The sequence below is a fragment of the Ascidiella aspersa genome, chromosome 2 (genome assembly GCF_963924565.1).
Source record: "Ascidiella aspersa chromosome 2, kaAscAspe10.2, whole genome shotgun sequence".
In the NCBI taxonomy this organism is placed as follows: Eukaryota; Metazoa; Chordata; class Ascidiacea; order Phlebobranchia; family Ascidiidae; genus Ascidiella; species Ascidiella aspersa.
This window is the reverse complement of record NC_139448.1, coordinates 22387029-22524220: the sequence shown is the minus strand read 5'-3', so window position 1 is coordinate 22524220 and position 137192 is coordinate 22387029. Positions and strand designations below refer to the sequence as shown.

General features: G+C 35.1%; 3 protein-coding genes and 1 pseudogene across 3 annotated transcripts; 1 reads left to right on the top strand and 3 right to left on the bottom strand.

Annotated features, from left to right (window-relative positions):
- Nucleotides 1–36624: 36624 nt before the first annotated feature.
- LOC146164337 (uncharacterized) lies at nucleotides 36625–37711 on the bottom strand (annotated as a pseudogene).
- Nucleotides 37712–42935: 5224 nt separating this feature from the next.
- LOC146164336 (phagosome assembly factor 1-like) lies at nucleotides 42936–62664 on the bottom strand. The gene is made up of 10 exons (XM_083381032.1): nucleotides 61142–62664; nucleotides 60454–60629; nucleotides 57158–57352; nucleotides 53851–53948; nucleotides 50093–50205; nucleotides 49957–50027; nucleotides 48582–48722; nucleotides 44538–44620; nucleotides 44115–44328; nucleotides 42936–43162 (listed from the first exon to the last, which is right to left on the bottom strand). The coding sequence occupies exons 1-10, from the start codon at nucleotides 61203–61205 to the stop codon at nucleotides 43109–43111; spliced, it is 1209 nt and encodes a 402-aa protein (XP_083237158.1). The 5' UTR covers nucleotides 61206–62664; the 3' UTR covers nucleotides 42936–43108.
- A 14392-nt stretch (nucleotides 62665–77056) lies between these two features.
- Nucleotides 77057–130915, top strand: LOC146164334 (very low-density lipoprotein receptor-like; the record flags this gene model as incomplete). Its single annotated transcript, XM_083380712.1, has 20 exons — nucleotides 77057–77072; nucleotides 82404–82532; nucleotides 84333–84458; nucleotides 85957–86072; nucleotides 86714–86846; nucleotides 90309–90426; nucleotides 93247–93356; nucleotides 95890–96015; nucleotides 99362–99496; nucleotides 100868–100993; nucleotides 106742–106943; nucleotides 107061–107174; nucleotides 112684–112902; nucleotides 115368–115489; nucleotides 115555–115701; nucleotides 121066–121200; nucleotides 121767–121898; nucleotides 128263–128340; nucleotides 128405–128649; nucleotides 129447–130915. Coding segments are annotated over 20 exons (2625 nt in total), but the record flags the coding sequence as incomplete, so codon positions are not given.
- Nucleotides 109706–111415, bottom strand: LOC146164335 (SCAN domain-containing protein 3-like). Its single transcript, XM_083382688.1, has 3 exons — nucleotides 111410–111415; nucleotides 110516–111147; nucleotides 109706–110408 (listed from the first exon to the last, which is right to left on the bottom strand). Exons 1-3 carry the CDS (start codon nucleotides 111413–111415, stop codon nucleotides 109706–109708), a joined length of 1341 nt encoding a protein of 446 aa, XP_083238814.1.
- Nucleotides 130916–137192: the final 6277 nt, after the last annotated feature.

Sequence of the window (137192 nt, the reverse complement as noted above, 5' to 3'; positions counted from 1 at the left end):
TGGTACATTAAAGAAAGATGCGATAAAGCGTTTGTTTAACGCCATCATTACAACGAAAGGTGTAACAAATATAGGGGAAGGCGGGGCAAAACGAACCCCTGGCTAACGAAAATGTTTATTTGCTAAACACTGACTATCATGGAAAAAATGATTGTGGCCCAAATTCTGGCAGAATTAATTTTGCACAAACTAGAGAGTAGTGTGTTTGGGTAATGTTGAAGGATCTTACAGTAAAATTATGTGTTGGCTACTAAAGTTCAAATAAAGGCGAAGTTTTTTTTTGCTAAACAATTTGTATATAAAGACCTATGCTTAATGATTGGAGGCAGTTGGACTATTTAAGTTTAAAGATTTTAGGAAAATTAGAGTTCAATGTGATGCAAAGAATTAGGGCAAAACGGACCCCTCACAAGGTTGTCCGTCATTATGAGTAACTTTTTACTGTTGTTATTTTTTATTGACCTTCAGTAAGGCATTTCCCCAGCTAACAATTTGACGTCGCAGCGACGTAGATTTTTTGTTTAAGTTTGGTCGATAAGACTTGCAACCTAACGTCATTTTCACGTAAAACCGTCGACACTTTACGACGTAGATGCGACGTTGTGCAACTACGTTATTTATACGTTTATCACGAACGTTATTTTTACGTAGAAGCGTCGACACCAAACGATGTAAATGCGACGTTGTGCAACTACGTTATTTATACGTTTATTATGAACGTTATTTTTACGTAGAAGTGTCTACTCCAGACGACGTAGATTAGACGTTGTAAATTACGATGTTCAGCGACGTTATTTATACGTTTCTTATGAACGTTATTTTTACGTAGAAGTGTCTACTCCAGACGACGTAGATTAGACGTTGTAAATAACGATGATCAGCGACGTTGTTTATACGTTTATCATGAACGTTATTTTAACGTAAAAATGTGTGATCCGGACAAAGGGTTCATGGAAACTACGTTGTATAACTAGGTTATTAAACGCGTTCACATTGTTATGTTTGCGTAATAGTTTGGACTCCATGTCCTACAAATTGCGTTTGCAATGACGTGACAAATTACGTTCGCAACTACGCTATTATGCGCAAAAAATAAACATAATAACGAACTTTTAAAAACACTTATACTTGTGACATATCTGACTGTAATTATTTACGCTTGCAAATTCTTACTAAATCTTCAAACAATTACCATCCAGGAAAATATAGAAATGATATAGTATTGAAGTAAAACAAACGCGGCAGTATAAAATAAAATGTTGACAGTAAAGAACTGTAAAAAAGAACGAGAAAACTGTGGACATGCAAAACAGAATGTTACTTAAATTGCTCCATTACACTAACACTGTCTAAAAGACAAAATGTAAAAAGTTTTGCGTTTCACAGACTATATGTAAAACAATGCACATTAAAACAGGAAAGTAACGGTAATACCAACAACGTATTGAAAAAATAAGAACAATACAAAACGAAAATCCAGCAGTTTCTAATTAGATTGCATTGTTGTTAGTTACAAACCAAAAAATAACGTTTCCTAAATTGGGTCCATTGTGGTTTTTCACGACGTTACGAAAAAACGTTAACAAATCGTATGAAATGACATTCGAAGTGGTCCAAATCAAGTTTACTTTTTACTTTGACGTAAGTAATTAACGTTGCATGTACGTCACCTATGACATTCTAAATTGGTTACATTAATAACCCGGGAGGTAGCAGAGATTTAAATAGCATGTCGAGTACAAAAGGTTTGACTGTTTGGAGCATTTAAGGGTCCCACATGGACCCCCACAAGGCCAGTCTTAAGTTATGAATTTGGTGCGTTTAGAATAGGGGGCTGTGGAAAAAAACTCAAAATTTCGGTTTAAATATCATGTCGAGTACATCGATCAAACCTATCTTAAATGTTGCGCCACATATCAGTGGTCAATAAATGGCCAGTCTTAAGTGCGGGAAATGGTGCAAAACCCATTTAAGACCACCCTTTATGGGGTCACCATGTCACGTTTAAATATCATTTCGAGTACATTAATGAAACTGGGTGAAAAGAAACTTTATATCCTTCTGTAAAAGGAATGGTAAGTCTTAAGTGGATGTTTTGGTGAAAAATACATTTAAGACCGGGTCAAATGTAGCACATGTACCTCATCATAAATGCCGATAGAGGGCGCATGTAGTAGAAATTTACCGTGAATTATTAGAGTAGATACTTCACTTGGGCGTTTGTCTCCTTTGTCTTTTTTTCCAATAAGTCTAGCAATACACTCTTATTTTTTTTTTGCAATAACTTCATCCGGGTAATAGCGGAACGGGAAGGATAGCGGAACGGGAGTCAGGGGAAACTTAAGTAGGCTATGTGTTGCATATCAAGCTTACGTTTTATTGCTATAACTACCAAACGCCCCATCAGATCCCTGGTGCCTTGAAGAGCAGCAATTCTTTTGTCTTTAGTTCTGTGATTTTTGGCACATCCATCAGCAAATGTTTTAAGCTTTTCCTTTGTTAGCATACTTTCAAATTCGTTTGGATCATCAGAACATGACTGGATGAACTCCTGATGTCTAGCCTTTCCTCTTTCAGGGACACTCAGGAGACTTTTGCATATTTCCTGACTTGCCCCCTTGCCAGTGTTTATGTTGTACAGAACGTCGGATATCAAGCTGTTATCAAAGGGGTTTGTGTCTTGAATTTGTTTCATGATTTTCTGGAGGTCTTCGTTGTCTCGTCTGTTCAGATGTGACATCTTCTTTGTTGATCAAACCTGACATTTCTTGGAGGAGACTTATAAATGATGCACGCGTTGACTTTGTTATCATCCATCTTAAACGGGCATGGTAGTCGTTCGTAAAAGCCGTGATACCAGTTAATCTAGATGCTGCATCAGCATTAATGGTTTGTTCAAGGGTTATTAGACTGCACATCTGCTAAAGTCATGATCCGTCTTTCTGATAGTAAATGCCCCTTTAGAAAGTAAATCTTTTAGCCCGGGGTGTGTGTCATCTATGTTTAGCAAATCTAACTGGTATTTCGTTTACCATCGTGAGTAATTTATATGAGCTGTTGCAAAGAACAAATCAATAACTGGTGTTAGCGTTGACAAAATAGTGCTATATCATTGGTGCGTATAGCTCTCTCAAGATGGTGGAAAACTCTGATATAATCTATATATACATCGTCCAGAATTGTGCAGTGGAACCGTGTCTTCCAGAAATTGTTGAAACTCTGTATGCATTATACTGGGCGATACAATGCTGAAAAAGTTCAGTTTCCATGCGGTCCGTGTGTTATCAGTAAGGTTAATTCTTCTTTGCGTTGATATGTCTCAAGAAACCCATTGAAATGTAGAATTTCAAATGCAAGCGCAAGTAGAGGATGGATTCTTTTGCATTTGTTAAAGTGTTTTCCAGAAAGAAATCCATTGAGGGAACCTGGGGCAAGAACTCCTGTTTCTGTTAAAATGTCTCCACCGCCTGATTCAGTAACCAGCTTCCCAAGTGCTTTGAAGAATGCCATTTCAACATGGAAGGCCCCAAGCATTACAAAAACATTGTCAAATCGTTGATTCTCTGAGGCCTGAATTTGCATAGCAGGTTTTGCAGCATTAAGGTCATATGATACGATGCCATACTTTGGATTACATTCTGCAGCACACTTTTGTGTTGTTATTAGGGTCTGTCGAATAACAGATAGGTTTGTGATTGGTTCCTTTAGGTTCGGCATATAGAGTACCTCCTGTTTTGGCAAACTGTCCGAATAATTCTTTGCATTGAAACCTACCCACATTGGAAAACATCTCCCTAGTGCATAGCTCATCATCCACATCAAATCGAGCTGCCTAGCATTTGATGCACAATCTGGAAGAGCAAACACATTTGTGCATTTGTAGTTGAATTTTCGTACTTTAGGAGCACCAATATATGGAACCAGCGGTATATCGAACATAGTTAGCGATCTCTTCTACTGGGTCCCCCTAGTTGACTTGTCAGATAGTCCCCGAGTCCTAGAAGATTGGATGGCGATCCTTTCGGATGTGGAGCTGGTATGTTCTGGTATAAAATTTCCATTGTATCATGCAAAGTTCCGTTACCAGACAATGTTTGTGTAAACTCATCAAAATTGTCAAACGCAAGTCCTATTGGGGATCCTTGAATTGTATCCTCGGGGCAGGCCTGTTTCCGCTGCAATGTTGCTTCAGCTGTTTATCTTCCCGGTGTACAGAACCCTGAAAAATGTCAAAACTTGATGAGGAATCTCTGTATCACCATATGCGCAAAAAAGAGTCCCCCTGTTGCTAGCCTGTTATCATATATAAAATATGGAACAAAAATAGTTCGAAAGGGAACTTTTATCATTTATAAAGAGAATTTATACTTACAAAGAAAAAAAGTAGATAATTGAAATTACGCGCGTAGCGCGACAATTTTGGTCAGTTTCAAAGGTAAAGTTGGGAAAAAAACAGAGTTTGTACATCTGTAGGAGTGGTGCCCAACCTAAACGATACCATTAAAATCACGGAAGAAAATTAAATAATCAAGTAAAGCTCGCGCCCCCTGAAGAATTGCTTGGCCAGGGGGGCGCGCCCCCCGGTTAAGAACCGCTGATTACCTAATTCGGCTATCAGCTTTTGATATCGCATAGCAAAGAGTAGAAGCGGGTCAAAAAAACTTTAAGACTGCCTAGTCCTCACCCGAATGCTTCGCGGGCCACACAAAATTCTTTTGCGGGCCACGTGTTCGTCACCCCTGGTCTAGAATCCTACCACAAGAAACATTATTTGGGTTAGGGTTAGCGTTGGGGTTAGGGTGGGTCAAGTATTATAATTAAATAAATAATATTTGACCCACCTACACCCAAACGCTAACTCACACCCTAACTCAAATTTTGTGCGTTAAATGCATAACTGTGCTAGGATATGTAGCCTACAGTTTTGGTTATTTATCCGGCTAAGAAATTACTTAATGAGTTAGAAAATTATTCATGAAAATAATGCAATTAACGAAAAATTAAAATGGCCAATTATTTTTGTAGTTTTCCTATGAATCGATATCAAAATATCTGAGTATGTTCAAAATAAAACCTAGTATATTGTCTTACAGCAGATGTACTCCCTGTTTCTATTACCCTATTATCAAGTTGTAAATCCATCGATTTTTTAATCCCGCTGTGAAAATATGAAAAATAAAAGTTTGCTTACAACACACACAACGCTCTTATCCATTAACAAACCAATAATTAAACTATCCCAATGGACAGCACTGCCTTTTAATGTATTAGGTCTCCTTAATGCAGGCTTTAAAAAGGAACAGTTACTTAAAAATTTAAATTCTTGTTCAACCAATAGCACCAATCAAATATTTTCTTTGTTTTCATTACACTTTATATTAGTTTCTTATATTTTTGTTTGCATTGTTAACTAAAGTATTGAGGACGACAAATCATGATCCTGACACGACACGCTAATATCGACTATATTTCGGTCATTTTTAGGCAAAATGCATTTATTTTGATCTAAGACAATAGTGCTGTAATATTTGAACTGACTTTCCGAGACAAGGAAATATTTTACTTATGTATGGTTTAAATTGCCCTTGTGTTGTGCATAGATCCCCCTGCTTATTTTATGTCACCACGAGCACGGCGCTGCAAAGCCAAGAGGGTCATATAACGAACTCACCGCTGACAGGATTGCTCTTTTAGGAATGCCTTCGGTTGCTTCACCTCGACATTGAAACCGAACTCGTCGGAGCTAACGGTCGACCGGACTCTGAGGACTCTTTCGCACAAAGAACCGCCCAGGTTTAGCTCCTTTGCGGATTTCGCTCGATCACTTTCATTAATAGACGTAAGGACTTTCCGGATGTTACTAAGTTACTAAGCCATTTCATCAGCCGAAAACCCTTTTTCTCTAGAATTGTACGAATGCTTTGGACCAGCATAATAGCCTCCGCTTCTATCGACACGGACTTGTTTAGAGTTTAGAAAGTCGTCGACATAGAAATTATTTTTTACTGTTTCGACAACTTCTTCCGGAAATTCATTTCACAGGTCCTCGGCGGCTTGCTTCAAGCAAAAGCTAGCGCGCGAGTGTGAGGAAGCAGCCCCGAACCAGTGTACCACCATCTTGTGAGCAGTAGGCTTCTTTGAAATGTCACCACCCAGCCACCATAAAAACCGAAGTGAGTCGCAATCTGTCGGTTTCACACGTATCTGACGGAACATGGCCTCAGCATCCGCCACGCGAGCGACCCGTTCCATACGAAATCTTGAAAGAATGTCGACTAACGAGTTATTTAGGTCAGGTCCTTGGAGTAGAGCTTCGTTTAGAGAATGTGCACGATACTTCCCATTGAACACAAAACGTTTTTAGGTTATCTTCAATTGTTTTAATCTCGCACTCGTCTTGGTCTTATTTAGGTCTTCAGAATGTCCAAAATCGTAACGGTAATAAACGTGCGCTAAAACACGACTAGTAGACGTATTGAAAAATCGCATTTAAATCGGTTACAAAAACGTCTTTATGGCACCTTTTAATCGTCTAAAATTCGTTTTCGTTTTGGTCTTGTTTACGTCTATGGGAAATCGTAACGGTGAAACACGATCATAAAAATCGTTTAAAAAACGATTTCAGATATGATCTCTTAATTTGTCCTAAACACATCCACTACTCGTCTAGGTCTTTTCGACCATAGACGTCTTTTTAAATTTAACTAACGTGTGACAATATCAGCGTATTCCTTGCTTTCACCGCAACATATTAAACTTGCAAACTACAAAACAAAATATGATAACATCAAGCTACAGTTTTATTTACATATCAATGTTCACAGTTGTAATATTAAGCATGTGCTCTTTATAAAGGGCAACACAATGCCGTGATCAATATTTCAGCATGCAGTTGACGAAGAGTTTGTAGAAACTGTAAAGATATAAAAAAAATAAACATCTTATAAAACCACATTCTTTTTATTAAACATAAAATAGGATACAAAAATTACTTAAGAAAATTTCACTAAACAAAAAATAGAGCCTACTTCTTTTAACTACATCAGGGAATAATGGTTGACATAAGCAGGTTATGTGGGACTTGAAATTTCTTAGTGTTCACCGAATCTTAAAAAACCTGTGTACAGCTCATAATATGAATATTTAAAAAAAAAATGAAGTTAGTCTACACAAAGATCATAAATGTAAAAAACGTTTTAAACTAAATTAATAACTCCTATCTATGACTTAACAAAACTAATTATTGCAACAAAATCATTGATCCACACTTTTTTTTAATTCAATATTCAAAAAGCACATGAGTTATTTCCGACTGCCCTGTATATATACAGCCATGAAAACATGATTATGTCAAGCAAAAATGTACAAAAAGTCCTTTAAAAGGAATCCGATGAATTTGGTTAGGTGTACCACCATTTGGTTAGGTGTACCACCAATGATTTTTTAATTGTTGGTGTGCTACAAAGGTGGAATATTAACACAAATTTTAAATCAAAATTTTGCTATTTTAAATAAGGCAAACTCAGGTATTTAGTTGCCAGGTTAATATATACTGAAAATAACAGAAAAAGAATGATTGTATGTCATATTTCATTCACATCCTGATTATAAACAACTTGTTTATTTATTTATTATTTAGTTTATTTATAAACACCACTGTTATTTTTACTGGGCTGCGCCGGTTCGCTTAGGCAAGGTGTATTTAAATTTGCTCACATTATGCCTTTATGGACTCAGATAAATCCCACATTCAATTAGCACCAGCTTTTACTTTGCATGATGCTTAACACTATAAACCAAATACTATGTTAATCAGTCAGCCAATTAAAATAAAAACGAATGACAAATTCTCTAGTTCAAAAAAAAAAAGGAAATTTGTGTGTTTTTGTGGAAACTCTATATAACATTTTAATGGTAAAATATCTCTGACTAGATCAATATTTCCATATGCAGCAAACCAGACTAAACTTTTAAACCAAAAAATCACCCGATTCGTCGGCAAGTTTGGCTTAGCCATGCCACAGCATACTGCATTTTTGCCGCAAAGATAAGCCAAAGGAATATGATTTCCTGATTCCAGGATCACGCCTGTTAGCATAGAAAGAGAAAGGCCTGATTCCCGTTGGATGGGGACTCCCCTTTACCTTTTTGCGACTGATACGCGGGAAAACGCGAATCTAGGCTAAAAGGCGCTTTTTTCAAGCAACATAGTTTTATAAATTTCATTGGCGCTGGTCTAGAATCCTACAACGATTTTGCAGCTTGAAATTGCGCGGCTGTAATTCCTGTAATAACGTTATTTGTAAAATTAGCGCGACTGATAATGGAGTACAAGACTGAAAACCGTTATCGCGACGAAAGCTTTGCGCGTTTGAGCGATTTTTAGTGGCTGGCCGCATTATACGTTGATTTTACATGGAATGCGCGGCTATGACCGCAGCTGAGCGGGCTTTGGGCGTGCGTGTGGGTGGGTTAAGTGTTGTTATATTCATTATTTAATTATTATACTTGACCCACCCTAACCCAAATAATGTGCGTTTTGGTAGGATTCTAGACCAGCCCAGTAACTTCTTGTACTTGTAGTGTAGGTTAGTTATAATGAAATGTAATAAATTGGCACAGAAGGGGCATATGCAGGGTTTCTGTAGTTTATGTAATTGGCTGCCCTCTCAACAAACAACAGGGAAGCTCTTTTAACACTGTAGCTTTATGTGTTTTCTCATGGAAAGGTGCCATTAAGCGTACAAAATGGTAGCTTGCTATACAAACTTAGCAACGTTTAGGGGAAGTAGCAAATGTCTCGTTTACCCATTGCAGTACATAAGCCACCATGCAGTACATAAGCACCAGTCTGCTGTTTGAATTTCAGTGCACTTTACGCCAAGATCTCTGGCATACAGAAACAACTTTCAAGGTGTGCAATTATGTTTTTACACACCTTGTGTTGGAAATCCTACCACAAAAGCTTTTTTCAATATTTAAGCGTACAGTATACCAATTTAGAAGTTGGAAACTCTGGTTGTTGCAGTGCTAAAATACAGCTACGTCTAAAATTTGTTGTCGTTTTATAACTGACATGCACAGGCTCAGTGGGCAAATTAACACAGATGCCTGCTGCAATTTGTTGTTACATACAACTTTATTTGAAGGGGATCAACAGCCCATATACAACAAATAAAACAATTTACAATTTGTGACCAAGCCCTTCTGGAGCTGTGCTGACTAGGGTTCCTCTTGTTCCCAGATCTTTTCACTCCTGGGAAACAGGATTGAAAAATGAAAATCCTGACGAAAATATTTGTGCCCAATTTCATCATTATGATGTTTAAAACTATTTTATTTTAGCTCCAAACATTTAATTAATTCTCCCTGGTGCTGACCAACAACCCTAGTGCTGACCACTGATATTTTCACACATTATATACCAGGGGTGGCCAACACGCGCGAGCCGCATGCGACTCTTCACGCAGTTATATGTGGCTCTTACGTTCCTGTTGCACTTTTTTTTAAATATTTTGATTTCGTTTGGTTAAGCCAGTGGTTCTCAAACTGGGGTCCACAAGATAATTTTCTGTGACCGCAAAGCACGTAACATTACATAACACGACGCTCCCGAAGAAGGAAATTTTTTGTGCAACTTACTTTTCCAAACCAAGCTGATTAGTTTAGGTTATTGCTCGCTTTAAGTTGAATTGTCCATTGTGACGTCATGGTGTTGCGTTGCCGTTATGCTTATAAGAATTACGTTTTTACACTTTGCAGCACTGACACTGTGGGCTATACGGTCACGGTTTTAAAACTGTCCGTGATTTCTTCACTCAAATAAAGTGATTCGTTAGAGGTTAACACAGCCGAGCTAATACCAAAGAAGCAAGTGCGCCGTCTCATTGATACCATTAAAAACAACGTATAATTTTGTGTTTATTTGTGTATATTTTTAAGGAACCGTGAGCGATTAAAAAAATTGCTGGGGGAACGTTGCGAAATTTCTGTAAAAAAATTTAACAACTACTGGGTTAAGTTATGGAATATTGCCGGTTCCGACTCCCGACTGTTTGCCTTAAGGCCATTGTATTTTTAGTAACACTTTTTAAAGAAGTTAAACGCAAATATATGCCCAAATAATATTGATAAATCACATTAGATCGAGAAATGTGTAATTTATCATGCAATGTGTCGCGTCTCCTTTTAAATTAATATTTTGTCTATTTAACAAAATAAAGGCATTTTTTGTGGGAGTGAATAAGAAATGGAGTGATACGCCTTTTTTTCGTTTCATGTGTGTTAAGTGTGGCTCTTTGAGGTTAACCAAGTAACAAATGCGGCTCTTGGTATGTGATTGGTTGGCCACCCCTGTTATATACCTTGCATCATGCCTTCGGAAGGCTTACTGAAATTAGTTGGATCAGGATTTTAGTGCAAGCAAAGAAAGGCCATTTTCTAGCCTTGTTTGCATGCAAATCCTGATTAAGCTAACTGATTTTGGGGCACCAATTTTTTTCAATTTGGTAAAGAGTAAACGCAAAGTAAAAAAGAGTAACGCAAAGAAATATGGTTTGCAAACACTGCAACGCACATTGTTTGGGTTACCCTGCAGGTTGGGGTTTCAAGAGTTCACACATTTTTTTATTTACTATTAATAATAATGATGTTTTTTTTACTATTAAAAATAATCACATTTTTTTTTATTTACTATATAAAATAATGATTTATGGAACTACTGAATGTATAGTACTTTTAGCCATATCCAAAGCACAGGTATTTCAATAACTTGCATTAATTATTTTCTCTAATTTGTCAAAGATCTTATCATTGGGTTAAAAATACCGTGAAACAAACACCACATACACTAATTTAATGGATTTCGACCAGCCTTTATCTATTTTAAAAATACCTCATAATTTTTGCATTTGATTGCAGTTTAGTCCGAGCCCATCCGCAGATGTTTCAGTTTGAATGTTGTCTGGTTAAATATTCCCTAATTTGATTTTTCATTATATTATATTCTAAGATTTAGTCTCACAGTTATTAATTTTTGTGATTACTTAGCCTTTCTTAATCCATAGAACAGTGAATCAACCAATACATCCACACAGGAGACCATTTTATATATTATGAGAGTTACCTATTAAAGTAATCTCTTAAAGTATTTTTCCATATTTCCTTCTTTAAAGGGTTATGTTGATCAGCATTGTGACATGGTAATCCCAAAGCATTTGTTTTTTGCCCCTTTACTATTTGTGCTATTGTTGTAGAACGACACACCTGTTCAATCACACTACTTACAAGACATGTTTGTGCTATGCTGTGAGCTATATTCACTAAAATCCTAGCAGGGCCATCTCTTTAGTTACCTAATGTGAACTTTCTTAAGGGAATCTGGCGCTAAATAAACCAATACAGTTTAGTCTTGAGAACGACCTCAGCTACACAGCCCCTAAACCTAGTGTGCTAAGTTATTTTAATGGTAAATAAATTCTGCAATATGTTAATGTGCACATAAAACTTTCAAGTTTAATCAGCTTCTAGGAATTTTGCATCATATTAAATTTCTAGTGAGTCTCAATAACTGCCTTCTTTTTGGATTTTTTTAGCTTTAAGTTTAGTATCGAAGCAAATTCCTAAACCCAGTTTAGATAGGGTATATATAATCGTTTTTTATCGCAATTTTTTTCAATTTGCTTTTCAGAATTTTAAAGCAATAGTATATCATAATATAGTGTGGTTTATGTAAAGTACTGACAGTCAATGATAAACATGGTTATGAAAAAAAAGATGAGATGGATTTGGAGGATAAATCTTTGAAAAAGCATTGATTAATACAACCAGGTATTTTAAAGTTAAAATGTCTTAACTTTTATTATTTATATATTTCACAATAAAATTTATAGTGCCTAAAATATAACAAATTGTATTTTTTAACTACATACTAAATTCATTTCTTTACCAAAACAGTTATCAATATCTTACAGTCCTCTAGCTGTTACTTAATGATAAACCAATTTTTTTTCTGTGTTTGAAAGCACAACTCTAAAAGTTAAAGTGTAACCCTCATGGATATTAATATGTTTGCATAACATAATACATTACTTTTCATTGTAGTATATTAACAACTTTTATATATAGAGAACAACTTTACGGATCCCAATGTCAACTTCACAAAGACAACTGCTTTTAAGTTTAGCACAAATCATGAGCTTACAGACTATGTTGAAAATGAAAAAAATGTAACAACAGTATCCAGCGATTATGCCTAAAGCTCTAGATAGATTAATATGCTGTGTGGATTGTTTTTAATCAAAAATACACCAAAAAATTTGGAACTTTAATCAATATCTAATAGTTTATTTTATAATAACTTTATTGAAGCTTTTGGACTCGGACAATTGTTGAATGCCCATATCCATAACATAACCTAAATCAGGGGTTCTTAACCTTTTTTATATGGTTTACCCTTTTAAACGAAAGTAGCAAACTATATCAGTTGTGACGTAACAATGAAGTAACTAAGAAATAAGGATGTTGCCAATTAACTAACATAGCTATCAATTCGGCTGACCTAAATCCATGTGTTTTAAATGTTCTGGCCCATAAACACTTTGGGGCAGTGGTTCTTAACCAGGGTTCAATCAAACACCTGGGGTTCGACGAGAACAGCCTCTGAAACATTACCACACTGTTTACTTAGCTCCACGGGACCTTCAAACCTACTTTCTCTCTTTGTATATTTTAAGGAATCTATTAATGCTAATGTCATGTTTCTCCGCATGACTCATAAAAAATGTTTTATAGGCAAACATATGTCGAGTGGAAATTGGGTTTAACAATGCTTGCAGAGTAACACAGGGGTCGACAGGGTATCAAAGGTTAAGAACCTCTGCTTTAGGGTTCAACAAATGTCCTTAAAATGGAATTGTGCACAGGGAAACTGTAAACCTGCGTATGTGTTGTAATGCTATACACACTTAAATTATATTATATCCAACCTAAAATGTCCTTTGTCACTCACATTTCAGGGCTAATTTTTATAAATCTGTTGTTTTCTGAATAGTACAATATGTTTCTTTATATGGGCTGTAGCATTTCTTAAACTTTTCCAATTCTGTTAACCCCTGTGTCAGAATTCTGCATTCCATTCACTCCTATTTAAAACATAATGCAAAGCCATATATTGTACTGAAGATTGTGAATAGGTCTGTGTTTAGTGTTCCTACATATAGACTATTTTTTGCATTTTATGTAAAAATATATGGTATATTTGAGGAAAGCCCTAAATATTTGCCGACTAGGGATGCTTTTTTGTTTTGCAGTGTAGTATTTGTTACAAATGTGTAGCCTGTTGTTCGTGTATATTGTATTTTTAGAATTTTGGCCGCCGTGACTTTACATTGGTTCACATTTTTTAAGAAATTCATCTTTTTCTTTTAAGAATTAAAACAAAACTATGCCCAGTGAAAATTATTTACTAATTTGAATATTGGGTTTAGTTTATATTGCTAAATATTTGTTATGTTTGTCTTGTTTTCAACCTCTTTTAGGCCTTTTAGATGGTTATCTATTTCTTGTGACCTTTTTCTTAAACCGTGTTTTGAATATGCTTATTTCCAAAAATAACGAAACAATACAACTGTATTTGCTAACTTAATCTATTTATACTGTCTTTACGAAACATTTTTTCTTGTTTAACTTGTGAATTTTCAAGTTTACAATTGATTAGTTTCTAATGAGTTTGTTTTTGCACTATAATATGTAATAAACAAAAAAAGATTTTATTGAAAGGTGGTGATAGTGTTTTTGCAATATTGTAAAAAGTTAACAAAATGCTTTACATTATAAAAATCATGTAAACAACGCAATGTTATCAATAAAAAAGTTGATAAAACACTAATGACTAAGCTAAGCCAAGTCATTTAAAGCAAAACGTTAATGCACCCATAAAGTCATTGAATTACGGTACTAAAGCACGGATGCGTTTTACGTATATTGTGTCAAATAAAGGGGGAGGGGCTGTTTAGGAAAGAAATTGTTATATGGAATGTTGCGTTCCAGTTGACTGGACGACGTTGAGTTGTTCTAGCCAAGTTAAAAAAAAAAAAATTTAAAATGGCTAAACGTATTTTGTTAAATAGAATCGGGTTTATTCGCCATCCTTCCAACACTATAGTGTTAAATACGAAACAAGTTGTTGGCTGCTTATCTATTTGCTTTCCTCTGAGCATCCTTAGCTCAACTTATAGAGCGAAGTTGTGGGGACGAGGTCAAAAGTTCGAAACTCGCCGCAGGCTACATTTTTCTAATCTTGCCTTGCCTGCATAATTAATAGACTGATTTGGTTAGTCACTTGAAGGTTCCTGGTTTGCTATTAGGTTATCTCTGATCAAAAGACGGCTTCAGAAGGGATCGCAGTGGTTGTAATGTACACGTATGTCGTATGTGTGTGTTTATTGAAAATATGAAAACATTTTGACCGATGAGTGTCTTCATCACTGGACATTCTGACTACTAATTGTATATCTGCTCCTGTATTTGCCTTTTGTTTTCGATTGATACTGTCCTCACCAAACTTTCTACTTTTTACCTTAATTCATCAGCTATTAGCTTCTTTAGGATCCACATGATCGCTTTGTCTTGCGTAATGTTAAAAGTTAAACAAAAAACAATTAATATTGGAAGACGGTGTTAGTTGTTGATACATATTTTGTATCAAACCACGGTTATGCCACGTTTAAAAATAATAACTAACCTTAGGTTTGGTAAAATGTGATGTGGTGGTCCAGTGACCAGAGTAAAGACATGTAACTTGCCCTAGAAATTTGTTAATAACGACTTTGCAATTTTGAAGAATACTAGCGCCACCTTACGGGTATGCTTCAATCACAATGTTAAGTCTAAGCATTATAACTAATAAACAGAAATAATCAGAAAGGTGGTACAACTAACAAGCTATTAAGTTAGCAGCCGAGATCCTTGCGAGACTAGAATTTTGAGGCCAAAATATACACTTTAGTCTTACCTCATTCACATTACATTCGACATGTTGATTTGTAATATCAATAATTACAATTTAAATCAAAATACAAATTTTTAGTTTAATTTTAATTTATTTCCCAACCGAAACGAAACATAGGATTACCTTGAGACACAGATTTCAGTTCGAACAGGGTGATCTAAAGTTGACAGCATCGCGGGCAACAATATTTCATGCATATTCATTGTGGACCACAAACATAAGGTCACAGGAGCGGATCAACGATTTTGTTTGATCGGGGCAAGAAATGTTAAAAAATGACGTCACAAAGCACCGTCAAAGACTTAAAAGTTCCAGAAGTATGCTGCATTAGTCCGACTTGTGCGCAAATGAAACGGAGTATTATTGATACTGGGAAAAATGGTGCGCGAAGCGCGAAAAATTTGCGTATTTGACAAAACTTTCAATTTAGAAGACTGCTTTTTATAAGCTTGGAATGTTCGCGGAAACCGTATGAATCTTAATAAAGTTTAAAGAGCGATGCTGCATAGGCTTCTAATCGCTAAATTACAAAGACGTTATCATTCCGCGAAAAAATGTATTAACCAGATAAATTTGGGTAAAATTGCATCTTAGAAAGGGACGCGTTAGCCTAAAGTCACATGAAAACCTTTAAAACAATGCTTTTCAGCAGCGTGATATATTTACGGTCTATTTTTTTCATTAATAATAATTTATATAGGGTCATACTTTTTATTTAATCTTCATATCAAAAAAACGACAAACAAAGCGCAAATATATCTTATAAGTTTGCAAAACATCCATTTTACAAAGTTACATATTATAGGACGCACTGCGGCTTTTCCTAAACCGGTCATACAAAATGTAAGCATTCTTGCCACCCCTTGGGTCTGAATTTTGTGAGCGATGAGAAACTGGTTTATTTAACGATATGACAGAAAAATGTAATCATACACAAACAATTGCAGTATGCTTACTGTTCGTTGCTCGACGCATAGTTTTCATGTTCGAAGTAAAGATTTCGAGATCGACTTATTACGTTCGCGATCGAGATATGAATTTCGAGTTCGAATTATTTACTTCATAAACTGTACGAACAATTTAGATTGACGCATAACTTTTATGTTCGAAGTAAACATTTGAGATCGACTTATTACATTCGCGATCGAGATATGAATTTCGAGTTCGAATTATTTACTTCATAAACTGTACGAACAATTTAGATCGACGCATAACTTTCATGTTCGAACTAAAGATTTCGAGTTGGACTTATTACGTTCGCGATTGAGATATGGATTTCGAGTTCGAATTATTTACTTCACAAACTGTACGAACAGTTTAGATCGACGCATAACTTTCATGTTCGAAGTAAAGATTTGAGATCGACTTATTACGTTTGCGATCGTGATATGGATTTCGAGTTCGAATTATTTACTTCACAAACTGTACGAACAGTTTAGATCGACGCATAACTTTCATGTTCGAAGTAAAGATTTCGAGATCGACTTATTACGTTCGCGATTGAGATATGGATTTCGAGTTCGAATTATTTACTTCATAAACTCTACGAACATTTTAGATTGACGCGCATAACTTTCATGTTCGAAGTAAAGATTTCGAGTTCGGCGTATTACGTTCGCGATCGAGATATGGATTTCGAGTTCGAATTATTTACTTCACAAACTGTACGAACATTTTAGATCGACGCATAGCTTTCATGCTCGAAGTAAAGATTTCGAGATCGACTGGTTACGTTCGCGATCGAGATATGGATTTCGAGTTCGAATTATTTACTTCACAAACTGTACGAACAGTTTAGATCGACGCATAACTTTTATTTTCGAAGTAAAGATTTGAGATCGACTTATTACGTTCGCGATCGAGATATGGATTTCGAGTTCGAATTATTTACTTCACAAACTGTACGAACATTTTAGGTCGACGCATAGCTTTCATGCTCGTAGTAAAGATTTCGAGATCGACTTATTACGTTCGCGATCGAGATATGGATTTCGAGTTCGAATTATTTACTTCACAAACTGTACGAACAGGTTAGGACGACGCATAACTTTCATGTTCGAAGTAAAGATTTCGAGATCGACTTATTACGTTCGCGATTGAGATATGGATTTCGAGTTCGAATTATTTACTTCACAAACTGTACGAACAGTTTAGATCGACGCATAACTTTTATGTTCGAAGTAAAGATTTGAGATCGACTTATTACGTTCGCGATCGAGATATGGATTTCGAGTTCGAATTATTTACTTCACAAACTGTACGAACATTTTAGGTCGACGCATAGCTTTCATGCTCGAAGTAAAGATTTCGAGATCGACTTATTACGTTCGCGATCGAACTATGGATTTCGAGTTCGAATTATGTACTTCACAAACTGTACGAACAGGTTAGATCGACGCATAACTTTCATGTTCGAAGTAAAGATTTCGAGATCGACTTATTACGTTGGCGATTGAGATATGGATTTTAAGTTCGAATTATTTACTTCACATACAGACGAACATTTTAGATTGATTTTTTAGATTGATGTGCGTAGGTCGCAGTAAATATTTAATGTCAAATTGTAAACTTTTTTCTGTTAAAACTGTTAAAAATGTAACAAAACACATCAAATATTACTTAAACACTTATTAACACATAACCTAGAGAAGAAGCTTTCGCTAAAACTTGCTTTTTAATATTTTCTTTTGTGTTAAAGGAAGTTTTTGGCATATTTAACACTAAACGTTATAACTCTTAGTTGAATACTAATCCTGGCATTAAGCGACAGTGGAGTGCGCTGTAAGCCTGTGCTGAATATATTTACGTGTTATAATCTTTAATCACAAAAATATGGCAAAAATATTTTAACTAAATTTAATTTACAGCAGAATTGTCATACCCGCTAGGTGGCGCTAGAACCTATTAATATAACAAAGTCGTTTTTAATAAATAAGAAAGGTAAATTAAACGTCTTCGCTCAGGTTATTGAACCACCATGGCAAATCAGCATGATTTGAAAACAAATATGTATTAATTACTAGTACCGTCTTCCATTATTAATTGTTGTTTCGCTTAACATTACGCAAGTTAGAAAGTCTTTCGCAACCTGATACCGATATAAAACAAATTTCACTAGAAAATACTTATTTTTCGTATTGGCAGTATCCATCGAAAACGTTTGCGTAAACACAGCAGAATGTTTTGGACGTGTCGTATTTGTTAAGTGATCAGTTGGAAATGACCTACCATCTACTATACGTTCAATAATATGTGAACAAATATGTGAATTGCTGCATTTAAAACAACGTTTTGTGAAAACGACCTGATTCATTAATAATTATTTACGATTTTTTTTTTAATTACGATGTTAGTCGAAGTTATGAAACACGTTTTAAACTTGGCTCGCACCACTCAAGTGTCGTCCATTGTACAACATACTCTTTACTATTTGTTAAACCTTAAAACTTTGGGTTGCCTCAAAATTGCACTTAAACTTTTGCCTAAAATGATTTCACATTAAGTATTTTGAAAAAATGATTTGTCTTAAACTTAATGTTTTAGTTGAATACATTTTTAGCAAAGGAGCATTATTCTCTTGTTTAAAGCAGTTTTCTTAACTTAAATTGGACTTGGGAGACTTTCTAAATGACTTGCTTGCCTTGACAACACTGTAAACACAACATCACCGCCTTTTAATAATAACTGATTTGTTTATTATCACTATGTCGCAAAAAATAACTCTTTTGAAACTCTTAATGTTATAAATAAAAAATACCAATCTTACAATTGATAAAGTTACCAAATATGGTTGTATTGTTTTGTTTTTTAGAGAGGAACATACTTAAATCATTGTTAACACTGATTACGTTTGTGGTACTATTCTAAATAGAACGACAGGAAAAAGACAAACGCGAGAAATTTTCACAAATAGACGAAAAGTATTTTCCAAAGCAACACAAAATAAATCCAATATTCAAATTTGCAAATAATAACTAGGCATAGTTTTATTTCTAATTGTAGATGCAAAATATGCACTTATTTTATAAGTGAGAAACAATTTAGTCAAAATAACAAACGTCCAAAATTCTGTTATACCAATGATAGATACCTGCTAATTTTATAACGTTATACATACAAAGTGGAAACAACGTCACCAGTGTGACAAAGCAGTAAAAATACGTTTTCATAAAAAACATATTCAATGACGGAGTAGGCCGTGACCAGCAGAAATACCCAAGCTCAAAATAAAAACAAAGAAGAATTATAAGAGCCACTGAATATGACAATTGCGCACGGAACTGTTTGTCATTTAGAACAGATCCAATGTTTTAAAAAAAACATGGGTTATGTCACTGGTTTTGAACCTTTTATGAGCTGTGGTTTCCTTCCATAAAATCACAACAACTTGTGACCTTTACGCTTACATTTCAGTGTTTCGGAAACAAATATTTTAAATATAAAATGACCGACACTTCCCAAAGACTGTTCTTACAGCCACTCTACACAACAAATAAGTCAATGCGTTTGGGCAGAAAAACGATGGAGGTTGTAGTTAGATTTATACAGAAGTAGGTAGGAAATGATGAATCTTTAAAATAATCTTTACTAATTTTTAAACATTGAAAGGAGTTGTCTTCGTGGCGTTGACAATGGAATCTGTAAAGTTGTTCAGTATATATAAAAGTTGTTAATATGTATGAAGTGGCAAACATGCCAATATTCATAGATTAACACTGAAATAGAAACAAATGTGCTATCACATTGTGAAAAAATCGATTATGTCTCTATTAGGGTTAAAGCTTAAGATAATGCAGTTCGAAAATACAATTAGTTATTTTTAGACACTCTAATTTTTATCCTAAAACTATGTTTTAAGGAAATAATAAAATTTAGACCATTGTTATTTCATAATACCTGTTTTTACTGATCAATCTTTTTTAAACGATTTATCCTCCATAGTCATCGACTCATCTCATTTGGTTTTTAAATTATCATGTTTATTTTTGACTTTCAGTATTTCATATAAACATTATAATATACTATTGCTATTTCTGAAAAACAAATTAGAGAAATAATCATGTGTAATTAAAAAACATTGCTAAACCTTCTTAAACTGGGGTTTTAGAGGTGATTTGCAGGATTTGTTATGTAAACAATTTTGAAAAATTATATGTTTTTAGAGAGAAGGTGGTATTTACGTAACATTTAGAAATTTGGTACACTAGAGACTAGACCGGTACACCAAAATATGCATGGGGTGCACCAGTACGAAAAGGTATACACTGGTGCATCACAAAATTTTAATGAACCATTAATACCACAATTTTTTTGATAAAACAGTCATTAAATAGCTTCTTTGCTATTTTTTCAAGTTTGTTGGAATGCTGTTTTATGACATTCAATAGGACTCGCAAGCAGCCTACAGGCAAGCTCTCACCAAGAGTGTATAGAACTTCGGCAGATTTGCTCAGTTTAATTGACATCAACTTTAGGGGTCACCAAATCAAAAAAGGTTGAAGAGCACTGCACTAGACCACAAAGAAGGAAAACTGGGAAAATAATTTAAATGAGATAACTTTAGGTAACTATCCTAATACATAAAATGGTCTCTGTTCGCATGTATTGGTTGATTCACACTTTTATGTGTTAATATTTACAAAAATGAAAAACTGGAATACCATATCTTACTATATTTTTTAACCTATCTTATCTTTAATTTTTTTAACCTCCCATAATATTTAACCTACCTGAACCCAACCAGAATATTGTGCATTGTTATAATAAACTATTTAAACCAGGGCTGCGAAGTCGGTCAAAAATACCCCAAATCCAACCTGGTCAATTGTGCGATTTCGTTGAGCCCCGAGTCCGGCCCTAACTCTACATGGTTGGAAAATATTCCACCTTTACAATTTCCAGTTAGGGCCATATCAGTTTCAATATTTGGTTCTGCGCATGCGCATGTCGGATTCGGGGCTCTGGTCGTTTTACGTGGTTTTACTCCTCTTGAGTCCGACTCCAGCAAAACAAACAGAGTCCTCAAATCCAGAGTCCTAGTCTGACTCTGATTTAAACACTGGAAAAATGCTCGAGTGGACATAATTGTATTCAGACATTGTTACTTAACACACCTGATATTTTAGGTACAGGGATATTAATAAAGAGAAAAATCAAATTAAGGAATATTTAGCCGGACAACATTCAAACTGAAACATCTGCAAATTAGCTCTGACTAAACTGCAATCAAAAGCAAATATTGTGAGGCATTATAAAAAACAATAAATGTTGGTTGAAGTCCATTTAATCAGTGGATGCGGTGTTTGTTTCACGGTATTTTTAATCCCATGATAAGATCTTGACAAATTATAGAAAAGAATGAATGCAAGTTGTTGAAATAGAAAAATACCTGTGCTTTAGATATGGCAAAAAGTACTATGCATTCAGTAGTTCCATAAACCAGGGGTCTACAAATAGTTAGATTGAAATTTAGGTCACAAGTAAGTTTGGGTTGCGCCAAAAAGTATTTGCGGACCCCTGGCGTAAACAATTGGGGTTGATTACATTGACAACATCTAAGTCACCGTTTCTCAACCGGTGCGCTGCGAGAAAATGGGGAAAAAATGTTACAAAAATTCTGTATTAGGCCTATTTGTAGAATTTGCGAATACTTTTAGAATAAAATCTAGTCACTATTTTCTGTGAATAAACACTGAGCAATATGACTGGATTCGTAGCCCTTATTGAAATCCCAATAGTTGATGTTGGCTCTTCGCTAACAAAGAAAGAGGAACTATTGCAATCTAGTGGGGCTTCCGCCTTAAGACCACAATTAAAACAACAGCAACTTCGGCATAAAAAACAGTTCGGAGTAAGACCGAAATAGGACTGATACCTAATACTCGTAATAGCGTTTAAATCAAAATAAGACCTAAATTCGTCCGAATAAGGCCTAAATGGCAAGAATAAGGCCTTTGCTACCTTTTACTTAACCCCAAACCCCACCCATAACTTCAACACAAACTCCCCTAATAATTTTTACCATAACCCAAATTCTAATTCTACCCATTACTCGCGCCTAACTCCAAACAGAGGTAAACAATCCTGTGCCAAAACACTATGGCACCCAACCGACGACACCAAAAGGCCGATGCCAAGAATATGTCCTTTAATTCTCTTTAGGCATGTCTTATTGAGCACATCCTATTTTATAGCAGGTCTGTGGAGTCGGGAGTCATATTTGAGACTCGGCGTACCATAATCGATTTATTTTGCTGAAATCGGACTGATGGAGTCCCGAGTCTGACGTGCGCAGTACCAATTTTAAAACTAATAATCCCGCCAAATGCAAATTAAAAAGGCGAAATAGCATATGGTGGATATTTTCCAGCAATGTATTGTGGTTGGATGAGATATATGACACCCCTATGAGGGGATTGTTGAAAATCCACCTTAATTTAGATACGTAAATGGGAAATTTAAATGCTGTAGGATTGCAGACGAGTCGGACTCGGGAGTTGGAGTCGGGTTATTTTTAACCGACTCCGCAAGCTGCTTAATAGATAATAGAATTGGGAGCCTGATGTAATAAAAATTGCCAGCAAAAAACAAAGTTAGCAGTCGACTCGCGCGTCAGGTGCGCCACCACGTTTTGAAAGGTTTACAAGTGCGCCCTGGGGTGAAAAAGGTCGAGAAACACTGATCTAAGTAAACTCTCCGAAATACAAGGCAGGTTAAATCATTGCTTAAACAATGGCATAGAATGTAAACTTGCAGATGACAGACTGATATTTTTGGCATGTGGCATTTTGTCCAGGTGAGTACTGATTTGTTTGCACTTACCAGACTGACAGGGCTGCGGAGTTGGTTAAAAACAACCTGAATCCGACTCCCGACTTAGACTCAGTCAAAAGAGCGATTTTGTTAAGTACCGAGCCTGGCCCGGACTATACAGCCTGTATTTCACCAAATTGCGTAACTCTTATAACGTGGATATTCAGCAATCCACCTATAGGGGTATCTAATAATTCATTCACTCACAATACATGGTTGGAAAATATTACACCATTACAATTTCCATTTGGCGGCCATATCAGTCTACTTGGGTAGATTTACAAGGTCTTACCCGAGTCCAGAGTCCGACTCCAACCAAAACAAATCGACTCCCCGAGTCCGACTTCGCAGCCCTGCTGGCGAGTGAAAATTTTACTTCAAAATCAACCCTGGATCACTTTGTAATTTTGCAGATCCGTGGACAGTATTGCAAATTTCAAAATTTGATGCCAAGAAAACACAACTTTCAATAGTATTAAGAGCACTTATTTGTTGTATGTTATGCAATAAATTTAGGAATTTGAAAAAATGAATCTAACAGACCAAGAGCCATAACAAAATGATTGATTCTACAAATGTACACATGCCTTTAGAAAGGCTTCTAAAAATTGGGGGCTCTTTTAATTTGGTACATCAAAAAAGGCAAAAAATTACAAAAAGGTACGGCCTACAAATACCACATACTGCAACGCACATTATTTGAGTTAGCGTTTGGGTTAGTGTTAGCCAAGCATTATTATTAATAGTAAATAAAAAAATGTGTGAACTCTTGAAACCCCAACCTGCAGGGTAACCCAAACAATGTGTATTGCAGTGTTTGCAGACCATTTTTCTTTGCGTTACTCTTTACTTACCAAATTGAAAAAAATTGGTGCCCCAAAATCAGTTAGCTTAATCAGGATTTGCATGCAAGCAAGGCTTGAAAATAGCCTTTGTTTGCTTGCACTAAAATCCTGATCCAACTAATTTCAGTAAGCCTTCCCGAAGGCATGATGCATGGTATATAATGTGTGGAAATATCATTGGTCAGCACTAGGGTTGTTGGTCAGCACTAGGAAGAATTAATTAAATGCTTGGAGCTAAAATAAAATAGTTTTAAACATCATAATGATGAAATTAGGCACAAATATATTCGTCAGGATTTTCATTTTTCAATCCTGTTTCTCAGGAGTGAAAAAATCTGGGAAAAAGAGGACTCTAGTCAGCACAGTTCCAGAAGGGCTTGTTCACAAATTGTTTTATTTGTTGTATATGGGCTGTTGATCCTCTTCAAATAAAGTTGTATTTACCAACAAAATGCAGCAGGCGTCTGTGTTAATTGTCATGTTTCAAACAGCTCCCACTGAGCCTGTGCAGGTCAGTTGTAAAACGACCACAAATTTTAGACGTAGCTTTATTTTAGCACTGCAATAACCAGAGTTTCCAACTTCTAAATTGGTATACTGTACACTTAAATATTGGTAGGATTTCCAACACAAGGTGTGTAAAAACATAATTGCACACCTTAAAAGTTGTTTCTGTATGCCAGAGATCTCGGCGTAAAGTGCAATGAAATTCAAACAGCAGACTGGTGCTTATGTACTGCATGGTAGCTAATGGGTAAACAAGACATTTGCTACTTCCCCTAAATGTTGCTAAGTTTGTATAGCAAGCTACCATTTTGTACGCTTAATGGCACCTTTCCATGAGAAAACATATAAAGCTACAATGTTAAAAGAGCTTCCCTGTTGTTTGTTGAGAGGGCAGCCAATTACATAAACTACAGAAACCCTGCATATGCCCTTTCTGTGCCAATTTATCACATTTCATTATAACTATAACCTACACTACAAGTACAAGAAGTTACTGGCGCTGGTCTAGAATCCTACCAAAACGCACATTATTTGGGTTAGGGTGGGTCACGTATAATAATTAAATAATGAAGATAACAACACAAAACTCACCCATACGCACGCCCAAACGCTAACACGCACGCTCAGGTTCGAAGTAAGGCCAGTTTCCCGCTCATAGCCGCGCATTCCATGTAAAATCAACGTATAATGCGGCCAGCCACTAAAAATCGCTGGCGCTGGTCTAGAATCCTACCACAACGAAACACCATTTGGGTTAGGGTGCGGGTTAGCGTTTGGGTTAAGGTGGGTCAAGTATTATTATTAAACAAAGAATATAATAATACTTGACCCACCCACACCCAAACGATAACCTGCACCCTAACTCAAATTTTGTGCGTTGATTTTAGAACTGTGGTAGGATTCTAGACCAGCACCAAATCGCTCAAACGCGCAAAACTTTTGTCGCGTTAACGGTTTTCAGTCTTGTACTCCATTATCAGTCGCGCTAAATTTACAAATAACGTTATTACAGGAATTAAAGCCGCGCAATTTCAAGCTGCAAAATCGTGGTAGGATTCTAGACCAGCGCCAATTTACTTTTCCAGGCTATTTTGCTTTTGTCTGTTTTATTAGTTTATAAAATTATGTTGCTTGAAAAAAGCGCCTTTTAGCCTAGATTCGCGTTTTCCCGCGTTTCAGTCGCAAAAAGGTAAAGGGAAGTCCCCATCCAACGGGAATCAGACATTTCTCTTTCTATGCTAACAGGCGTGATCCTGGAATCAGGAAATCATATTCCTTTGGCTTATCTTTGCGACAAAAATGCAGTATGCTGTGGCATGGCTAAGCCAAACTTGCCGACGAATCGGGTGAAAAAATATGTCTAAATTATCTGGGTGACAACTAAATGTGTAATACCATTGGGTAAAGGATTAAAAAATTCAGTTAACAATCGAACTCCCAAGAAACTAAAGGATTCTGTAATTAGCAGAATTCTATTTAAAATACCTCTGCAAACCGCCAAGCAATATTCAATTATGTGTGTGTATCTTTCATTTCGATTTGGCTTTAATTACTCCCCAAGCCCCAACCAAACTAAAACACAAAAATAACATACAGTTGGGTTGTGTTAATCTTATATACAGGCACTCCGAGGAAAAAAACTCGAAACGGCACTTTATGAACCGGTTTTGGGCCAATTTTTTCCGAACCGTAACAGAACCTGAGCCGTTTTTTGTAAGATTATAACGACACGTACCTGAACCTTAACTGTATCCGAACCTGGCAAAAAATCGGTTCACTCCAGCATGACGTCACAACGTGTATTTTACCGGGTAAAGTTATGCCATGTTCGTAATTGTATGGAAAAATTATAAATAATCAAATTGATTAAATAAAACAATGATTTTTTATTTTTTGGATATTTCAGTAATGAGATTTATTTTTTTAATACGTCATGTAATTTAATAAAAATAACTTGCAATTCAAAGATTTATTCTCTACAATACTAACCAACATTTTAAGATTTAACGGAACTTATCCGAACCGGAACTCGAAAAGTCAAACGGTTCGACTCCCTGCTCTATAATATTTATTTTCGGCGCTCTTTCACTATTGTACGTAAAAATTAATAAAATTTTTTTTTTCTTCAAATGCCGCTTACCACAACACATATTGTTTGGGTTAGGGTTTGGTTGAGGGTGGGTCAAGTTATTATTAATAATAAACATAATATTACTTGACTCACCCAAACGCTAACCCGCACCCTAACCCAAACAATATGCGTTGTGGTATGCGGTATTATTATTTTTTTTTTTTGCATAACTTTTCCCGTACAATAGTGAAAAAGCGCCTTATTTTCCCCTCAAAAAAATTCAAACCTTTCACTAGATAAGAGTTTGTTCAAAACTAACCTAACCCAGTACCGCCCAAATTCAAAGTGTGTGGTTAGGACTAAAATTAAAAACAAAAAATACAACGGCTAATGAAAGACTCTTGTAACTTACCAACAATTGTTTCTCAGGCAGCATCTATTTGATTGCTAAATCGAAGATGACATCAACAGCAGCAAAGCGTAATCCATCTAAGACGATATTAATGGACTTATACCTTAAATTTGTTGTCGTTAAAAGTACCATTGTCATTTCAGCGAAATAAATTTTTGGTATTTTTTTTAATTTTTCATCCGTTTACCACAAATCCTTTAAAAACGACGGCTTTCATTCAAAAGAGAGGTGTTTAGACTTGCATTTCTGTAATTTTCAGCTCATTCTACAATAAGGAAAAAATATTGTCCTTCGCTAAACTTGGTAAGCCGTCGCTAATTCGCGTATTTTGCCCTAATTGGTCTTCGAAAAAGCTTTTTCGTTGGAAAACGGTGAATGGGTACCCTTAGAGACCAATGTCATTCAAAAGAGAGGTGTTTAAACTTGCATTTCTGCAATTTTCAGCTCATTCTGCAATAAGGAAAAATATTTGTCGTTTGTTAAACTTGGTTTACCTCCTTTATTTTGCGTATTTTGCCCTAATTAGTCTTCGAAAAAGCTATTTCGTTGGAAAACGGTGAATGGGTACCCTTAGAGACCAATTTCATTCAAAAGAGAGGTGTTTAGAGTTGCATTTCTGCAATTCGCAGCTCATTCTGCAATGAGGAAAAAACATTGTTCTTCGCTAAACTTGGTAAGCCGTCGCTAATTTGCGTATTTTGCCCTAATTGGTCTTCGAAAAAGCTATTTCGTTGGAAAACGGTGAATGGGTACCCTTAGAGACCAATTTCATTCAAAAGAGAGGTGTTTATACTTGCATTTCTGCAATTTGCAGCTGATTCTGCAATAAGGAAAAAATATTGTTCTTCGCTAAACTTGGTAAGCCGTCGCTAATTCGCGTATTTTGCCCTAATTGGTCTTCGAAAAAGCTATTTCGTTGGAAAACGGTAAATGGGTACCCTTAGAGACCAATGTCATTCAAAAGAGAGGTGTTTAAACTTCCATTTCTGCAATTTTCAGCTCATTCTGCAATAAGGAAAAATATTTGTCGTTTGTTAAACTTGGTTTACTTTTATTTTGCGTATTTTGCCCTAATTAGTCTTCGAAAAAGCTATTTCGTTGGAAAACGGTGAGGGTACCCTTAGAGACCAATTTCATTCAAAAGAGAGGTGTTTAGACTTGCATTTCTGCAATTTTCAGCTCATTCTGCAATAAGGAAAAAATATTGTCCTTCGCTAAACTTAAGCCGTCGTTATTAAAGGATTTGTGGTAAACAGATGGAAAAAAATTAAAAAAAATACCAAAAATTTATTTCGCCGAAATGACAATGGTCTTTCCCGCCCCTCACTTTTTCAAAGTTCTAGAAATTCGAAATTACGTCATAGCAAATCACATGTTGCGTGACAAATCTTCATATTTTTAGGATCTTAAAGGAGCAACATTTGATAATTTTTTTATTTTTTTAGTCGGGTTGGTTACGAAATAAACTATTGTTAAGTATATTATTGCACTAATATTTCAGCACAAGAATTATTATTCTTTGATTAGCTATCCATTTTAAACATTTCTATTTAGGTTTATGAAAATCGCTTCAATGGTCGACGTAAAATGTTTACAGTGAAATCCTATTCATTTCCTGTCATCGAAATAGGTTTCAAAGTAATAAAATTGCATGGGCGCCCGCATAAAATTTTACGCTTTCGTTTGCCGAAAATGTCACGAGAAAAACAAACAAAGTTTTAACAGTAAGTTGTAGTACAGGACAATAGAGTTGAAAAAACACCACTGCGATTTTTGGTGTGTTGGTAATATTTCACGGGCTTGCCGCTGTCTCCTACAAACCTTGAACTGAAACGGTTTCATTTGCACAGAACGTGGAAGACAATATAATATCTTGCCGAAAATGTTAAAAAGGTATCACGGACCGCACAAAATGCTCTCTTTCTGTAATTTCTAAAATAACGTGTTGTTGTCGTTGTAGGTAAAGCGTTTTAAAATGTTTGTGTTCGGAAAGTTTAAACAACGCTTTTTCAACGCAAAGGTGAAAAGCTATTTATTATCGTTAAGAAAATATGTTTAATAAATGTTTTAATAAAAGCGTTTTATAGAGGTCGTTTTTCAGCAACTATTAAACCGTATTTAGTTCAATATGAAAACCTTTTTAACTGGATTGAAAATATACGCTTTTTATTAGTTTAAGAATAAACGTTTTAGGGAATTATGGCGTGGAACGATCAATAAACATTTTTTATTCAAAAATTAAAAACGTTTTTCTATAATTTCTATAGCAACGTTTTTGTTGTTGTTTTAAAGGTTTAATTAACGTCTTTCAAACAGTAAGTAAAAACCTTTTAATTTCCGCTATACGTTTTGGAATGGTATTTAACAAAATGTTTTAAAAAGGTCGTTTTTTAACGATTATTAAACCTTTTTTTGACGAATTATAAAAACATATTTATTTAGGTTGAGTATGTCCGTTTTTTAACGATTTAAAAAAAAACGTTTTTTACAAACCGATTATTATACAACTTGTAGAGGTCTTCTTAAGACCACACAATATTCATAATTTTCTTGTATTTCAAAAAACGTCTCAAGACGTTTGTAAGACGTCAAATTTAAGTCGAAGACGAGTTTTCCAGATGTACACCAAAATAAAACGTTTTCTAGCCAAGACGTGTTCAATGGGTTAGCGACACAAAAAACCACACGTACTTTGCCAGGCTTGTGTGGATTTGTAACAGGGTGATGCGGTAAGTACCACACCACGTATTCATTGTGTTCCCGCCTCGGCATAGCCTTTATCTCAAGGAATCGCCTCGGTATAGCCCAGAGACGTAGCGAGGGTATTTTGCGCCCGGGGGCAAACTATAAATTTGGCGCCCCCTCCTCCATGTTTAATCACATTTTTTATTGTATTAACATAATATACCGTACTTTATACGGAAAACAGTTGGAGGACGTTTTGGTTATACAAACTACACGCATGACTCACTTAGTCACTGCCAAACATGAATGATTAACAACTATAGATTATTTTTCTTGATTTCACTGTCGCAAACTGGTCAATCACGTCATCGAAATCTGTTGTTTCCAATGTTTCTCTTTCAACTCTAAGAATAGCAAAATCTTTAAGACGATCCTGTCCTATTGATGCACGGCGTTGCACGCAGACACGACAAAATAAGTTTCAATTTGCTGAACGACTGCTCACAACTTGCAATTGAAACTGCTATTGTTAACAGAATTTATAGTGAAGATCGCATATTTGGAAATACGTCATCATCATAAAACACAATAAAACCAACAAACTCTAAAGGAGTTTGTGGTAGAGCTTCAGTTCGGTTACTGAGCAGCATTCGGCAATAACCAATTTCAAAAAATAAATAAATAAATAAATAACCAATTTCAATGAAAGGATCGTTGCCATTGATGTTCGTGTCGTAGAAATTCGCAAAATCCGCACAATATCGACGCGTTGCATCCTCATCTGTGTCAGATAGAAGAGTATTTAACGTCCAGCAAATAACCAAATTTATTGTTCAGGTCGTTTAATCGTGAAAAAACGTGTTGACATCTCATATTGAAGCCGATCAAATACATTCTTCGAACGCGCACAATTTCTTCTTCTGATGAAAGTCCTGCATTTCTTGCCAGTTGTCCAGTCATTCTCTTACGTCAGCTAATTCTTTTGTCCAGCTAAATCCCCAGATTGAGTATTTGGTTTTGGCCTGTTTTACAGAAGCTTGGCTCAAACCATCACGAAACAAGTCTTGGCTTTAATAGTGATTTTAATGGTTTAGTTTGGTGTTCATTCTGTTTTTATGATTTCCTATATTTTACATTAAAATTACACGTGTAGGTGACTGAAGACATACGGTAGTTCATGGATTTTCGAGCTTCGCTACTGTAGCATCTTGCTCCATATGGTTGCCGAGTCGAAACCCGGCCATTCAGATGAAGCAGGCTGGCCGGTGTGACGTCAACCAACGCCTGCCTGGGCGTGTTATACAAACTGTCAGCAGATTGCTGGAAGCGTTTGGTCATTTGTCCAAAATTTCCTGTTTTTCATTATTCGTGTTGAAGCATGTTGTCACGATATTTAATTACCGCCAGCTAGAATGCTGTATATAAGGGATTTCATTTTATACCAAAAGCCAGCATTACTGTTCACTTCTGAAGTCCAGATCGCGTACGTTATACGCAGGTAATTATTGTACGTATATCATAAGTACCTGCTGTAAGTACTGTTTGACGTTCGTTTGTTTGTTTATTGGCAATAAACATTCTTTCATTGTGCTTAAAACCCACAAATTGGCGACCCCGACGTGATGTTGAACACGCATAATACCTTCTGACTATCTAAGATTCTAAAATAATTAATATTAACCTATTGTTTTGATTTAATCTATTTTTAACCTACGCTTCTGTACCTATTTTAGTCCTATTTTTCCGTGTGCTATTCTTTTTAAATCGTTATGTCGAAGAATAATTTTTCTGCATTCTTTTCAAAGGTTTCAAGCAAACTTAAAAGCTTGCAACGATAAAACTTCGACTCGTCTAGCTGCCCTGCTAGGTAATATTAAGAAAAGTAATAGTTTTCCGGGTAAAAAGGGTATTCATTCGAACTTTTCCTTTTCTAAGCTACGTCACAGGAAAAAGATGTTCCAATGCCATCGGTTCAAGTTGTTCCACCGATTGAACTGTCATTCTCGTCTACTGATTCAGTTTTGCAACCTGCAGCTGATTTTTCAGCTGAGCCGCAGATTGACAACGACCAACCGCCTATAACTTTCGAAGCCGCTCCATAGTCGTTTTGCAGCACAGCAAAACCTTATATTGTTCCGCTTAAATCTTTGCAGTCTGTTGTAGCAACGTCCAACAGCGAACTTTCAACTGTAGAAGCGACGCCTCGTCAACAAAGCGAGTTCATTCAATCTGCTACAAAAACTATTCAAACAGCTTTGACGTCATGCAACTCTACGTCAAACTCTATTCGAAAGGAACCTATCTTTTTCACCTTTCTCTTTACACAATCTTGTCAGACAGGAATTCTTATCAATCGATTGATGATTCTAAGTACCTCGATGACTGGTATCGTCCGCCGGACCTTACAGCTTGCAAGAAAAACTTTCGCATTCCTTGCGATGGAAGCAGCACCTTCTTACGATGTTTACACCTGATGATAACCTAGTAAGCTTTCATTACTTCACTTTACCTTATCTATCTACGGCCTCTCACTATACTAACCTCTGACCAGGGAGGCAGGTGAGGCGGGGCGTGCCTCTCTTCAGATCACAAAAGTTCTATGTACTGCATTATGCGTGCCTTTTTCTTTTGCGAATTCTCTCGGAAAACATGATGAACAATTTAGCTATGATTTGAGGCATATGCCTCAATTGTGACGTCCAAGCTATGAAACCTTTCTTTGTCCAGCTTGAATTTTTGAATTCCCACATAGTGCGTGTACATTAACTTCTTGGAGTGTAAAGCTCTAAAGTTGAAGTCATAAATAAAGGCAGGCCTGTTGCAAATTTATAAGTTTTGCATCAGACGACTGGACAAAAAAAACACGCAACTTTCAAAGAGATTGATAAAAAAATAGTGACTGTGTGGATGTCATGGGCGTAGCCAGGGGGCCATGACCTCCCCAATAATTTATAAATATTGTACTCTTAATAATAATTTGTTTTGTAGCATTTATGAGCAGTAGTCTACCCCAACAGTTGATCGCAGGAGTGTCACACCTTCAATTGTCATGCTCAGTTACGTCATAAACGATGTAGTCATTATTATGTCGGTTATATTAATGTAGTTTTACAGTTTTACTACATTTTAGTCATTTTCTTTTTGCTCTCTGAATGGAGTTTTGCGCTAAAACTCAGTCAGTTGCTTCGCGAAACGGTTTGCTAGCATATTTATTTGTGTTCGATACGCAGTTCATACAATGGCAAAAGCTAAACAAAAAAAGATCAAACTTTTTTTTTTATTAGTACTATACCGTGTTTGTGTTGTGGTTGTTAAAGAAAAACGTGACTCGAAAAAAATTGTGCCTCACCATCTAGGAACCTCACCGCACGTCACTGCCTCTGACTAACCTTCCTTTCCCCTTATTCTCAGCCTTTTGCTAGTTTCATGATAAACGTTTGGTTAACGTTTTTGCGTAATTTTTAGCGCTAATAACTTTGTTATCGTTAACACAGGGATGGGCCATGCATAACAAATTGAGTTATATTAATAGGTTCATTACGTAGGATGGCAGCTATAGTTTATTCGTAATTTTTGTGCACGCTATGCATTGCCAGATATCAGTGTTGTGAACAAGTCATTTTGAAACGACTTAAGTCCCAGTCAAGTCATTTGAAAATTAACTTAAATCCAAGTCAAGTCTTTTGCAAAAATAACAAGTCAAGTCCCAGCCCAAGTTATCGGTTGCCCAAGTCAAGTCCCAGTCAAGTCATTATGAAAGCAAGTCAATTTCAAGTCGTGTCATTGACATAAATGTAAACTGTCAAACTAATCAAATTGATTAACTGGTCCGATTATAAGCAACAATTTGACTAAAAAATAACACAAACGCAATATTCAGCAATAAAAGTGTTTAATGTGTAAAACTTGAGATAAATTCTAATAAAAAACACTTAATTAAATCCCAAGTTATTTGACAAAATGACTTGAGTCCAAGTCAAGTCAAGTCATTTTGGTCAAAGGACTTAAGTCAAGTCAAGTCATTTGAAAACAGTGACTTAAGCACACTTAAGTCAAGTCAATGACTTAAGTCATTACAACACTGCCAGATATTGATACATGCTTTGTTTATAATTTTACGCAGCACGCCTGTTTTTCTCTTAAAGCCGCCTCCATTGTAAGTGTGTTCACGCTGAATTATGCGCACGTTTTAATGTTATCGGTCGAACAATGCAGATTTAAAACCGTGTTTGAGATGCACTAAATTTACGGCATAGCTGTTCAGTCATTTTGCAAAATTACGTCTCTTTTTGTTAAGTTAAAGGTGAAACTTTATGTAGAGAATGTTCTTCTTTCGTAACTAATCTCTAAGCCTATAAACAGATATATTTATCTTTCACACTTACAGAAGTTGCTCCTTCTAAAGTACCATTTCCTTTAGCGGCTAACGTGCCGTCTGGTCCTATATGGTTTACGGTGTTTGATCAGAGATATCACACCTTGAATAACCTGACCGTTTTGTTTGTATTCCGGGCAAAAATCCAATGATTTCAAGGCAACGTGATGCATTTTTTACTGACGGCTGAGATACCCATCACATGTCCATTTGAGTTACAAGTTGCATAGTGTAACTTTTTAGTTTAACCTTTACGCCAAGGTTAAAATGTCTGTCATTTAGGGATTACTTCAAAAATGGACAAGGCGTTAAGTTTGTTTTCGAGATTCAGAGATTAGCACCTTTTACTTTCTTGATTTGGTATTCTAGAACGATAGATTCTAGGCATTAGACTAACGGTGTTGCCCTTGAACATTAAATTACGATTTTGACGGCTCTATTTCTGCGTTGTAGGCTACATTTTTGTGCATTCGCATGTTGCTAATCGCCGGTGTAAGTATTTTTACACAGATCGTTCAGCAACAAAGTACCAGCTCGATAACGGAGGAATACTCGAACACTATAAGGAGCAGTTCAGTTTCAGCTCTTTGACTACAAACGCGCTTTCAATGAAGTAAGCTTTTCATCGCCCGACAACTACAGTTTTCTTCGCCTTGGAGTTTGGTCATCGCTCCTGACTTATGCTACGAAGAGCCGATCGACAAGGAGGACATGTTTATCCAATGGACAATGCTTGACATCGACATCCTGGAGGAAGAAGACGAAGAATTTATCCAGACCTCTTTAAAGTCAGGGGGAGTTTATGTAGCATTTTGCTCCATATTGTTACCGAGTCGTGTTGCGTCTCACTCACGCTTTTAGGGATTCAAACGGATTTATTACGCTGCTATCAATTACGCAGCACAACTTCAGCACACGCTAGGTAGAATACTTATGTACACAACAGTTCATGTAACAGACGACACGAAATGGTAACCGGCACATTATAAAACACTACATCCCTCCCCTTTTACTTTAAACATCACGACAAAGAAATTAAACTCAAGTACATGACAATATTACACAAAATCACGAAACCGCACTGGCGTTACAATTTGTCGCCCAGAGCGACTTCGTGTTCCATCTGGCCTATCAGAATTCGGGGAAGAGCCTTCCACGTCGACCAATGGTGGTACATGGGGAACATCCTCTGATTCACTTTCGTCATTGACATACTTTCGCAGAAATGATGAATTTCTTTTCATTTCCACACCCTCCTCACTCTGAATTGTAACTTGGCCACTTTCTTCGCCGACAACTATTTTAGGTTCCGGATCAAAATTGGTAGAAAGCTTGTTGGTTTTGGGCTGCTTCACCAAAACTTGATCACCAACTTTTATTCCAGAGGAAATTGCTCTTCTTTTCTCGTCAGTGTATAGTTTTCCTTTTAGCTTGTTGCTCCAGTCCCTGTCATGAAACTCCTCTTCGGTCACCCTTGGTTCTTGACAAAGCTCCGGAAGCTTTGTTCGCATTTCACGACCAAACATTAAATAATATGGAGAAGCTCCAGTTGATGACTGTGGTGTTGATCTGTACGCCATTAAAAATTTGTCCATCTCAGCTTTCCAATCTTTGTGTTCCGAATGAGCCACACGGATTGCCTTCATTAAAGTTCTGTTTGGCTGTATCTTCTTTCCACATCAGTAAGACTCCTTGATGCATAAGATATAACCCTCCATTGACCACATTGCCACTGAGTCAAAACTGCACCCAATCCATATGGAGAAGCATCTGCAATTACTCTTGTTGTGCAGTCATTGCGAAAATAGGCAATGGTGTCTGCTTTGGCAATTAAATCCTTTAGTCTTACAAATGCAATGTCCTGGGCCTTGCCCCATGTAAACTTGACACTTTTCTTTGTTAAATCCAAAATGGGTCTTGCAATTGAAGACAAATTCGGGATAAATCGTGCAGAATATTGCACCAAACCCATAAATGATCTTGCTTCACTGGCAGTTTTGGGAGGTTCAGCATTCTTGATTGCTGCTATTTTCTCTTCACTTGGATTAATCCCTTGCTTGCTTAAATCATGGCCAAAAAAAGTAAGTTTAGCCATACGAAATTTGCACTTTTTAGCATTCAGTGTCAAACCACAACGAGACATTTTATCCAACACAGCATACAACCTCTGATCATGCTCTTTTCTTGTACGCCCATGTATAATAACATCATCTGCAATGTTTGCAGTTCCTTGACATCCCTTCAAGATATCCCATATAATCTTCTGATATTTCTCTGGGGCAGAGTTTAGACCAAACATTAGTCTAGTGTACCTGTACAATCCCTTGTGTGTGATAAATGTGGTGATATGCCTACTGTGTTCATCAAGTAAAATTTGATGAAATCCCCACTTCAAGTCCAATTTACTGAAAACAGTACTTCCATTAAGTTCATACAGCAACTCTTCCACTGTGGGTATTGGGTGTCTTTCCCTTACAATAGCTGTATTAGCCTGTCGCATATCCACACACACTCTAATGTCACCATCAGGTTTAGGAATTACCACCAATGGAGAAATCCAACCAGTAGGCCCTTCAGGTGCTTCCTCGATTATCCCCCCCTTTAACAGCTCTTCTAATTTTAATTCCACTTTTTCTCTCAGCTGAAATGGAATTCTTCTCACAGGCTGTGCCACAGGTTTAACTTTATCATTGATGTGCAACTTCAACTTGTATTCCTTCAACAAACCAATTCCAGAAAACAGTTTTGGAAATCTGGACAAAACATCATCATACACAGAGTTCACACAACCTGGCCCCAAGTGTAGTAATCCTAACACTTCTGCAGTATGCTTTCCAAGCAAGGTGTGACCCTTTTTTTCTGTGACAATAAAATCTGCCTTGCACTCTTGAAGACTGTCTTTAGATTTCACCTGGGCTGTAAAAGTTCCTAAGGTAGCAAGAGGCCCTTCACTGCCATATGCATACAACGTCTTGGCAGACTTTCTGGTTTCTGCTTTAATTTTCTGCTTCTTTAGCCATTCCCATGTATCCTTGTCAACAATATTTGCTGACGCCCCTGAATCAATCAAAATATTTGGCAAGGTAACACCACCAATTACCAGTGTCACTGTATAAAACTCTGTTAGAGGTTTTAGACCAAAAACAAATCCATCACCATCTTCTTTCTCTATTCCATTTTGTACAGTGTTATTATTGGAACGCCTTTCAAAAGGACGATGTCCCTCTTCACCGTTATATTTTGATGGCTGGAAACCATTGGACCAACACTTTGATTTAAAGTGTCCAACTCTACCACATTTAGCACAAGCTTTTTTTCTAGCTGGACATATCATATCTTTCTTAAAATGTCCCTTTTGACCACAAGCAAAACAGGTTTTTACTTCTTTTCTTGATGTTGAAGCAACCTTACGTTTTCCAGGCTTTTCAATGTAGTTGACTGTCTGGCTTCCCTCCATCACTTTTGCTTGAGAATTCACAGCTTCAAATGCTTTGGACATTGACAACACATCTTTAAGGGTAAGTGTATCTCTCTCCAGAAACTTTCTACGTAGTGCATTTGAGTGACATTTATCAATTACTTGATCACGAATTTGGTCATCTGTCTCATTTCCAAAATTACAAGTAGCTGCACTTTGCCTTAGTCGACATACAAACTGATCAACTGATTCGTCATTTGTTTGATGCAATTGACGAAACAAGTGTCTTTCAAAAGGTATGTTGCACTTTGGCATAAAATACTCATTTAAAACAGTTAAAGTTTCATCATAGGTCTTATTGTCATCTTCCTCGTTTACTAATGTATAGTAAATTTCCTGCACATTCATACCTGCAGTATGTAGCAACAGTGCCTTTTTCTGAGCGCTACTCGTGATTCCCTTTCCCACCAAGAATAGATTGAAAGCTCGTTTCCAACGCTTCCAGCGTTGAGACAAACCATGTGCATCGTCTTGAACATCGAACGGTTTCAGTGCACCAACATCACTGTTTGACATTCCCACGAGGGCAGGATTCCCTTCCATTACCTTCCGAAAGTTCCACAATCAACCCAAATGTTGATTAAATGAATGAAAAACAGATCCTCGTCGCCAAATGTAGCGTCTCACTCACGCTTTTAGGGATTCAAACGGATTTATTACGCTGCTGTCAATTACGCAGCACAACTTCAGCACACGCTAGGTAGAATACTTATGTACACAACAGTTCATGTAACAGACGACACGAAATGGTAACCGGCACATTATAAAACACTACAAGTCGAAACCCGGCCATTCAGATGAAGCAGGCTGGCCGGTGTGACGTCAACTAACGCCTGCCTGGGCGTGTTATACAAACTGTCAGCAGATTGCTGGAAGCGTTTGATCAATTGCCCAAAATTTCTTATTTTTCATTATTTGTGTTGAAGCATGTTGTCACGATATTTAATTACCGCCAGCTAGAATGCTGTATATAAGGGATTTCATTTTATACCAAAAGCCAGCAGTCTTACTGTTCACTTCTGGGGAGTCCAGATCGCGTACGTCATACGGAGGTAAGTACCTGCTGTAAGCAGGGCTGGGGAGCCGGAGCTGGAGCCAGGAGCCCGGAGCTAAGCATTTTCTCTGGAGCCAGAGCCGGAGCCGGAGCCATTGTTATTATTTTTGTGGAGCTGGAGCCGGAGCCGGAGCCATTTTTATTATTTTTGTGGAGCTGGAGCTGGAGCCGGAGCCCTTTTTATTATTTTTGTGGAGCCGGGGCCATTTTTCAGTTTGTGGTGCTAAAGCTAAGAAATTATATTTTGTTCCATCTCCAACGTTAGTTAGCCAAAAGCTTTTTTAAAAACTTTTTAAAACTTGCCATTGAATAAGTGACTGGTGGCACCGGAGCTGGAGCCGGAGTCATTGGGTGTGTGTTTGATGGCTCCGGAGCTGGAGCCGGAGCCAAAGGATTTCAGTTTTACTACTCCGGAGCTGGAGCCGGAGCCAAGGATTGAGTTTTACGACTCCGGAGCTGGAGCCGGAGCCATTTAATAATTGCCTGATTGGTCCGGAGCTGGAGCCGGAGCTAATGCTATTTTACGGCGGCTCCCCAGCCCTGGCTGTAAGTACTGTTTGGCGTTCGTTTGTTTGTTTATTGGCGATAAACATTCGGCTATGTTTAGTCGGACAATTATACGGTATAGTTGTGCAATTGGGTTGAGCACCACTATTACGCCTGTACAAATTCCGTTTTTTTGCTCAACTTATCGATTGAAACTTCTAAAAAGTTCTCGTTTTTCGAAGAAAAACGGTCCTCTGTAAATTTTAGTCTTAACCAAATAAACAGAACTTTTTCGCACTACTTGCGACTAACGATACACTTTACTCTTTGTTATGTTGTCTAACTCAGGGTTCGGCAACCCTTTTTACACTGCGGACCGGTTTATAACTGAAATTTTGTCGCGGACCGGCCTTAAAAACAACAAATGTTCAGTAAAGGAAATTTACAACAACTTTTTTCAATGTCCCTATTAAAATGCATGCGTTTTTTCGAAAATTTTCTGTCTAAACATCAACATTGTTTATAAACATTGTTTGCATGATTCAATTCTATTGCACTTTAGGGTGAGCACGCTTGAACATCAAAAAAACATTATATATGGACCGTTTTCAATATATTGTACGTACGAGGAGTTAGATGTTACAATAAAAAAAATCGGGTTTTGATCAAAATGTCATTTGGAAACCCTGCTATGGACCGGTAATGAACTCCTCGCGGACCGGCACCGGTCCGCGGACCGGCGATTGCCGACCACTGGTCTAACTAATATGTAATTCCAAAATACGGAAGTGCTTTTCGTAGGGGGGGCGAAGCGTAGGACAATTACCAAAGGGGGGGCGCGGTTTAATAAAGGTTAAGAACACTAAGCTAGACGAAACCAGCTGCACACAGAATCAGTATCTTGGCTGCTGTGATGGCTGGTAACAGCATCAGACTGGGTGTGGGTTGCGTATCAGATGACGTCTGCCACAGCCGCTGGTGCGATCTTGCATTTTTGTCCTTGTTGAGAAAAATTTGTGAGCCTCATTTTGGCGCCCGGGGACATATGTAATAAACGATACAAGCTAACAGTACTTCGTAGTCCGCTACCCAATTATGATATGCCATACAACCTTGCGTTAAGTGATTTTATTAGGATTATTAAGTCTTACTTAAATAAGTTGGCCTGGAAGCGGTGCAATCCGGTTGAATCTTACCACTGGACTCCCATTACTATAGTAATATGGATAAATCAACTAAATAAATCAAAAAATGATGTATGTGGATTACCCATAAATATAAGCTGGGCTACTTAAAGATAACCTATCTTTATAACACTATTCGATACGCACAGTTTAGATTTCGACATTTGGTGAATATCAAACACAGTAACTTAGCAAAAGTGATTGAATAGGGATTATTATGTCGCTGCGGAAGTTGGCCAGGAACCGATTCTGCGAACTTTTTATTTTATAACCCGGTTCGCGCGAACCAGTGAAAAAAGTTTAAATTGTCACACTTAGTCTGTCATTCTGAAAGGGACCAAGGTTGAAAAAACATAAAAAACGCTTAGACCCCAAGCTTGAGTATAGTTTTAAACCAGGGAGTCGAACCGGAACCGAACCGGAACTTTATGAACCGGTTTTGGGTAAATTTTTTCCGAACCGTAACCGAACCTGAACCGGTTTTTATAAGATTTTAAGGAGCCGAACCGGAACTGAACCGAATAATTTAAAGCAGTGCTTGTTAAACTTTTTTAGTTTCGTTCACCCCTAGCATCTATCTCCAGATTCCATTCACCCTTCTCTAATGATATGATAAAACTATCTCGTTTATATATATAACAGCACAAAATGACTTAGGTGGTTTCGATTTTTGTTAAGATCAACTCAAGCTAAGTTTTACCATTGCAAATCTACAATTTCTTGAGCCCAGAAATATAAAGGAACAAAAGCACCAAACGAAGTCACCAAATTGTTGTACTTATACTAGGCCTACCATATTTTTAGCACCCAAAAAGAGGACATTTTTTGCCTGCAAGTAAAACGATAGTATGAATTGTTACGTTTGAGAAATACGTGCCATATCCACACCTTTTTTCAGCAGCGGCGCACCCTTTGTAATTTTCCTATGACTTGCACCCCAACGAAAAGCAATTCGGAATTTTTAATTAAATATCACTAAGACAACATGAAAATTGTGAAGTTTGTTGTCGGTCGTAAGAAGCGCGAAAAAAATTGGATTTAATTGGTTCAATTGGCGCTAAACTGTAAAATCAGGAGGCTTTTCGCAAAACATTTCGTCCCCCTGTTGCTAGCCTGTTATCCAATTATATAAAATGCGGATAAAAAATAGTTCAAACGTTGAATGACTTTTATCATTTATCCAATTGTAATTAAATAGGGCCGTTGTACCTTCGATGATATAAAAACATGAAATGGCACTAAAAGAGACTTTGTGCTCAACAAAGTAAACAAAATTAGATAACAGAAGATTCGCAAATTTTTTTGGCAGTTTTAATGTTAAAGTTTGCAAAAACAGAGTTTGTACAGCGCTGTAGGAGTGGTGTTCAACCTAAACGAAAACGATACCATTAGAATCATTGCAAAAAATTTAAATATTAACTTAGAGCTCGCCTCCCCCCCTACGAATTGCTTGGAGCCCCCCTAGAAACCCTTTTTAAACCAGCAATTCAGCATCTTTCATGGCTTATGTATTTTTTTGGAATTAAATACAACCTCTCACCTAAAAGTCTTGTTAAAAGTATAAGCAACTAACTCGAAATGGGAAAAAAGAGGAAATTTAGACATTTTTGAGCAACCTCAGAGGACCATTCAGTTTTCTTAAGAAAAGGGGACAAATCCTCCTAAAAGAGGACATATGGTAGGCCCAACTTATACACTCAGTACAAACCAACTTAACTATTACAATAAGCAAAAAAACATCAAAAAACAACAGTTCAGTAGTCGATTTATTTCAAAAAGATGTTTACTAGTGACTATGGGATGTTCCTGAACTTTCATTCACCCTTATTCACCCCTTTTGGTTGGTTCACCCCAGCAAAATTTTTATTCACCCTGGGGTGAACCATTCACCACTTTAAGAAACACTGATTTAAAGTACCTGAACCTTAACCGAACCCGAACCTGTAAACAAAAGCGGTTCGCTCCAGCATGACGTCACAACTTCTATTTTACCGAGTCAAGTTACGCGATGTTCGAAATTTTATGAAAAAACATGAATATTGAATAAAAAAATCGTTCGTTTTTCATTTTTTAGATATTTCAATATAGAGTTGCTGTTTTTTTAATAAGTCACGGAACTTAGATTAAATGACTTACAATTCAAAAATTATTCTCTACATTTATCGACCCACATTTTGAGATTTAACGCAAATTATATTGTATCTGGACCGGAACTTTATGAACCGGTTTTGAAATAACGATGTTCGAACCGGAGCTGAACCGGAACTTTTAAATTACTCCAAACCGAAACTGAACCGGATTCCGAAAAAATCCTTGAACCCGAACCGAACCTGAACCGGAAAAGTCAAACGGTTCGACTCCCTGTTTTAAACATGATTTTACCTTTTTATCTTCTTTATTTTGACCTTATCTTGTATTTCAATGTTATATGATTTTTCTCTTTGCTTCTACTTCTTTTTCAAAATAGATTTTTTAATGGGTATAAGCTTATCTTAAACATTTTGTATTGAAAATATAAAAGCCTAGCCCACTTCTATTTCCATTTTGGCGCTCTTAAACGGCGTCGTTAGGGCCGTTTTGGCAACGGATTTTTGGGCCTGTTTAGGTTTATTGGTAGGTAATGGGTGGATTTAGAAAATGAGTTGGTTAAAATTACTAGGGGGGGTAGTCAAGTATTTAGGAGTGGAGGTTGGATAAAATGTTGTATAGGCCTGATTCTGACCATTTAGGTCTTATTCCGATGGGTATTAGTACTTATTTTGATCAAGACGGTATTACGAATATTGGGTATCGGTCCTATTTTGGTCTTATGCCGAACTCTCTTTTATTCTGACGTTGACGTTGTTCTTATTTCGGTCTTACAATAGGCAATGATTTCACACGACTTGAAAACACGTTTTGTGGTTCAATATTCAAAGCACGTTTTATAGTCCAATGTGTTTGTTTTTAAAAATAGATTAGTAGCCTATCATGTTTTTTTATAACTTAAACATTTCGTCTTAAGGTGTAGGCCTACTACAATTTTCAATGTATTTTATTAAGTCACTGAAATAGTCACGATCAAACATAAACTTAAAATGAACAGTGAACAAAATATTATAAAACAGAAAATTTTCATTAGCAATAGATTTGTACACAAACAGCAAACATACATATTACGCGCACTTTTGGACACAAATCCATTATCATCTAGCTGGTTAGGTGATATAAAGTGACAGATGCAATATAGTCATTGTTCATCACCTATAACACATATTAGTTTAAAGAAGAAATGAGTTAATAAAGTTCCAAATTTTAAGTTAATAAAATGTAATATAACCCTTTAAACTTGATGCTAAAATACATTGTTTTACATTAGTTTGCCTTTCTGACAAGAACCAATGACAAAATAAGCTGCATACATTTTTGCTTGGCTGCAGGCTCCAATATTGCAAAACAGGAATACAACTTGCACCACGACTGTCAGGCAAAAAAGAAAGACCGCATGTCTCAGAAAGTTAGTTCGCAACGCTTGCAGCACCACTGTCTCGTAGAAATGGTTAATTACTGGCAGATTCGATGTAACATTTTTGGTTCATTAAAAAAGTCTGTGGTGCACCCTTGTATACCTTTTTGTACTGGTGCACCCTATGCATATTTTGGTGCACTCTAGGGTGCACCGTGCACACCGGTTGAAGAGCACTGCTGTAAACCATGCGTTTTGTACATTTTACAGTTGTGGGTGCGAAATCCAGCTACGTAAAAAGGGTTAGGACCGATGCTCATAAAGGGCTTTAAAGTTACACGGGATTTTTTTACAGCGTACCAATACCGTGTTCCAAACAATCGTTGTCGCGCATTGCATGAAAATCGGCACATTATGATACGTGATGTTTTTGTGGTATGACATCATCAATTCGTTTTGACCAATAGACTGTTTGTATACTTCGTATATTTTTTAATATGAGATCAATCTCGAGCAATTAAAAGCATTTTGAATTTAAAGCCCATTACAAATATGGGCGGTGTCTTAGATACATTATGTCTATGACACAATATTTTTCCTTTGCTATTTTTTGAGTTTCTGTCACCTTTCCTGTGATGAATTAACAACAAACCACTTTCTGTTTCAATTAATTTGGGTTTAGGCAATTGTCACGTAGATTTACTCGTAGTAGTTCTACCAGCTATCAACCAGTGAGTTTTAAAGTATTACCTCAAATATCATATTCTTTACTCCATAACAATAGGTAAATCCAAAGGGATTAGTAGTATTTGTTGAAGAAGCTCGATTGAGTACAACTGGAGCAGCAACATTAGTGAAACCTTCCAAAATTTTGGAGACATCACTCCATTTTACAGTTGGAGTTACAGCTAGCCATCTGTTACCTTCAGGGTTTAGGTTAATTGAAAACTGACATCTGTGGTATCTAAGTCAAAACAAAACATTGGTTTTTCACTTTTCAAAATACTGTATGGGGTATCAAACAAACAATTTAAAAAAAAACTTTTAAAGTCCACTATGAAAATACAAATTTTAATTACATTGTCGATATGTTCAAAACAAAAAAGGTTGAGTATTCCTTTTTTGCAGCAAAACAAATCGATTAGTTCAAACTCTTGACAGCATTAAACTTACATATTAAAATTGTAATGTCCAGGATGGTTTAGATGAAGAATAAACTTTTTTGCCTGATGTGTATTTCCATCAAATAAAACATCCTGAAATATAAACTTTTGGCAATAGGTTGTATAGGTTGTATCTCAGCTTATATTGATTTGTTTTTATTTAGAACCAGTTAAAAGTTGCCCATATTTTCCCCAAATGTCAATTGAGGTTGTATGTACAAACAGGATGCAGCAGACAATGGTGCTATGGTTGTTTGTCAATGGTTTACCCTTTGAGCTTGTGTAAGTTGGTAGAGTGAGTTTAAAACCTCATCGCAGACTATGGTTGTTTTTCTAGCCTGGTATCGCTCCCACTATAATCCTGATCAGGCTGATAGATTTCTTGGAGCCTTTCAAAGGTATTTTGTGTATATTGGAAACAAATCAACATTGACACCATCCTAGTATTGGATGAGTACCATTACTACCAATAGGTCTCGGTTCCGATCAGAAATTATCACACAACCCTACTTGAGACCGTAAGAAAAAGTAAGATTGGTAATGCGACATTATTTGCTAAAAAGTTGTGCACCGCTGTCCTAAATTCAAAAGTAAAGGCAGAAAAGTTCCAGCCCCTATCTGTATATGATTCCACAAACAAGTCAAGGGAAAGCAGAACACGCAATATGTAACCACTAACAATGAACACTGATACTGACAAACCAGCCATACAAAACTAGCCCATGAGAATATATCAAATGACAAATATTTAACAACCGCAACCCTGTCTAGTCATATGGGCTGAAAATTCATTTTCAAGATATTTTGTTTTTAAAATTCCTTTATTTTTTTATTGTATTTCAGACTGATTTTTTTCAAGTTTTATAGAAAAAATACAATTTCACGTATGATGTAGGGTGTTATGTAGATAGTATTTTGATTCTGCACGCAAGAACCCCTTTAGTTCTGGGGGAGGGTAAAACTCAAATTTAATATTTGTTATAAAATTTCATAATTATTATTACTGTCAAGAAGAAATCTCACGCAGTTTTACTGCGAGAGTTTGCCCGCAGCCCTTTAGTCGCGTGCTCTTCGCCGCAGCCCTTAAGTCGCGTGCAAGTCGCGTGCACGTGTCGCGAAGTATTTAAGGTATTGTGCATTCATTTTATCTTAATGTAAATTACGCGACTACTCTCCTATAAATGCTCATGTCCTTCTTGTCTTATTCCCATTTGAAATATACCATTTGGGTACATTGGGCTCTGTTGTTATACTGACAAGGCAAACAAAGCATAAAAATACAAAAATTACTTAAGCTTACGCGCAGGCGCGTAGCGTGACCGTTTCAAAAGGGGTGTCCCGAATTTTCAACTTAGGGAATTTCCCTATTTTCCACCTGACGTTAATGAATAATGACGTCATGAAACAGTGACGTGTGTGATGTCATAAAATGTTGATTGTAATGACGTCAAAAAACATTCTAATCAGAAGCAACTAACGTCCAGCAAATGCGAACACGTGCGTCGTCGGAACTCCTGCCAGGCGAAAAACTAAACTAAGACCATAAAATATGTGTGATTGATTTTGGAAGAATCATAAACTATCAGCAGCGCAGTTTCCTAAGTTCCATGTACGTGACTAGCCGTAAATTACAGGCACGCCGTTTGCCACCTGCAATACTAAACGAAGATCGTTTTTTCCGGGTGTTATTATGCCACAATTAGCGCAACATCTGCGTCGAGCAGTGTGCCAATTCACTTAAAATACAAGCTGCGGTTGAGGGGAAATAAGTTGTGTTAACTGCACACTAAACACGTGGTCTTAGAATATGCTTATGGAGAATAATTTTGCGTTAACAATCATAACTTGAAAAGGGCGACTTTGAAATGCGCACGACAGTCATCTTTATACCACCTTTTAAGAATCTGCTTCAGTTAAAAAAAATCCGTTGTTAATCAATATCGAATATTAGAGCAGGCAGCGAACAAAGAGGAACATTAGCTGCGCCTAACTTTGACATTTTTGCGAGAAAAAAGAAAGACGTTTTGTCTTAGCGCTGTTAATTGTCGAATTTACACTTGATAATATATTCAGCCAACCTCAACAAATAACGAAAGAGAAAAAAAAGATTTTGGTTACGCATTAGCTTAAGACGCGTGACCCAATTACATTAAAAACATTGCCGCTTCGGACAGTTTGCTAAACCCTGACCAAACCGAACAAAACACGATAATATCACTCACAAAATAAGGGGTGTCACAAACCCCAGCCCCACTGGATACGCCACTGTGTCACATGATGAGTAACCCAAATCACCTAGGGGATCTAAGGTGTTGGTTATGAACAACCCTAGCGGGCACGGGCGAAGCCCGAAAAATTTTACGTTTTGTGTATTCTAGAGTCTACTCTAGACGCCAATAACGGCGATTGTTAGGAGCTTACGGCTGTTTAAAGTCGTCTATTTGACGTTAGAAAAATTGCAACACCTCGTATTCAAGTCCGATTGTCTTATTCACGTCCGATTGTCAAGTGATTTCAATTGCGCGCAAAACGCTATGGAATTGCGGTGTCAGAACTCAGAACAGCCTTTGTAATGTATCAATAACAAACTGTTGCACTTCGTTGTCAACAAAATTAACGAATCTTATCAACAAACTTGGGGATATTTGTAGTTTAATTTCGCCGATGGTATGAAGCGTGGTTTTAAAATCGCCCATTTTGAACTCTGTATAATTAGTAAACTATTCAGCTGAAACTGTGCAAGAAAAGCATAAACATGGCTTATTACTGAAGTTAAGAAGGCCATTTATTATCAGTTTAGCGGGAAGCTATAGTTCGCCGTTTTAATCTATGTTTCAAAATGCGATGGTCAAGCGCTTCTTTTCGAGATTGAGGCTAATAAAAACATTCAATAGAGCTACCTGCGGTGAAGACATTTGCTGTAGCTTAAACGCCTGTTTTCTACGCTGTTGAGAATGTTCGTTTCAACAATAAAATATATTTTCGTTATCAGGCGTGTTTGAGATTACTTGAGTCGGTGACAGGCGACTGCTAAATGAACACCGATAATGAGTGGTGATTAGGCGCGGTGGCGGCGATAACACCGACGTGTTTTCAATGCCAGGTGCAATGTTAAAATTGCAGCTATCAAGGTTTTAGTTTTGTGATAATTGTTTACTGAGATTTCAAAGGGGTTTCAAGACTCCTAGATACCCCCCCCCTCCACGCTACGCCCCTGCTTACGCGCTATGTAAGTTTGCAGTTTTATGAAAGAAATGACAAAAAGTGAGGATAACTAATTCTATATTGAAAGATGTGACCAAATTCAAATAAAAAATCCAAAAACGTTTTCTTCGAGTTTGCTGGTAACTTTTTAGAAGTTGCTGGGAACCCCCCTCTTTGTTAGGGTCAACTAACTCTCCGAAGCGAAAATTTTTTTTTATGTAATTGGGTCCATCGTCTTTAGGCCATGCGAACCCTAAATCAAATGCAAAACATCGTCTTTCGTTTTTTGTTTGCATCTTGCGGTTGACCGTAGACGCCGGATATTTTCTCTGTTGCTCTTCGTCTAAAATTAACAAAACTACTTGAAGCCTTTTCCCTTTTTCCACTGAAGCAGATTCTCTTAAAACATTTAATCACATAAAAGCATCTCTATAAACTTATGGATTAGAAGCAAAGGATAATTTAATTTGTTCAGAAGATGCAGCAGCAAGGTTCGCATAAATATAAGAATGGCATTTTATAAGGATCACATAGGTCTTTAATAAGCATTAGGATCTCATTTGTGACCCACAAAATAAAAAGGTTTGCCATGCCTTGCATAGGGTAATGCATTTTTTTTAATATGGAATATTTATTTGTCTATTAGATGTATGTTTTTGGAGGGGGAGTGGTAAAACAGGAATAAATTATTTTTAAATAGATCACAAAAACCATTATTTTACCAAATTACCACTTAACATCTCTAAAGTAATAGATGAAGGTGAGAAATAATACTCTTCCGAAAAATATTCCTTGGCAAAATACAAAGCCAAACCTACTTTTGTTTATTCAGCTATTCAAAAGTACATACCAGGCCCAATGTAAAATAGTTGTAGATATAATCTGAACTGTGTGAAGATGACAGCTTTCGAGGTCCTGCTGAGTGAATTCGCATCTTATCTTCTGTCTTGTAGAAAGTTTGACATGGGCTTCCGAACTCGGTAAGGATATCCTTTTGCACAATCATGTTTATTTGCAAATGATTGATACTGAACAAAACTATTTATATGGATGATATTACAGTTGCCGTTTTTTACTCATAAGTAGACAAAAAAAGTATAAGGAAAAAATATATGTTGCTAGACAGTGTTACAAAAAGCTTAGCATTAAACTTGGGTAAAGTTATCAAGATAGGTTAAATATACACAAACACAGAGAGATCCATAACATGGAAAAATATATCTGCTTACAGTTCCTCAATAAAACAACCAAATTAAAAGTGTTGCCAAAATATTTAAGGCTGTTATCATAATGTGCATGATTTTACCCACAGTTATCAGTCTTAACACACATACAGTTCTAAATACAAAAAGATTGAGTACAGTTACAGAAAAGGCTGCTTAGAATTTATTTAATTTGTGGGGTTTCACAATGACTTTACCATTATTTATATTTTTGGAAGGTTTAGTTATTTTCTAAATCAGCGTGGTCCAACTTCTTTTCATCGTGGGCCAAAAACAATCTATTTTTTATCTGGCGGGCCAATGTTTTTAAAGAGCGATTGTAGGCTCATTGCTGGCAAATTATACATAGCCCATGGCAGTGGTTCTTGACCTTTCTTCAGCCGCGCCTCCCTTTGGTAATTTTCCTATGCCTTTTTGCGCGCCCCCCTTAGAATTGCTTGGCGCCCCTTAGTGAAAGATAACAGGGTTTTTGCCTCTAGTGAAGATGAAATTTAGTTGAAATATTGTCGGATGCATTTCAAAATTAAACATAAACAAAATTCAAACTTAACGAAAGTCTGGTACAGCTCATTACAGTTTTTGTTAAAATTACTAAAATTTTCTTTGTTTACCGATAACCAAGTTAATAAAGTTCGACATAAATTTTTTTCTCCGGCCCGAGATCGTAACACCTTTCGGTTAAGAACCGCTGACCTATGGCATATAATATATGCATACTAACTTTGAAATCTACACCTTTGTTCAGCTACGGTATAGTTATAATCACAAAAGATCATTTACGAAGTTTTTTTGTCCATCACAATAACAAAGAAACAAAAATTGAAGTGATATTGCTACATTGAAGCAAAGCTCACTATCAGTTCACGGGCCAAAAAAGTGGAACTCGCGGGCCAACTTTGGCCTGCAGTTGGACCACACTGTTCTAAATTAAGCTTCTTGCACACAACAAACCTAATTTATGTTTAAAGGTGGATATGGAAAACATAATAAAACAATATTTACCTCAATATTATTGTTGAAGTAAATGCTTCCATTATAGGTGTTCAACCTTACATTTGTTGCATTACTCATTTCTAAAAAAAAATTATTACCATTAATTGCAATCACCTATTTAGTGTTTAACTCTGTTGTGTTGTACCTCCACATACAAGTTTCATTTTGATGCCAACAGCCATATCTTCACTAAAAATAACTTCTGTTTTTTCAGAGTACAAATTTCCATTGTAGCATGAAAGCGGCATGGGAGGTGATCTAGCATTTATAAAATGTATTTTATAACACAGTACAAATATATGACACCAAAAAAATATATTAACCGCCACATGTGACCTTTATAAAAGTAACATATGTCATGTTTTGACATTTCTAGGAATGAGCACTTCTGGTAATAAAGGAATTTCCTAATGACATTACTTCCTAAGTATATATCTACTATTTACACAGTTCTTCCTTGTTTATCAAACCTTGTTAACTTGCATTCAATTATCCTGTCAAGTGATATGTCACCTTATAAGGTAAGGGTAAACACATTGTGAAATAATTAAAACTGCGATAAAAAGCACAAAGTTGAACAATGTTTTTTATGAAGAGAATCCTAAACCTTTTTAATGCAAGTTATGACTTACAAAGGTGGTTTAGCAATCTATTTTGAATAATTCATCTAGCAATTATGGGACGTTTACAATGCAAACTTTAATTTAGATTTTTTTGGGGGGGACATGATGCATTAAGCACACATAAAAGCAAAACATAAAAAAATATTCTCATTTCCAATGGTAGTGTAGCAATCTTTATTAAATCATTGTATTGCAAATATGGGAAGTTTATAATGCAAACTTTAATTTAAATTTGGAGGGGGACAAAATGTATATAAAAGTGAAACATGAAAATAATGGCATTCACTAAATTAGGTTAAAGAGATAAAAAAAGGTCTGTCATACTAAAGTTTTGTTCATATCTTAAAGACAGAACACATTAAATACAAAAACTGAAATAAATGCATTCATAACTAAAAAAATGCAAATCTTTTGTTTTAATGAGTTACACCACGAGGACACTTTTGTCTGTTGAGAATATATATCTAAATTTACAAAAAAACATTCAAGTTTACAAAAAAACATTCAGCTAAAATTATGTTGAAGGCGTTCAAAGATTATCATGAAGAGAAAAAATGCCTCTATTTTGTATTATACAGACAAAAATTTTAACTAGAAAATACATGATGCATTCTCACATAAGAAATATCTGCTAAAACCTCTATATAATAGTATGACATACACAAGAAATACAATGAAACACATTTCTCAGATTAACTAAAATGAAACATACTAAAAGAGGCAAAAATATGTTCACAAAGAAGGAAAGTGTCTTTCAACTTACATAGTTTATTTTAGCAGAAATAAATTTAGGAAGCATAGATGTACTATGTGTTGATGATTCGGCAAAGAAAGACTCCAACCATTGCGAATTAGGCATGCCTTAATCTTATAATTTCAACTCAACAGTTATGTATGTATTTTGGAGCATAATGGTTGAAGGTTGTAGTTAGACATAGTTAGAATACCATAACCCATATAGAAGTAGGTATCATTCTGAAAGTATCTAATATCTCTTTATTCATGTTTAACATAGTAAGAAGGCACTGTTTCTAAGTATATATATATCTGCTAAGGCAGACTGCAGAAAAGAAGAAAACAAGGAGAAACATTCCACACAGGACACAGACCTGGCCAGGCATTTACTTCTAAATCCTGGTCACATAATAGATTGCAAAAACCCTAAGATCCTTGCGTCGAATATTAATAAAGAAAACTATTGAAATATCACAATCCCAATATCAATGCATACCAAGCATCAATACCACTAATGCTTTTAATATCTGGGTCATATGGATGGGTCTTTTCTGTTATTGGTGTCCTACATTCTTATCGTTGTACACTAACTACTCCGGTTTAGAAAGTGGATTTCTCCTAGTTTTATTGTTTTCTGCATTTATGTATGTGCTCGATGAATGAAAAATAAGTGTATGTTAATCAAAAAAGTGCAATAGGCACCCTTTACAATTGCTGTTAAACATTGATTGCACTCCTTGTTGCTTAAACACACCAAATTATTGAATCACGTTTTAATAGTTACATTGCCCCATCTTTATGTGATTTCCGTATGGGAATAGCTGTATAGCACTACTGTGCATACCAACTTCACTATAACATGCAAGGTTGGGATTTTGCACTGGCCCACTCATCAATGCAAGAGCAATTTGCTCCAGGCGAGTGCTGATTGACTTCCATGCTGACTGGGAGCGCCCATAAGCTAAATAAATTGGTTGTTGTTTTTAGACCTACTTTAGATCTTAATTTATTATTCCATAACAAATTCTGTTCAAGTTCAGCACTGAAGGCCTATTATTTTGTTAAATGGCTTACAAAACACTCTTGCGCAATTATAACAAGAAATTGACCAAATCGCACAAGGTAAAAAGCCCTATGCAATCAATATTTTAATGAACAACCCAAACGATTTCTTTGAGTAGAAAGTAATTATTTCTCTGAGTTGCTGATTTGTTAAAAATACTTATCAGGGAAAATTTTGTGCTATGAAAATGAAATCTCAAAAGCTCACTAAACAATAATAATGGATAAAAAAAAAAATTTAGAGTGGATAAAAACCTATTAGCACATGCCAAGATAACATTCCCCATCGATATGGCTTACATATTGTTGGCAAGCTTGCTCTCTTTAACTGTCCGTTTTTATATCTTTTTTATTTTAAAATTAGAGTATGATTTGCATGGTACATGTAGTTTTAGGGACAGCTCATGTTTTTTTCCCACCAAAGTACTTCATGACTCATGAAGAATGATTTAAAAGTCACCTTTTTATAGTTTTATAGTATTATGGCAGCACAACCTGTTACAGAAAAAATGAATTTTTGAACCTTTGTCCAGGATGTTTGTAATGACTTTAAATCGATGAGACCATTCCAAGGATTGATCAATAGCTATTGATTATCAAGGATCATTAATATAGTCAACATGCTTAAATGTTAGTTAGTGTTGAGCACATAACTACATTCCATTTGCCAATCTGTGCATAAACACGCTGATTTGCAATTTTAGAACTATGTATACACATTGAAATAGTAAATAAGGGAAAGTTATTGAACAATTTGGTAGAATGAAAATTCTCAGACACCGTCCCGTCATTTTTGGCAAGTACTATTTAATCCTTGCAAGTGTTGATTTGTGGACGCTCGCTGATTGGCAAGTGAAAATTTTGACATTTATTATTACACAGAAAACTTTATTAACTAATATACATAGTTATTGGGCACATAATCATACACCTTACTTACCAAGGACTAGTTAAAACCGACCCCCCCCCAAAAAAAAAATAACTGCAAAAATGTGTATGTTATGGAAGCAAGGTCTACCTGTCATGCAACAACATTATTCACCAATTAAGATAATAAACATTACACAGGGCTGACCAAGTAACAGCTCTTTATGTAGAGGGGTGGTTAACACAGTAAGTTTACCTGAGAAATAAGGCTATTGGCAAAGAAAATATAATTTATTATCGCTGGTGTTGTGCCCACTGGGTTGACAACAAAATTCTTAAATGAACCTTCCTAATTAACAGAGCATTTATAATGCTTTCTTGCCAATATGTTTATTAAGGGGCAGGGTTATAAGTATGTATATTTTGAATGCAAAATGTAGTACAATCCTATTTGTCAATTTCGATGAAATGTGTTTGCTTTGCTAGCATTTATTTCTTTTTGTATTTCAAAATGAGGCAGCTGAAATGACTACCAGGTAGTTTGTTTTGAAAAACACACAATGCAGTGGATAAACTGAAACTAATTTTATGATTTTTCAATGGCGAAACAACAAACCTGGTTTCACTTAAGATGTTTCCAGTATAGATGCACATTTTTGATACAGTTGGTGAAGGAGTATGAGGTAAACTTCGAAGGGAAAAACCGCTTGTAACCTGCAGCAAAATAATTTTAACAGACTGTGCATACACCTTTTTATGGGATAAAGCAAATGATGTAAAAACATTTTTCGGTTTATGGGTTCTATTTTAAATCAGTACGGACTTGCTCGTGTAATGCCATATCATACCTAATTGTCTTAATGTTAAGTGAAAACAATATCCCGCATAGTTTAATTGTCTGTATAGTGCTGTGACTGTAATAGTTTGGGAATAGAACAATCCAGGAGTTGTCAAACCTTTTAAATCTTGAGTTGTATTTACATCAGTAGTTTACATATAGAATGACACTATCAATAAATTAGAGTCCAAATATAAAATGTAAGTCTAAGTTCCAAGAGTTTAAAGGGCTGATTTTATGGTGGCAATACACCTAAAATCACAAATTAAGATAAAGAATAGAAAATATGATAGTTTTTGACACAAATTCACCAAAAAGATTTCCTCCTGACTGCGAATTTGTTTGTAAATAGAGCCACATTTAAACATGCTATTAACTTGACTCTTTATTACATAATGTTTGACATATTGCTGGAGTGAGATGCTTTTTCAGGTTGATAAGGATCCAGTTGGGTTAGATGTGATGTGATTTCCGGGTTTAGCCCACATAAACAGTATGATGCTGTCAAGGTAAACAAGTAATTAACTGATAAGTCACCCACAATCAGTGGCGTATCCAGGGAGGACGGGAGTGGATCAGTGCTATTATCATTTTCTGTTTTTTTTTGTCAGTGTTCAACTCCCTGCCCGAAACAGCTAATTTAATGTAATTGGGTAACACGTCTCAATCTAATCTAATGGAAAACCAAAATAAAAAAACTCTGTCTTTCGTCTCTTGTTTGCACCTGGGACACAAGATCTTTTTATCTGTTCGTTCAGGTTAGCTGAGACAAGTGTTTATTCAACACATCAGCGACTGAAATAATTTATTCCATATTTTGCAAAGAAACAAGAGTTCATGTGCACAGAATAACAAAAAAGAACAGTTCACATTGATAACACTAAATCAAGCCTTCTTCCTTTTTCTCTCTTAAAATGTTGAGTTTGGTGCAGTTAATTATCTCGACATTTCGCTGTCTGCGCTAATATCCAGTGTTCATGTAACAATGGCATTTTTTCAACTGAAGCAGACACCCTTAAAAGTGGTATCAGTTGAAAAAATGCCCATGTTATATGAACATTGGATATTAGCGCAGACATCTGTGACTGTTGTGTTCAGAAAAAATAAAAATAAATACCAAAAAAATAATCTTTGTCTTTGCTTGTAATTTAGCGAGTCCCATGTATGAACTAAGGAAACTGCGTTACTGATATTGTTACTATGAATGTACCAAAATTAATCACACATATTTCCTGGTCTTGGTTCAGGTTTCGCGATTGCACACTAAGTGGTTTCGCAGCTGGCGCCTGGCAAGAGTGTTGCAACGTACATGTTCGCGTTCTGTCGTATAGTTAGCTTACGCTGGATTTTAATTGGCTGTTTCCCGTAGGATTTTTTTTTCTATTTATGATATTATTACAATCACTTCTTTACGATGTCATTACTCATGATTAAAGTCAGGTGCAAAACTGGACAATTCCCTTAGTTAAGAATTGGGGCCCCCCGCTTTTTCGATTTCTTGATACAGCCATGCCCAAAATAACCATGGCTGTAGCATTTCGAACAACAATGAACTATCAACATCTGTGACATAATGCTATTACAAGTTTTTTAAATATTGTTACGTGTTTATCAACACTTAAACACCCAAATTAATTAATTGCCATAAGCCAAATCTTAGAGTTCATATTAATATTAAGTTACCTTACGAATTTTTAAATAGGGCTTTAGATTACGCGTTTCAGCTTTCGTTTGCCAAATATGTTTTTCAGTTACATAATATCATATTTGATGATGCAAAGTTTTCCGTATTGTTGTGTGTAAAATTCCTGAGTTTTCCTGCTTCAGTTCGCCTCGTTTCAAACTTGACATGTAACCTTTAATCTCGTAATCTATAACTGTCAGTCTTGCGGGTGGTTTTCTCACGTTCTGCAAAACAAGCCACTTGTTTCGCTGGCGTCTGATTCCCGCTGCAAATTGGTCTTAGAATAGCCGCTGTAATGCCTAGCCATGTTTTCAGAGTGCCGGCCAGTCTTATTGGCCAAATATGACGTAATTTTCGTGTTCTTTTTCTTCCTACGTATTGGCTATATACATGTCGTTTCTTAGCGGCTTTGAGCTTTTCTCTAGAGAAGTCTTTTGCGAAGTTTTAGCCGACAGTCGCTGCAATAGGCGGTGGCTGCCTGTCTCACATTAACTTGAAAATAACGTTCACTAATGCTATTTGATAACGTTTTAATTCGTTGTAACAATATATTTTTGATTGGAATTTTAGTTGTGGTTATGACAGGTAGCATATCTGACCAGAAACCTTTGCAAACAACAAGAACTCGCGCGGTTGCGTCCCGCCGGGCAACTGTATGGGTCAGGGGCCAGGCCCCAGTGCACAGGTCGCGGTGGGGGCGCAACAATATTGGAGCGAAGATTTTCATTAAAATTCAATGACCATCAAAACAACCTATAAATGTAGAATTTTAGGTGAGTCTATGTCTTACATAAACTCAAAAAACAGATATTCAGTTTCAATGTTATTTGGTGACATTGTACTTGACTTCTAAAAACAATGTAGTTTGATTGGTAAGTTTGTTATGGTTTTATGAGCCAGGTTAAATGTATCCCAATCTTTGTAAATTGACATATTTGTCTAATTCTAAATAGAAGAATCAGGTGGCACTAAGTAGACAAATTGTATTGAATTCTTGACAAGCTTTCGCACAACTGTGCTTCATCAGGTCCAAGTATAAATGAAAATAAATAAAATGCATGTAAAAGCACAAGGGGGAGTAAAAGGCGAAAAGAATGGTGATGTCTAACCTATTCACATGCACATGCACGCAAAAACGTGTGCGACTGATGCAAAAACAATAACAGGAGGTCTGTGCTTTAAAGTATGCTGGGTGTAGCATGACGTGCTATGAGGCTTAATGTGACATAAAGCCCAAATTTCAATTGAGCCCAACATTGATGGCATTCGAATGCTACCTGATTCCTCTATTAAATTTATACAACCTGTAACTCATGTTACCTTGCTAAATAATTAGGGTTAACTAATAGCTTTTAATGAATTAACACAGTAAGGTGGTACTGGTAACTATATCAAAAATACCTCATATTGTTGATCGATTGGAAATATAAACGTAATTCCACGAAAGGTTAGCACAAACATATGGTGTTTTTCATCAAACTGGGCGGGGTGAGTAGCACCAAATGATTGGTCAATCTGTTGAATAGTTGGTGAAACTTGAGGCGAATTGAAATAAACTCCACAATACTTCAACTTTACTTTGTTCAAGTCATAAACCTGTTGATTTGAAAGTATGATACAATGTCCAGAAGGCATTTTTGTGATATACAAACAAAAAAATTGCGATAGTTCACTGATTTAGAATTAACCCATTTTATATAATAAAGCAATTCTAGTTAAGGGGTATTTTAAATTTTTACCATAAATTCTTATTCTTTTATTAGTGATATGCAGAAACTTTAAATATGAAACAGCTTTTTTCTGATAGTGTAACGAAACAAACAAACGTCAGACCATTACTATATTGTTTAACAACTATTTTTAAAATTACCTGTATTTACAATGGAGCACATAGGTTTACTAAAAGTTTTAAATATTTGTGAAAGTTCAAAGTTTACCTAAATTAGTACCATGGTCTTGTAGACACTGGTTGCCTGAGAACCAAAATAACCCAACAGGTCTTAGAAAACAGTTTTTCCACATAACAAGAAAAAAATATGAGAAGGCACAGGTGCAGAGTGCCATTTCAGTTGTTAAATATGAAACTCCCCATGATAGTTAAATCCACACTTTTTTCAAATAAATTTTAGGGGCATATGACAAATGTATACCACTACCATCATTTATTTTAACCAGAGTTAGGGATGTTAGAATACTGAATCATTTAGGTTAGTGGTTCTTAACAGCTGGTCCGCCAAACATATTACAATTTTATATCTCAATTGCAAAATGCAACATGTTGAAGGCTTGTCCATCAATTTAGAACTTCACCAGTTCTTTTTAACATAAAGTTAATGGTTTACTTTCGACTTTATCATACGTCACAATACTGCAAGTGTCAAGCACAACTGTTTAAAAGTAGGCTACAACTCGTTTAAGTCTTAAACTTTAAGACCAGTTGTATGTGAAAAAATTAAAAAAAACTATGATATAAAAAAGACTAGGGTTGGGCATTTGACCAGTCAAATAAAAGCCGGTCAATTGACCGGTCAAATACTCGTCAAATAGGTCGAATATTGGTCAAATAATATACACACTATCAAAATGCAATTTAAGTTAAAAATAAACCTTGATTTTAACTTTAAATAAAAGATATGATTGTTATAGCTCGAGTACAATGGTTTGTCAAACAAAATCAATTATTTTTTAAATAGCAATAAGGAATCTTTGTGAAACCATGCCAATATGCAAGCAATACTAAAGCAGTTACTGTAGTAATTTCTACCACTACTACAACCACCAAGTTAAGCCAACAAGTTCATTAACGAAATTTCACAACAAGTAAATGTATCAATAAAAAATATTTTTACCCCTCATCACAACTTTTGTCACTATATGAATTTTCGCAGTCATTACCAGTATCTGAATTAGGATACACTGGAGACAAGGGATTTGGTTCTTCGAAAATTCTAAGTAGCCTGAGATTGTGGTATACACATCAACTAGTGTATCCTTTTGTGACAAACACGATTCATCATATACCATTGTGATTTCACAGTAAAAAAAAGCCAATGAGTTTACACTGTGTGGTGCAACTCATACAAGTAAAAAAACAGACTGGGAGACCCAAAAATGATGAAAAGCATTTATTCTAAACTAAACAAAATAAATCTACTTTGCTATTACGAACACTTTTTTATTACCACAGAACATGTGTTTGCATCAGGTAAAGCCCTACCATTTTATATTTGAATTCTTTAAAAAGTTACAATCAAGATTATTAAAAACTCAAATCACCAAACAAGCCTGATAAAATTGACAACATTTGCTTCCAATAGGAGTATTCGACCGGTCAATTAACAGGCTCAGGCTTGCCAACCCTAAAAAAGACAGCAGCAAATTAAATGATATGAAAAAGACAGCAGCAAATTGAATGATATAAAAAAGACAGCAGCAAATTGCTCATTAAATTGAAGTTTCCATTCATTGCTTATAGGTTGCATACTTTTGTCATAATTACTTTTGGGTTTATTTTTATTTTTAAAGGTCCACCGGTCCGCAAAATTTGTGTGAAATTTTACCGGTCTGTAAGCTAATAAGGTTGAGAACCACTGTTTTAAGTAGAATACTAAATCCTTAGCATTTGAGTCCTGGTAAAATATCCAAAATTGATTTTATGTCAGGTAATTTAAAATGATAAACTTTTGATTTAAAAGTTTTGAAACACGGAGGCTGGTTTTCTGATTTAAACGATATAAGCAAAACACAAGTTTGGATAGTTGCATACCGTTATCTTCCGAAAGTGTCCCATTTCATCAAGACAAAGTCATAATTTGTTTGTTCTATATTTGTGGATTACGATAGACTTTATCTAAAATCAACTAATTTATTATATTAGTCTCAAACAATGTTGAGGCAAGCAATACCTTTTTTATAGCACAATCCCATGATAAACCATCCCATGATGATGAAGTGTGTTTCAAACAATACATTGCATACCTTGAATTACTTAACAGGAATAGTTATATATGCATACATATAAGTTACAAAAGCACCACAAGATTAATAGGAGGCTGCTAAATATTTTGTTTGGGGCCCATTTAGTAAGTGCCATGCAACTCAGTCAACTAGTTTTCTGTAACAATTGTTTAAATGTTTTATGAAACATCAAGCGATACTAATGCAAGTACCATGTTGCTATTATTTTTAATGACATTTTACTGCATATACCACATTGGGTATTGACCTCAGGTTAACCTTAAGTAACTTGATACCTCATTTTGTTAAAGACCATCGCTTAACAATGTAATCAATTATTCCATTAAACAACTATGCTATCTTTGATGTAATGCTGTTTTTGCAACATAAGCGTTAATCACTACATTTAAATCAAGCACTATCCCAACTTGCCACATAAATACAAATCAGAAGCAACTTTCTGTGGCAAAATGATCCATTGTAAATTAAATTCAAATAATATATATAAATTGTACATTTGGATTTGGATACCCCAGAACTTGAATCCTAATGATGCGATAAACCCGTTTTGAACTTCTTTACAACCGGAATGTTTACCAATCTTTCTTTTTGTTAAGGGGTTAGCAAAATGGATTGGCCAATTTTGAATCTTTGAGTAGTTGAAAGAATTACTTCTAAATTTTTCTGCCTGGTGCTGTTAAACTCAATTTTGTTTAGGAGAATTATTTGACTCAACCTACCTCTATAACCTTTAATCTTTGATATGTGGGATCAAAAAGTAAGCGCATGCCATCTTGAATGAGATTCAAAGCAATATCTCTGTCAAACGGATCATTATCATCGTAAATAACGTAAACCTCTCGCGTGATGCGACAATGCTTTTGTAAAATTTGTATAGCTTGACAGAGGGGCATTCCTATTAAAACATCATAATTGAAAAGGAATAAAATGTTGAAAATAATTAAAACTAGAAATTGTAGAACTTGGTTGAAGCTCGGCTACATTATTCAATACAGTACCACCCAATTTTTTTCTGTTTATGTTTCACTTTGAGATTTCCTATAGTGCAAATCTAAAATAATAAATCAACTGTGTGGTTTTACATCGAAAACCACACAGTTGTACTGCATGATTTAAAATCTAAAAAAATATTTTAAACATCAGTATTTTTTTCTCTATGGTTTGTAGAAGTGTCTTGATAAAATTTCGATTGATTGCAATTCAAATTGGGCAAGTGACAGGTATTTAACTCTAACAGATATTGCAAAACAATTATTCTACAGTCAAATGTGGCCTGTTGACCCAAAGGGTCCCTGAATACTATTAGCTTATCCATAGATAAACATATAAGGCCTCTACAGGTATCTACAGGTAGGAATAACAATAATATTAAAACAATTTTTTTTGAAGTTTTAAGAAAATACATACCCAAGATAAATTCCCATTGTTCATTGCCCAAGGAACGTTCAGGAGCTACTTGTAAATCAAGCATATTTTTAAACGCAATTCTTTGTAAATGTTAGTAAAATTAAATATTAATAAAATAAATTAACAAAAAAAAAACTGAACTGTCATACACATGTATTTCGAACGGTTATCGAAACGTAAATAAGTCATAGTTGCCAACAGGGATGTTTAGGTAAAATATTAACATATTCTAACATAACTTCTAATTTATTAGGGGATTAATCATATTGTACCCTTTAGTGACAAAATAGCATATACTCGCAAAACAATTTGCTAACATATGTATATTTTATCAAAAAATAAAATTACAAAAGATGGCTGTTTATATCCATTCCACAGGAATTGTGATACATAAATACACAAAACAAATAACAGATTTCTGCCAAAAGTTATTTTTTTGGTCCACAGTAAATGTTATTCGATACAATAAACTCTTTACTAATTCTGCCTGTTGTATATAACATTGTTGTTCTTTAGTAGTACTACAGCACTTAAATTATCTTACAAAAATGCATTACTATCCCTGGACAATTATACTGTATGTTACCAAAGAGCATATTTTGTACATAGTCAAAGTATTCTGTAATAGAATGTTACTTTTGCAACATAGAATTGCAAAGTAGATTTCAAGTATCGGGAAACCAAATAATATACTAAGGTATAATACACCGTTAGGTACTAATTGGGTATAAATTTTTTTATCAAGTTTTGTATAAAGATGTATCACAGGAAACATCGCATTTCTTTTTGGTTCGACCTATCAATAAAATGTAAATATCATGATTTTATCATGTATTTTTTGATTAAAACGTTTATCACATTTTTCTATTTTCCAATTTTGTTTATTCAACTGCAAAACATCTCTTGTATGTTGCAACATAATTTGGTGCTACAAACAGTATGAAAACAATAAACCAGCTTTCACAATTAGATTCAAGGGATTATGTTGGACATTAGTCAAGTAAGTAATCACTGAAGTCTACACTTAGATAGAGTAAGTATCAATATTCCAATTAATCGTTAGGGCATAATTGCGTTTTCAAAAGTTCTCCTATTGAAACTTTGATTGGAAATGCGGTCTGTACTTTGAGTAGGGAGTGTGTGTTTTTGTTATTGATGTTATAATCTTATGTCCCTAATTAATTTTTATTCTTGTTTTCTCTTTGGTGCATTTAGGCCACTAGTTGCCATGTCTTCCAACTGTGTAGTTGTTAAAATGAATCACACATTTGTGTCTGTAGTTTGGCTATGGGTACAGCAAACCTTGACGTTTAATTTTTATACGTGTTTTAAGACTTAAAAACTCGAAAAACGTTACATTTCATTTTATTTTTTGAAAGTTTTACAGGCTGCAACGTATTGCAGATTATTGAGAATTGTCTTAACTTACGCACCGAAAAGGCTTTCACTATTTTTACGGTATCCTATTACAGTTAATAAATTAAAGAAGAAATGGAATCTGACTGTGACAAGCCATTATTGTTATTCTGAATTTCTGACAGTTTTGTTATTCTATGAAAAACAATTAGGGCGTTAACAACATTTTTTTTTCACTTTATTGAAGGGTATACCACATAAAGTGTTAACAAATAGTTTTTATCGCTTTTCGTAAAGAGCAGCTTACTTACCCTGGTGGATTTTGCTTGGGGATACAGACATTTTTTTTAGAAGTGAGGTCCGAAAGCTGCATCATAGTAACGTTACGTCACAAAGTTGCTGAGAAGAAGTTAACGAACATTGTAGCAGATTGGTATTTAGCCAGTCAAACGAATTTCACCTTCGTGTTACAACGTCGGGTAAATTGCATTTTTTTAATTATTAGTAGTTAAAGAATGGCAGATGTTCTTAAACTGAGCTCCGTTGACCCCTTTATACGTGAACTAGTTTTTGGAGGTTAATGAATGCCCAATTGAAAACTTGTATGATTTAAATTGGAATTGGCAAACGAGAAAAGATTAATTTAAAAAAATGCTTACCCACTGCCTCATTTTTAAATGTTTTGGAAAGATAAATTTTGAAAAGGTTCTCAGAATGTTAAAAAAGTTTACAACAAAAAAAGTAAACTTATTTGGAAACATTTTTTATTCAACCAAAGACTAAACAAGAAAAAATCGATTCCGAATAACAAAGATGGGAAAAGTTAAGACGTCATAATCATTCACTACTCATTGATGTAATAAGATTTCTTTGTTCTATTAAGGGAAATACCCTATTTTGAAATTAAGCTTGCTATAGGCCAGGGATGGCGAACCTTTTCATCGTGGTGGTCACAAACACGACCTAATCCTTAAAAAATGCTCAAACGGGTCATATATTTAATTATATGCTAATTTTATGCGAAACTTTGCTGATGCGTCGTGTTAAGTGTTATTGTCTGAGTTGGTGGTTCAAGGATTTAGACTATTTTCAAATTCGGATTCCCAAGAATATTAAGAACATAGATAGTTAATAAATCCGGCAACAGTTTTTATGGGTTTACAGGAGTTCAGCAGAAAGGTTTTCAGCATGATAATAGGATGTGCATAATTTTTAGTCTGCGAGTTCTTAATTTCCCGCCACCCTTAACGTTTTACAGCAATGGTCGACAAACTTTTTTTGTCTCGGCCTAAAGTACTCTTTCAAAATTATGAAAGGCCCACCACATAAAAGTACGAAAACAGTGGCGGATTGAAAGAAGAATATACGCGCGAAGCGCGAAAAATTTTGCGTTTATATACAGTTAAAGTTGGCAAAAAAATATAGTTTGACAAGCTCTTTAGCACGTGGGGCCTTTCCAAGATGACCCAATTTAAAAATGATATGCCACACCAATTTTTAAAATAAAGTGCAATGAATGTAAGGCTATCATGCGGCCTACAACTACATGATGACACTAAGCTATTTAAAAGTAACTCGCGGCTCACTAAAAATGTCTCTGCGGCCCACATTTGGGCCGCGGCCACAGTTTGCCGACCACTGTTTAACAGCGATAAACAAAATGCTTTTAATTGTCTGCTTTCTACATGCACTTGTTGTAGTTAATATAGGCCTATACTCGTCACCCCTAACACACTTTTGCATGACCCACAGAATGGGCAGCCCTGATTTAAACAGTAGCCTATATAGTGCTATTTAACGAAGAATTGTTACATTTATCATTTCCTGAAAATGATTGACAACATTTCGGTATTTCTAGAGAGACAAGTGGGTCGTAAAAAATCTGTGGTCATGGATGCCTTCGAATATAGACTTTTCGAAATTAATTTCCCTAATCAGGATTATGTTGTGTAGCGGTTGGGGGACATTTTGTTAGTCAATTACCGCGAGATTTTGTAATTTCGAAGAATAAATCAACGCCTGTAGGTGATATATAGAATATACGGGAATATCGTTTGCCAGATAAGGTTGCCGCAAGATATAGGCTAGGTATACAGTGTCAGTGTCACTACACATTCCTTTACAATGGCCGATTTAAAAGGTAAAATGGCAGTCGTCATTCCATATTAGTGGAATCAGTTATGTTTTTATTTATGGGGTCAATATTACGGAATCTTTCGCAAGTAGGCTACAGTCTAAGTACCCATTACTGTTTTTTATTGAAATACGTGCAAGCAAGGCAAGTTTTAAAAAATGTTTATAGCTAGCCTACCGGTGTTATACAACAATGCGTGAAGTAACCCTATTTTAAACTTTGACTGCGAGTTTTTTTATAAACACGTGTTTTAAAATCTTTTTTGAACGAGATATATGCACAATGCGCAGACGACGTGTGCTACTGTGCGTGCACGGTCTAAAAGCCACCGAAGTGCCGTTAGCTATTAACGTAGCACCGTTTAACTTTTCAAACAAAATTATTGCAACTATTTTCTTGGCCGACACATTTTGTTCTTTAGATTAGCCGTTTGACACTGTTTTGTCAAAGATAAAAAGAGACTTTGTGAAGTTGTAAGTTAGTCGGTCGGTTAATTGCTTTTTACAGTATGTTTAACCACGCAAAAATTAAGCAGAGTTCGCAAAACATCGCGTTTTTAGTGCCGCTTTTAAAGTAAGCAATTTTTATCAGTTTACGTCTTACGAACTTCTGTACGTCGCACGCTGGTTGGTACCACGATTACACATTTGCTTAAATATCGCAGTCGAATTATTTCTGCTCCAACTAAAGTTTTGACGTTTCTTACAAGTACTAACTTCGCAAAGGCGATGACTTTATTTTGACTTTACGGTCACACTGAATCAAAGTATGTTTAGTATACGAACCACGTGTTGGCAGTGTTTGTTCGACTTGTGATATCCAAGCAAACCCGTAATCCTTATACCAAATGGGATACAACGTAAGAAAAATTCGTATGTATAAGTGAATATTGACTACTGGTAAATCGCCGCAATACACGCGATATTTTACGAACTCTATCAAATTTTGCGTGGGCTAAACATGCTGTAAGCAATAAATAAGTTTTCAACCCGTGACAGTTTGAAGGTAAAAGATACCATGACGATTTTTAATAGTGTTGCGACGACGCTCGCTTGAGACGCGTTTTGAAAACACTAAACATACAAGTCTTAACATCGCAAAAGTGATGACTTTAATTTATTTTTTAGGGTAACGAAAAAGCTGCGTCCAACGTCAGATAAACCGAAAGCCGTTTGAAATATAAATGCTTACTGTTCAAACTGCCACAATAAACGCGATATTTGCAAAGTCGGCCCAAATTTTGTGAATTTAAACATGCTTCAAGAAGTTGTAAACTTGAAAGTGTTTACTTGGAACGTTGCAATACATGACGTTCGGTAGAAATAAATTTCATAATTTGTGTTGGTTTTAAAAATAATGTGACAATTAACAGAAAAAAACGTCATACATAAGAAACAAAACCTTTGAAAAAAAAATTAAAAAAAAAAAAAAAAAGGCGTTGTAAATAGCGTTACTTATCAGGGTTACTTTAAAATATTATTAATTTGACTTTGGTTTGTGGTTTAGTATAAACGTTGCCTGTTCTTTTATTTCCGTAACTTGTTTCTGCAAGCAAAAACAGATATGGGCCGAAAATCACCCGACTTAACTTATGTCTTAGATACTAAAGGGGTAGTTGCCAGGGTTTAATTTTCTTATACGTTAGTTTGATAAAGACTATGCAAAATTAATTTTAGAATCGTTTTGCAATCAAAATATTTTATTCATATATTTTTTTTTATTTTTGCCGCTTCAAAATAAAAATTCTATTTCCAGAGACAGTAAGCCTGTTTATATGCACCTTTCTCAGGCAGATTAGATTAAGGTTCAAGCCGGCTTGAATAGTAATCCGTTCCAGCGTCGTAATTACATAGCGCGAAATTCAAGCCAGCTTGAGTGTACAAACTGCACTGATATGCATTATTACGTAATATTCCAGTAAACCTCTAACGCACAACCAATTTTTCGGCTTAGGCTACTCCTTGCGGTAGCAATTTATTGCTGCTTGTTCGTTTTTATTAGCCTAACATTGAAAAAAATCCAACAATTACTTGAGTTAGGTTTGCCGATTAAGTACGTTTTTGACTGTCTGTATAGTGCTTCAGCTTACCTGGCACACAGAATGTAAGTGCAGGAAAGTTAAGCTTGTTTGTGCTGGCCAACGCTATATACAAGGCAAAGTGGACAAAAGAAGGTGATAAAATGTACCAAACATTAATGAAAACTGTATTTGGCGCTGGCCTAGAATCCTACCACAGCGTTGAGACAATTATTAAAGCAAAGTACAATATTTGGGTGAGGGTGGGCCAACTATTACTATTTAAACCTACCCAAACCCGCATCCTAACACAAATAATGTTATATGTTGTGGATTCTAGCCCAGCGCCTATGTCACAAAGTATCTGATTCTAACGAGTGTGTGTAATGTTCTTTCCTTATGCGCTAAACTTGTTTTGTTTACGACTAGCCGTTCGTGTTACGTCATAATGCCCCAAAAGTGGCGTGATGTTTACTGCGTTAAAGCAGGTCATTCAACATCAAACAATTCCGGCCGTCAGCGAAACGAACAGATTAAGCGGAGAACGGATTGAAAACCACTCCTTTTGTCATAGTTCACGAACGTCATATAAATGAAGTTTCTAGCAATGCCTCGCTGCTTTACGATGGGTGAAACTTTATTTTATACTGGCCTTGCCTCTTCATGAAATACCGCGATAATAAATTAAAAACGGCATGGTATTTGGGAAATGATCGAAAAATATATTTGATAAATATAATTTACGTAGATAATGCGTGCGGCCATGTTATTAAATTTTGACGAGGTAACTTGTTTAAAAAGCAAATATAATAATTCTCTTAAAATTATTTAACGCCTATAGTTTGCTATGCTTTTGCCAATTTTATTCGGTAATACTTTACCCTGGCTTGGTCCGCATTCAGCTTTATGTTTTGCTTGCTGCGGCCCTTAAACAATTTTTATTTGTTTAGGGCCTGGTGTTGATATGTTTGATTGGAGTAAAATGCGCAACAAGTGCAAATAGAGAGGCGTACACTGCCACCAGATTTCGAATTTATATTTGCGGCAGTAAAATATGTTGTTTTGTAAGAGTAGTGGGTTATTTTACTAAGTGAAGCCTCTTTCTTAAATGCAAGTCACACGCGCCCAGTTTTACTAACGCAGCCATTTCGAACAATGAACGTTACACTGCACGCGCTGGACAATGAAGCGCAGCATGATGCCAGCAGCCATTTAGTCCCTTCGCGAGCGGAACCAAGGAAGCGATATAAACGAATTCTGTATCGAGTTTTTCTGCCGCTAGGTAGGAGTAGATAGCTAAAACGATGTCGTCACAATATTTTAGGTGTTTTGCCCCCCCAGTCATAGGCCCCAAGGGGTACAGCCTCATAAATAAAAGCTTCGGACAAAAATCGGTCTGAAACATGCCATAGGAAACAAAAATTTTAAATTTTGACCATGGCTTGGTCCGAGCAATCACAGTTATAACAGACTTTAAATCTGTAGTTTAGAGCAATATGCAAAACAAGTTTATGTCCCTAATAAACCACCTTTTAAATTGAAAGTTTTGCCAATTGAAATCAAATAAACGCAGTGTTCTTAATAATTATTTTAGTATGACGCCATGTTATAACGTAGCTTTGTAACGTCCTCCCTAATAATTAATGCATTCAGCGTTATGTTTTGCTTGCTGCGCCCTTGTACAATTTTAATTTGTTTAGGCCTGGTGTTGATATGTTTGATTGGAGTAACATGCGCAACAGGTGCAAATAGAGAGGCGTACACTGCAACCAGATTTCGCATTTATATTTGCGACGCTAAATATGTTGTTTCGTAGGAGCGATAAGTTATTTTACTAAGCGCAGCCTCTTTTCAAAAGGCTAGTCGCATGCGTCCACTTTTACTAGACAAGCAACTTCGCACAAAGTCTCACGCTTGGTGTTAATATGTTTGGATGGAGCAACAATTATAACAGGTGCTAACAGAGAGGTGTACACTGCCTCCAGGATTCGCAAGAGAATATGAACGAATTCTGTATGTCAGTTTTTCTGCTGCTAGATGGCAGTCGTTAGCTACAGAGAGCTAAAACGCAATATTTCAGGTTTTTGCCCCCCAAGCAAAGGCCCCTGGGGGTGCAGCCTCATAAACTTCAACAAAGCACCTATATACCACTCTCTACGCCATGTCTGAAAATTTGAAGGTTCTACGATGTATATTTTTTCTATTAAGCTTCGGACAAAAATCGGTCTGAAACCATAGCAAACCATAGCAAACCATAGCAAACCATAGCAAACCATAGCAAACCATAGCAAACCATAGCAAACCATAGGAAACCATAGGAAACCATAGCAAACCATAGCAAACCATAGCAAACCAAAAACGAATAGCGGCAAAAACAAGATATGTCCCGAAAATAAATTTTCGGCCCATATAATAACGGCAAAAACAAGATATGTCCCGAAAATAAATTTTCGGCCCATAGGAATTTAACTCAGTGTATTTATATCTTACGCGTTAAATGCATGCATTAAACACAGTCTTGTAAGTTAAACAATATTTACAACAGACAACCTATCGTCAATTTACTGATCACTAGGGCGATTATTTTTTACCTTGTCAAAAAAAGTCAAATTTCGTCAAAATTTACACGTTAGGTTAAAATTTGTCAAAATTATTTCAAGTCAAAATCGACTAAAAATGCAAATAATTGTTTACAAAATTAAAAAAAAAAAACTATAGCCAGCTTTTTGAAATTGTCGTTCAGTTAAAATTTTATTCAACAAATTTAGTTCTGAATTATTTTCAACGACGTTTTACCTGTATTATATATTAATCAGAGCAATGCGGTATACGATAGCCGTCAGAATTAACCACTTAGGCCTAGTATTAAATTAGGTTTAGTTCGAACTTCGTTCGTACAAAATTATTGAACCGTATTTGCTTTTTTTCGTTTGTGATTTGAAATTATCTCATTTTCTATTTTGGTAATATTCTCCGTCTCTGTTAATTTTCTGCAACTAATTTACCAATTGTATTTCAACTGTTAACATAATTTTTTTCTAAAATAATCGGCGTCTTGTTAATCTTTGGCATTTTTCTAGTAGTTTGTCTTTTATATCAAAAAAAAAAAAAAAAAAATATCAACATAAGCATTTTCTTTGGTTTTGCATAAACCCGAAAAAATAACTTATTTGTGCTCGACCGATATAGTCAGTAAAACATCAGAAACTTGTGGTGGACGACGCCAGTCGCAAAGACGCTAATGCAGTACTTCAAACAACAATTGGTGTTTAATTCAATGTAGCCTATTTCAAATAGGTTAAAATTTTGTCAAAAAATATATTTTTAGGTCAAAATTTGTCAAAATTTAAATTTTTTAGGTTAAAAGTTCTCATTTTTTAGGTCAAAAATTAATCGGCCTACTGATGACTTTTTGTGGTTGCGTTTCGTAAATCAGGCATTCTTCACAAATATGCCTAAATAGCGCATTTCACACAGCATGTCGTACCCCCTAATTTGGTGCTTACACCCTTTACCCCGGTTAAGAACCCCTGATCTAAAGGTATCAGGTCTAAGTCCGAACGCTTTATGTCGTATTCTGACAGCTTTAAACGTTACTCCGATGGCTTAAGTTCATATTATGTATGGCTTTAAGTCTCTTTCCGACATCTATTGGTTTATTCCTACGGCTTTATAACTTATTTCGATGTTTTTAGGCATTCTCATTTCTCGGTATTTGTCTTTTTCCAAAAGCTTTTTGTATTGAACCGAAGGCTTTATGTCTTGTTACGAAGGCTTTATAGGTCTTAGCCAAATAGCTAAGGACTTATACCGGCGCCTTTGGGGTTATTCGGACTGTTTTAGATTTTATTTGGGCTGCTTTCGGTGGTAATCCGACAGAATTAGATTTAAATATGAGTACTATAGGTCCTATTACAACAAAGTTAGGTTTTATTCTGATAGCTTTCGGTCACATTGCGACAGTTTTAGATCTTATTCTGAGGTATTTTAGTGTTATTTCGATTGTTTTATATGTCATTCTGACGGATTTAGGTGTTAACCCCACAGTTTTGGTAATTTTCCGACAGCTTTAGCTCTTTTTTAAAGGTTTATATTATATTCCGTTTTAAGGTTAATTGCATTGATGTTTTAAATCCGCTCAGGGTGTTATTCCAGTTTAGATTTTAATAAAACATAGGACATATTGTTGCATTGGTGAAATTGTAACGTTTAAATTATTCCGAATTTGACCTTAATCTGTTTTTGATCTTATTACTAAATTGTTTTAAATCTGACTTTGAATTTATTCCAATTGAAGTCTTACAGCTGTAGTCCGATTAAGCCCCCCTATTATTTGTCTTGTGTGCCTTCTAGCACAAAAAACACATAATAAAAAAAGTAGTTCTATTCGATTCGACACAAAGGAACAAAGGGTTTATCCAGAATTTGTATTTAGGCTACGACACGACATTTTTGTAGATGCGTCATAACGTTAAGCAAATTATAAGAAACTTGATGGTGTCGAGTGAACACGTTTGTAAATATGTCTAAATTTAATTGTAATCCAGTCCGCGATAAGCAACATGAGACGTGGCGTGCAAAAGTGTGCACACGAGATCAGCAAAACATGTGCGCTTTTATAAAACACTCTTTTAAAATGTTTCCACTTTTTTTTAATTATAGTTAGAGTTTGGAGAACGAGTCGGAGTCAGAGTAAAAAGAAGAGTTGGAGGAAGCGTTGGAAGAAATGTTGGTGAAACAGTTGGATAAAGAGTTGAAGGGAGAGTTGGGGAAGAGTTGGTTGAAGTTGAAACAAAAAAAATGGATCAATGAGTCAACTTGGAGTTAAGCCATTTTTGCAAATAACTTGGGATAAAAGTAAGCGTTTACAGTAAATATTTTTGTATAAAATTGAGATATTTACCTTTGCTTCCTTTATTTGCTTGCTTTTTATCGCGTTTTTGTTATTTTAATTTTAGTTATTGAATCGGACGAGCTTAGCAATTTTATTAGCTTAACGTTTTTTTATGTCAATGAATCGACTTGAAGTTGACTTGCTCTTATACTGACTTGACTGTGACTTGACTTAGGAAACTACTGATGACTTGGACTGGGACTTAACTTGTTAGTTTTTTTTGCAAAGACAATATCTAAAGCACAATAATCTATGATACCATAGCTTTAAGCCAAAGAGATTATAACCATGAGGACAAACTGTGACGTAACACATTGTTCTACTTTCGACAGCGTTCCGCTCAAGTGTATAGCCTATAATAGTGAAACAAAAACAACTGGCCTTGACTTGCATGTTGGTGAGCTAAAGTTTTATTTGAACTTTCTCATAGATAGTAAAGTGCGACATTTCTGACAGGTTAAAAGTTATGTTTGAATTTAATGTCAAACTTTAATTTCGAATTTTGGGTAAACACAATTAAAAAAGCCGGTAGGGCAAAATCTCAATGAAATGTCAGCTAACCATAAGTACTATAATACAACTCGTTGGTCCGCCAAAGTCGTCCGGTTAATCATAACTGCGCCAGTGTACAACGCGTTGCTGTAGTCTGGAGTAGACCAGTGGTTCCCAACCGGGGTGCCACGAACAAAAATGGAAATATTTGACGTACACGCAACGTTGATCACCCACGTCGAAGCCAACTTGTTTTAGACTACAGTACTTCGAACGTCATTTTACACGTTTGGTTAACGTTTGTTTTTCAACGTTGCTAAAAATCACAATGGAACTAAGTGGGACGTCTTACAATTAATTTTAGACCATTTTGGATGTAATTTGAATCGTTTGAATAACGTTATTTCCTGACTCTGGATAAAAACTAGGAATACGATGCAACTACTTACAACGTTACATGTGAAGTACAAGTGACGTTGAATTCTGACGTTAAAGCCAACTTGTTTAAGAACATTTTGGACGTCATTTTAATCGTTTTAATAACGTTATTTTTTAGGTTTTAAATAACAACAATGCAACCTAATAAGAACGTCAAACGTGACGTAAAACGACGTTATTAACGACTTTGAAGCTAATTTGTTTTAGAGTTAGACTATTTTATACGTAGCCTAATTTCAATCGTTTAATTAGCGTTATTTGTTAACGTTATTATAATCCTAAATGTAACCGACTTAAAACATAAAAAAATTTTCGCGCTTCGCGCGAATGTCTATTCTGTGTCCGTGTTGTTTACCTTTTGATGCTGTCTTTTCAACTAGATTAATAGCTCTTTATTACCGTTGCGCCGTGGAAGGTTGCCAAGTGCGTCGCGGAAAAACGGAAAACGTACTTATTCTAAAATATTGGACATACATTTTTTAACATTTTATTTATTTTCATTTTCGGCAATGCAATAAAAACTTGCAAGAAATTTAAAAGAAATGCCCGTATACAACAAAAGCTTTTTTTGCTTTGCGTCAACACTTCACTGCCTCCTTGAATGTAATTAAACACATTTTTAAGTGCAAAAACGATCCGAGGCCCGCCTGATTCACATTTCTAACATGTTAATAACACAATTGTTAGTTAACATTTTGTGCGGCCCGCAGAGATCTTTTTGAGTTTGGTTTTCGCCCGCGACTAGAAAAAGGTTGCCGACCCCTGGTCTAGGACAAGGAGCAACTGTCAATCAGGCGGGCCTCGGATATTTTTTGCACTTAAAAACGTTTTAATTACATTCACAGAGGCAGTAAAGTGTTGACGCAAAGCGAGAAAAAAGGCGTTCGTTTGGTTTAAAATTCAAGTTCACACGTCGTCATCCGTACTACTAATGAAAAGTGTAATCAAACTACTTTAAGGGAACGTGATAACATTTAAAGTTAATCTAGCTCAGTGTTTGTTAACCGTTTTAAGTCAAGGCCCAGCAGGCGAGCGAGGCGAGCGCGATTTTTTTTTGGGTATACAGATATTTTATTTTTATTTTTTGCAAGTTTTTATTACATTGCCGAAAATAAAAAAAATGTTAAAAAATATATGTCCAATAATTTTGAACACGTTTTCCGTTTGTCCGCGACGCACTTCGCAGTCTTCCACGGCGCAACGGTAAAAAATCACTGATCTAGTTAAGGTAGCATCAATACTATAGGCTATACAAACCAAACACATAATGAACATTCGCGCGAAGCGCGAAAATTTTTCGCAATTACGTAGTTAAATTATTCAAAAAGAATGTGAAATAGACTCGTGTCTGATTTGTCTAGGAGACGGCGGGCCGGCCCGCGGGCCGTAGGTTGCCGACCCCTGGTCAGGACCTATAAAACACCAAAATCTCAAATGACATTTTGGGTTTAAATAATGTAGTTTCCGAACATAAAACAATTTGCTTGCCATATGTTGCGTTTCTGTTATTTTTTTAGTTAAGTTATTGTTTAAATAGGGCGAGTTAACCAGTTTCAAAAGTTTAGCGTTTTATTTTTATGACAAGGACTTGACTTTGAAAAACGGTCCCCCAAATTTCTCCAGCGGTTTCCCAAAAAATAATAAATAATTCGTTTAAGCAAATATGGCTATTTTTTGGTATTTAAATGAAACACTTGCGGTCTCTTAAAACTACTTAGCGGTCACCCAAACCAAAGCTTAAAAAAAACCTGCCGCTGAAGTCAAGTCTATATTGCGTGAACCTCGTTAAAATTCATTTTTTTATTCGGAAAAACTTCAAAAAAAATTAGTTCGTGATGCACTGAGCACATAAAAGAGATTCGATTAGTGTTCAAAATAACGATATTCATATTATAATTTAACAGAAATTGAACTGCGCGAAAAATCAAGGTACACGGAAATATTTGTCCTAGATCGAACCACCTTCTTGGGGTAAAAATATTGTAAGATGACCTCATTTGAACCTTTTATGTTATTTACTGTTTACGGTTGGTTGCCTCAAACTATGCGCAGCGCAGACAAGACTCATGCTTTCAAAATCAAAATAGTATTCGTCACCAAGAGTCTGGTTCATATTTTCCGCAAGCTCAGTCTAGTTTGAGGGTCGGAGGCACTTTTTTTACTTGCGCTAACGGTATTAATAATAAGTAAAATAAACACGAGAAACAGCAATGTAGACAACTAGACACTTGACTCACTCAAATGCTAACCCTAACCCAAACAATATGCGTTGTGGTATGCGGTATTATTATTATTATTATTTTTTTTTTTATTTAACTGTTCACGTACAATAGTGAAAGAGCGCCGGGCGCTGGTCTAGAATCCTACCACAACGAAACACCATTTGGGTTAGGGTATAAGGTTAGCGTTTTGGTTAAGGTGGGTCAAGTATTATTATTAAATTAGGAATATAATAATACTTGACCCACCCACACCCAAACGCTAACCCGCATCTTAACTCAAATTTTGTGCGTTGATTTTAGAACTGTGGTAGGATTCTAGACCAGCGCTGAGCGCCGGCCAGTGTTGTAAACAAGTCATTTTGAAATGACTTAAGTACCAGTCAAGTCATTTGAAAAATACTTAAGTCCAAGTCAAGTCTTTTGCAAAACTACCAAGTCCTAGTCCAAGTCATCGGTTGCCCAAGTCAAGTCACTATGAGAGCAAGTCAATTTCAAGTCATGTCATTAACATAAAAGTAAACTGTTAAACTATTAAAACTGGTAAACTCGTCCATTTATGAGCAATAATTCAGCTAAAAAATAACACCAACGCAATATGCAACAATCAAATTGTTTAACGTGCAAAACTCGAGATAAATTTTAATAAAAAACAATCAATGTAATCCTAAGAAATTTCATAAAATGACTTAAAAGTCCAAGTCAAGTCACTTGTCCAAAAGACTTAAGTCAAGTCAAGTCATTTTGGTTAAAAGACTTAAGTCAAGTCATTTGAAAACAGTGACTTAAGTGCACTTAAGTCAAGGCAATGACATAAGTCATTACAAGACGGGGCTAGGCATAGCATAGAATTGAAAAAGAGTTTACCAGAACAAATCACTATTTTATGACGTCATAGTAGTCACTAGTTTTTGATATCATTATTCATTAATGATAGATGGGGAAATAGGGGAATTCCCTATTCCCCAAGTTGAAAATTAGGGACCCCCCATTTTTTATTTTCTGGATATGCCCCCTGGGCAACATAATATTGAACTGGTAATCTCGAAAACGCTGGGTATTTTAGCTAGTTACACATACAGATGAATTACATTTTATAATCCAATAATTCTACTACCTTGCCTAATAATATTTCACTGTGACCAATGTCCACTAAAAGAGTGAGGTCTCTGGTATTCTATTGTACACTAGCGGATGGAATATTTGCTTATGTCAACTTGTGTGCTGTGAATATACTCAGAGCACTATTAACTAAGCCAGGGGTCGACAACCTTTTAGGCCAAACTAACTTCAGAAACGTCTCTGCGGGCAGCACAAAATGTTAACAACAAGTTCTGTGAATCAGACGGGCCTCGGATCTATTTTGCACTTAAAAACGTGTTTAATTACATTTAAGGAGGCAGTAAAGTATTGGCGCAAAGCACGAAAAAAAAACATTTTTTGGTTTAAAATTTGAGTCCATATGTCATCATCCATACTATAAATAAAAAGTGTAATAGAACTATTTGGAGGAAATGCGATAACTTTAATAGCTAATTTCGTTCAGTGTTTGTTAACCTTTCTGTGTCGGGGCACACCCGGCGAGTTAGCGAGCGTGATTTTTTGGGTATCCTGGCATTTCACAAACCGGACGTTAAAACATTATTCACGCAAAAATTTTCGCACTTATGTAGTTAAAATAGTTATTCGGACTTGTTTCTAGTTCGACAAAAAGGCGGCGGATGAATTACATTGGTGGGCCGATCCGACCCGCAGCCCATATGTTGCCGACCCCTGAACTAGGCAAACCCAATCACAAAAAGGCTGGTTAAATAAATAATGAAAAACATTGAGGTAGGACAAGATTTGGCAGACTGTTTTCCAACATATTTAGTGGGGGCGCTATCTGCAGTGGCATGCATACAATAGGTAGACATGAGATTTTTTGCACAGATGTTCATTTTGGCGTGTGTGTAGTCAGTGGCGTAGCTAGCCGAAAATTTTTTGGGGGGCCAAAAAGTTTGGACTTTTTTGTTTAGCTTTTGTCATTGTATTAACTGCCGTAACAAACACAAAAACAATGCTAGCAAACCGTTTCGAGCAACAACTGACTGAGTGTTAAATGCAATACCCAAAACCATTTAATTGAGCAAAAACTGTCTAAAAGTAGTAAAACTACATTAATGTATAGCAAACGTAATATTAACTACATCGTTTGTGACGTAACAATGCATGACAATTAAAGGTGTTGTATATCTGTGATCGAATGTCGTGGTACTGCTCATAAATGCTAAAAAACAAATTATTAAGAATAAATTTTTTGGGAGGCCATGGCCCCTCAGCCGTTTCGCGAGTACCGCAATCATTTCTGGAAACACATTTTTAAAAGATCAGACAGTTGGGTAAGAATAGATGTAGTATTTGATCGCTATTTAAGTGCCAGCATAAAGTATTTTGCCAGGTTTAAACGTGTCGAGTCTGTTAGTTCTTACGGTGTGATCAACATAAAAGAAAAGCCCCTATCCCGAAGAACTGGCATGGCTTTTTAACTGGAGTTAATGAATTAAGAAAAGAAATGCTGTTAACTAAGGGGTCATCCGTAGATAGACTACCAACAGCAGCAGCTTTACTGAACCATATCAAAAGGGCAACATATCAAGCTGGTTACGTTTGGGGGCAGTCCTTATCTCCTCAAATTTTTACCAGACGCTACTTAATGGGATAGGTGTTGAAAAAGCAACCAGTTGGTTACATTTTGGACTGAATTGCATCCAACACCTAAAACAAAACACATGATCACTTGTGGCTGCATCAAGGGCTGCTCAATCAATTGCTTGTGTAGAAAGGCAAAATTAAGTTGTTCGCCTTTGTGCAAATATAAAAAGTCTTGTTTAACCTGAAAACCAGTGTAAAAATTACACTTTTTTTTTTTAACTAAAATGTTGTTTTTTAGATAAATAATATATCGTTTTTAGCGCAATTTCTTGTTTTACTATTTTTCTAATTTTATTTACTGACTTTATCATAAATGTATTGTTCTTTATTTACCAATATACATATATCGTTACAATTGTATTTTGCCAGGCATGCTGTTGATTTATCATTAATTGATATCTTATTTACACAGTTTTTTCATCTTTTGATTATTAAACTATACGAAATTGAGAGACCTTGATGTTAGGGCTACCATATTTTCAGCACCGAAAAAGAGGACAATTTTTTGCCGACAAGTAAAACAAAGATTGATGATGTTTTACATTTCCTATGTAGTTGCAGGCAAAAGTTATAAAAAAACAAAGCAAAGCAAAAGTTACAAAAACAGACACAAAAACAACAAATAAATTTTTTTTCAGATTAAGCCCATAAATACTTTGCGGTTCCCTTAACTTTTGTCAATAAGGAATGATCATTTTTAACGGGATCGTGAAATTGTTTACACAAAATATCATTAAAATTATATAAAACCGCCCAGACAGTATTTTTTTGAAAATAAATGCAACGTCTTGCCTGAAAAGTTTTGTTGAAAGTATAAGCAACTTACTTCAAATGCGAAAAAAAGAGGACATTTGGGCATTTCTCAGCGTCCTCGGAGGACCATTCACTTTTCTTGAGAAAAGAGGACAAATCCTCCTAAAAGAGGACATATGGTAGTCCTACTTGATGTATCATTTATTGTTGCTTTAGTTACAGCCTACATGCGACTAACTTGAGCGTTTTTTAAATATTATAGTCTGCATTTATTGAACATATATTTTTGTCTATGTTTAAACCGTAAGAAGAAAATTTTAACGTCTGCTGTGAAGTAATTTTGAAAATATGTGCAATTTCGACAACTGATGACGTCATAATTCAACTGGAGATGAAAAAAAATTCCAGAAAACAACAACGAAATCAAATCTATAAAAGTGATAAGATTTAGGGGATAACTTCATTAATAAGACAAAATTCCTATTCTAGGGATGACGTCATCAAAACGTAAAATAGCCATATCTTTAAAATTACACGTCAAAAAAATAAATAAAATATATTTTTAAAATTAATTTTATATTCTCGTTTGTTTGATACCAATCGCAGATAATTTTGGTGAAGGTAAAATTTATGGGATTATGGGGTCATACGGGGGGGAAGTACACCAAAATCAAGTTGGCTTCGGGCAAAAATCAAAATAAAACGCCAAAATGAACATCTGTGCCAAAAATCTCACGTCTACCTATCGTTTGCATGCCAGAAGGTTTTTTTGACACATAGCTCCCCCACTACATTTGGGGATTGGTAGTTCTGCCAGGAGAGTGCAGTTCGGAAGACACTCGTCGACTAGCAAATGCAAATTTAAATTCAGTCTAATTATTTGCAGCATGCTGTTTGTAGTTTTTGATAAAACACCTTAATGTTGTTGATAACACGATCAAGCTGTTGGATTCTAACAAATTCAATTGCATTTTTTTTAATACTTCTCATCCTTTTCCTTTCAAGCATAGGTAAGTGTCAATATTATTTTCTATGGTATAGTAGGTAAAATATTGCATCTGTGAAACACATTTTATATCATTGGACTAATTTTGGTTTCTGTCAGCCACCAAGATATATGTAAACTTATATCTGTCTTACATATTTCAAATTTATTTGAATGGAACCAATAAGGTTACATTTCCATTGATAAACTTTTTGTGTACAGAACATCAAAAATGAAAAAAACAGTACTATCTAAATCAGGCACAGTCTTTTCAAGTTCCAGGGTGTTTTTGTTTTAGCCAATAAAATGCAATGAAACCATTTGGGCACTTTTTTGTTCAAACGTCGCTTGCACAGAACTGTGAAAAATTTTTGGCACTTCCACTATTTTTTTTCTGGAAGTGCGCCTTTGAATAATGATCTAGAGTTTTGCCTGCAACATACGGCCTGTGACTTTGTCAAGCCCACTATTTAACACAATAATGAAATTATAAGAACTTTTTGTTTAAAACACAATCTTTGTCCCTAAAATGCACTTTGCAAGTAGATTATATTGTAAAACATTTCTAAATTTTGTAGCAATTTGAAAAGTTTAATTCTTAGAAAAGTATTTACCCATTGGCCAAGGTTTTTATTATATTTTTGAAAACAACATTGCATTACAGTTTATTTACAACGAAGTGTGTAACAAAGCAAGATTGGTAAATAATAGATACTTTTTCACCTTTTTTGAATCACCTTTTTTGAATGAAAAACAAAATCACCTTTCTTGAATGAAGATTTATAGAAGGTCTCATATATAAGGCTGTAAGACTTGTAAACAAAAGATGCTAGTTCATATATCGATTAATATGTATAGTCAGGCGATATTCTACGGAATTTAATTGTAGCTAATTTAATTTAATTTTTGTTTTTAGCGGAAATACCCTAATACGAAGATAGTGATTAGTCCAATGATATAGTTTAGCGGTATACATCAGTGGTGTAAACAAGTAGTTTGGAAGAACAACTTACAGTACCAAATGATTTAAAACTATTCACAAATTTCATTTACAACAAAATATTCCATTTTAATTACATTGATTACAGGAAACTGTAATTGTACAGATGAGCGAAGTATCTTTTACCAAAGAATAATAAATGACCTTGACATTTAACATATCTTAAACTTAAACAATATATTTAATATTGAATAATGATATCCTAAGTACCCCATGTTTACTTCGCATAAGTTTTAAATCAGGTTTGTAGAGCTCTTCTGGCAAATGTAATTTTTATTCCGACGTACTAGTCGCATTCAGTGTTATTTACCCTGATGAAGACGACCTGTATAGGACGTCGAAACGTCGGAATAAAAATTACATTTGCCAGAAGAGCTCTACAAACCTGATATTATGCCTGGCAGCAATAGCTTATATAAGTTTTAAATGGTGGCCAAATAAGTGTTACTCGAGCTACGTACGGTCAAAAAGTATCCAAATAGTTTTATTCAAGCTGCGTATGAACCAAAAAGTGCCCAAATGAGTTTTATTCGAGCTACACACAGACAAAAAGTGGTCAGTTAGGTTTATTCATGCTATAAGCTCAGTTGGTACAGCAATGGTCCCGGTATAGCGTGAGGTCGTTAGTTTGAACATTACTGCAGGCTATTTCTTTTGGAGCTTACCTTGCTTGCATCATTGATCGACAGATTCATTTAGTCTGCGATTGGTTTTGTTATACTATTGAGTGTTGATACGTAAGCCGCAATCGTTGATTTAAAAGAAGCTTCAGAAGGGCTAGATCACATTTGTTAAACACATATATTTCATTTAGTTCATTTAGTCTGCGATGGCTTTTGTTATACTATTTATATATACGTAAGCCACAATCGTTGGTCTAAAAGAAGCTTCAGAAGGGCTAGATCACATTTGTTAAACACATATACGTGTCTATCTTTCATTGAATAATGATATGGTACTGTAGGTCCCCTTCAATGTGAAGTTGCTTGTATGAACTGAATGTGGCAAGCATTGGCATATGGTTGTTTCTTGACTCGGCCCTCAGTGAGCCTGTGTAGCTCAGTTGGTAGAGCGACGGCCCCCTGGTAAAACACCATAGACAACATCCGCAAATATTCTTAGCAGCCCAAAGAAAAAGTAGATAGTTATGATGAAACGCGGCAAAGGTGCCAACATTTGCGTGTTACATTCCTTTATTTACTGATGCTCGAACTCCCTTTCAAAAGCTGATTAAAGAACAAAAGGCTTTTAATAGTATTCGAAAAACAAAACCTGACATTGGTCCTTTCTACTTTTATGCCTAATTTATTTTTTGAAACAGCTCCCAAGCCTAAATATACAATCACAAAATGCTAATAATATATTTACAGTGATATTTTAAGCATTTCGAGCGTACCATTAATCTCCTTTTCAACTTTGAAGTAAAGTTTAAAAACTATTATTGTATGTTTATACTCCCGGTAGTTGAGTTAGTTAAAAAAAAATATTTTGATATAAGATTTCTGTTGATGGAAGGTAACATAGGTTTGAAAAAAGTTTAAATCTTAAAAATGTTCATAAAATTACAACTGGATTATTGCTTAAGGTTAAAACACCTGCCTTGATGATATATACATTTTTCGAGTTAATTTGACTAAATATTAAAAAGTTGGGCTACCTTTAAAAACACAAGTTACACACCTCGACAAACGTTGCAGCGTACCCGACATGGTATCCAATATTGTACATAGGATGGCGCCTTTGGGATTCAAAAACTTCTTAACAAAATGGGTTAAAACAAAGATTTATGTCAAGCATTAAAAAATTGCATTTTTTCGGGTTGAAATACAACTTGTTTTAAATGCATCTTTTTTTCATTCCTGAGTTTTTTCTTAAAACAAATAAAATTTTGTTAACGTATCTTTTCTAGTTTTCTCTTAGGGCCACTAATTTTGTTTATTCTTGAAAGATTATATCTAAGTTTTGTTTTATTTTAAACCTGTTTATAAAAGACAGTGGATCTCTGCATTATTTTAACGACAGTTACAAATAATTCAAAGTTTACTTAAGTCATTAAAACACTGATCATAAATATTCAGGCTTCTGCCATCTGCCAAAAGCTTTCTTTTTTTAAACAAAATTTAATGATTTTTTAACATCGTGCAAAAATCAAATATTGCTTAATGCAGGAGATGCCTTATTAGTGTGGGCGATTAATTGTGCCATTTCTATTGGTCAAAAACAGGCTTACACAAAGGTTAAAGTTAACCATGAAGGTTTTTTTAAACTAAATTTTTTTAGATGGTAAACATGTGATGTGCAGCGAAGACAACCACCAATTTTTGTGTTCCAATCAAAGATGTATTTTGCACAAGTTTGTTTGTGACGGACAAGATGACTGTGGGGATGGCTCTGATGAAAGTCAATGTGGTATGTTTGTTTCTGAAACCTTTTATTCCAAATTGTTGTTGTTTATTTTATATTATGTTTGTGTTTCCTTTTGCTGTTTATATTATGTCTGTGTTTCCTTTTGCTGTTTACTGTTAAAGTATATCTGAATAAAAACAAAGCAGTTGAGGAAAGTGCAAATTGTAATTCGATAACAACCCTGATTAAGTTAACAATGTTTCTCCCAAGCTCGGAAATAAGTTAATGTAGTAAAGCTGTTTTATTAATAATTTGTGAGATAAGCTTAGTCATTCAGCATAGGGTTTTGGTCTTGGATTGATTTAAGTATTAAATTACCGGATTTTGTTTAATGCCAACATGCTTATTAAGTGAACAAACATATTCGCAACAGAAGAGCAAGAAACACAACAAGACTAACAATTATGTTAATGACATTTGCCCTAGTGCCCAGTCCAGTTTTGAAAAAAAAATGTTGCTAAACGTCCAAATATTTTCGTTTTCAATGAACGACTGAAGCCCAAGTCTGATACCCTTGTCTAATATAAATATGAACCTAGGCCACATGACCAGCGAAGATCCGTTTTGCGACACTGTAAAACACTATTTAGCATTTAGCGATTGTGTAGTACGCAACATCTCTCTTATGCGAACATTCTACGGTTATAAAATGCAGTCTTCTAGATTATTTTTTTTTTTAAATCGTTGATCCGATCCTGGTACGCATGTAGACTACTTTATGTGGCCCGCAAAAAATATGTGAGAAATATTGTGGCCCGCAATACAGTCAACCTTGGACCACCCTGGTTTAGTTCAAGTTACTTTACGAGTTTACAGCAGACAATTTTCCCTTGTTCTGTCATACGCACACAATCAGTGATCGCTAAGCGAATCAGTGTTCGCTTTTCTCAGGGCACCCCAAGTACAGCTATAAATATTTTATATTTTGTACAGTAATTTTTGTTGTTACGCCTGGTGTGATTGATACCTATATTCAGTGCTTTACTTGAAATTACATGTATGTTTACTCAATACCACTCTTTAAAATCCCATTAAATATTGATTGTAAAAACTAAAACCGTCATTGCTGTGGTGTTACAGCGGCAACTTTGCACCTGACAATTAAAATGTCAAGTAATCTTAAACCATTCCTGATAATAGAATAAAAATATATCGGTGAAACAAACAGACTGAAATCAGGCATGTAACTAAAGCAATGTATATATCAAAAATAATTTATCCTCACGATTTTTTTGACAGTAGTTTCCTTATAATCTCACCCAAAGAAGTTTTTTCAACTCACAGATAGTTGCAAGGTAAACCAATCTATTGTATGCAGACACAGGGCACTGAAGCTTATAAATTGTCTGACATACGCATAGTTTGGTAACTTTTAAAATTATTATGAGAAGGAATTAAATTCTGTTTAGATAACTATTGAAAAAACAGGGTATGACATCGCTCAATTTGACCGCATGTTCAAAGTTATCGCTAAAGCGTGACAAGGGAAGAAAGTGTAGCTTGCAATAACTGAACATACAACTCCGTATAATGGGAATCTTGAACTTGTGATTTTGTCTTCCTGGGAACTTTAGCACAAAATAAATTTCCATTGTTATTTGGAAACCTGTTTTTAGATGTTTGTTGTTGAGGTGACATAACAATGGCTGATCGTTTTGTCTTTTGGGTTACTTTCTTGTTGAGACATTTTATTATGACAAGCCTCAAGTAGCAAATATTGTTTTAAATTTATAAAAGCTTCTTTATAATCAGTTTTATATATTTTTTTATTTAAAAACTTGTACCCTTTATTTTTTATTTCAGGCAACATGACATGTAACTCAGCATCTCAACACACTTGTGATAATGGCCATTGTGTGGTTAAAGAATGGGTGTGTGATGGACAAGATGATTGCGGTGACAACTCTGATGAAAGCTCACAATTATGTGGTAAATTACACTTTTTTGCTAACTTAGGAAAAAAGTAACAGTTAAAGAAGTTTGTTAGTGTATAAAACAATTTTCCTCTTGTCATACTTAGTATGCTCTTCAGTACATTCCTCTTAGGCGCAACTAGTTAAAAAAAGCTTTTTTTAAATATATCTTTGACTGTGTCGGTTTGCAATTAAAGTAAAAAAATATAATAAGTTAAAACATATTTGTTTTCTAATTTTAAAATTAATTGCCTATATAACATGTGAATCAGACTTAATTATTGTTTTGAGCAGTTTTTGGTCGAATTGGAATTTGAACTACCGACAAAGTACATAACAAACTAACAAAAATAAAATACACAAAAAACTTATTGTTTCAATTTTAAAAGTATGTTGAAAATATTTATGTGGCTGGTTGGCACTTAAAGTGTAATGCAATCATCAAATTACTCATTAATATGACCACGTATTGAAATGTACATAGAAGTGCAAATGGCCAATCAGGAAGTGATACTAAATTTACTATGTTTTGTATGGAATTATCTCAGTTTTAATTCACAAAATATACATGGCAAATTTCGATTGGAATGCTATCAGAATTTGAATCCCACAAATCTTTGAACAAGTCTATTTACCACAACTAAACTAAAGTATGTAACTGCTCCTGGCCCTGAAACTGGGTTATACAAACTTAAGCTATTTTAACCACATTTATTCAGTACTTTTGCAGGATTCTTAAAGGCAACAATTATAAAGTACAGATCCTGACAAATTTGTGCCACTCACTATACCACAACTACTATTCAAAAATAACAACACACATATATGTAGAAGTTGCCTTCAAACAACATTTCAATTAGAGTTTCACAAATATTACATTTTTGAGTGATTTTTTACTAAAAGATTAACAATTTTTTGGAGGGCTTAGTGTTACCTGATACTGATAACTGATTTTTTCTCATCAATATACAACTCCTATTTTGCATGTCAATCTTGCATGTCACTGAATTCAGTTAACCAAAGACTTTTTAAATCCGTAAGTTAAGAAAAAGAAAGCAAATGGCAAATTTCGAACTTTAAATAGTGGTAAATTTGTTTGGTTTAAGAAAACGGTTTATTCTATACATTTTTTATAATATAAGTAAAATATTAACAAACATATTTTCTGTAAACTGATATATCGGTCTTTAAATTCAATTGCTTTGGAAGCACATGCAAAAAGATATTCATAGAGGTGTTTTTCCCCTTTGTTAGATAATTCCACAACCAGGCTTAATATGAAGTTTTAGAATACATTCCAAAAATAGCATTACATATGGTAAACTGTAAAATTAACTTTCCTTCAAGTTTTAAATCAATTTGCTGCAAATCATTCAGTGTTTTTAGTTTTGACCATCATATAAAGAATTATCCCTTGGAAAGTGATCACAAATGTAAACCAATATGTTATAGACGTTTTAGTTGCTCTTGTAAAAATACAAAATTGTTTGTGCCTAATTAGTGTTTGCAATTAGATAATCGCACCTGCAAATCAAATGAATTCACATGTGGCAGGAAATGTATACCGATGGGATGGAAGTGTGACCGAGAAGCAGACTGTGATGACAAGAGTGATGAGGATAATTGTCCAGTTAGTCATAATTTAAAACAGAAACCTTACAATTTTTCTTTGCTATATATTATATTGTTGGCTAATTTTAGGAAAATCGGGAGTTGCTGGATGTTTTTTTAAAAGTTTGGTTTACCACAAATCCGAACTAATTTAATAGGTCAGTCTTTTTAAGTATAAATTTGGGGTATTATTTCATTTTTTTATTTTAAGTGCAGTTTGTCAATGTAGATACTATGGTTTAACTATATTTGTGTCAGAACAATAAAAAGCAAAATAAGAGTACCTAAAAATTGTTTTTTGTTGTATAATACAGTGATGCGCAACCAGTGTTGCAGTATGCAGGCATGTCACTTTGCCACCGTGTCCCAAAATTATTCTTAAAGGGCACTGTCTAAATGTCAGTAGAATTAACACAAGAAAAATATGGTATGGCATCTTATGAGATGCACTCATGTGTATAACAATTAATAGTTTACTTATACTTCTTAAGTTAATTAGGCGACACAATGGATTGGTACAGAGTTATGTGACGTTACAGTTCATGTAACAAATATGCAACAGATCTGCATAGCATTAAAGTAATGTCACAAAAGTAAATAAAAGGTAAACTGTTTTGTAGCTCAACTTTATTCGACACTCACACATTTTGTGTTTTTTAGAAACCAACATGCTTACCTGCGGAGTTTCAATGTAGAGATTACAAATGCATTCCGCAAAAATGGACCTGTGATGGAGAGGATGATTGTGAGGATGGCTCTGATGAAATTAACTGCAAAAACAGGACATGTCCAAGTAAAATTAAAAATATTTTTTCAGTTGCACTAACATTGGCTAGGGGTTAAGTGCAAAATCTTTACCCATGACTGTCACATATCTCTTAGGTAACAAGTTTTGCACTTGAGCGAGTTATTTTATCACTAAAACAAATCATTTGTGCTTTTAGTAACTTTGTCATCACACAGTGTTTTTTATAAAAGAGAGTGTGCTTGTTTATGCAAGTAAGAATGGTTTAAAGTAGAATATTCAATACTTTTCAAATCCAAATCAGATTATTTCTGCTGTTTATATCGGGTAATTGAAACCGATAAAATTTCTTTGTTTTATTTCTGGTGGTTGCCTCTAACTGTACATACGTGAGTGGCAATTTGGGATTAAGGCCTGCATTGCTCTTGCTACAAATGTGTTGTGCTTGTTTTAAATGTAGCCATTTAGTGCGGCGTCATTAAGTGTCCATCAAGCGTTATTGTGCAATCATCTAATGCATTGTTTTGCAACCTATTTTGGCATGCGGCACCCTACAGAAATTACAAATAGCTTTCGGCACTCTTGCTCGTATTTTAGCTGAGACTGTAACTGTAATGTTACAATAAACGAGATTGAAACAGCACATTGACTGTGCAACAAGGTTGAAAAACCTTTTTAATTTTTGGCACTTTTATCGCACATAAAAAATGTAATAGCAAGCTTACCCCTACCTAGAGCAGGGGTTCTCAACCTTTTTGTTCTCGCGACCCCTTTCAGTTTTGGATAACTTGCGCAACCCCCCAATTATAATGTGTGATACATAAATCTTAAGTAAATGAAAGACACCTTTTAAAATTGGCAAAATTCAATATGGAAAAAATCTTGACTAGATTTGTATCAAAATTTGGCTAAAATGCGCACAATAAGCTAAAGTTTGAGCCAGGGTTGCCAGATGCTTGGTTTAGGATAAAACATTGTTGGTGTGCTGAAATTCGGACATTTTAGGTCAAATAATAATTTAGCATGTACGTAGTGCAAAACTAAAGGGAATCAATCAAGGTAAATGTTCTTGGTGAACAGCCAAATTCCTTACAAATTTACAAAATGGTTAGTCGTTAACAGCAGTGCAATAATAAAGATTTCTGTAAATTCTATTTCAATTTGCCAAAATTGCAACACCAAAATTTTTTTTACCGAAATTCTGTGGATGTTATAAGAAAAGGCTACGTAAAAAGTTATGATACCGCTGAAAAGTAGAAACACTTTGCCTGTAACCTATTGTAAACCTAGCACAAATTTTATTGTAAGTTAGCCTAAATTTTAATTTGGAACTAAAGCGCCCTAGCCTACAGCTGACGCTTTTGTGCTGCACAGAATTATTGTAGAAATACGCATCAAAATCGAAAAAAATTGGATTTACGTTGGTAAAGTTGGTATAAACCATTATGGAGGCCTTGTGAGCCCATGGTTTTATTTCACCCAATGTTCCAAATAAATTCGGCAAAATTGGGACAGAAAGCTTACTGTCCTAATGATTTACAAAACGTCGGACACAGTAGTTTAAATTAGGACAATTTATCGTATTTGCTTCGCATTTTAGGCTCTTTGGCAACCCTGGTTTGAGCGTCCATTCATTTTTATTAGACATCGTTTAACTGAAGCTAGGCTTAATTCATTAATTGAAAAGTCTAATGGTGATGTCATAAACGCGACAGGTTCACTGCAGAAAAAGCCACACAAAGACAAATGTTAGACTGGTGGTTGCTTTTGCACCTTCTATACTGCTCACATTTTGGGTTAATATTGCCTAATTCTGATGATTATTTTCTTTTTGACATTCTACACGGCGACCCCCCAGACAACCCCTTGTGACCCCCTTGGGGGTCGCGACCCCCAGGTTGAGAACCACTGCCCTAGAGCAAAAAAATACGTTGCCGAAGATGTCAGGAGTATAAATATAGAGCAATTTATTTTCAAACTCTACAAGTGGAAAGGGATATTATTTGCTTTTGTGTTGATATAATTACACTTAGCTTAATCTAGTGCAATTGTATCCAACAACATAATAAAGCAAACTACGCAGTAATATCAGCGACAGAATAAGATCTAAAATCATCTCAAAAAGACAAACCCACCAGAATAAGTATTAAATTCATCGGAATACGGCCTAAATGGGCATAATAACACCTGAAAGTGTAGGGAACGGTATGGCATGATCGGGGGTCATCGGTCTGGTACCGGATATTTTGGTGTTGACGTTTCGGCCCTTTAATTTGGACCATGTTGGCGCTCTGCTGTTTTGTTTGCCCATGTTTGGGGTTAGAAATTAGGTTGGGGTTGGAATATTAGGGGAGTTTGTGATACATTTAAGGGTGGTTTTTGGTGTTAGGACTTATTCGTATTTAGACTGGATTACGACTATTGGGTCTTATCCCTATTTTAGTCTTATCCTGAACTGTGATTTATTTCAATGTTAATGTTATTCTAATTTCGGTCTTTTGGCTGGAGTCCTTTGTGGCCGTCTTAAGATATTTTAGGAACCCCACAAAAGTGCAAAATCTGAATACAAAATAATGTAAAACAGCTAATTTCCGGTGCCTTTGGCGCGTTTTATCATAATTAGCTATTTTTTTCTCTGGGCAGCCTAGGATATTTTAGTTTTTGTCTATTGTCGATCGTCATATATTTTGTAGGTGTGCCGCCAATTTGTTTTAGCTCTATTGGTGTGCCCAAGCGGAAAAAGGTTACGGAGCACTGCTGTAGGGTATGTTATGAATATTCCACCCCCTCCCCCTAAAAAAAGCATATATATATACCTTGAATGGGTTTGTGGTTTCGTTTTCCTGATTAAAAGCCTAATATTCTAAAATCCCCTGGTATCCTACTTTAACCAACCCATGTGCAAGACAAAGGTATGACAGTTTTTTTTTTTTTTTTAACCGTGGTACTTCACACTCTTCGGCAACGCAGAGCAGTCTTCAGTGGGCCAGAGACACTTACTATTTGCATTACTTGTTAGTTCTTTGTGGGTACTAAGAGTAAAACTTGTTTCTTTTTAATACTTAGTTCACATCTAACCAACTATAAATGACAAAAAGAATAATGTGTAAACTATTGTTAGATTCAGTATACAAGCCAGTTACTCATTGGAATTACAGTAATGAGAATAAATTATAAAATCATATGCTTAAGGTGTGTTAGGCCGGAGTCCTTCATTTTAGTTTTTGTTGGTATGGTGACCGTCTGATGCTTGTAATACTTTGTTTAGACTTGTTATTCACCAACCTGTTCCTTGCATATTTATGCATTTCAGTGAAAATGTAAAAAATGTAAACAGGGGAGTTCCTAAAAAAATGATTTTACTGCCAAACCAAAACTTATTATTTAGAAGTGTTATGGATTCCTGTAAACTTGGCTTTGCTTCACATCGAGTGAAAAATTTTAGTTTTGCTTTCACTTGTCAAATTAGGCTTGTTTGTGCTTGACAGTTTTTTTTGTAACTTCACACAGATGCTTTCAAGTGTGCCTCCATAAATCAATGTGTTCCATCAAAGTGGAAATGTGACAATGACCAAGATTGTGAAGATGGTTCAGATGAAATTAATTGCAACGATGCAAAAAAACCCAAGTAAGCTTTCCTGTTTTTCAATTTAGAAAATTTCTATTCTTGCACCCTTGCAAATTACTTTTTCCCACGGTATTTTAGTTTCACTCTGATGTGTAACTTGATGACTAATTCGCAAATTTACAACCATTACCCATTAGTAAATTTATCCAATTGCCATGTATGTGACCATAATATATATGTTGCAATCTAGTTGCGACAAACCAGTAATAAAAGGATCAATCATCTTTTTTCTATGGTTGCAACTTAAAATGTATTAAAACCCCTAAACCCATCCTCTACCCAATTTTAAAAAGCTGTGTTTTTGTTTTGTCACATACATACACTAAACAATGTTTTAATAAATGTTTTATTATGAAAAAAAGTGTTTTTCTATGAAACATGTACACAAAGTCATAGTTTAATAAAGTAGAATGGATTGTAAATAGCAATTTTTTTGTCAAAGTTTTTTTTTTAAATCATGGTAGATCTCCTGTAAACATTACCAGCCCACAGCAAACTTGCCATGCTGAGAATTGTCAGTTAATATAGAAGAATAATCAGTGTTGAATTTATACTCCTCTTTTCGCAACATCATTGACAACTTTGATAAGTACAAATGATTTCATCGGACCCATTCTATAATAACCATGGATCAGGAAATTGCTTCTGTAGTGGCAGATTAGTAATCAACAAGTCAACTGGTTTCACATGAGTGTGCAATTAAGTCTTTTTTAGTTCATTATGTTTTGTTCTATAGCAATTTATGATATTTTCACACTTGGGATCTAACACACTGCTACAACACCCTTGTGTTACATGTTATTTGTCACCTTTTGTTTGGCCAAGTCTCTGTTGTAAGTGATTGAGCTTGGTATAAATAATCCTATACTAAACTGTGCCGAGACATTTTTTTGAGTAGCATCTTCTATAGGCTAACTTGCTCCGCTGTTCTACAGTTTTAATCTGGTCATTCTATTATCAACCAATATAGTTCTAGCTACTCTCTTTTATTGTGGTTGCTTGCATGTGAAACATATAACCTCAACAATCTTAGTCAGAAGGGAAGTATTAACAAGACTGCCCTTCTTAGAATAGCCCAACCAACCAACTCGATTCCACACTTTACCAATCATATTTATTAGTAGGATAGAAAAAAAAATAAATCAGATTCTGGGCCATACAACGAGGTCACAGCATGTCATACAAACAAAGTTGTTTAGACCTTAGTACATCAATGTAAGAGATAACAAGACCATAAACTTTGGACAAAAAATTATCTTATGTCAACTTGAGTTTGGACTTTTTACATTAGCTTTCAAAAATTATTGAATCAACACACATTATTTGGGTTGGGATGGGTCAACTATTATTCAATTTATTTTATCTATCCCGGGAGATAACCTAAAGGTCCAATAGTGCATTTCCACAACCTCAAGACCTAAAAGTTGGACTTTTACTCCTTAGATGCCCTTAATGTCATAGACCTTTTAAAAAAATGTGGTGTAAACAGTTGAAATGCAACACAAAAATAATTGCAGAAAATTAACAAAGACCTAGTTACTGAAATAGGGTAATTGCAAATCACAAGCAAAAAAAGACAACAGATACTGTTCAATACTTATATCAAAATCAGACCGACCTGGGTGGTAAATTCTGCCGGCTAGCATATACCGTATATATTGCTCTATTTAAGATATAATACAGTTAAAATGTTATTGAATAAAAATAAAAAACAAATTTTTTGATAAAATTGAACAACAAATAGAAACTGAACGACAATTTAAAAAGGTGACTATATTTTTTTTAAATTTTGGTAACGTTTTATGTGCATTATTATAATCATTTTGACCTAACATGTAAATTTTGACAAACTAAATAATCGCTCTATTCATAACCATCTGTTAAGACCACATTAAACTTGCCCAATCCACCTTGAAGTGTGTGTTGCAACTGTCTGATGATGGGAAACTTTTCTTTGCCTGTGGCACCTTCTAAAGCCAAATTAGTTAAGGGGAAAGTTTTGTATTGTGAAAAAAGGTTTAGGGTCTGAATAAAAAGGCGGTAAATAGAGGTTTTTTATTTTATTTCTTTATGCTAATTTTTGCCCTTTCCTCGTTTTTTAAGTTTTTACATTTCATCTTATGGTACAGTTTATCTGTGTTATTTGTTTGTGACATTATTCGTACTGATTACATCGCCATTTAGTTGGTTTGAGTTTTTAGATACTCATAAAGCTCATAGTAGTGAAATGTATTTTTGTAAATCTACTAACAAACTAATTTTTTTATTGATGTTTTGTACTTTGTCGCAAACTAGTGCAAGACACAAGTAGCTGCTAAGGATAAGGATTGACTTTATATTCACGAATGCTTATGGCCGATCTGAAGGGCGGTTCATGTGGCCAAGCGCATTATTTGGGCACAAAAGGGCTACGATAATTAAATTAGTGACCTACTTAGTTTAATCTTTAACATGTTTTAGTGCATTATATGTGATAACTTAACAAAAACACAGTTTTCAAAATGGGGTGGAATAGGCTTTTAGGAATACATATTGGGTAAACATCATAAAGAGAAACAGATGATGCTTTATTACCCGTGTCTAGTATAAACATTATTCTATAAATATTTATAAAAACTGCAAAGTATGGTGTGGGAGAAAATCCCAATTTGAGCAAAGTTAGCCTGGTAACTTTGAGGTGTATGCGGAACCCTAAATCAGTTCAGAATTTATGAAAATTCATTAAACTGGCAAGGAAGCTACAATAAATAGTAGCACCCAAGGTAAATGTAATTGTGACAACGTTTGTACTATTAATGGCGTGTTATTTGAATTGTGCAGTTGCCCACCTGGTTTTTTCTCCTGCAACCACCAACTCAAGTGTGTTCTTTCTGCATGGGTTTGTGATGGTGATGATGACTGTAGAGACGGCTCAGATGAGATAAACTGCAGTAGGTTTTTCACTTATTTACAATTGTGATCCTTCGCCACTGTAACTTTTGCTTTTAAAAAACTGTTACTTGAAGTGTTGTACCTACAAGCTTTCTGAATTGTAAAACACCCATAATTCAGCAAAATTTAATTTTTGAACTTTTTCGGAACAATGGTTTACTCTAATTTTTTTATTTTTAAATATTTTAGTGTTATGCTTAGGGATGTTCAAAGAAGAATATCGGATCCTTAGGATTGCTGTTAATATGGGGTAATTTAAACCGCTATTATATGTTTGTTTTATGCCAAATTGAAAATACAGGAGTGGATAAGAAAAAAAAAAAAAAGCACTCTACCCAAGCTTGAGAATACCATCTGCAAACTTGCCAAAAACTGCGAGGATGTATCTGATTTAAACACACCATTCATAGACAGACATGCCCTTGCAACAAAATCCAAAAAATTATTTATTTCACAACTAACAGAATTGGGCTTAATCTTGTTGATGTCAACAGATCCTAAATTTTCATTCTCAGGGTCAAGTTGGCTTTACTGGAGTCATTCACAAAATAAACTAAAAAATCCTAACTCACTTTCAAAATGTAACCTACTTTATGGGCTTTGATATTTTACTATGTCTAATTAAAACCTCAACTCATATGCTCCATATTTAAAGAATTAAATAGAGTATTGCAGGATTCAATATCCTGGATTTGTTATGCTGGATTAAAAACCTATCATTCTAGAATACCTTGGGACAGATTTTTTAACAAATAATACTAAAATACAATGCCAGTGAGTATCAAAGACCAAAAATAAGTTGTACTGGATGTTAAATGAATGCTTGTAATTTATATTTTAGTAATGTTTTTTTGCAACACAGATATAAAGCAGAAAACCTTATTTTATGTTAATTTTTAATGTTTGTCCATTGTTTACATATACCTTAAAATAATACCCAAAACTGTTAAATGTTTTGTTGCATATTAGGCACATAAAAGAGTTTTGCATATTGCTCGACAAATTTAAAGTCTGTTTTAACTTGGCCAAGCCAAAGATGGTAAAAATTTACCGAGTAAAAGTTGGCAAAAGTATAGCAAAGCATAGGCATTATTCCATTTTAATTTAAAAAAATTTTTTTTTTTGAATGCTACCTGTACGCATTATCTATGTATATTCTATTTATCAAAATTTTTAAATTTTTTGATTTCTATCGTTTCCCAAATTCCTCGCCGTATATGAACCCCTTCGCATATACGCCATAATTTAGGTGGGGAAATTTTCAGCCCATATCTATTTTTGCTTGCAGAAACAAGTTAAGAAAACTATAGAACAGTGGTTCTCAAACTTTTTTGAACGTGACCCAAATCTAAGTTTTGTGAACATCTCACAACCCCAGTCTCAAACATCAAAAAATGTATTTTTTCTAACATGCACAAATAAAAAAAAGACACAGACAACCAGATGTAGTAGCCTACGCAGTTCTATAAAACAATGATTTATTATAAACAAATGATGGATTTTAAATTTAAAACAACAATACTACCTGCAACTAATGGTTGAAAGGAACAAACCTATAATGGTTGAAAGGAACAAACCTCGAACTGAAACGGACAAGTTTTTGATCAGGACCTCAAATTGCGAATAAATGTCACACCATATTCTCAATTCTAGTTCAAAGTTTATCAGTGACTAAGTTGGAGAATTCGGAGGTATATGTGTGTAATTAGAGCTAGCAGAATAATCTTCTGAAAAAATAAACAAAGTAATAAAGCAACTATGCGGCTACTGTAGGTGGCTAGGGCTACTAGCTGACTGCCATCATCAAAACGTTCAGAAAACCACTTATGATGCAATAAACCAGGTTGCCACTTAAAATGCTTATGATGCAATAATTCAGTAATGTTTGAAATTAAAAGACTTAAAAATGAAACGAAAAATTAGTTTCCGCAAAATTGAATCATCATAGAGCGAACTATTTTTTTACCCTGCGCCACCCATATTTGAGCCGCGTCCCATACTTTGAGAACCACTACTATAGAACATGCAACAACTATATTAAACCACAAACCAAAGTGAAGTTAATAACATTTGAAGGTAACCCTGGTAACGGTAAGTATCACTATTTATAACGGCCTACTAACATAACATTTTATTTCAAAATAAAATAAACACTAATCCCTAAAAATATACCCCCGACAAATGATACAACAACCACATCGCGGCCAAGTTCTTTTTTGGTTTGCTTGGTATGTTTCAGACCGGTTTATGATTGAAGCTTAAATTAAACAGCTGCTTGATTTTTATTTTGCCATAAATATATATTATCATTATTCTTTGTCACAACTTACTACAAACAAAATTTCAACATAACTAAAATAGGCTTCTGTAAAAACTAAAAGCCATATGGTAATGTTAGCATAAAACGCGTTTTGAATTTGGTAACATCAGAAACTATTTCGAGTTGATTAATGCAATTTTTCTTACCCACCCAACATTTTCTTTCTTTTTTAGACATAGTTGGTATGTAACTTTTGTATAATCTATTTCTAGACAAAACCATCTCCCATTGTACATCAAATCAGTTTGCATGTGATAGTAACCATTGTATTGCAAAAACCCAAGTTTGTGATGGAACTCAAGATTGCACAAATGCTTCAGATGAGGAGGATTGCAAAGGTTGTTTATACTTTTCTAATTTTTCGTTATAGGTTTAATAATATTGTAACGGATTGCCTTTTTAACAAACATGGTGCCCCATGATGACCTTCTTAGTATATTAAATATGTAATAAAACCGATTGAAAGGATATTGTATAATGTGGTTTAGGAAATCTAAGAGTACATATCAGTGTTCCTGCTAAGCGCATTTTTTTATATTTTACGGGCACTTGCGCACTTTTTTTTATGGAGTGCGCAAGGAAAAAAAACAGGTTAAAAGTTGTTTTTTCACTAAAATTCGACCTCCAATCGTTTCCTGAAGCCCGCATTATCACTATTTTGCAAAGATTATTACATATAATCAGGGAGTCGAACCGGAACCGAACCGGAACTTTATGAACCGGTTTTGGGTCAATTCTTTCCGAACCGTAACCGAACCTGAACCGGTTTTTACGAGATTTTAAAGAGCCGAACCGGAACTGAACCGAATAATTTGAAAGTACCTGAACCTTAACCGAAACTGAACCTGTAAACAAAAGCGGTTCGCTCCAGCATGACGTCACTACTTCTATTTTTCAGAGTCAAGTTACGCCATGTTATAAATATTGAATAAAAAAATCGTTCATTTTTTATTTTTTAGATATTTCAATATTGAGTTGCTGTTTTTTTAATAAGTCACGGAACTTAGATTAAATGACTTACAATTCAAAGATTATTCTTTACATTTATCGACCCACATTTTGAGATTTAACGCAAATTATATTGTATCTGAACTGGAACTTTATGAACCGGTTTTGAAATAACGATGTTTGAACCGGAGCTGAACTGGAACTTTTAAATTACTCCAAACCGAAACCGGAACTGAACCGGATTCCAAAAAAATCCTTGAACCTGAACCGAACCTGAACCGGAAAAGTCAAACAGTTCGACTCCCTGCATATAATACCTTAGGTAACCCATTTTTACTGCACGAAAGTTTCAAAAAAAGTGCCTAAATTAGTTTTATTCTAGCTACAAATTTCTTTTATTTGAGCTATGTACGACCAAAAAAGTGATCAAATTAGTTTTATTCGGACTATGTACGGAGCAAAAAGTTCCCAATTTATTTTTTTTGGGAGCTACGTACAGATAAAAACGTGCCCAAATTAGTTTTATCCTAGCTACATACGACCATAAAAGTGCCCACATTAGTTTTATCCGAGCTATGTACGAAACAAAAAGTGCCCAAATTTCTTTCATTTGAGCTAAGTATGACCAAAAAGAGTGATCAAATTAGTTTTATCCCATCTACGTATGAACCAAAAGTGCCTAAATTTCTTTTATTTTAGCTACGTACAACCAAATATGTGATCAAATTAGTTTTATCCGAGCTAGGCACGTACAAAAAGATGCCCAAATTAGTTTTTTTGAGCTAACCAGCACCCTAACTCAAATAATGTACGTTGATTTAATTATTATTTGAACGCTGGCAAACAGCCCAGTAAGATAATCTATTGTCCAGGTTAGATAGGATTGTTATATCACACATATATTTATTAGGGCCATAAGCGTTTATATAATTATTTAATCAACGCACATTATTTAGGTTAGGGTGCTGGTTAGCGTTTGGGTTCGGGTTGGTCAAGTATTTAAAATGTAATCTTTTAAGCAGATTTGTTAAGTCAAATTAGTGCATTGTCTAAGACAGCGTGGTCCAACTTCTTTTCATCGCGGGCCTAATACAGTTTTTTTATCTGGCGGGCCAATTTTTTCAAATAGCGATTCTTAGGCTTATTCAGCAAAATAATCTAGCAAAGCTAGCAAAGCTAGCAATTCGGGTCAGACACATTAACCAGATCTTAAAAAGATATATATATATTTCGCCAACTAAGGCATCGTCAGTATATCTGAATAAAAACAAACGCAACAGTATAAGAAAGAGTCAGAAAACATTAAAGTTTAAATAAAACAAAGTAAAATAACTAAAATATAAAGGCTGTTAAATAGTAATGGCATCCAAGTTGTACAACCCCTGTACAGAAGCAATAAGAACGGGTCGAGAGAAACGCGGCAACGCAAAATAACGGCACAAAAAACGGCAAGGCAAAAAGAAAAAATGGAGTAGAGGCGTAAGAAAACGATAAGAACTAGACAACTACTTAATTTGGGGCAGTACCATTTTTTGAATATTGATTCTGGCTTTAATTTTGTTAAGCCATCTATCCTCACAAATGTCTAACATGTGGAACGGTGGCAAAAAATGGTACTGCCCCAAATTAAGTAGTTCTAGTTCTTATCGTTTTCTTACGCCTCTACTCCATTTTTTCTTTTTGCCTTGCCGTTTTTGTGCCGTTATTTTGCGTTGCCGCGTTTCTCTCGACCCGTTCTTATTGCTTCTGTACAGGGGTTGTACAACTTGGATGCCATTACTATTTAACAGCTTTTATATTTTAGTTATTTTACTTTGTTTTATTTAAACTTTAATGTTTTCTGACTCTTTCTTATACTGTTGCGTTTGTTTTTATTCAGATATACTGACGATGCCTTAGTTGGCGAAATGTATATATATCTTTTTAAGATCTGGTTAATGTGTCTGACCCGAATTGCTAGCTTTGCTAGATTATTTTGCTGTTACTGATCAGGAATTAAGGTCGACATTTATCTTGCAAGGGTCAGGTGATTTCTATTATTCACATATTCAGTGCAACATCTTAGGCTTATTGCCGGTAAATTATACATAGCTTAATACAGTGGTTCTTAACCAAAGTTGGATCAAACCCTTGGGTTTGACGCAGCTGTTTCAAGGGTTCGGTTGGTTCGTGATTTTGTGATTGGCAAGTTTTTTAGCTACTAATTTTGATTAGTCATCGGTATCTATTGGCTCATTTAACTTATATTTGCATCTTTTATGACAGATTTGAGCATAATTTGTCTGAACAAGGTAGTACAGTTTACAGGGATCTATGTTATGCATAGCGGTTTCATCTCGACTTTTTATAGTATCCCTAACAGCTTTTTTCTGTTTTACTTTTACTATTTTAAATAGTTTACTATTTTTTTATAAGTAAAATCAAGTTTTATGGAAGTAATAATATGTTTTTAATGACATACATTTCAGTGTCCTGTGTTATTTAACTTATAGCATCTAAAAGTTCTTTCATAAAACAATTTATTTTGTTCATTAACTTTGTTGTTAACTCGAAGTTTGGCCACGTTATAAGCATATTTTACGAAGCATTGAATAAAACAACACTCTATAATGGTGGTTTTGAGGATTTTACTGGACAATTTGGTTCCAGTTTATGTCATATATTAAAAGGGTGATGCACCAATGGGAAAGACATGTTTGCAGAACAATATTATAATTTGTTCCTCTTTATTTTTAGATTTTAGTGCGTGCAATGGTTCAACACATTATAAATGTCCCTCTGATGGAAAGTGTATCGCCATGGAAAAACTATGTGATCGGCGGAATGACTGTCTAAACGGTGAAGATGAACAGCATGGCCCTGGAAAATGTGGTAACCATTTTTTTATCTAACTTTTTTTTTAAATCAAAATATTTATCTTATGTAACCAGGATAAATAATGATATGAACTCCTGTATAATATTTTCTTTTGGCCGCAGGTCACTCTATTAAATGTTTTTATAAGCCCAATCTCGAAAAGGTGCGTTCAGGCATCAGTTGTAACAAGCAGAGTTATTGCATGCTTCATACAATCCCCGAAATCAAACTACGAACATTATGATTTTTTTTTTTGATAAGCAGCAACATTAATTTTGCTGACAATGAAGTGCAACCGTTTGTGATTGATTCGTCTGACACTGCAATTCCATAGCGTTTAACTCGCATTTGAAACCACATGACTGGAATGCGTCGAAGAGGTGTTGTGTTTTTCTAGTGTCAAACAGATCATTTTAAACAGCCGTAAGCTCCTAATAATCGCTGTTTTCAGCATCTATTCTAGAGTATAAAAAAGTTAATTTTAAAAACAGTGACGGTTTAACTTAAGGATATAGTGAATATCAACTGATTGTTTTATGGCAGGTTAAATTTCATAAAAGACCTGAAGATCTTTTCAGATCAGTTTAAAAAAATCTAATTTAGCAAAAAATGACAGTTTTGTCCCCCTAAAAACCACCCCTTAGTTCCCGGGTACAAAAATTTTATATAAGAAACAACTTAAGAAGGGTCTTTAACAGTTGTACAAATGTCATGTTTTAACTGTGTTGTTTTGTCAAAAGTAACAACAACAAAAAAGTCAAAAGTAACATTTAATGGAGAAAAAAATAATAATAATAATACGGACAAGAGCAACATGTTTTCAAAATTTTTTTTCGGGAGACTTAATTAGACTGGGTGCGTGATTGTTGTATATTTTGCGAAGTAGGTATAGCATGATGTTACTACATTTTAGCAGGGGTGACATAGCGCAGTGCTGGTTGCACAACCCTGTTATAGATGAAAGACAACCTGTTATAGTCACTTTAAATAAAATTGGTGTAATAGCCTTACTGGCGCTAAAATTTGTTGCGCGGTCCCAAGCTCATTTCTTGGTTTTTGCATTTTTACATTTTTGCCTTGCATAATGGGTCTCGCCGGACTGACATACTGGTCCAGAGAGCCATTAGTGTTACTGTTACACCTCTGCTATTTGGTACCAATCGTTAAACCTACCTGTTTTATCCTTATTATGAATACTATTCTAAATAACTCTTGTTTAAAGCGTTATTCCACTAAATGCAGTCTTACATAGACTCTAAAAAAAGTAAACTAACTATGTTATGGCAAATACTTAACTCAGTATTGTCAATTTTTATTTTTTATTTTAATTTAACAAATCAATTTAATTTTATGTATTTTAACAATATGAATCTATAATTTCTTTAGGTTTTAATGAATGCTTAATGAACAACGGAAACTGCACACATACTTGTATTGATCAAACCTTTGGCTTCAGATGTGCTTGTAGAAGGGGATATACTCTGTCGACTTTGGATGATAGGTTTTGTGATGGTAGGGAATTTGCTTTACTGTGCATGGCACTTTTTATTTTTATATGCAGTATTTGTTGAAGATTTGGTACTTCATTAAAGCATGTATGAACACAAAAAAAACACATTCATTTTGCTGGTCAAAGCTAATTTTACGTTTAGTACATATTGTTTGCTATAGGTCAGGGCGGTCCAAGGTTAACAGCATCGTAAACCACAATATTTCTTGCATATTCTTTGTTGGCCACATAAAGTGTTACATGCAAGCCAGGTGCGGATCAATGATTTGTGTTGGTTGGGGCATGAAATGTTTAAAGATGACGCCACAAAGCATCGTCAAAAAGTAGCGTTGAAAGTTTCAGAAACTTGCTGCTCTAGTCGAACTTGTGTGCAAATGAAATCAAATGATAATGAGAACCCAAAAAATGGTGCGTGCGAAAATGTAAGACATTTTCAGTTTGGCCTACAAGAAATTTTGCCATCTCTTCACAAAAAGCCTTCACTCAGAAACATTTTGCTACGACCAAGCCATTGAATATTGCAGAAGTGGGTTAAATATTGAAATTTTCTTCTCTCGATTAATAATGGCCGAAATTGATGGTTTTTGAGTCCACAAGCTGGTATTAGATTTACCGGCTCTGCTTTTGCCGCTATGTTTATTACTTTCAGTTTGAGATATTTCAAATGATGTAGTGAATTTGTTTGATTTTGTGAGAAGTTCTAAGGTCTTTTATCTGTTTTTTTTTATGTGTTTACACCATTGCCATTAATTACACCATTGCCATTTCAAGGTTTGTAAAATATGTTGTCCTATAGTAATTTACTTCATTGCAATTAACTGGACAAACTCTTTTATAATATTGAAATTATCTTCCGCACACAAATACTGCTAATTGTGGTGTATCTTCAGTTTGTATACTTTTGTCTACAGTACAGACAGATACTGACATCTGGCACAGGTGTCTTGTTACTGTTCTTCAAGAAAGACCAAGGGTAAAGATATTTGCTTTTTCTTAAGTTTACAGTTGACTCCACGCATTCTTTTATAAATTCTCTAAAACGGATTCATGTTTTCTGCTATCAGTGTTGACACTATGTACCTCGAGTAGTTATTTTATTTCCTGTAATCATCTTTGAATAAATGAAGACTATTGCATCAAAGATTTCATGAGTTTACAAACATCATCTTTTCGGATCTGCACCCTCAGTTTCTTCTATTCCACATTGTTAGTTCCTCTTAACGTTGTACTCTTTTTTCACAGCAACGCTATCATTGAGGCAAACAAGTTAACCAAAAATGCTGTTTAAAAAAGTAATGTAAAATTTGAAAAGACTATTGCAATCTGCCTTTCTGCAATATGTACAGTCTTAAAATCTATAGTATATAGATACCTGATTTTTTAAATCTTAACCATGAACAATTGGACAAGTTTGCTTCACCAGGCCCAGTCGCGCTGTAAGCTTCAACACAACTCTATGACACAGCTTGAATGCATGCTCCTGCAAACACATACGTACTAACTTTTTAAACTAGTCTAATACTAACTACTACATTAATTTGTATCAATGGTTAATTTAAAAACTCTTTTCTTATGTAGTGAAACCCACAAAGCAGCAAAAACACCAATTTTAATGTGGTCACAAGACGGACACATTGAGCGGTTTCAAATAGTGTTGCGAAATGTTTAAGGGGGTCTGTGCAACATTTTAAATTTATTGATTTACAAATAATACTAACCTAAGCACACCCTTCGAATTGATTTAGTATATATTTAAACCATTCTGGAGACTGTGTGCACAGTTTAGTATGAGTTCTGATTTTAAATGTTCTTTCAGATCAAATCGAGTTGTGTGGCAAATTTTACAAACGACCGGATAGGCAAAAAACAATAATTGAATTTGTATTGTTGCATCATTGAATTGTACAAAAATGCAGAACAAACACATTTTATGCTAGAAAAATAATGTAACCAAGCACTTTTATGGTATAAAAATGATCAAAATGAAATTATTCAGCTATTTGTCTAACAGTTCTGTATCAAACGAATTTAGAAAATTTTGTGCCATGATGCAAAACTAGCAAATGCAATTTTTTTAAACTATTTTTAGCTCATTATGGGACTTAAAACAAAATCATTCTTCTTTTTCAGTTTTACAAAATCATTATATGGTAAAAGCTATATACTCCTAAACTATATTTGCACTCATGTTACAACCTTCCTTTGGTAGTTAGTTAAAAACTTTGACAACCGTAAAAATTTTATAAGGTTAAAGCGTGAGCTTTCGGTTGTATACCACTATTCCGTTTTTACAACCACCTGTTAAAACTACAATTAAATTGCAGTATATCGAACTAGAACTAGAAATTATATCGAACTAGAACTTGTTAGCGGCGATAATTTATAATAAATATGTTAAGATACATACAAAGTACTTACCTGTAAATCTTATAACAAGGTCATCAAATATACAGATTTTCTGTACGAGTTTTTTTCAGTAAATTTGCAAAAAAGTAGTTTATTTTTTTTAGGCGTACTGAAGGTTTTTCTTTATTAATTCCTAACAGATTATGTTTAATTTTAATGAATGATGGCCAATTGTCTCAATATGGCTAACTTATTGTTGGCAAGACCGCTATTCTTTAACTGCTTGTTTTTTTTTAGTATGATTTGCTTGCTATGTGTAGTTTAGGAAAATTCTTATTTTATAGAGCCAATTACTTAATTACTCACGAAAAATGATTTAAAAAAAAACTCACCCTTTTAAACTGGTTATCGTAATACGGCAGCACATTCTGTCAAAGAAAAACATGAATCTTTATTACTTTATCCAGGATGTTTGTAATGTCGTTAAATCTATGAGTTGGGTTCAAGGATTTGATTATATTTCAAAGGATCGTTAATTTAGTCAATTTGTTTACTTGGCATAAGGAATTTCGATAAAAAAAAGTTTCCTCAATCAATTTTATTCAAGCTACGTAGAGACAAAAAAAGTGCCTAAATTAGTTTTATTGGAAGTACTTATGGTCAAAAAAGTTCGCAATTGAGTTTTAGACAAGTTTTGTTCTTTTTTCGTGTTTGTATTTTTATTTTATTAAAAATTTACGGCATAACCCAGTTTAAATAAAGTATTTACCAGTTAAATTCCAACTGACAAACGACTATATTCATGTTGTCCCTGGGATGTAAATTAATTACATTGCTTGATATTCAAGAAAATGCTTTCCAAAACTGTGTCTAACATAAGAAAAGTCCCAATGCCAAACTGTGTCCAACAGAAGAACAAACGCTTTAAAAAGAAAATTGCTTACTGTTAAAAATGCCACAAATGCCATATTTTGCAAACTCTACCTAAATTTTGCGTGGTTAAGCACACTGTTAAAAATTAGCATAAAGCACTATCAAATTCTGTTGCATCGCCTCATGTTTATCCTCTGCCGCGGATGCAGATACTGATGTCAGCAGCAGACTAAAAAAGAAAAAAAAGTTGTTTCTGGCAGCCAGCCTATTGGGGCACTTTTTGTTTAGTACTTTGAGCACTCCCTTTGCGCACTGATTTTCAGCACTTGCGCAAAATTTTGGGCACCTGCGCAGGTGGTAAAAAATTAGACAGAGCACTGCCGGCGAGTGTATATTTTAAATCAAGGCCAAGCCTGTATCAGATGACGAGGATTTTCTTTGTAGCCACAACTAATCAGAAAACAAAAGATGTCATATTTTGAGAAACGAAAGATTGTTTGTTCACCATGAACCCTAAACTAAATTAATCACAAGATTTAATTTGATTTGGAAGAATTTAAAAATGACTTTTAAATTACTAAAGGTACATCCTAAAATAGTGGATGAGGGGATTTTCAGGGATTTTGAATAGCATTTGGAAAATGAAACCTGACAATTACGCTTCATACATTTAGCTTAATTTTTTCGTTGACCGAGCAGCCAGGATTAATTTAAACCAGGGTTGTGCAACCTTTCATACTGCCGGGCCAAATATGTGATATATTAGACCACGGGCCACTTGCATACCTTGTCGACTATCTGTTAGTGAATACCACCAAAAGAAAACAGTTTGTTGCAAATAAACGGAAAATATTTAAAAATCACTTTAATGTGAGCTTTGAAGATGGCTTTCCCAACCCCCTATCCAGGTTCACTCGAATTGAAGTGCTGGCATCCCAAAGTCCATTTCCAAGTTTACAGTAGTGAGTCCTGAGCCATGAGGTTGATTTTCATGAACCCCAAAAAATTTTCCCACACGTACATTGAACCCAACAATGCCATATTTGAAGCAACAAATGTTTTCAGCTGCGCAGAGAGAAATTTGTTTCTTGTGTTTTTTACAACTCACATGAACATTAAAATTGATTAAAAAGCAATTAAATTTCAAATGAGCGAAAAAGATCAAACAGTTATTTGTATTATGCTGCTTGTTACATAGACCACAAGTAGCTATTTAAAAGCTTTTCAAGAACAAAAAATTGCAGCGCTCACCACTCTGTGCAACCCACACCGTCAACTTTCACACAAATTTACACATTCTGCAACAGCATCCAAAACACATTTTTGTGCGCTGGTCTAGTATCCCACAACAATTATTAAATCAACGCACAATATTTGGGTTAGAGTGCGAGTTAACGTTTGGGTGTAGGTGGGTCACGTATTATTATATTCATTATTTAATAATAATACTTGACACACTCTTACCCAATCGCTAACCCGCACCCCAACTTAAATAATGTGCGTTGTGGTAGGATTCTAGACCAGGGCTCCACAACTTTTTTTCACATGCGGCACACCAAAAAAGAGCTAAAACGATTAAGCAGCACATGTACCTACGAAATAAATGTCGACAGACAATAGAGAACAGAAAAAGGAGCAATTTATGATAAAACGCTAATTTACAATGGTATTTATAAGTTTCGAGCATTTGGTTAATCTTCCTTCATTTCCACTGTGGTGAATAGTTAAACCCTTCAGAACGCAAGTAACAAACCTCTGTGAACGTCGCGGCACACGGTTGCGGAGCACTGTTCTAGACCAGCGCCTATTTTTGTAGTTTTATTTTATTAACAGGTCACATTACTTTGAAATTACTTTCTCTTTCTGCTTTCGTCAACCATTGAATGTTTGACTCAAAATTTTGAGCAAACTAGTAACTACCTGAAATTTAGGTGTATATTTAAGAAGTAATCAATTTTCCAAAGAAAATAGTTTAATTAAAAATAAAACGTTTTTAGCACTGAATGTATTTAAATTTTTTGGACCAAAATCATGGTATTTCTAAAGTCCATTTGTATTGTGACGTCAATCTATGAATTCATTTCGATAAAATTTATTGCCTGCTGTGGTCCACACGAATCCAAAAAAAAATTGAGGGGTCTGCGGCAAAAAAAGTTTAGGAACCCCTGATATAAGGTGACCTAGACTTAGGAACAATCAGAAAATTTCAACATTTTAACAGTTACCTAAAACAGTTAAGGAGTGTTTGTGTTGCGGACTAAAAACCAAATCAAACCGCGGGCCACATATTTTGGTTCCGCGGGCCGTATTTGGCCCGCGGGTCACAGCCAAGGTGATCATAATACAAAAAAATGCCAAACAAAATACATTGGTATGTATGGATAGTTTCCGTTTACGATTTGGTATAAATATTGAAAACCAATAATTATTACATACCTACGCACTGATCACCTTGGTGTTGAGTTTGTTAAAGAACCTACCTGATGTTTAAAATAATGGTTATAAAAAATTAATTTATTTTATTGTTATAGATATTGATGAATGCAAAACTACAGATGCCTGCAGAGACGACCAAGTTTGTTACAATCTTAAGGGGTCATTTAAATGTGTTTGTAAGGATGGCTATATCTTTGACAATGGACGTTGTAAAGCTCTTGTTGCATCTTCAAAAAGCAAATCAATGTCAATTGTTTTCTCTGACCGTGAGGCAATACGTAGCATCCACTTGTATAGGTAATGCATTCCATTTATAAGAGATGCCTTAATTTATAGTCTTTTTCCTTATTAAGAATGTCAACCATTATTTAAGCTATTGTTTCACATAACCATGTATATTTAATGTATTTGCAGTGACAGATTTATGACAGTGGTAGCATCTCAACTTAAGCACGCTGTGGGTGTTGCACTTCATGTAGAAAACCGTTCGGTTTTTTGGACAGATGTTAGAGAAGAAACAATATCCAGGTCAGTTTTGTTTATTTTCTACATTTACGCCTGTTCTTGTAGTACAAACCTTCGTTTTAAATTTTCCTCTAGTCTAGACAAAATACACAACTTTTTTTTTCTTTGTTTTTTTTTAAATGGTTTTTGTCAGTTTTGTGCTGTACCATCCCAGTTTTTTAAGCTCCCCATAAAACTAGGGTTGTTTAAAGTAAAATTATCTTGGTATATACTGCCTTGGTATAAACAATAACTATTTTGAAAAATCTTACAGCAATCAATTAATATTTGTTATTATGAAGTCTTGTTTTAAGAGGGGACGGCAGTGTTGGGTGAGGTTGATAGTGTTTGGTAAAAAGATTTATTCATCAGCCCAATATTTTTGCTAACATATCTTTATTGTAATTAATAAGTCCTTTGTTTTTAAAAGGTACTTTGATACTAGCATTGGATAAAATAGTAAAATGGATAAGTAGTATGAAATCTCTATTAACAAAAAAACCTTACTTTTGAGATTTGAATTTAAACCCTTAGTTATCCAACTTTTAACATTCCTAGGTAAAGCGAGAAAGAAACTAGACGGGTGTGCGGTTGTTGTATATTTTGCCAGGGGTTATATTTTCGGGGCTTGGTGTGTTTCTTTTTTAATTTAAATTTCTTTTTTGATATTTTTTATTTTGTATTGCATATTTTATATTATATATTTTATATTTTTTTCCTTAACTTGTTTCTGCAAGCAAAAACAGATATGGGCCGAAAATTCCCCCACTTAACTTCTGGCTTTGATGAGAAAGGGGTTCAAATAGTTCAAATATATGGCGTAGTATTTGGGGAATGATCAAAACATATTTGATAAATAGAATTTACGTAGATAATGCGTACAAGCATGGTATTACACTTTGGCCAGCTAACATGTTTAAAAAGCAAATATTATCATTCTCTTAAAATGGTTTAACGTCTATGGTTTGCTATACTTTTGCCAACTTTTACTGGGTAAATTTTTACCATGGGTTGTCCGAGCAATCACTGTTAAAACAGACTTTAATTCTGTAATTTCGAGCAATATGCAAAACAATTAGTTTATGTGCCTAATAAGCCACCTTTTAAATAGAAAGGTTTGTCAATTGAAATCCACTAAACGCAGTTTTTTAATATTTATTTTAGTATGACGCAATGTTATAACGTAGCTTTGTAACGTCGTCCCCAATATTGCATTCAGCTTTATGTTTTGCTTGCTGCGGCCCTTACAATTTTAATTTGTTTAGGCCTGGTGTTGATATGTTTGATTGGAGTAACATGCGCAACAGGTTCAAATCGAGAGGCGTACACTGCCACCAGGCAGTAAAATATGTTGTTTTGTAAGAGTAGTAGGTTATTTTATCAAGTGAAGCCTCTTTCTTAAATGCAAGTCGCACGCGCCCAGTTTAATAACACAGCCACTTCGAACAATGAACGTTGCACTCGCGGGACAATGAAGCGCAGCATGATGCCAGCAGCCACTTAGTCGCTTCGCGAGTACGTTAAAATGGTTTAACGCCTATGGTTTGCTATACTTTTGCAAACTTTAACTCAGTAAATTTTTACCATGGCTTGGTCCGAGCAATCACTGTTAAAACAGGTTTTAAATCTGTAGTTTCAAACATATGAAAAACACTATTATGTGCCTATACGCAAACTAATAAATCGAAAGTTTTGCTAGTTGTTTAGGCCTGATGTTGGTATGTTGGTTGGAGCAACATGCACAACAGGTGCTAACAGAGAGGCGTACACTGCCTCAAGATTTCGCATTTAAATTTGCGGCGGTAAATACACCCTATTGACACTTGATTATTAGGCGAAGCTTATCGCAAAGTAATTGGTCGCCCGAAAAAACGCTGACGCCGCATTTAAACAAGCATTATAAATGTGTCGCCGATATTCTGCTTTGAACATCCCTACTCGCAATGCTTCCCTGCGTTCATTGTACGGTGGGTGAAAGTTTATTCACGGCCTTACCTCTTTGTGTATTACCGGGACAATAAAATGAAATACGATTTGGGGAATATTTGAAAAATTCGTATTTGGAGAATATTTGCTATTTGCACCTGTTTCGTATGTTACTCCAATCCAACATATGAACACACAATTTTAAGTTGTGTAGGCCTGGTGTTGATATGTTGGATTGGAGCAGTGGTTCCCAACCTTTTTGTCTTGGTGACCCCCTTTAAAATTTTTCTTAGATACCGAGACCCCCACTTATATCCTTTCCTCAATGCATAATTAGAAAGGCAGCACTAAAAATTTTTTTCTAGCATTTATTGACAAATCAATGCGATGGTTGACCTTGTGGGTCTGCAGCTATCCGTGAAATTCGAGGTTGGGTGCTAGACAGAGCCAGTCTCATGTCGTCTTCCACATTCATTCTATTTCTTTCCTTCGTTTTCATATGTAGAAGAGCTGAAAAACCACTCTCGCATAGATACGTCGTAGCTAAGGGCAGTAACACTTGAAAAGCCAGCTTAGAAATTTGTGGGTATGAATCATACATTTCAAACCAAAATTGAGAGAGTGACTTTTTATGGTAGCGAATTCGAGCAGATGAGATCAAAATATTGATCTTGGATTTCATCAGGAATGCCACTTGCATCCAAAGAAACGGAAAACGGATTTTGAACAAGTGTAGCTTCTTGCTCTTGGAGTTCTGGAAAGTAACGTTGGAACTCGGACTCCATGGTCTGCAGGTGTGCCACAATCAATTTTTTTAAATCTTCGAACTCTTCACCCGTTTCTTCGATGCAAGAAACACTGGACAATCTGTCAAACATAGCAATGTTCCCAATATGCACTTTTCGCTGCCAGTTTTTCAATTTTGAGACAAATGCCTTGACATTATTATTGAGTTGTATAATATTTGTGTCTTTCCCTTGAAGTTTCAGATTTAGGCAGTTCAATTTTTCAAATATGTCCGCCAAAGAAGCCAGACAGTTCATCCACTTATCATCATTGAAGTATGACAAAAATTCCCTTTTATTTTTAAATTCTAAAAATGCCTGAATCTCAACCTTCATCTCATAAACGCGATTAAGAACGTTCCCTTTGGAGAACCAACGAACAGCTGTGTGGAAAAGCAACGTTTCGTGTGTTGAGTTCATATCCTTGCAAAGTTCTTTGAACTGACGTGAGCTGAGACCTCCTGCTTTGATAAAATTTACGATTTTCACCACAGAATTCGATACATCTTTTAGTTGAGCTGGTAATGTTTTGCTGGCAAGCGCATATCTATGGATGAAACAGTGCGTTCCCTTTGCTTCAGGTGCAAGCCCCTTAACTTGTGTTTGAAAGCCAGACTGCGATCCCAACATAGAAGGGGCGCCATCGGTACAAACTCCACAAACATTTGTCCAATCAAGTTGGGCAGATTCAAAAGAGTTGTCATCTTCTTCATAACATCTGCACTTTTTGTAGTAGTTTCCAGCTCACTGCAGAAAAGAAATTCCTCTTTGAAGTCACCGGAATTGATATACTTGACAAAAACGAGAAGCTGAGCACATGAGCTAACATCTGTTGTCTCGTCTACCTGAATTGAAAACATCGGAGAAGCCTTGATCTCATGTATCACTTGCACTGTTACATCTGTGGACATATCCGATATGCGTCTCTTGATGGTATTGTTAGAAAGAGAGACTTGTTTAACTTTCGCCGCACTTGCATCCCCGAGAACCAGCTTTACTGTTTTTAACAAGCATGGCTTCACAAGTGTTTCCCCAATAGTGTGAGGTTTCTTTCCTTTGGCAATTTCCAGTGCGACTTCATAGGACGCCTGAAGTACAGCCACATTTACCTGATGAAAGTTTCCAGTAGCATCAAGCCGTTGCCGCTTGAGACCAGCTTCATGGCGCTTAAAGAATGCTGCATCCTTTTTAGCATGTTGAGAGTGCTTGGTTTCCAAATGGCGTTTTAATTTTGATGGTTTCAATGATTCTGCGCTAAGAACAACGTTGCAGAGAACACACTGTGGCTTCTCAACACCATTGGTCAATAAAGAAGTAAAGCCGAGGTTAATGTATACTCTTCAATGTATTTTCGTTTTTTCTCCATCGAACGATGCTCCCTTAACTATTTTTTAGCAATCTCGAGTCTTGACTGATCTCTGTTGTCTAATATACAAGGCTACTTTGTTAATAGAGTTTCAATTTACAGTAACTGAACGCTTAGTCCTACACAGTATGCGTTCACTGTGATGTAATAAACGTTACTGTAGGACCTACAGTCAGACCTACAGTCATATTTATTACATCACAGTGGACGCATACTGGATGAGTGACACACAATAAGGCACATACTACTAGCGGACCGGTACCTCGCCCTACTTACATTCACTTTTGTTGTTGCATGAGCAATAGCTTCGCGACCCCCTATGAAATGCTTGGGACCCCCAGGTTGGGAACCACTGGATTGGAGTAATATGCGAAACAGGTGCAAATAGAGAGGTGTATATTGCCACCAGACTTCGCATTTAAATTTGCGGCGGTAAAATATGTTGTTTCTTAAGAACATTTAGTAATTTTACTAAAGAGAAGCCTCGTTTTAAAATGCAAGTCGCACGCGCCCAGTTTTGGACGAGTCACAATGAAATTCTTACGCGCGGGACAATAAAGCGCAGCAGGCATCCAGTCGCTTCGTCATTTCAGAGCTGGACAAAGCAAGCGAATATGAACGAATTCTGCATGGAAGTTTTTCTGCTGCTAGATGGCAGTTGTTAGCTACAGAGAGCTAAAACGCAATATTTCAGATTTTTGCCCCCCAAGAAAAGGCCCCTGGGTGTGCAGCCTCATAAACTTCTACATACCACTCTACATCATGTCTGAAAGTTTGAAGGTTGTACGATGTATACTTTTTCTATAAAGCTTCGGACAAAAATCGGTCTGAAACATGCCATAGCAAACCATAGCAAACCATATGAAACCAAAAACGAATAGCGGCAAAAACAAGATATGTCCCGAAAATAAATTTTCGGCCCATATAATTATTAGTGCGGCATTTTAAAATCTAATGTAAAAAGAATGTTACAACAAATAATTTAGTTTGCCAATATAAGTTTAACAAACATTTAAGTTTAACGATGATGACTAGTGATAATTTTTCACTGAAAAATAAGGAATTTTGACCTAAAACAAATTTTTAGACGAAATTTCAACCTATTAAAATACATTGATTTCAACGGCCATATGTTGCATGAGTTAATGCATTAGTATGTTGCCATCGTCAGTCAATTGATTTTAATGTTTAACTGATGACGGTGGAACTCAAATTAATTATTTTTTTTCATGTTTATGCCAAATTCCTGAAAAAGCTTAGTTAATATTGTGGCATCAAAAAACTAAATTAAAAAAAATTATAAACAAGACAGTGTAAACAAGATTTGTTTTTTTGAAAAATTATTGGGTAAACCATTTAGTTAAACTACGAGGTAAAAATAATTGCAAACAAATAACAAAGACCTATATAATCTAAATAAGAAATGGGATAATTGCAATTTACCTTTATTTTGTAGGACATCAATGAATCAAACCACTGCATCTTCAGCAATGTCATGGCAAGCAGGTCGCAGTCCTATGGGCTTGGCTATTGATTGGCTCAACAACTTGTTATACTGGACTGATGTCTCTTATGGAACGATATCAGTGTCGCTTCTTAATGGCTCTTGGATGTCAACGCTGATTACTTTGCCAGAAAGCAAACCACTCTTTATTGTGGTCCATCCTGGATTAGGGTAAGGTCCTTGAACTATATAGAGCAATGGCAACGTTTTCATAGTTACAGGCTAAATATATTACTGATGTGAAGGGGGAAATTTGCTAAGGTATACAATTTGAAAGACACACTTTAGGACTATGCAAATTTAATTTTTTGTATGAACGTTATAACCCAATTATGAAATTTATATAGAAAAGCATTACTAGCCATATACCAAAGTAAACGTACTAATATAATATTATTTTTAGCCCATGATTTTATACAAACCCACTACATTACTACAAAATTGCCAGGATAAGTCCTGTTTATGATACATTTTTATCGCTAGCTTGGGGTGCAGAGCCTATTGCGCTTTTACGATAACGTCACACTTATTTTACGATTTTTGTTTCCCTATAAAATTAGTATTAAATCAGATTATTAATCTGTTGTTTTGTGCAATATGCAAAACTCTTTTATGTACCTAATACGCCACTTTTCAAATCAAAAGTTTTGCCAATTTAAACCAAATAAGCACATGCTAAACAATTTTTAATATTTTCTTTTCTTTACATATTCCATTTTTATAAAAACAGGAAAAGCCTACTGAAGCGAGGCATAGTTAAGTAAACTACTTTCGTTTAAAGTAGGAATTTTATATTGCTGGCGCTAGATTGTGGCCTAAGCCAGTGGTCTCCAACCTTTTTAGTAAGCGACCCCAATTTAAATAAAAACAAATTAGAATTTACATTAAGACCCCATTTTGTTTTTGGATACAAATAAAAATATTTCAAATAATGCTGGAACAAAGTAACAAGAGTGAATGTATACACAAATCCAGAATACTGTGGCTACACATGTGCATCAAAATGATTTCTTTTAGGAAGTTTTATTTAGCCTTTCTCAACCTGGGGTAAATTTTTTTTTCCCCCAGGGAGTAAATTTCACGTTTGAGGGGGTAAATGACCTATTAATTAAATTATCCACATCAGTTAACGGGACAGAAAAATTGTGCCAGCTGTAGGTATTGCTAGCCTACTTTCCTTGTCGTTTTAACTGCTAATTCTAAGCTAGCTTAGTAGCCTTTTGATTCTTTATTAACTCTTGACTCTAGTCTAGCGTGTCAGTAACGTTATGCTTCACTAATTAAAAGGCAACTGTTGCATTGCATATAACTGATGTAATTTGTTACTTTCGTTTTTTGAGAAATAAGCACCATTTTAAATACTGGGGGGAAATCTGGTATTCATCTTTGTTATAAGGGTAAAACATACAAAAAAGGTTAAGAACCCTTGATTTAGCATATGAATTTGAATTTAACATACAAAGTAAGACAAAAAAAATTAATTAGTTTTCAACAATAAATTGCATTCATTGCCATGGTTGCATGACTGCGCATGCATATAGTACTGGTATTTATCCAATAGTTTTTGCAAATGCGGCTTTGCATAAGCATAACCGTATGTCTTGCTTTACTTCCAAACAATAGCAAACTTTCGTTTTTAATGCTAAACGCCCTACTCCATATAAATGCAAACCGCGTTGCCAAGTTTAGTAACAAAAGGTTGACTTTTCGAAAAACCAGCCCTTCTATAACTTATTAAATCAAAAGCAATTAAGCAATTTACGAAAGTGCAACATTCGCTGCGCAAAATCAAAAAACCTAATTTTGTCAAATGTCACGTTGGCTGATATAGCGGCTCTTATGAGCTAAAAACAGCAATTTTCATTCAAAAGATGAACTCAGTTACGCTTATTAGTGTGTTGTCATTGTAAAGTAAACGAAACACATAAATCGTAGGTAGTAAAACAGCAACTATTATGGTGAGTTATGGCGACCCCAGAAAACTTTTAGCCGACCCCACTTGGGGTCGTGACCCACAGGTTGGAGACCACTGGCCTAAGCTATTCCAAAATGGCACAACTATTTTAGCACCCGACAGCCCCCAATTAAAGGCCCCTAAGGGGTAAACTTCTAAAGCCCTAAAACTGCATGTAAATACCACTTAAAGTCAAGAAAGATTGCCACAATTATAAAATGCTGCATTCATATATAGTTAAAATAGTCAAAAATATGTTGCCTGGCCTTCATTTGCAGTTGTGCCGCATATATAGTAATATTGTTTTTTTAACATAGTGGACTATACTTTTATAAATATATAGAACAGGAAGATTATAATGACTTATTTAATAAAATAAAATGATAACATAGAAAAACATCCAGAATTATCAGGTTAAAATTTTGCACTGGAAGCTGCAAGTGGTTTGAAAACCAGGTTACAAACCCCAGTTATCTTGACTAGGGGTTGAATTACACTGGTTAATATGTTTATTGCAGCGGTTTTGACAGAAAGCCATTTTCAATTTCAAACAAGATTAGTTTTGCATTGGATGCACTTTGACATACAAAATTGTGTTTTAGTTTCATACTGAATTTGTAAGCTTGTGTGCAACACTAAAAAGCATTGCAGCAATTTATCAGGGATTTTGGTTTGGTTTCAGATACCTGTATGTAAGTACTGTGGGGATCCATACAACAGCTATTTTACGATTTGGGATGGATGGGTCTAACCAAACTGATATTGTTACAGACAATGTGAAGCAGCCCTCTGGTTTGACTTATGGTATTTTTCACTTTAAATGATCACTGTAGTATAACTGTTGTGACCATGACTATATTGACTGTTAGATTTCAAAGATAAGCGTTTATATTGGGTTGATGCCAAACTAAACATCCTTTCTTCGTGTAATCCGGATGGTGGAGACAGAAAGAAAATTCTTAGTGTCTATGAACACCTGCAACAGCCTTTTGGAATTGCAGTGTACGCCAATAAAGGTATTAAGTTTATATTTTGTAATGTATACAATTATTATATACACTGTAAGAATTCCTCTCTTAACCAACAGTTGTACAGGATTTATTTAATGATTATTATCTGTGTGTTGTTAGGGAGGGGTAGTATGTTGTGGGGTTGCTTTGTTTTAACTGCAATGGTTGTTTTTATTTGAGGGTTGCTCGTTTTAAAGGAACCTATCCTCCTTTTTGTTTTGTAGGTTCTACATTGTGTTGTTTGTTTCTTTAGATCTCTGTTGAAATAAAACACCAATGATTTCTGGTATATTAGGTTTGGAATATTTTTGTGACAAATAGGTGTGCTCAAAGTAGAATCCAAGGGGATTCTAGAACTTAAGGGTTCACATCTAGAATAACGAATCTAGAATATTTTGTTTGGGGGGGATTAATCTTAATATACCCTACAGGGCCCACATTCAAAGTAATAAACCAGAAAACAATTTTCTAACATGTGTTAGCCTACTGGTGTATATTTCAATTAAAAAATAATCCTCCAAATGTTTGACATTCTTAACAGCTTTCATTTGAACAGTGGTGTAAACTGTAGTACATGTCTAGGCTGTTGCCGAAACTTATATTTTGCCAATACAGTGAGTACAATGCAATACTACATAATGAACTCTTTTCCGCTCTTCAGCAATTCGGTCTGTTTTTTAAAACATTGATTGTGTGTGTCAGTTCTACTTGGTTTGACTAATTTGATCTGTTATGCAGTCGTCAGTCACATAAAGTAGTGAAAAAAATACAACGCTCCTCTTGTCATAACCAATACTTGTTGATTACGCTGTGCATAACCTTGTTGAATATTGACCTAAAGTTGACCTTAAGTAACCCTGTAGCAAATTTGTCTAAAGCCATCGCGTTTTACGACAGACTATTACTTTTGCAACTTAACACACTTAAGAAAATTACGAATTTCGCACCTGGCATTAAACGTTACTCGCCTATCAACTTCATTGGCACTTAATTATTACGCGAAAGTTATCGCAAGACCCAAAGTAATTGGTCGCCCCAAAAAACGCTGACAATGCACTACAAGGCTACATTTAAAGCAAGCACTATAAATGTTTCCGCAGCGACTTGTCGCTCACGCATGTAAAAAATCACTATAAACATAAACAAAACTACGTGTTACCCTAAACAAATTTGTTGGGTCTATTTAACGAGTACATATTAACTTTGGCCAGGTGTGCCGCGACATTTGCTGAGGTGTGTAATAATATTATTAGTTGAATTAACGTAAGGCAGGTATTTTGATCCTTAAATTAAGCAAAAAAGTACAAAGCACATGTCAGATTTCATTTTTCGAATGCTATTAAAAACCCTCAGTTGTAAAGGGATACAAATTTCAGGACTTATAATTGGTTTAGTGGTCTCACTTTAATGTATACACACTTTGAGACAGCAATCAAAGTATTATGCATTTCCTCAAATAAATTTTAGCAACTTGCTTGTGAAAAAAGCAATGTGTCCATTTCACATTTGATGCTTTGTCCTGAACTCTCTTTACCACTTCAGAATTAATGATATGTCATTTTTGTTAAATAACTTATATATTTATATATATATATATATATATATATTCACCTCTAGTATGCAACTGCAATTATTTGCAAAACATGTATTCGTACTATGCCCTGATGTTGCATGGCAAAAAAAGCATGAAAACATCAAGCTATTGATTGTTGAACACCACCGCATATTATGGTGTACCATTTCTGTGTAAGTGTAAATGAATGTCTAATTTACCATATAATTGAAGGTAATGTTCCGTATTGTGTCACAAGTATACGTAAAACAACGTTTAAGATTCATTCCATCAAGATGCAGCCTCTTAATAACTAATGTTCCATATTGTGTCTAAAATAAATCGTTGAAATACTCATTTAAAATAAAACCTTTTAAGGAAACGGACAGTGTTGTGGTGGCAACACCATTGCAAGTTAGCAAAGGCAATGGTCGGCCCTAACAAATATGTTTTTTCAGGCGCCACATCATTCTCGCACCGGTTCCGTTAGAAATTAGTGCATTTCTAAGCAAAAAGGTCTACGATAATTAGTGCATCAAAAGGATCAATAAGTCTGACTTTTAGACTTTGAGGGCTTGGACTATGCACTAATTTGACTTAATAATGTGCTTACGAAGATTAAGAATATTACTTAACCCACCGAAACCCAAACGCTAACCAGCGCCCTAACCCAAATAATGTGTGTTGAATTAATAATTACATAAACGCTTTAGGTCCCAATACCTCAATTTTTGACGTATCAATCCTATATACCATGGACGAGCAACTATCTTATGCCCACTAAGTTTAGTTTTTCCCCAGCTTTAAAATAATTATTACATTAACGCACATTATTGAATTAGGGTTCGGGTGGGTCAAGTGTTATTAATTCTCACACTTTTTGTAATCTTTTGTGAATTTTTAGCGAATATTTTCAATTTATCTATGCCGGGAGTTTACCTAAAGGTCCAAATTAGTGCATTGCCACGACCTCAAGGTCTAAAAGTCTAAACTTTTCTGCCATTGGATGCCCTAATTGTGGTAGACCTTTTTGCTTAGAAATACACTAATTCCTAACGGATCGAGTGATTCTCGAATGGTTTAGTAAATAATAATCGCTAAGACAACTGGCTCCTAAGTAATGAAATTTTGTGATATGTATATCGACCGGTAATCACTAACAAATCTTAATTCACAAAATATTGCGTTTATTAAATCACTTTTAACAGTAGCAATTTTTATTTCAAACAGGTTACAGGTTTGTCTAACGTTTGACACAGTTTTTTCGAGACCAAAAAATTAAAAAAAGAAGTCATCGCTTTTGCCAAGTTTAAACTTATGCTCAGTGTTTTCAAAACAGTGTTAAATTATAAAACGTAATTAATAAGTTTGTGGTTTGTTAGTGGTGGCTTTCAAAAGGCTTATAATACGCGACTTTAAAAACATACCCTGGAATTATGTTAAATTTCCCTTTACTAAGCCTGTATCGCCATGTAGTGCAACTTTAAGCGTGATATATGTTGAAGGCTGTTTGCGTTAGCGCCTAATTGTTAAAGTTACCCGAGAATGATTCAATATGCAATATTTATTTTAGAGCCCACAGCATAGGGGATTGTTTCATTTTTTTGGTAACAACAGCAAATTCAGGTTGATTCTGCAAATTCTCACTCGTATTGCCGCCAGGTGTAAAAACTTCACAAAAATTTTTCAAATAGTAACAACATGTGTCAATTTTTTTAAATATCACACCACATGTGTCAATTTTTTTGAGCTGCATAATTAAGTAGATCGCCCCCAATCAGTGTCAAACATAATAGGGACGATCGATGCCTCTGATTTTTAACAGTAGGCCCAACGCTTAGCGATCAACACAAAAAACGTTAAAAAACGCATCACTTGTTTTAAAATTTCTATTTTGCGTCAAGTAGTGCTAATGTTTGGGCAGTAAAATGTAATACCATTTGAAAATATTTTTCCACATTATTTGTCCCTCTTTATGTATAATGATCATAATGAGCTCAAGGCACAGTGGACTGTTTCATTTTTTTTAACCAGACACAGTTCAGGTGGACTTTGTAAATTATCAGGCTTATTGTAGTTGACTGGAACATTAATTTTATGCACAATGTGTATTTTGTGATCAAGCCTTTCTGGACTCGTAGGGTGAGGTTCCAACTCACTACTCCGGTCATACCGGAATCATCTCTCTACCAACTTAGCTACTTATTGTAGGTGTAATTAATTCACACCGCCATTACTTTATCATTAAAAAATAAACTGGTGTACAGTGTTCCCTCTAAGGTGCGGAACTGCGCAATTGCGCAGCCACACCAGACAAATTGCGCAGTAAAAATAGCCTTTGCGCACTTAAATCATTCTCATACTAAAACCAAAAATGTTCACTTTTTTGCCACCAAGTTTAAGCATTTCGCACTGGCTATCTTTTCATTCAAGTTTGTAGCTAAAAGCAAGTAAATAACTCAAATTCGCATTGACGATTGTGATGTAATAAATTATTTGTCTAATCGGTTTTCATCATCCATGCTGTGTATGTTTTTTATCTCACGTAGAATTAAATGTCTACTCAGGAAAATCAAGAAAAAAATAGTTTAGAACAGAGCCGAACACAGCAGTTGAGTGTTTGACAATAATGTGGGATCTTGAAACCGAAATTTATTTTCAGGACGTAAATTTTTAACACAATTACGTTTTTACGCGATTTAGGTGCAGATACAGCTGTGGGGTCAATAATGGCGCCCTCACAAATTGATAAATGCAAATGAGCGGATAGTTTGTGATACATTTTGTCAATATAATCAAAATATTTGGATTTTTTCGCGCGACCGCATTGTTTGCCATATTCTTGTTTCATGTCGTCACGCTTTGTGACGTCATCTTTAAAAGTTTCAAGCCTTATTCCCAATACAAAAAACTTTGATCTGCCGCGAGCCCCTGCCAACGCAGCCTTAAAATATTCTTGCGCACTACAAAAAATATTTGCGCAGTAGAAAATTTTCTTAGAGGGAACACTGCTGGTGTAGTCTATATAACCAGTGGAACGCTGGGTATTTCATCCACTAATATACTGTTTCCCAACTTTGTTTTATTAATTCGACGAAAACTAAGCTAGTCAGGACAGCATTCAACAGTAACTTAGTTCATTAACAGAAAACTGCTCATCAAAATGAATATAAATAAGGCAAATTGTATGAAATTTTAGCGAGGTTTAAAGTTTCGAAACATGCGCTCCCATTATGAGGTAAAAAAGGTTTTCAGGGTAACAGTTATGGGTCAGTATGGAATCGACAGACAGTTTGCAAAATATACATTAAAATGTCTAGTTAATCAAGGTAAATATTGCCCAATAGTTAAATATCTAGCATGTGGTGAGGTTCGAACATAAGAGCTCTGAAAATACCTGGACCATCGCTCTACCAACTGTGCTACACAGGCTGAGAGAGGAGCACAACGAGCAACGACCAAACACCATTGCCATTACATTATGTGTACTTTCTGATAATGGAAACCAATTAGTAGTTTTTAGTATATTCGTTTACATTATTGCTTATCATTTTATATTATTTGCAGTTGATTTGTTTAAAAATCAACTAACCGTGTAAGACTTTGTCAATTCAAGTTAGTCAATTTGTTTAACTTTCTAAATAAATTTGTCGCGACAAAGGACTATACAATTAAACGGCATATCATCTTGACATGGAAAGCAAGTAGCAAGTAACAATCCCAACGATGTCATTTTTATTGTTTTCCAAAAACGGAACAACATTATTGATAGATGCATAAAAAATTATTTTTTAATGGTAAAATTGCTTTTTTGTTAGTTTACTGGACTGATATGCGTACACACAGTTTACGCAGCTGCAACAAGCTAAATGGAAAAAATGTTGCAGTCATCGATGCCAAACTCCATTCCCCAATGGACATTCAAATTGATCACCCAAGCACACAACCACAACGTAGGTGGTAAAGTTGATATTAACATTTTCAAGAATAATTTTAAATGCAGCAATAACAGATATGTATGTTGAATGACTATTAAGTCTTTTAAACCTGTTTCTGAGAATGGCAGTTTGATCAATGTTTAGCAAAAACTATTTGGCTTTTCTATGGTTTATCCCTTATAATAATATAAACAAAATCTATAAATGTAAGAAGTGAGAAAGGCACCCTGTGCTCTCACTTCTCTATAGTGTTCAACAGTGCACCATCTTTTTACGTAAGTTAGCAAAATGTTTAGACCCATGGGCCATGTCTTTCTCTTTTTTGTTTTTGTTGGGGCAATATAGTTTTAAATTTTGTTTTATTAATGCTTGTTTACAGCACTTGTTTGAACAAGTTATGAAATGTTTAAATGGTCTCAGTAACCCAATAGAGCTTTGAACTTGTGTTAGATTTCTATGTGGCAAACTAAAATGATCTGTTTGATTTAATGTCACTGTTTTCAATATTGATTTTTTTCGGATTCAGTATAATCGGCTTGTTATGTTGTGTTTTGATTTTACCCTATGTTGTAATTTTACAGTTGACAAGCACTGCAATCACCACTCGTGTCAGTACCTTTGTCTTCCTAATCCACGCAAGTTGCTAAATTACACATGTGCATGTCCAGATGGCTACTCACTGTTACCAGGAAACTCGTCCAAATGCATTCAAGGTTGTAAATTTTTTTTTTTGTTTATACAGCACATTTTTGTAGAATAAAATATACAGGCTTTTGTTGCAATATATTGGTTGGCATACTGATTTCTCATGTAACATACACTACACCAGGGATGTGCAACCTTTTTGCCAACAGGCCAAATAAATATGTTGAATTAAGATGAGATCTCAATTCATTTCTTCTCATCAACCAAATCTACCTTAACTGAACTACTAGCAACCTACAGTCCACTCTCCAGGTGTTCATTAGTCAATATTTATTAAGGAAAAGTGTTAATCATCACTGTCATACAGCGAAACACCTAAATTAAACACCAAAACGCCTCTGTTTGTCGGCATGTTTACAAATATTTATGTTTTTATTTGAGGTGTTTAAACATTTTGCAAATTACTTTGTCAAGCGTTTAATAATAAGTGTTTAGTGGATCCAAATTAATTCCACAAGAAAAAACATTAGATAAACAGTTTCATTCTTATGATATGATAGCAATGAATACACATTATGCCCGTGTGTTATCTATACATGGACAGTATATGTGACTGCTTTTGTCACAAAAACTCACATACTACAAACGAAATTACAAGAAAAAAACAAAAAACAAATGTTGTCACAGAATCCATAATATTTATTCATTTAAAAACGTTCCACACAGAAAAAATACCAATTACTATGGTACACAGACCAAGCATAGCATAATATAAAACATATATAAATATGTTTTTCAAAATGCTTCCAGAAAATTATTCCCTGTAAATATATAAATAAATACTCCTATTAGGGCAAGTTTATGCAACATTTGCAACTTTTTTTTCAATTTCTGGCAGCTTCCCAAATCTCAGAATTTATGTAGTATGCTTTTTTAAGCTGTTTGTAGAAATTTTATATTGCAACTTTTGTTCTATTTTTCATGCAACTTTTTACTGCAACTTTTATCAAGTATTGCGCAAAATGTAAAGGAGTGATTTAAAAAACATGCTATAAAACTATTTCTAGATGGTTCTATTCTCTTTGATTTGCATAACAAAAAGCTATGTAATGGTTTAGCTGCATCTTAATGTTATCTATGACGCAACAGTTGGCTTGCAAAAGCTAGAAGTTAGACCGTTTCAGTCCCCCAAAACACCTTAAAAAAACACTGCTTCCGAGACCGATTGAATGAGGCTAGAGTGCTAGTTGTCAGTTAGGACACTTGTTTTAATAGGGCAGTGTTGATTAATTGACTGTTGGTATTTTTTAAATTATGTGTTTGCTAGGACAGCGTAAGCATTGTAACTTTTTACTCCAACTTTTGTTTAAATTAAGTGCAACTTTCTCACGATTTTAGTGCACAAAAACTTGCCCTACTAAGTATCTAAACTTTTATAAAGAGATAAGAAAAACATAAAGAGTAATTTTGTTGTATGCGATGTCAAAGTGCTCAAATGGAACTTGTACATCTAAATATTTCCAAACCCAATTGACCTAATAGTACTAAACTACAAATTAATGTTTTGAAATAACCATACCTCTCTCAACAACACCTCATCACATCAACATGAAGGACTATTAAGGCAGGAATGTATCAAATTAACATGTTTACGTGTTTAACGAATGGCGTGTTCAAATATCAGGTGTTTAATCGTTATATGCATAAAAAGCGACAAAAAGGCCACATAGAAAAGGTGCACAAAAACTTCTTTTTTTAATTTTGTGGTTTATCTAGTTTAAGTTGGCAAAAAAGCATGCCATGACATGGAATCAAATGGTATTCCTGAAGTGCGATATTAACATAGTTTAGTTGGCAAAAATGAACTTTGAGGCGGCCATGGTCTGGTGCCTCAAAAGCACTTGATCTTCTCTGCTTTTATATTATATTTTTTGTGCTTTATGTATGTAGCGAATAAGAAAAGTTTGGCCTTCAATTAAAATTTGAAAAAGTTGAACTCAATTGAACAGGGTTCTGCGGGACACAGATAATGTTGTCGCCAGTTGCAAGTGCCCCACGGGCCTGTTTTTGGATTACCTTGTACCATGCATGTGATGACTAGAAGTGTAAAATATGGTCATTAGGCGTGGAAACATATCAATTTAGGTTTTATTCATCGCTAAATATGCCTTATTGGGGCACAAATGAGTCACTAAAAGATATTTGCGAGCATCACAACATGTTTTCAAAGGCGCATGTTTGAGACCCCTTAATATTGGCTGTCGCCGACCACATATTTTAGCTTTGTGGGCCGTAGGTTGCACACCCTTGAGGTTGCCGAAACACAAAAAACACTTCGGAAAAATATGCCATATTTGTAAAAAAAAACTTTTTATTTAAAAATATCGTTTCTGCTGTTATGCTGAACTTCTTATGTATTGTGATGGCGAACAAATTGTCATTTTTAAAGTTGTTAAATTATACATTTTGATATTTGCCTTTATATCAAAAACAGTCCCAGAGATTGATGATCATCATCATTTATTTGCAAGCAGTACACAACTGTTCGAATCAAATACCGGTAATTTTAAGTTGCTTGTTAGAGGTGTTTAGCTTCATTTTGCCTGATCCTTATTTGTTTAGTTGCAGTTGTTTTATTATTTTGTATTGCTTGGTGGATATCAAATATAAAAAAGTTCCAGTACAACCGGTAGCCAAGATTCTTATAATTGTGAAAAACGATAATATTCTCTTTTAAGTTAGGAAGCTATCATTTTTATTAAAATGGAGCATCTTACTTTTTAGTTGCTCTTTCATTGTCGATAGATGAATATATCAAATTTTGCTAGTCGAGATACCTGGTGTTACCAAGCTTAAATAGAGTATTTCCCAGTATAATATTATGTCACCTTAAACTTAATTTATTTGGCTATAGCGTTGTGAAGTGACTACAGTTGTAATAGGCGCGATATTGTAAAGTCTAACTGAATTTGGCAAAGGTAAACAAAATGTGATAATAACACTGGTAAACAGCAAATTTTAACTGGAGATGTGATAGATTGATTCTTAATGTGTTTTTCGGTGCTTCTGAAAATGCCCTCATTTTTCTGAAAAATGCCCTCATTTTTTTCTAGCACATCAGGTTTTCGAAATATTCACATTTTAATTTGTTTTTTATGTATTGCTGTATTATTAACATAGGCAAATTGCGCACTGTGACATAATCCAACTATAATGTGACTCACACACCATTTTATCTGTATTTTTACTGATTTAAAAAAAAACAATTTAGAAAAGATCTTTTATCAACGATTTTGTAATTAAGTAGTTAATTTCCAGATGTAAAAACAGCATCCAAGCTGAGTATAAGTGTTGTTTAAACAAGTTTTCGTAGCACTACATAAGGAAAAATCAACATGAATAAATGTCCGGTAATGCCAGATGTTAATCAGTAATGCTGTTACATATACTTTTCAAATTTGAGTGACCAACGACAAGCAATGAATCACTTCAGATATCATTAAGTTGGACAATTGTAACAAAGCTGTTAGATTAAGCAAGGAGACCTATACCACATAATGCCCCAATGCGTGTTTTACTTCCTCCTCGTGAAAGTTTTGAATTCTCCCTGATTAAGTTAAAGATTGAATGGAGTTAATAAGAACAAAACGAAAGTTCAAAAACAATTTTGTTTTCTAGACAGATTTAAACAGCCTTACTGAAGATGCGTGTTTTTATTAAAAAAAAAGTCAGAACTGCTTGTATTTTAGGATTAAAATAAAACCACTTGTTTGAGATTAATGTAGTATTAATACATAACGGAAATAAAACTTGGCAACCTACAGTAGGTGGTCCTTTTCGACTCAACAGCTGTGCTACCAAATGCATTACTAAGAGACTAAGCCTATAAGAGAACCGTAAGTGGCTCATATCACAAACGTCTCTTGGAAAATTTTCTTGCTCGAGGAATAGAAAAGTGTATGCATTTCTCTACAAAAACTTTTCGCTACTAAGCTAAGCAAAACGAAAGGAATCTTAATGGAACAAAATATTGGAAAAATTCCAAAGAATGCAAATTGTAAAAAGATGGAATTACGCGCTTGTCTGGCATTTTGTGATTGTGTGCTAAATTTTTAGAAAATGAAAATTGCATTCTTTTCCGTTCGGTGGAGAATAGATGATCTACTGAGCTTGCCATATAGATGGACCTTTTGTATGTCCTTCGTAGTTGAATTTTTTTCCAGAAAATCTTAGTTTAGTTAGCCACGAACAAATTCGACGTTTTGAGCAAACTACGCCTTTGAAAATGAACGTGTGAAAATTTCATTCGATTATGATTTTTAATGAGGGTACTAGAGACTTAAAAATTGTCGCGATATGTCATTAATATTAATATCGGTTTATGCCGAATTAAACCCTTACTCCCCAACAATTTATGGCAAGCGAGGCATCATTGCAAAGGTTTACTCCAGCGCTACTCAAAAAAATGAGTTTCAACCTGGGATGAAATTTTTAATTTATTTTTTATGGCAAATATTAATTTTTTTTCGAATATTAATTTTTTTTCAAAATTCAAAAAATATAGACCGCCGTTCTCAAGACGGTGGTAAAATTTTTTTTCGAAAACATTATACGTAAATAAGTTTATTTCGACGTTGAAATAATCTGCCAGAAATTATTTGCTGACTAGATTTAGGTCCAATAGGAGTATATGCACTCGAAGTGCTTTTATTGCCGAATCGGTGCCATATAAATATGTATAGTTCAATCATAGCAACCCAAACATTTGACGTCTTATACCTTGTAAAAAATCTCTCGGGGAAAATTGTAAGTAATAGTCAAAAGTAAAATAGAGCCACGTACGAAAATTCTTGCTTAATGTTCTTGCTTAATAATCTAAAAACAATAAGTTTGAACATTTCAATTTGTCAATTTGAGAACAGTCCTTTTAGAAGTTTTGTTTAAAATATTGGGTATCGGTATTAGAATAAAAAAACGAATATTCAGGCCTTTTTAGGTACGTACTGTGAAAGCATTCGTTTGCCGGACTGCAAATTCTGAAATGACATTGCTTATGGTAAGGTTTTCTCGAATAGCAGTGCACAGATAACAAAAAACATAATATTTGGGCCATATCCATAGGTGTTGTTAGCTAAACAATTTTAGCTCCCTTGCATAATACTGAAGACACGGTCTATCATTTATGTTTTGTTGCTGGACATTTATTGCCTATATTTTTCCTTTTGCATGTTCTTTCACCTTCAACCAGCGTTTTAGGTGGCAGACAGAGTATTAAATGTAGATTTTTTTTATTTTACCATGCAAGGTATTGTTTTTGTCCGTTTGAGTTTATTTGTTACGGATGGTATACAGCCTACGCTTATTAACAATAAAGAAAGAAGTAAATAATAACTTTAGTACTGCATCATGCAACATAAAAAGTCTTCATTTGGCGGACCTTGCTCTTTAAGTACTTGTGATTTAAATATAGCGTTTTAGTATGAAATAATAGCACAGCAGGTTAACTTGTAGTGATTTTTGGAACATGTTAGCCTTTGTAATTAAAACAATATAATTAGTTTCGATTTTTTTTTTGCTAACTGGCAGTTTTTTTAAATTTCGTGCAAGTTGTTATTACTTTGCCAAAAATAAAAAAAACAAGTAAAAATATATTCCAAACATTTGTTAATACGTTTTCCATTAGTCCGCGACGCACTTGGCAGTCTTCCACGGCGCAACGGTGAAGAAGCGCTAACTTAGTTGAAAAGGAAGCCTCAAAACAAAAACGAACCGGACGTACAAAGATCATTCTCGAAGCCCGAAAAGTTTTACGCACTTACGTAGTTAAAATAGTCCAAAAGTATTTGAAATGGACTCGTGTCTAGTTTGTCCAAAGAGGCCGCGGGCCGTATGAATTCTATTGGCGGTCCGGATCCGGCCCGCGGGCCGTAGGTTGCCGACCCCTGTTCTAAGACCACGTGTTTAGTGTACATTTGACACAACTTATTTTCCCTCAACCACAGCTTGTAGTTTAGCTGACTTGGCACACTATCACCACAATTAATTGCATCATTCTCATTTGTTTCAGCGCGAGTTATATCGATTTTATTGGTGTAAAATGAAAGCCACTGTCGCAGTTTCACGACTGCCCCCCAAAAAGCTTGATACGATGACTATGTCCAGATTTGGGGCATATTTGAAATCAAGTAAATTAGTAAATTCGTATTTGTAGCTGAGAGCATGCTGCCTAACAGTCCAAGGATCATTAAAATGCCATCGGAAATAAACTAAGAAATTATTTTGGTTTACATTTAAACGCTTTACCCCACGTCACACTAAATTTATTTTCGTTGGATCTATACAACTTTTAAATTATGCATTTTTGTTATTCTTACGCTGATATAAAGTATGAGTAGTTGTGCTTTAACATATTTTAATGTCATACAATTTCAGAGACCGCTGTTCCAACTGTTCCTAGTTTGAAAACATCATCAACGTCCAAAATGAGTGTAATTATTATTGCTATAATCGGTAAGTCTGGTAAATAATTAATTTAAACAGTATTAAATGCATCTAATAAGCAATTATCTCACAGCTTTGTTGGCTCTTCTGGTTATCAGCGCTTTCTTTTTGCGATATTGGTACAAGCAGCGAGATTTGCCACTCAGTATGAATTTTGACAATCCTGTGTATCGTAAAACAACTTCAGACGGTGCTTCAGAAACTGGAACTGATCATTTCGTCGGTATGCCGTTTACAAATTCTCGAAATCGTCTAGTGTTGCAAGATCGGTCAGAGTCCATCGATTCTGTGGATAGTGTTGGCCATATCTACCAATCGGTAAGCGTCAGATTATGTATGTTTTATCTTACAAAATAAGTTTTACTTTCAGGTACCAGTTATCTCTCCTCCCCTGTTTGTTATCGCTTTCCCGTTGCAATTTAGATGGATTTTATAGACCTCGTGTTGTCAGTAATCCAAACCTTATACCCAGTGCTGTCAGGAAAGTTTACCGGAGTCGATGTGTGATCACTGCTTGAAGGTTTCGAGCAAAGAAGCTTGTGGTGAGATTCAAACTCAAGACCTCAGTCATAACGGAAGGGTATTTTTACAACTAAACGACACATGCTTGAAAGCTGAAAAACTATCGCAGCACCGTTCCCTGTTGTGTTCTGTCATAGGGGACAACAGTCAGCATCTTAAGTTTCCATGCTTTGATGAGTTTACTCTAATTTAGTCTAGGTCTTCCAGTGGAAAACCCAGTGTACCATTAACAAATGTGCTATGTTGGAGGGTATACAGGGTTGCCACAAAGTTTTTTTTACCCTTAAAGAGTAAATGAATTGAGTTTGGATTTAAAAAGTCTGTGTAAAACCTTCTGTCTTTCCAAACGCTCTTGAATAATCGTGTGTATTATATCTGCAGCAAGGTATGTGTTTCGAAAGTGTCACGTAAAAAAAAAAATTATTGTGTTGTCCATGGCATTGGCATTTATACTGTTTTGTTTTCTGCATTATATTTAAGTTGACAAAGTGGCCCAATTTTAGATCTTTTAAGTCTTTAATTGTCTTTGAATTTATTTCAAAAAGCGCGTGGCAACCCTGTTGATCTCACAGCCGATTGGTTATATTCTTAAGGTTGAAACGGCTCCAACCGATGGGGATGAAGTTACCTCCCAATTTTCATACAACTTGATGTCGGATGAACGGCGTTTAGTATCTGATTCACAATAGCTCAGCCTCTCGTTTGATGGTTTAGTACGGATGTCCGGTACTTGGCATTTTATTCTGATACAGATACCCGACATTTTGGCCATAAGTTTAGCAATCCAATCAAACGATGTCATAACTGTGTACAAACGAGCAAAATATATAAAACTTAATCGTTTTTTTTTAAGTAATTAGGCTAAATTTTTCTTGGCGTTCACAACTTTAGTTAGTATGTTTCATTAAATTTACATTGTAAAGTGTAAATCACTGTGTTGGATCGCAAATCATAGCTGAAATTTCTATATTAATCTGGTATCGGATCCGCACCGTTACCACCGTAGTATAGGACGAGTACCAATACTTTCACCTGGTATCGAGTCTTTCATCCAATATTATCGGACATCCCTAAGCATCTTATAACAATTGGGTGTGAAATATGCAGCTTGGATATTCGTGCCACGAACACCACCTTTGGTGTATTAACTTGTATCTTTGATTTTTTATGTTTTAGTTTTATCGTGAAATATATAGCAACTGTAACCATTTGTTTGCGCAATCCATTTCATGATGGATAAGTACAAGTACCTTTTGATAATTTCCAAAGTAAGCGAATATCGTTCTTCGTTTATTTTCTTGTGGGCACTTTAAAAACGAGTTTCATATAGATGTTGATTTGAAATTTACAATAGTACAAAGAAAATAGCCAGTTTCTTTACTTTTACCAGGTGACCTCAGGGAGACGCATTTTAATTGTATTCAAAATTATTATTCTATCCACTGTGTACACTTCCCGAAGACAATTTATGGTACTGTCCGTTAATAGGTTTAGAAAACACCCGTGGTTTACTTGGGTAACAGTCATTGCGGAAATATCTGATGTATACTATTGCAAGTGTGTTTTTTTAACAAAACTTCATAACATTCACCTAATACAATATATTTGTACGTAGTTTAACTAATGTCCGCTACTTTTTTTGTGCTTTGTATTTTTTGATTTAAAAAATGTTCCCAATTCTGTTCGCTACATGTTACAACTGATAGCGTTTCCTATAAAGTTTTAGCTTACTCGAAGTATCCAATGAAAATTCCTGAATGGTACATGTGGTTCTTTATTGATGCGATACTTAGACCAACGTACTTTCGCTATCATCACGTTAATCGCAATTTATATTATTAAAAAAAATGCGCGAATATGAACGAAGAAATTAGACGAAGGCCGGTTGTCTCATGACGTTTTATTAAATAAATGAAATATGCTGTACACGAAAGAACATTTTTTGTGTGAAGTTTGGTGCTGGTAATAATTTTTTGTCGTTTCTTTCTATAATTTAGAACGCTCTTTTATTAATGCTGTGTGTTGCGAGAGTGACTATAATAAAATATTTGCTTTTACAATAGTTGTTAAGCAGTTTTGTAGTAAAATATTTCAATTGCAAACATTATTTCGGCATTGAACGTAGGCTACACGTCAAGTCCGGTGGAAAGACGCAAACTTCTTTTTTTACCGGAGAACTCAATATTTTCCTCAAAATATGACGTCACAAACACCCACTAAAATGAGACGAAGTGAAATATATTAAAACAAAAGTAACATTATTTAATAAAAATTGCGACTTTCGCTTTATTAGGAAATGTTCCAAGTGGTTTCGTTTTAACGAATAGACTCTTTTGGGAGAAATATTTTTGGAAATTTAAATTTATTTTCGTACTTCATGTTTTTAGGACAAATTAGTTAATGGAAAAAGGGTTATTCCCAATATTTATAAACAGACAAATTTACAGCAGTTAAATCAGAGAAACCCAGCACTAAAAAAATGGGTGATTATTACCGAAAAATCGCGCTTTATATTGGGTACATTTATGGGGACCCCCAATATACAACCTTGGGTTTTTATTACCCAAATTAAGTTGGGTTGAAGTTGTAATAGCAAAAAATCGATAAGGAAATAGGATGACGGTTGAAAGGCAAAAAACAAACCAAAACAGATTTGGCAAGAAAACGGCATATAACTCACAACCCGAAAATGGAGCGGTACAACGCACAAAGACCAAAAGACGAAAAACACTAAACCGCAACAAAGCAAAAATGCCAAAATAATACCGAATTTTGGGTACCGGTACCGGTAACATATAATTTTTTATATGTTAATTAAGGCTCTGGTAAGTTTGAGCCTTTTAGCCTTTGAATGATCGCGCTTGCTGTTGTCTTGCTACTTAACGAAATTAACCATGAAACATTCGGCAATATGCGGTTGTTTCTTTCATTTCTCGCCGTGGTAGGTTGCATAATGGTGGAGCAGGTTAAATGTCCTCCAGATCGCTCGGTTCGCGTTCCATCTAACACAGGGGCGTAAACCTGCGGCCCGCGGCATGATTTGTTTTTCACAAAAACATTCAGGTAACTGTTAAAACATTGAAACTTTCTTACTGTTCTTACTATTAGAATAACCACAGTATGAGGTAGGAAGCACTGTACTAATATTTTAAGTAGGTCTTCATGGACCCCTAAAACTATTCCGCGGACCCCCAAGGGACCTCAGTTTAAGAACCTCTTCCTTAGGGTATGAATTGTTTAGTTTTGCCCAAAATGTAGTGGAACTATCGTTCTCAAAGCTCAATCGGGTTGCCGTCTCTTCTTGCAGCTTCAAGAATTCATTAAATTTAAATTTATTTTTTTGTTGGAAGGGAGTAGATAAATAAACTAAAAAAATAAATATCATTATGGAATTTTTTTCATGGCCCCGTTAAAAAAAGGTCATGCCCCCCTGGGTGGGGTGTGTGTGTTTGGGGGGGGGCTCATTGCCCACAGGTTGGAAACCCATGCATTAAACTGATGAGTTAATTTTATTTTGAATTGTTTTAAATACCACCTAAAACCTATAGGGATAGACGCCCGAATTAGAGCTCTAGCATGAATATTAAGTGAATTATTGGGTTTCAGAAATTACATCCAAGCGATACAAGATTTGTCGAATGTCCCCCGAAATACTCTGTGGGTCCATGGACCCCCGTTTGGAACAAATGTCCTGTATATTGACGTGCCTGGTCACTCCGGCGCTTATCAATAGCCTAATATCCGTCTGCCATATCGCAGTTTAGTGGCGTTATATCACACATCATTGATCGTCATCTATTTAAGCTTGTTTGTGAATAAAGTTCGAGTTTGGTATTAAATGAACTCTTCTACTCTTAGTTATAGGTACGGTATTTGGAATTTATCTGCGTTTCTAGGGTTAACAATAACTTTGTAATTATAGTTTTTAGACTAATTAGAATATCAGATAATAAACAACATGACAAGTGGACATTTTTATTTATAAAAGTTCTTTGCCTGGTATTCTACACTCTATAATTATATTATAAGCTTCAGGGTTGCAAATTCAGACCCTTTGCATTTCTATGATGCTTTTTTAACCTAGCGGTATTTTGGAAATTTTAACAAATGAAAAAAAAATCCTTAAAACACAAATTTATTTATTGTGTTATCAATTTTTATTAACTCTGCGTTATTCCGGTTTAACGAACGTTTATAACTTTGTAGCGACTTATACCTCTATTCTAGTTGAAGCTATATTTGCAAAACAATATTTCTGTGGTAGGCGTATACTAATAATCGCTCCTTCTTCTTGTGATCTATTATAAACAATATCATTATATACCTTGTTGTGCTTTCGTCGAGAGAGGCCGCCTCAGTAGGCCTACATATTGATTGTTGGGTATATTCACGATTCAAAATACATACGATAAGTAACGCCGTAATTCAAGCCGCTAGTATAAAGAATGACACCAGGTCGAATCGCATAGGAAACACCGAAACCGCTTGCCATGTATAGCATCACTGATCTCTATAAAGGTTTCATAGAAGATAGTGGCAAAGATAGTGGCAAGAGATTATAACATTGATCTCTATGCATGGGCGCCCTTACGAGGAGGCACGGAGAGGCACTTACCCTCCCCCCTAGTATTTCAAAATGCGATTATTTTTATTGTTTATAAGTGTTATGTTTAGGTTAATTTATGTGTTGGTCAAGGCGGGGCAAAACGGACCCCTTGCAGACCTGGGAAAAATACGGCCCGCATCTGGCCCGCCAAGTAACTTAATCCGGCCCGCGATTTATTTTTCTTAAAATACAAACCAGGGCAACTTTATACGTGGTTGGTTGTAACATATATATTTACATTCGTTCCAAGGACGGATTTATGTCCCGCTAACTCAATTTTTAGCCTGTTTAAAGAATAAATTGGTAGACAAAGGCAGGCTTAAGGCTTAAGGGATAAATGTAGAGTTTTGCAAAATATTATTTGATCAGTAGGGTAGCAACAAAAAGGCCTTGTGGTAAGTTACTCCTTTGCCAAAAAAATGAAAGAAGCACACCTTCTGAATAAATTAAAGTTTTTTGTCGATTTTTGCACGGGACAAAACGGACCCCACCAATAAAAGAGAATTTAATTGCCTTGTTGTGTGAAAATGCCAGATCAAGGATTTTTGTTTGAGGAACGCATAAAAATTTTCAGAGATAAGTTGCGTCAGAACGTGACGTCATAATGGTATACATGGCGCCTTATAAGTAGGCTTGTCATTTTTTTAGAAACGTAAATCCGGGACGCCTATTGAAAACTGCAAATAAACTTAATGTAGATCTAATACAAAAATAATTTAATGCAACTAATTAACTTAACGGCTGCGGTTGTTTTATATTTTGTCAGGGGTATTTTTCAGGGCCCTATTTTTAAGGCTGGTTTGTCTTAGTAATTTAAATTGTAACCGAACGTAATGTTCTGTATTGTGAATAAAATGAGTCGGGTCAATACTTTCCACATTTAAAGTAGGAAGCGGCCCTCATAAAAGCACCAACAATATTAGGCAACATGTTGGCAAAGGAGGTGTGTCCATAACTAATTCGTATTCCCCGGACCAAATCATTCTCAAGCAAAGGTTAAACAAAATGTAAGATTCCATCAAGCTGACCTCTTAAAACTATTAGCCTACATGATGTTGTATTCTGCGTCATTTGCTTGAGTCGCGTGTTATTGCCAATGATTTAAAAAGGTAATTTGCCCGGTTACTAAAAAGTAATGTTACGGATAGCGTAATGTACCCCGGCTTGAGTGCTAAATAGTATGTAAAGTGGTGAACATTTTAATTTTTCTAATCGTTAATTGTTATAGGCTACAGCATATATGTTGGTCGTACCTTGACTATTTTCTTGCTTACTGTGCCTGAAATGGGTAAACTAAATGCTTCCCCACTAATGGAGTCACATTCTTTAGCCTGCGTGGAAGCAGCATTTAATCAGATGGCGCGTTATAAATTATCGCATTTTAGCGAGACTATTGAATACAAAATTGAAAATAATGTGTGCTTATTTGAAATGAAACGACTAAATACTTAACGGAAGCACGTAAAATCTCGTTTGAAACTGAATATTGGTTACGATTAAAACCTCCGCATTAAATGCGATGTTTTGCGAATTCTACCTAATATTTTGTTTTAATTTTTTGTAAATCCCAAATTGAAAAATCCGGGACAAATTTGGCTACGTATGGCAAGGCCTACTTATAAGTTGAAAATATCTCTCAAAAGTAGGACAAAACATATGTTTTATATACAAGAAAACTAAAATAGGACTATACGTAAGTAGCATTGGATCAATATAAAATGTAAATGGTTGTAAATAGGCCGTACATAAACTGCCTTATATTTCCCTACGTAGCCTATTAAAACAATTTTCATTCGATCTTTTTTATGACCTATCTTGTTAAAGTTTATGATTATTTGGCCTTCCTGCAAGTTTGATCTAGACATAAACAAAAGATATATTAAATAATTTTATTCCTGTTCCAAAATGTCCAACTGAAAATCTAATAAAAAAGCAACAAGAAAGTTTTAGGTTGAGTTACACTAGTAATAACGGTCTACCTTGTGGGGGTCCGTTTTGCCCCAACAGTATGTATTGCATGAAAACCTGATTTTTTTTAAATCTCTAAACTTAGTCCAACTGTCTCGAATTAATAAACAAACCCTTATCTACAAATTATTTAGCAAAATAGTAAGTTTACCTTTACTTGAACTTTAGTAGCAAACACATAATTTTCCTGTACTATCCTTATATCATTATCCTCCAATTTTCAAAAATGCGATTATTAGTATTATTTGCAAGTGTAATATGTATTACTTATGAAGGTGAAGCAAGCGGGTTAATTACAAGTCTCATTAGTGTCTTTGCCTCATGAATTAACTTCACTTGTTCAAGTTAAAGTCTTATTCAAATATAATTGTTCATCTTCTGCTTCGTATTAAGCCTTAGCTCAGAAAACAACCACTCGACCTTTTGCTTCTGGGTTACTGGACGTACTGGGCAAGCCGGCAGCAGCAACCATTCTGTTTATTGACTAAGACAAGACTGGTTATATTGATATAAGCTTTCGCATATATAAGTTGAAGGTTTGCATGAAAGAGAAAAGGCGACACGAGAAAGCGGAAGTGATTTATAATCCAAAGCCTTTTTGGCAGCCGGGAACTGTTACAGCAACGCGTTCACACAGGTGTAATACTTTTATCTGTTACGGAAATATGTGTCACGATATAACATTATTCATGTGTGAAACAGTCAAATGCTTTGTTCTCAGATTGACAGTGAGTGTTTGCTAAAGGCGTGAAAAAGTAGCAACATTTTTTATTATACATTTTGAAAAGAACACAACTCAAATAAACGTCTTAAATACTCAATAAAACATCTTAAATGACCCCAGACGCTACAGATTACTTCGCCGCTAAAATTTTGGCCAGGGTGAATATAAAGCCCTGTCTATTTGTTTTATTGTTTGTGTTGTTATGTTTTGTTGTTGTGGAATGTTTGTGGAAACGTTGGACGCAAAATGTGAGAATTATCCGATCTTGCGCAATATGTTCTTTGTTTTTGATTCCTGTTTTTGATTCATTTTCTCTTGTGTGCCCTGTTGATCCAAGTTCTTTTGTCTTGGGAGACGCTGAATTGATGTTAACTTTCGCTGGATGGCGATTTCGTTGTTTGTTCAGCGCGCCGGCAGAGCTGTGTTTTGTTTTTGTAGACAGGAATTTTGTGAATCGGGTGGGGAATCCCCTGTTCGGTGTTCGACAATTCTGACGTCACCGGAAATCATTGGCTGCAATGCGCACTCGCACGTCGTCCAACGCTTTGTATTGTTTGTTTTCTGAAATTTGAAATAATTTTCGGCAGATTTTATGTTCCAAATTTTTTGGGAGTAGTCTGCTGCATTTCTCGCAATTCAGACATTTTACATTTTAATTATAAACATTCTTTACTCTAATTATATGGGCCGAAAATTTATTTTCGGGACATATCTTGTTTTTGCCGTTATTATATGGGCCGAAAATTTATTTTCGGGACATATCTTGTTTTTGCCGTTATTATATGGGCCGAAAATTTATTTTCGGGACATATCTTGTTTTTGCCGTTATTCTTTTTTGGTTTCCTATGGTTTCCTATGGTTTGTTTCAGACCGAGTTTTGTCCGAAGCTTTATAGAAAAAGTAGACATCGTAGAACCTTCAAATTTTCAGACATGGCGTAGAGTGGTATGTAGGTGCTTTGTAAAAGTTTATGAGGCTGCACTCCCAGGGGCCTTTGCTTGGGGGGTAAAAACCTGAAATATTGCGTTTTAGCACTTTGTA

Excerpts from the sequence above, each read along its gene's own strand:
- LOC146164336 (XM_083381032.1), bottom strand. The coding sequence starts at position 61,205 with ATGCTTGATTTACAAGTAGCTCCTGAACGTTCCTTGGGCAATGAACAA. Across the intron at positions 53,949-57,157 it reads CAATCGATCAACAATATGAG|GTTACAAGCGGTTTTTCCCT; the intron begins GTATTTTTGATA and ends ATTTTGCTGCAG. Across the intron at positions 48,723-49,956 it reads ACTTCAACAATAATATTGAG|GATATCCTTACCGAGTTCGG; the intron begins GTAAATATTGTT and ends ATTGTGCAAAAG.
- LOC146164335 (XM_083382688.1), bottom strand. Across the intron at positions 110,409-110,515 it reads ATTGGACAAATGTTTGTGGA|ATATGCGCTTGCCAGCAAAA; the intron begins GTTTGTACCGAT and ends TTTCATCCATAG.